Source organism: Thunnus thynnus, chromosome 10 (genome assembly GCF_963924715.1).
Source record: "Thunnus thynnus chromosome 10, fThuThy2.1, whole genome shotgun sequence".
In the NCBI taxonomy this organism is placed as follows: domain Eukaryota; kingdom Metazoa; phylum Chordata; class Actinopteri; order Scombriformes; family Scombridae; genus Thunnus; species Thunnus thynnus.
The window spans coordinates 34,114,754-34,258,932 of record NC_089526.1 but is presented as its reverse complement, the minus strand read 5'-3'; the positions used below and the strand labels follow the sequence as shown (position 1 = coordinate 34,258,932).

At 39.7% G+C, this 144,179-nt stretch overlaps 7 protein-coding genes and 1 long non-coding RNA gene across 12 annotated transcripts; 4 read left to right on the top strand and 4 right to left on the bottom strand.

Moving 5' to 3' along the window:
* Window positions 1-5,413: 5,413 nt before the first annotated feature.
* ggctb (gamma-glutamylcyclotransferase b) lies at window positions 5,414-31,743 on the bottom strand. Its single transcript, XM_067600156.1, has 5 exons — window positions 31,474-31,743; window positions 31,243-31,388; window positions 30,986-31,118; window positions 7,132-7,325; window positions 5,414-5,518 (listed from the first exon to the last, which is right to left on the bottom strand). Exons 1-4 carry the CDS (start codon window positions 31,582-31,584, stop codon window positions 7,164-7,166), a joined length of 552 nt encoding a protein of 183 aa, XP_067456257.1. The 5' UTR covers window positions 31,585-31,743; the 3' UTR covers window positions 5,414-5,518; window positions 7,132-7,163.
* Window positions 31,744-43,057: 11,314 nt separating this feature from the next.
* On the bottom strand, window positions 43,058-44,679 carry LOC137190630 (uncharacterized). Its single transcript, XR_010930269.1, has 3 exons — window positions 44,411-44,679; window positions 43,585-43,655; window positions 43,058-43,175 (listed from the first exon to the last, which is right to left on the bottom strand). It is a non-coding gene; the product is annotated as an uncharacterized lncRNA (long non-coding RNA).
* A 12,651-nt stretch (window positions 44,680-57,330) lies between these two features.
* On the top strand, window positions 57,331-70,811 carry tcaim (T cell activation inhibitor, mitochondrial). 3 transcript variants are annotated; one of them, XM_067602557.1, is made up of 11 exons: window positions 57,331-57,570; window positions 59,240-59,340; window positions 60,857-60,989; window positions 61,333-61,429; window positions 61,504-61,759; window positions 62,649-62,771; window positions 65,617-65,714; window positions 66,818-66,909; window positions 66,998-67,230; window positions 67,318-67,449; window positions 69,178-70,811. In XM_067602557.1, exons 2-11 carry the CDS (start codon window positions 59,306-59,308, stop codon window positions 69,401-69,403), a joined length of 1,425 nt encoding a protein of 474 aa, XP_067458658.1. In that variant the 5' UTR covers window positions 57,331-57,570; window positions 59,240-59,305; the 3' UTR covers window positions 69,404-70,811. The 3 variants fall into 3 exon arrangements, with proteins under 3 accessions (XP_067458658.1, XP_067458659.1, XP_067458657.1); XM_067602556.1 differs by having other exon boundaries at window positions 57,334-57,570; window positions 61,279-61,429; XM_067602558.1 differs by lacking the exon at window positions 62,649-62,771 and having other exon boundaries at window positions 61,279-61,429.
* Window positions 70,812-77,561: 6,750 nt separating this feature from the next.
* cnot10 (CCR4-NOT transcription complex, subunit 10) lies at window positions 77,562-106,671 on the bottom strand. 3 transcript variants are annotated; one of them, XM_067602553.1, is made up of 19 exons: window positions 106,491-106,671; window positions 105,581-105,672; window positions 98,806-98,967; window positions 98,517-98,667; window positions 93,371-93,510; window positions 91,138-91,221; window positions 90,974-91,057; window positions 88,421-88,538; window positions 88,097-88,246; window positions 87,097-87,299; window positions 86,010-86,131; window positions 82,857-83,036; window positions 81,181-81,261; window positions 80,943-81,056; window positions 80,638-80,768; window positions 80,482-80,514; window positions 80,156-80,280; window positions 78,361-78,436; window positions 77,562-78,010 (listed from the first exon to the last, which is right to left on the bottom strand). In XM_067602553.1, the coding sequence occupies exons 1-19, from the start codon at window positions 106,504-106,506 to the stop codon at window positions 77,850-77,852; spliced, it is 2,223 nt and encodes a 740-aa protein (XP_067458654.1). In that variant the 5' UTR covers window positions 106,507-106,671; the 3' UTR covers window positions 77,562-77,849. The 3 variants fall into 3 exon arrangements, with proteins under 3 accessions (XP_067458654.1, XP_067458651.1, XP_067458653.1); XM_067602550.1 differs by having other exon boundaries at window positions 80,156-80,283; window positions 106,491-106,670; XM_067602552.1 differs by having other exon boundaries at window positions 80,156-80,283; window positions 93,371-93,507; window positions 106,491-106,669.
* Window positions 106,672-106,842: 171 nt separating this feature from the next.
* On the top strand, window positions 106,843-111,026 carry calhm6 (calcium homeostasis modulator family member 6). Its single transcript, XM_067602554.1, has 2 exons — window positions 106,843-107,750; window positions 108,560-111,026. Exons 1-2 carry the CDS (start codon window positions 107,205-107,207, stop codon window positions 108,992-108,994), a joined length of 981 nt encoding a protein of 326 aa, XP_067458655.1. The 5' UTR covers window positions 106,843-107,204; the 3' UTR covers window positions 108,995-111,026.
* Window positions 110,998-115,116, top strand: LOC137192010 (calcium homeostasis modulator protein 5). Its single transcript, XM_067602555.1, has 2 exons — window positions 110,998-111,540; window positions 113,350-115,116. Exons 1-2 carry the CDS (start codon window positions 110,998-111,000, stop codon window positions 113,737-113,739), a joined length of 933 nt encoding a protein of 310 aa, XP_067458656.1. The 3' UTR covers window positions 113,740-115,116.
* A 5,490-nt stretch (window positions 115,117-120,606) lies between these two features.
* On the top strand, window positions 120,607-124,650 carry rwdd1 (RWD domain containing 1). The gene is made up of 7 exons (XM_067602549.1): window positions 120,607-120,793; window positions 121,484-121,549; window positions 121,794-121,924; window positions 122,784-122,927; window positions 123,795-123,927; window positions 124,029-124,091; window positions 124,379-124,650. Exons 1-7 carry the CDS (start codon window positions 120,721-120,723, stop codon window positions 124,489-124,491), a joined length of 723 nt encoding a protein of 240 aa, XP_067458650.1. The 5' UTR covers window positions 120,607-120,720; the 3' UTR covers window positions 124,492-124,650.
* A 1,834-nt stretch (window positions 124,651-126,484) lies between these two features.
* On the bottom strand, window positions 126,485-139,991 carry LOC137192006 (amine sulfotransferase-like). Its single transcript, XM_067602548.1, has 7 exons — window positions 139,862-139,991; window positions 139,400-139,567; window positions 138,800-139,017; window positions 136,377-136,503; window positions 136,176-136,270; window positions 135,855-136,035; window positions 126,485-127,965 (listed from the first exon to the last, which is right to left on the bottom strand). Exons 1-7 carry the CDS (start codon window positions 139,929-139,931, stop codon window positions 127,850-127,852), a joined length of 975 nt encoding a protein of 324 aa, XP_067458649.1. The 5' UTR covers window positions 139,932-139,991; the 3' UTR covers window positions 126,485-127,849.
* Between the last annotated feature and the right edge of the window lie 4,188 nt (window positions 139,992-144,179).

Here is a 144,179-nt window from a genome sequence, read left to right as displayed (position 1 = left end):
ATAACTTAATAACTTTTGAATTCCTATTACTGGATTACACACCATTAGACAAAAATGTCTTCACTAGATGTCTATCTGATACTGCTGTGGCTAAATTTAAGGAAGCAATTCCATCAGTATTGAATTCACTGCCATGTCTCAATACTTCAGAGGACTTGTATGTTAACTTTAGTCCCTCCCAAATTGATAATCTTGTTGATAGTGCTGCAGGCTTGCTGCAAATAACACTCGATTCCATCGTCCCTTTAAAAATGAAGATAATAAAACATAAGAGGTTAGCTTCATGGTATAATTCCCAAACCTGCAAATGAAAGCATCGTGAAAATTTGAAAGGATTTGGCATACCTCCAAAGTGGAAGAATCTCGCTTAGTCTGGAAAAATTGTCTTAAAACATATAGGGAGGCCCTCTGTAATGCCAGAGCCGCCTATTACTCAGCATTAATAGAGGAGAATAAAAACAGCCATACCAGTACTATTCACCTTATATATGCTTCCTTTAGGTAATATTATTAGCAAACACTCCATAAATTTTCATTGTTATGCAGATGATACTCAATTATATTTATCAATGAAGCCTGATGAAACCAATCAGTTAAACAAACTCCAAGCATGCCTTAAGGACATAAAGACCTGGATGACCTGCAATTTTCTACTACTAAACTCAGATAAAACTGAAGTTATTGTGCTTGGCCCTAAACACCTTAGAAACACATTATCTAATGATATAGCTACACTTGATGTCATTACCCTGGCCTCCAGCTCCACCGTAAGGAATGTGGGAGTTATCTTTGATCAGAATATGTCCTTTAACTCCCACATAAAACAAATTTCAAGGACTGCCTTTTTTCACTTACGTAATATTGCACAAATCAGGCATATCCTGTCCCAAAAAGATACAGAAAAACTAGTCCACGCATTTGTTACTTCTAGGCTAGATTATTGCAATTCTTTATTATCAGGCTGCCCTAACAAGTCTCTAAAGACTCTCCAGCTGGTCCAGAATGCAACTGCACATGTACTAACAAAAACTCCCATTCTCCCATTTTAGCTTCGCTGCATTGGCTTCCTTTAAAATCTAGAATAGAATTTAAAATCATTCTCCTAACTTACAAAGCCCTTAATGGTCAGGCACCATCATATCTAAAAGAGCTTGTAGTAACCTATTACCCCACTTGAACACTGCACCCCCAGAATGCAGGCTTACTTGTGGTTCCTACAGTCTTCAAAAGTAGAATGGGAGGCAGACCCTTCAGCTATCAGGCTCCTCTCCCGTGGAGCCATCTTCCAGATTCGATCCGGGGTGCAGACACCCTCTCTACGTTTAAGAGTAGGCTTAAAACTTTCCTTTTTGATAAAGCTTATAGTTAAGGCTGACCAGGCTCACCTTGGATCTGCCCTTAGTTATGATGCTATAGGTCTAGACTGCCGTGGGACTTCCCATGATGCACTGAGCTCCTCCTCCTCCTCCCCCTCTCCAGCTGTATGCATTCATGTACCATCAATGCATGTTACTAACTTGGCTTCCTACCCGGAGTTTTTTGTGCTTTCTCATCTCGCAGGAAACCCTAGGATGCAGGCCGAGCCTTCACGTTACTGTTTGTGTCCTTCCTCGGCTATTGCTGCTGTTATTGTTATTGTTATGATTGTTGTTATCCCCCCATGCCCCACTTTCTCTCTCAACCCAACCGGTCAAAGCAGATAGCTGCCCACCAAGGGTTCTGTTTGAGGTTTCTACTTGTTAAAGGGGAGTTTTTCCTTGCTGCTGTCGCTAAGTGCTTGCTCACGGGGGTACTGTTGGGTCTCTGTAAATTAAGAGTATGGTCTAGACCTGGGGCCTGTAATACGAAGCAAGTTCCAAATACCCAGGATATCTTTTCGTTATCTGGCTTTCATTGAACCTAACATTGGCCATCCAGATAACGAGCACTACGAAGCTGGTTATCAACGAGCTCAGTCAACCCAGGGTTTTCCTATCCAGCTACGAGCGTGTTCATGTGAAAGAGGCCGGGTTGTCAATTACAAGCGACATCACAACCATGAATGAAGTACTTCATGATATTAGATGACACATTGATACTGTGATGTGAATTGGTGAAGATACCTTCATTGGACTGACAAGCGATGAACTAATGAGTATCAGGTGTGATTGAACGTCAGGTGTGACTGATTGCGCAGCCTGTTGGACTCTGGAAAAAGGGAAGGGCATAGGGGTGTGTAAGTCTGGGGAGCGAGCTCCTGTGCGGTGTGGCTGTGTTCATTCCGGGAGCAGGAGGGTGTCGTTCGCAGCTGTTTAGGGCTGCTGGCGACTAAGCCAGGTACGATAGGGGGTTAGTGAGTTCCTGTGTTAGGAGGGGAGGTCCGCTGCCTCCTTTAGTTAGTTAGGGCTGGGGCTTTAGGAGCGCAAGCCGCTGCAGCTCTCCAACCTCGCTGCCGCCTCTGGCATGCAGGCGTTGGCGTTCCCTGCCTGTTCACCTGCTGCACTGTCCGACAGAGCCGTGGTTCCCCGGAGAGTTGGATGGTGCCACAAGCTTAGACCCCGGGGAGGGGTCTTGTCGACCATGTATGTTTAGTATATATTTTAACTTGTATGTATTGTGTATTTTCTGTTTGTATCTTATAATTGTGGGGGCAGGAGAGAAGCGGGGTGGGGTTGAGTTGGGTCCTGGGCAGGGGAAGGCTTTGTATTGGCCTCACCCTCTTTCTTAAAGTAAAAGTGTGACTCCACTGTGTGCAGTGTGGTGTGCTCCCAGGCATTTCCTGAAGTTTATAGTGATGTGCTCTCATCCCTGATGTGTGTTTTGCATCCCTGGATGGTGGTGTGTATTTTTATAGTGTGGCCAGCCCTGACTCCCCCTCAAGTGGCATAACTATCCTATCTAGTCAAACTCCAGAGACCCTTTTCTTGTTGGTGTTAACTTAATAAAGATTCATTTTGCCTGATACTTTTGTGGTCTGGTGTCGGTTATTCTGAGGTCTCTGACTTTTATCCCACATAAATCTTGGTCTCTATTTGAACTCAGATTTATTACAATACCAAGTGCCTGCGGAAAACTTATGTTTAAGAGACAGCAAAAGTCATATTCATCCAAGTGAAATGTAAACGAGCCTGTAATCATACAACAGAATAAGAAGATGTAGAAACACTAGAAATAATTTCCACATATTAAAAGTAGGCTACGGCTTAAAATACATGTAGGAATTGTTATATATGACTTAAGTACAGAGAGAGTAATTTTTGCTATTTAGTTGGATGATGAAGAAACCATCTGAATATGTCACATAAAAAAAGAAACTTAAAGTAATGTCAGATTGTTTCTGCTACCAAAGCAAAGAGTGGAAAAGTAATTAATGACTGATGAGGTCTATCTGACCCAAATATTGCGTTATAATCATGGGAGCCAATTAACAGTGTGTAGATTATTTTTCTAATAAAAGATAATCTTTCGCTTTTATCTCCAGTTATCATCATACAGTTGTCTCATGATATTCTGAGCTACAGTGATGGAATCAGAATGTAAAATCATCCACACTGTCAGCTGTCACTTTGGGATAAAATGAATTTCATACTATTAAAGTTTAGTTTGTTTAGTGTCATAAATGATCTCTCCGTTTGTTAGAAGCTCTGTTTTAAAACCAGAGTGGAAATCTGGAGCAATAAAATGTTTTCACTGACTTATAGAAATATATATTGCTCTTTTTTACTTGTCACTTTATTGTAAACTCAGGACTTTTATCCATGTTGGGATCCTGTAGGAATGATGACTCTTTTTTCCCAGTGATCTGATTGGTCAGTGGTCTCAGTGTTGACAGGTTGTGATCCGATCCTCTTAAGTTAACCTGCTCTGGAGCAGCATAAGTTACCATGGTGATGAACCCCGGTAAGAAGTGAACTAGCGTCGTAGGACTGAAAACCCAGAGTTAAACCTGAAGTTACCTCGCTAACCCCAAATCCTGCTTCGTAGTACAGGCCTCTGCTCTGTGTGAAAAGTGTCCTGAGATGACTTTTGTTGTGATTTGGTGCTATATAAATAAAACTGAGTTGAATTGAATATATGTTCCGACGTGGTGCTAGAGCAAATCAATAGGGTGGGCATTTGATTTTCGTGAGCGGGCACACAATGCATTGTATATTTCTTTATCCTGTTATCAGACAAGTTGAACACCGTTCCTCCTGTCGGTGAAAAACAAAAGAATGTGGTCTTTGCAAATGGTAATGATGTACGTGTTTATTTGCATATAGAGCGGGAAAGTGAGATCCGATCACAAGTGGTTACTCAAGATGCACGTGGAGACACATGTTAATACCAGCTGTGAACAGATGTACTTAAAGCTGTCCACTTGTGATCAGATAATCGGAGACACATGTTAATGCCAGGTGTAAAGAGGGCCATTGAGATCAGATCGCGCAGACCAAAGTCAGAGGTGGTCTGGGCCACATATGGCCACATTCTTATAGCAGTGTGTACACAAATGTGTCCTGGGGCAAATTGAAGGTCTGCTTACTCAACTGACCGTCCTCTGCATAAGCGGAAGTACATGCTCATTCGCGCAACAACAGCATCATATTAAAGTGCGAAACAACAAGAAGCCACAACAACAGGCAAAATGGATTCTCGTGGATGGAGTACTCACGAAACATGCTGTCTGATTTCCATTTGGGCCTAAGAGGTATGATTTTGCCCATGTGCCAAGGTCTTTGCAAACTTCTTCCTTTAATTTCTGGCACACTAGGCATGGGAAGTGCATTGCTGCCTCCTGCTGGTTAAAAACAACAACGCATTTGGTCTTTGCAAATGGAAATGATGCACATGTTTATTTGAATATAGAGTGGGGAAGTGAGATCTGATTACAAGTGGTCACTCAAGATGCATTTGGACACACATTTTAATGCCAGGTGTGAACTGACGTACTTAGAGCTTTCCACTTGTGATCAGATCACTCAAGATGCATGTTTATGCCAGGTGTGAACAGGGCCACACAAGCCCAACACCTCTCACTCTGGGCAACTCTGGAACAAAAGATAGCGCAACCCCTATTCAGGAGTGTGGTTCCAGAGCTTTACATTGAGGTAACCCCAGCAGTTGGTAATGCTCCACCTGCCTCACTGACTTGGGCTTCCTCCACACCATAGAGGTGACAATCCAAATCCAATGACCCATTTTTTGCAGCCAGGTTCAATGTGTTAAGTTCCCTGTTTTTCTTTTCTGTCAGATTGACAAGGAACCAAACCCTTGCTAGGTCCACATGGCTGCGCTTATTGGGCCAACATGGCATTCATTATGTTCATGCATTCACTGTGTTCAGGGGTCAAATTTGAGCAACTATGACAAAAATAACCTGGCAGTTGTCATAATAGATTATTAATTTAACAAAGATCACCTTAACAGAATGCAGTATAGGTTTATAAGGTTTATTGCAATATGAATGAGAAGATAAGATGAATGAAGAACATGGGGACATTGTGGGCACAACATCTTGGCTGGCAGTCCTCAGGCTGTGTTGTAACCCCAGAGGTTCCTAAGAAGAGAACACTTGACGTAACTTGGGGCTCACCAAAACAAACAGTACACTTGTACCAGTGGTTCTCAAACTTTTTCACTTCAAGGACCCCTAAACTGACACAAATTAGACCATGGACCACTATTTGATAAGATTTTTGCTTTTAGATGTTTTGTTACAGAAAGTTTATAAAACCTATGACCAAAATAGTCATAAATTCTGTCATTGTGTTACTTATTGATGGAATTATAGTGAAAATAAATTGTTCGACTTTTTGCTGGGGACACCCAGGAACCGCCTCAAGGACCCCTGGGGGTCTGTGGACCCCATTTGAGAACCACTGATCTAGACATTAGGGCTGTAGTCAACCAAAGAAAATCTTGGTCGACTGAAATCGTAATGGGAGGGGGAGGGGGATTAAAAATTGTTGGATGATATGGGACAGAGTGAACTCCGCATCCACACATTTCTCCTATCTCCATTACTCTGTTTAGCTAACCTCCCTCACTTTTCCAGCAGTTGGGGAAACAACAGACGTGACTTTTCTTGGTCTTGAGAAGCTTCAGCATTTATTAACTGTTACACTGTAGTCTGTACAGTACATTTACTGCCAGACTGACAACTTACTCCTCTGCTCTGCTTGTGTTCACCGTCACTTCTGCTGCTCGCGCTTTCCCACCCGCTGCGCACACAGATTACACAATGCTGTATTCCTTAACGGAGATACACTACCAACACAGAGGTTGACTCACGTACAAGGAACCTATAAATGGATAGTTCCTTGCTCAGGTATCAGAACAGCACTGCACAGAGGCTCCCAAATGCTATTAATTTCTGAAAGAATGGATATTTGGTGTTATTTTTGGCATTAAAAAATATTTTTTTGGCCTGGCAGGGGTTTTCGTTGCTATAATTATAGGAGTAACACTGATTCAGTAAACGTTCAGTATGTTTAGTAAATGCCCAGTAAATGTTCAGTATAGTTAGACCTAGCAGTCTCCATTAGGTTGCGCGAGTTCAAAGTTGTGAAGACAATGGGGATGTTTTGAATACACCCCGTTTTCACAGGTGATTTGTTAGTCTGTCCCTGAAATAATAGATTAATCCTGAAAGGTGTAATTGATGTAGCACTTCTCTCCTTATAAAAGTAACACAGCGATATATTCGACCAATGAGAATTTGAGAGCATATCAACCAACTAATCGACCAGTCGACCCGGAGACTACAGCCCTACTAGACATCTAAAACGAGTTCTTACTGTAAGCCTCGTATATAAAAAGAAAATACTACTACATTCGTGTATGAAACTGTTTAGATCACACTGGAAACGTTGTCATTACAAGGAGTATATTCACTGTCCCTTGCTGCAGCATAGCACTTCCCCCTACAGGACAGATATAACGATGTTTAGGACATTTACAGTAGGAATTGGTTTACATGTTATCTACAGGACAAATTGAGCCTTCATTAATCTAATTAGCACAACTTTTTGTCTGCAAAAGACTTACAAAACATCACACAAAAAAGTAAACTGTAAAAGTAAACGCTCTCACCGCAACGCCTGATTTGGTCTGAATATGGCCTTAAGCTTCAGTATTAGGTTGAATACAGTTCTACAGGGACTTTCTTACCGTGAAAAATGGACCTAGATTCTGCTTAATCATCAGGCATCAGAATGGTGGTTGTCCCTCTCTTTGGCTCTTCTGGCTCGCTCCAGCTCAGCCATCATAGGTAGAGGGCCCTCATACATGTTGGTCTTGATTGCTCTCAACTTCTCCTGGTAGTCCTTTGGCAAGCCGTTTTGCTCTGCTCCCATCACAATCACCTGCAGTAGTTAATGAAACTGAATATATTGACTGTCCTGAATGTACAATAAAAGCCCTGATTTGCTCATAACAACCAATAAAACCACAAATATCAGCTTATTGCTGATGTTTTGAAACTCAGTTTTATTTATGATGAGTTTCAACACATCAAGAGTGAGCTGAGAGATGTTTGAATCACAATTTTATTAAAGAAAAGGAAAACAAAGTCATATCTGGAGAAAGTAAAGGCCATCAGAATAAGAATAATCCATAGGCTATGACATACCAGTCAGTGGTCCAGAAATCAAGTTATACACACACACACACACACACACACACATACAGTATATATAGCTTGACAAGTGTGTGATAACAGTAGAAACAGTGTCTATTGTTGAATATTATATTTTTGAAGCTTACATGCAGTTGCTCATAGGAATATATTCCAGACTCTACCACCATCACAGTTCAGACTGTACGGGCCGACAGAGACTGCAGGTAGAGCAGTAAGAAGAAAAGAAGGGGGACTGCATCGCTTTTGAACAAAAAATGGTGTAATTCCAGACATGTTAAATAGTTTGAGACGTCAACAACTCTGTCACCGCGAGATTACAAAATCAACACCCAAATGCTTTCATGGTTATTTCAGCAGACTTTAACCACAGTTCTCTGTCTGCTGCACCGCCAAATCTTTCTATATAAAGCAAGGAATTTCTGTCTGTCTGTCTGTGTGTATGTATGTATGATTGTCCTTCACATATCCTCTTCATACTTGGTGAGTGCATTGCTGGGGATCTCTCTGAAGCTTGGCCACGAGGCCACCTTTTTCCTTTGTTCCCTGAAACAAAGGAGCAGCGCCAAAATGCTGCTCACAGACTCCATTTCCCATGATGCTTTGCCAGTTCGCGCCTGTGAACTCAGCAGGAAGCCTCAAACTCTCGTCTCTGATTGGCAGAGATGCATCAACACCACAGGGAGCAATGGCAACGCAGCCGTGACATCACCGCCCCTTTAAGTGCTGGCTGCAGACAAACGTCACCGCTTTCCAGTGTAACCGAGCTAGAAAAGGTCCCACTTTCTCCACCAGCCAGATTACCAACGGAGGTAAATTGCGCACGTGTGCTTATTCCCCCTTTTTTTGGAGCCTCGCTGGACGAGACGAGATTTCGACTCGTGTTCACCCGAACACTATTATTGGATCCACGAGAGTGCTCGTTTGCTCCGCTCTCACTGTGCCTGCAGAAGGAGAAAGGATTTTCTGTTTCTAGTATTTATATATAATATAGATTTTCTAGTATTTGAAGTTGCTGCCTGTTTAGTTTGTGTTCACCACGCTAGACTGTTTTGTCCCACTTGGGACTGCTATGTTTGTGCCACCGCGAGTGAAAATTAAATTGCTTTGTCAGTTCACAACTAGACAACGTGCGCACAGACTACCATCCGTACCGCGCGCTTTCTGTGGATAAAGCAACCACTGCTCTCCCCTCACAGTTGCGGGACCGAGAATTGGCTTTCCCTCCTTCTCCTTCCCTCTCTTTTTACCAACACACGCACACACACTGACATAATCATGCACGTTTTCTCCACGTCTGTGCAGAGATGCCACTGACCACTGGTCGGCGCTATCTTGCTATTGTTTAACCAGATTTTTGCGGCTACATCTGCCGGGTGGCTCTTGATGTGACGTGACTTCCCCCCCCGAAGTCATACCATCGTGAATCTCGTGCAATGTCATCTTGCCAGATCACTTTCGCTATCGTAAGGTCGCGTGACGTCAGCTGGCCAGATTACGTCAACTATCTTGTCTCACACACACACACACACACACACACACACACACACACACTTTTGCCTACATGTTTTGACTATGCACAACTGCTGTTATGTGTGTTGTTTGATTATTATTAGTTGGTAGTATAATGTTTATTAATTAATATTAATAATTCCTTGATTTCATAATTATCGTTGATAATTATTATTTATTACTAATAACCAAATGCAGTCCCACCAAATCCAACACAAGGAAGTGCATTGTGGAAATTTGGTGCAATTTGGACATGCAACACATTTAATATTAATAAACTTGAAATAAACAAGTGAACAGGAAGCCACTCCCCTCTGCTGCAGCGGGGCAGGGCCTCTGGGCTCTGCTACTGCATGTCATGGTCAGAGCTGTACAACCCTGCCATGAGAGAGAGGAGCGGATGACATCTCTCTTTATTTTATAATGTTAAAAGCTAGGCTTAGTTGTGGGTTTTCTGACTCATTTTAAAAAAGACAGGAGAAAAAGAGAGGGAGGGTGAGTGAACTGTGTGCAAGAGTGAGCGACAGAGAGACAGCTCTGGTGAGGAAAGAGTGGTGGAAGAGTTTCTCTGAGAGAGAGAAAGCCTGTGAATGACAGAAAGTGTTGGGTTTCCCAACTCACTTCAAATAAAGACAAGAGAAAAAGAGAGAGAGAGGGCCAGAAAAGAGAGAGCTGAGGGGGAGTAGCTGTGTGAGGCAGCAGGGCAGAGGTTGCTGCAGTGACATATAATAATAATGAGAGGAAGACAAACAGTGCAACGACATTTAAATTGGCCAGAAGTCATTTGGCATTCGTCCTGTAGCTCTTTAATTATCCAGCTGACTGTTCCTGCAGTTGTCTACTGTTAAAATGTTTTTTTTAAATGCTAATTTGCGGTGTAACCGGAGCAGTTACTGAACCTGTGAACCTAATTGCCAGAACAAAACATTGGCATTGTACGTTTCTACAACCACAGATACATTGAATATCTACGTTTCAATTTTGGCCATTATCTGTTGAATAATGATGTTTTATGATGTGACAACGCTGTGGTTAAGATCTGGTTAGGTTTAGACACAAAACCACTTGGTTAGGGTTAGGGAAAGATTATGGTTTGGGTTAAAATAAAATAAAAACGACTGCAAATGTCCCGATGTCTCGCTGAAAACATGTTTTGTCGGTTGAAATGGGAAGCAGGCATTGGTTTCAAGGTGGTCTCTAACCGTGCTCTGTGCTGATTTCCAGCTTTCTGCCAACAAACTTCCTAACCATCCACCTATGCTTCCTCTTCCTAAGAAGAAAGTCAGCTCATATAGATCCCATGTGAACTACATCACTTTAGAAATGTTATGATATGTATTCTGGAAATGTTGATATGATACGTTTTCATCAAATGTTGATAGGATAAGTATTGTTTAAATGTTAATATGCTACGTATTACACATGTTGAACTGTTAATATTCAACGTATCTGTGGTTTGCAGGAACTTACAATGCCAGCGTTTTATTCTAGCGACCGGGCTGGAACCTGTCTGACCGCAGCTCTGTAGCTTTGCAGCTCAGCTCTGCAGCAGGTGTAGGTGCTCCAGCAGCGGAACTGTCAGTTGAACCTGTTGGCTGCAATGCAGCTCCACCAAAATTGGCGTTGTGGCTCCGCAGCAGACAGATCCTATCAGCTGAAGCTGTCTGCTGCAGAGCAGTAGCTGACCTGTAAGCTGAAGTTGTCCACTGCAGAGCAGCTCCGCCTACATGATAGTTTTGGTGGAGCTTCAGTTACACCATGATTTAAAGTTTTTAAACAAGATTTTACAAGCTGATAACTGCAGAAACAGATAGCGGGAGAGTTGAGGAGCTGCAGGGCAAGATGTGAGGAGGATTTCTGTTGCAACACAGATTTTCTGTTGTCTGTGTTGCAGACAGTCACAGATGGAGAGGCCCCCTCCAGCGGGCCAGCAATGCTGTTAGTTGCTGAAGCTAAAACTGTATTTCTCGATCAGTATATATTTGAAAATGAGCGCAGGGCTGGGGGAGGTGGCCATTACCTTTCTCATATAAGTTCCATGTGTAGAGACTTCCCAAACAGTCGACTCTACGTCAGCATTGGCCCCGCCTTTTCAGGGCTGATTTTAAACAGTAGATAACAAGTTGAACCATTTACAACCCATGAAATGCTGATTTTTTTAATAAATTTGGTGTCATAGTCAATATTAGCACCAGCATTGATGTGTTAATTGATATGTTTGTCAATCCATACATGTTTATGCAGTTCTCAAGAAATAATAAGCATCAAGCCTGTTCTGAACAGGCACGTTTTGAACGGGCACTCCACTAGTTTTTATGAATTTGTTAAATGCCCCACCAGAGAAAATAAAACTTTGGATTTACTGTATGCAAACATGAAATACGTATACACTTCCACTGCCCCAGCCAGATGCTAGATGTTCACACCCTAAGATGCATTAGAATGCATGATCTAATGCAGGTGATCCAATCACAAATGGACAACTCTAAGTATGTCAGCTCACACCTGGCATTAGAATGCGTCACGACATGAGATGAGATGATGGGATGAGATGAGATAAACCTTAATGTCCTGAAGGAAATTGTACAGTGTTGAACATAAATGTTACCGTTTTATATGCTGTACCAGAGTTAGAGCATAGCTAATTTTCATCTGCAGTCCCTTAGGCAGGTCACAATTAAAACATACCAGCACAGTGACAAACAGTACAAAGCAAAAAACACACAGGACACATTATACAAAACACAGAGCTACACACAATAGCATATCACATACACTCACAATGTCAACTATAAATGATTTATGTGAACTTGTCAAATAAGAGCAAGATTATTTGCATTCATGAGAAGACCATGAAATGAAATTTAGAGTAAGTGGTTACAGAGCTTAGTAGTTTTTAGCAGATTTCTTAATTTGGTTTTGAACAGACTGATGGAACTGCAGCTCTTCATATCATCAGGTATGGCATTCAACTGATTCGTGGCTTCGTGGCTGATTGCCCAAATGCAGTGCAATGAAATGGTATGGTACAATCTTGTATAGAAGATATTTTGGAGGATCTAATAGAACTTACTGAGCGAGAGTACACAAAGTCACGTAGTGGAGGAGGGGCCAAACCATTTGAAATTTTATAGAGATAAAAAGGCACAAATTTGAGAATAATTAGTAAATTGTATTTTTCCAGTACCCTACATTGGCTTTTTGTCCAGAGTTTTTAGAGTTTCTTTCTATAAGGATTCAAGAGGTTTTATGGCTTTCTCCAGCCTGCCCCCAACATGTGATGCAATAAAACATAAGGGAAAGAATCATAGCATGCATAAATATCTTGGCTGCGTCCAAAGATAGACAGTTTCTAATATGTCTAAAATTTGCTAAGTTGTACTTTATAGTTTTAACCGTTTTTTTTAACATTTAGCTTCTCTTAGCTCTTGGATAACTTTGTTCCTTAAACTTTTATAAATCAGCATGTCAGTGTCTCTTCTAGTTTTAATTACCTTCCTTAGTGCAGCATCTCTAGATTTCATTAGTTTCCACAAATTTTCATTAAACCACAGTAAATTGTTTCTATTTTTAGATTTTATCTGTATCCTCACATTAAATCTTTCCCTCACAGAGTTGATTCTGTTAGTAAAAGTATCACAGCTTTAGTCCAGATCATCAGAGAACAGTACAGTTCAAGCTGTTAATTTCACTGACAAATTCGTCTTGCTTAACTCTGGGTATGCATTGAAGGATCATTGTCTTAGTTGCCATGGTCCTAAATCTATTTTTAGTCAGTTTTCTCGCATATAGGGTTAGGTTATGATCTGATAAGCCAGTGATCAAATTATAACTTTTAGTTATTCTTTCTGGTTTGTTCGTAAATATTAGATCAATTTGTGTACTGGAGCATTTTGCAATCCTAATTGGGCCTTTTACTAGTTGTTCTAGTTGGAATTTCTCTGTGATCATTTTTAGTTTTTTCCTCTTAGATGTATCCTCCCAGTTCACATTAAAATCACCCATGAGTAATAATTCTTTGTTGAGATTGCACTCTTTCAAGACTTCTATGAGTTGATCTATAGACACCTGATGTGTATGTGACATTTGTTGACCTATGTTAAAAGACATTTGTTGGGAGAACATTATTTTTATCCCAACATAGTCTAACGTGTTACCCACACTGTAAATGATATGTTCACATTTGATGTTGTCTCATAAAAAAGCACCCCTCCTCCTCTTCCATCAGGTCTGTCCCTTCTAAAACATTGGTATCCAGGCACTGTGAACATACTCGCAGGAGTTGTTTGTTTACTGACTGCTCTTTGCAGTAATGCTTCTGATGTGAAAATGTCCACCAAATAGCCCCCCTCAGTTTGAGCTCCTGGTCCCATAAGACTTTTGCATGATTGACAGCTTGGAAGGTTTTGAATAACCTCTGCCTCCTGCAGGGTTTCAACACAGTGGCATCAGCAGCAGGTTTTGTGAGAGAGACACTGGACCTATCAAGGTCTCCACAGTCCAGTAGCGAAAAGTTATTCATTGAGACATCATGCCTGGTGTTAACAAAGTTTAGTCTGTTAAGGGAGAAGCCTGACTTAGAAAGTTGATGCTCACTCATCACCAGCACCAGAGGAGTCCCAGACACACTCAGGCACAAATCAGCACCAAAGTTCTGCAGTGCTCCAGGGGTCACTGGTCCAGGATTTAGTTGAACATCTCCGAAGAACAGGAGAGGAGACCTGCTATTCTCCGAAACAGGGTGGCAGATGACTGGTCCACTGGATCGGTGATTTGCTCTAGCACCGGGGTCATCCATGCCGCAGGACAGAGGAATAGATTGCAAAATATAAAATATTGCAGTAAGTTATGATGAAAACTCACTGTAGGAGCGTCAACTGGCCATGAGCCAGCATTTGGCCCAAGCCCAATCACTTGGTGTCCCAGGTGTTCCATCAACGTTGATTGCTCTGGCCAGACAGACACATACAGGCAATACAGCAGTGAGTACCAACAGTAGTCCAAAAAGAACTCCATGAAACACAGCCCAGGTCTTTTTTCTGATGAAAAACTGCTTTGAACTTGATGCAGTTTTTAACAGGCATGCTCTGGGGTACGATAAACTGCCTCGGAGGACAGTCCTAGGCAGCAATCCCATCCAGGATCCCAGTGGCCTGAGGGTAGAAGCTCCTCTTAAGCCCCTCAGCACTGGCCCGGTGCACCCGCAACCTCCTCTCGACCTTGCCTTCTAGAGTCCAGGGTGCATAGAGAGGCTCCAGCATGCATGGATTATGTTACTAGCAAGGATCCTTTAATTTTTCTTCTGGTTTTCATAAAATAACTCTTCTGTTAGCTTCTTTAGTGCTGTATCTCCTTTGGAATATTGGTAACAGCAAGTAGCAGTTAGCAGTTGACAGCTAGTTGTTTTGATTTGGAAAATATATCCAAAGACGATATTTTCTCTTCTGTTCTTGCTGATCAATGCTATTACTTCTTCTTCAGAGTCCTTGCTGAAGATTATTGAAGGTTCTTTTACAAAATGTTCCACTTTTTTAGGTCCAAGTTTGAGATGTAATCAGGAGCTCACTCCAAGTGCAGCCACGCCCTATTGCACATAACCCATGCTAAAGTGACACATAATTCACTTTGTGATAGATAAAATCTCAACAATCATAGAACATACTACCTAGACTAAAAAACCACGAAGCCTACTTCCTTATAACATCTCCTACACTGAGCTTGAGGCACTACAAACATGGGGGTTGGGCTGGTTGTTTATTGAGTAGTGAAATAGAAGTTGGGGCAAAGGAAAGCTTAAAATGGTTACTTATACATCTGTTAGCTCTATAACGTCTGCTCTGAAGGTAATAATGTCAGGGAATAAGATATGTGACGGGTCTTCCAATATCCTATGCGCCTGTCTGACCACCGTTCTCTCATAGGTGGTTTGGAGGGACGGGTAATCCTTCTTCCCTGTCACCTTCATAGCTGTCTTCACCATATTAGCCAATCTAGTTTTCAGCTGGAACGTTAGGGTACTGTACCATGATGCCATACCTGATAATGCTTTCCAGCACCGCATTGTAGAATGTAAACATCATCTCTGTACACACAACAAACAGTCTGAGTTGGTGGAGAAAGTTTCTCCAGAATTCTTTGAGCCAGCCTAGCACACAAATACTTAATGTGAACATTCCATTTTAAGTTATTGTCCATTACTATGCCCAGATACTTAAAGGAGCACACCTGTTCAATGTCTCTGTTGCCAGCAATCACAGGCTCATGGGCTCTCACCTCCCTTGGATCTTTAGAATAAAAGTGTCAGCTGTTGCACCAGACCTTAAAAGTGGATATCTCATTGCGGTATACAGAGGGGCAGTCATCAGCCCTCAGCAGGCTTAAAATAATTGTGTCATCTGAGAATTTAATGACATAATTATTTGGCTAGCAGCTTCTGCAATCATTTTTTTACAGTGTAAATAGGATAGGTGAACTTACACAGCCTTGAGGGACCCCTGTACTACAGTTTTTGACCTCTGAGAGAGAGCTATTCACCTTAACCTGTTGGGACCTATCTGTTAAACATAAAATAAAACCATTTGATTAAGAAAAATTGACTTGCATGTCCTTTAATTTCTGGACAGGCAGGTAAAGTTGTATTGTGTTAAAAGGTGAACTAAAATCTGCAAATAAAACCCGCGCATAAGCCTTAGTGTCCTCTAAATGTTTGCTGATTAAGTGAGTCACACTGATGACAGCATCCACTGTACTCTGCCCCTGCCTGTAGGAAAACTGAAAAGGATCCATACAGGAAGCCACCTCTGTCTTGAGCTTGTTAACCACCACCTTCTCAAAACATTTCATTACCACAGAAGTTAACACTACAGGTCTGAAGTCATTATTGGCAGAAGGGCATGTAACTTTAGGTACTGGAATTATTATGGACTTTTTCCAGAGAGCTGGCACAATGTCTGAGGCACCAAGTAGCAGTCAGTTCATATCAGCAATGATTTAGCAGGACAGCAGACAAGCCATCCAGTACCATAGATTTCTTATAGCAAACTTTACTAAAAATAGTCTGAACCTGCTGTGGATCAATTTCTAGCCAATCAGGGGCATCAGTGTTGGTTATAGAGTCTAAGACCTCAGCCCCCTCCTGAGAAAAGTCCTGTGTTTCAAACCTGAGAAAAAAGTCATTCAGTTAATTAGCTCCCTCTAGTTTGTTCAGGTTAATAATCTGTTTCCTCCTCTGACAATTCATGTTTGTCAAGTTTTTCATACTGCCCCACAGCCTTTATTTCTAAAAGGCAGTTTCTTTTTGTTAATACAGTCTTTAACCTCCCTAGTAATGTGTGACTTATTGTTGGGAAAGTGTAAAATGTTCTTTGTAGGCACTACAATGTCAACACAAAAGTTAATATAATCTGAAATTGTATCAACAGCCTCATCAAGCTCCAAGTTATAGAAGATGCTCCAGTCAGTGCTAAGGAAACAGCCCCTCAGTGTTTCCACACTGTCCTCAGTTCACTGCAGCACTGTCTTGTGCTGGGGCTTGCTATACTTGAGTGCAGATTTGTATGTGGGCAGGAGATGAACGATAGAGTGATCCGAATTGGAGAGAGGAGAGAGAGCCTTAGCTTTGTAAACCCCTATTCCCAAAACATTTGTCCAGAACTCTATTATTCCTTTTTCCACATTTGACATACTGATGAAATCCAGGTAGGGCTAGCTCGAGCCTGCAATGATTAAAATCACCAAGTATAAAAATAGGGGCCGCAGGAGTGTGCTGGAGTTCGGTGTGAACACATTCTGCTAGTCAAGGCTTCTCCTGTCACTTGAGACATGTGTCTCGAGTGACCACTTGTGATCAGATCTCACTTCCCCGCTATATATGCAATTACACATGTACATTAATCCTGTTTGCAAAGACCAAATGCGTTGTTGTTTTTAACCCACAGGAGGCAGCAAAGCACTTCCCGTGCCTAGTCTGCTGGAAATTAAAAGTTTGCAAAGACCTTGGCGTGTGGCAAAAATCAAACCTCTTCAGCACCAATGGAAATCAGACAGCATGTTTAATGTACACTCCTTCCACGAGAATCCATTTTGCCTGTTGTTGAGGTCTCTTCTTGTTGTTTCACATTGCAATATGAGGCTGTTGGCGCACGAATGAGTATATACTTCCGCTTATGCAGAGAACGTCAGTTGAGTGGCAGTCCTTCAATGTGGCCACACTGAGGTACACACTGCTAAAAGAACGTAGACATATGTGGCCCAGACCACCTCCAAATGTGGTCTGAGCATTGAGATCTCAATTTGTCCTCAATGCATCTTGAGTGCATTCACAACTGTACTTGTCCACTTGTGATAGGATCATCCAAGATGCATTTTAATGCCAGGTATGAACAGAGACTGCACCACAACAAGACTGCAGGCCCTGATGTGATCAGCCCCAGAGTCCTAAAGGCCTGTACTGGCCAGCTATGTGGGATTTTATAGCACCTGTTTAACCTGACCCTGAGTCAGGAGAGGGTTCCTGTGCTTTGGAAGACATCCTGCCGTGTTCTGGTGGCAAAGAAGTCATCTCCAGCTGCCTTCAATGACTACCCCATACATACCCTGACATCCCATACAACGAAAGTCCTGGAGAGACTGGTGTTGGCCCATCTCAGACCTCAGCTGAGCACCTCCCTGGACCCACTGCAGTTTGCCTATCACCCTCAGGTTGGAGTCGAGGATGCCATTACCTACCTACCTACCTGTTTCATCAAGCCCTCTCTCATCTCTCTCACAGCACTGTTATAATCATGTTCTTTGATTTCTCCAGCACTTTTAACACAATCCAGCCTGTGCTGCTGGGAGAAAAGCTCCAGAGGATGCAGGTAGATGACTCCTTAACCTCCTGGATTACTGACTACCTGACAGACAGACTACAGTTTGTGCGGCTGTGCAGATGTGTCTGAATGGGTGGGCTGTAGCACAGGAGTACTGCAGGGGACTGTCCTCTCACCCTTCCTCTTAAGTCCTGTCATGTGCAGAAGTTTTCAGATGACTCTGCTGATGAGGGTAGCGTCACCGGTGGGCAGGAGGCAAAGAACAGTGTTTTCTGGATTTCTACAACAGTTCATTTACCTGCATGACGTGTTCCTTTTTTGTGTTTCTGCCTAGAGCAACTTAAGTGTTAATACTTATATTATCAGAACAGTCTGTCTCCTTGTGTGTTGGACAGACAGGCTGAAGTATCCAGAGTAGATTCAAACACTGCACAGTCTTTTCAATCCCTATGGACAACCAAATAGACACTCACACTAGTGGTTGTCTGCTTCTCACACCACAGTAAATGCTAGTTCAGTCAGGGTGGCAGAAGAGTGTGATTGAACCTATCCAACTGGGAACTTCTCCTCAACCTACAGTACAAAACTTGATTCGTTTGTGGTTTGAGTTGTGGTCTTGTAGCATCAGTAGTAATAGCAATACTAAAGACACCTATGGCACATTAAAATAGCATAGCATTTTTGCATATAGTTGCACTGCTGACAGATTCTAATTACTGCCTGAGACAGAGGTGAGGAGGCAGCAAAGGGAAGTAGTTATTTGTTATTTTGAAACCTGGTTTGCGTAAAAAGCAACAGCCGGCCAACAAGTGTATCATTACAGAAATAATAATTAATAATAATATAGTATGTGTCATGAAACTCACGGACTCATACTGCTGAACTTGACTGTTTATTATACTTTGTAGTCATTCATGACCCGACTATAACACATTAGTTTCTATCACATAGCTTGTCTCACTCAAGTCGAATCAAATCAATTTTGTTTGTACAGTCCAATATCACAGATCACAAATTTGCCTCAGGGGTCTTTACAATGCACAGCAATACAAAAACCTCTATCCTTAGACCCTCAAATTGAATAATGTAAAACTCCCAAATAAAAACTTTGGTGGGGAAAAATGGAAGAAACCTCAGGAAGGGCAACAAGAGGGATCCCTCTCCTAGGACACTATACATACTGTACATTGAAGTCCATCTATCACTATAACCCATACACAGTTCACAGACTGCAGTGACCCCTAGTGGCTAAAGTAATAGAGCTACATCTAAATCACATCATATCTTCCTTTTTTGTTTAGTTCTCCCACCAGGCAAAAATATTTCAATGCAGCTTCTAACATAAAGTGAAAAACAAATATTAATTGCTAGTCATTGCAACTTCTTAACACAAACACATAACAGATACTGTGTCCAAAAATAAATTTCACTTTTTTTCATTTTACATCTGCCTCTTTTTTTTCTTTTGGAACTTGGTGTAATGGTAACAAAATATCCTCAACTTCCTATGCACATACAACATGGGGATTAACAGTCCTACTTTGGAACATGGTCTTTGAACCTGATAGGAGTTTTAACCGCTCTCCCTACTGAGGTCCTCTATCCTCTGAGGGAAGCTGTGAGAACTGGAGTGACAGGGGCACCGGGAGATTTATGGGGAGTAGGTTGGTTCCTCAGGCAGAACTCATATTTCTACCATCTCAGTGATGTCTCATCCAATCCCTGACCACCAAATCCCTGGCCACCAAAACGACATGTTGGCCCCCCCACGACACTTAGTCTATCATCATACAGAAGGAGTCCATCAACTTCTGATAGGTGAGCTCTGGCAGCATGGAATGCAGTGTGTGATATTTGTGAGAGGTCTACAGGCCAGCCTATACTGATGTAGCAAGCGGCCCTCTGAAGGTCGGCATCCTTGCTAGTAGCCTCTTACCCTGCGAAGCAGCTGGATTCGCAAGATCAGAAGATCAGACGAGAATCCATCTTGTCAGGCTTTAAGTTATGCGCTTGTGTCCAAATCACTGGTGGTTCGGACCAATCAGTGTCTTATCAGGATTCTTGCGTGATCTTGCAATTTCCCAATTTCGCAAATCCAGCTGCCTTGCAAGGTAAGATGGTGGTAGATGGTGATCCAGATGGTTTTTTTCAGATAATTTTTAAGGAGAACTTCTCAGATGGTTCTGTGTAACAAACCATCTGGTGTGTCAGATTATGTAGCCTCTCTTGATAGCATCTAATCTGTCACCTGTTATTGGTGTTGTTGATATCACCACCTGCACATAGGCCACCTGCATCGTGTTCAGTGTCAGATACACCACTGTCCTGCAGATTTTTGTGAGACAAAGAATTTGCCACAACAAGCTGCTTTCCAGGGACTACTACAGAACTACATCAGATATATTAACAACCTCTGGCATCTTGCAGGTGCTTTATCGAGGTCATATGAGTTTATCAGAGGGGCAAATGGTTTATAACTTTTCCATACCTTGTAGGTACCTGACAAACCACTCACATGCCCACACACTTGCAAGACATTCTTTTTATTATCTGACTGTAGCATTGCTCCATATCAGTCAGTGTTTGTGAGCAAAAGGCAACTGGCCAGAGTCAATCTCCCTGCTACTGATACAGAGCTCCTTTCAGACCAGGGCTCCGTTCCACAAAGCAGGTTTAGTGAAATCTCAGAGTCTGTTAACCCTGAAATGAGGGAAACTCGGAGTTTTCCGTTTCAAAAAGGGAGGTAACTCAAACCAGAGAAAGAGGGATAACTCTAGCCTGTTTCAGAGAGAGAGGTAACTTAAGCTCTTGGTCAGTTACCGTAGTAACAGACTCTATGAACCTAACCTGGTTGGGACCAGGTTTTTCTCAATGAACCTCGAGTTTCGCTCAGTCTCCGCCCCTCTTTCAGAGCCACACACTCCATTTGATTCATTCATTCATTCAGTCAGCAGGCGAGTTTTGGCGTAGCCTAGTTCTGCCGTCTGTCATTTAAAAAAATCATTAAAAAAAAATCAGAGTCTGTATATTAGAAGTCCATTAGGCACAGTAAGTGGCGACTTTTTCACTAACATGGCATGTCCTTTTGATAACGATCCCGTGGATGAAGGTGCAGCATTACTGCGCAGAGAATTAAATATTTGTTGAGAGATGGTTATCAGACCGCGCATAGATGTTCTAGCATTTCCAGACAATTACCTTTTTGAGCGGTACCGTTTCACGTCACAGTCCATCATCTACATACACAACCTAATTTGTCCTTACATTTGCAACATTACCAATCATAGTCATGCTCTCACATCCCAGCAGATATTGTGTGTTGTGCTGCGTTTCTTTTTATTTAAGTTTATTTAAGTTTATTTTAGTTAAGTTTATTTAAGTTTTTTGTACAATGTCAGAGCCAGCCACTGGCCTTCCTAAATTCTGGCTTATGGCCAGCTCTCTGCCTCTGTTAGAGGTGGCTGTGCTGGGCCACCACCCGTTTTACGGGCATCTGCCTTCTTTCTGTTGGCTGAGTAGAAGTCTGTGTTAGTTTAAATAGGCTTAGTTATTTAACAGAACATGATGTAGATGAGAAGACATTTATGTATGTGAAACCAGCATTATGTTGGGGATAAAACAACTGCACAGTCAAACAGTCACTTAATTAGGGCCTGAGCCCAAAGGGCGAAGACCCTATTGTATTTCGCGTGTTTGTTTCTTTCTTTATTAATCCGCCACTTCAACTCCAAATTTGACCCCCTAAACATGCTCAAAAACTCACCAAATTTGGCACGCACATCAGGTCTGGTGAAATATTTGATAAAATGTAAAAATTAACCCCCAAAGTGCCAAAATGTGCTCGAGAGCGCCACCTATGTATCTAAAATGGCCGCCACAGCCCTTAGGAATGTTGTAGAGAGATCGAACCAAAACTCAATTATTCGTCTCATCAAGACCTACAAATCATACACTGACACCCCTGACCTAAATCCAACAGGAAGTCTGCAGTTCACCCATGAAAGTATGACTTTGTGCCAATTTTGGACCTTGAATAAATGCTATCTCCTCCTAGGGCGTTAATGGTATCGGCTTCAAACTTTAATACATGACTTATCACACTGTGCTGAACAAAAGTTATTAAAAACTTTGTAATAACTCGAACGGTTTAGATCTAGTAAGCCCTGAAAGTTGGAGTGCAACATCACACCTTAAAATGTAAACCAATGGGGAGGCAATCTCTGGGCATGGACTTTGTGCCAAACCGGGGCGTCTGACGTCTAAACTATAAGTCCAACCACTTTCAAACCTGTATCAATGGATTTGCGTCGAAAATTCCTATAAAAAAATGTGATTATTAATGTAAGATTTGGCCAAAGTCATGGGATTAATCAGGATATTTCACAAGAAGAGTACTCTGAAATCCTTCTCTCCAGCTGAGAGGGAGAGAGAGAGAATGTTGATATATGCACATATTTTTTCCCACTCAGCTGAGGAGACTATTACACATGCAATCATATATTGTACTAATGATCAAGAAAGACTATAGCCTATATGAGGACCACGATGAGTTGGAAATATCAGCATATCGGATATCAGCAAAAATCCAATGTCGTGCATCCCTAGTTAAAAGTCTTTACAATCCTAAAAATAGACTTGATGAAAATTAGGAAATTAATTTGTTTTACACACAAACTCATCAAGGGTTTTCAATTTACTAATTGAAATTCAAGTGAATGGACACAAAACTTGCATGATTTTTATGACACAGGTGTGAGCAAGGCAGCCATGTCTCACCCTGCAGAAAATTCTCATCCTCACACTGTTGAGATTTGATGTTTCGCCATTACAGAGGAAGTTGCTATAACTTTTTTGTAAATGCTCCAATCCGCACCAAACTTTACATGTTTGATAAGACTCCCGGCCTGAACACATGTACATGACAATATTCCATCAGTGATGCAAACTGACTGAATAGCGCCCCTTACGAAATTTCAGTAAAGCAGCCCCAACAGCGGGCAAAATAGTGGACAAAGGAAGTGATGTTTATCTCCTTCTTGCACTGTCTGAAAACAGCCCGGGTCTGAAGACATCTACATGCCCGTCACAGAAGCCCTTCGATTGCACCGTGGCCCGACGTGCGCAAGGGCGCGAAGGCCCGTTCAATGCTGTTTGCAGCTTTAATATTTACTTTACAATGTAAAAAATGATCAAAATGAGGTACCCCCATGAGATTATGTCGAGGTTTTACTTGTTTGAACAATGTTTTTATATTTCATCCTAAACTGCTGCCAAGTGCGCTTCTCCCCTGCGGCATTGCACCTAAATGAAATAAATTAATAGGCGACCATTCAAGCAGTTTTCCTCTGTAATATTATTGTGATTACAAAGGACTACATTTAAACTTATACACTGACCCGAGCAGCAATGTTCTCCCACGCCGTCTCCCTCTGTTTTGCAGCTGCAGCTGTGTTGCACTTCTTTCTGAAAACATGCTCAAACTCGCCGTATGAGCGAATTAAGATTCCTAGTTCTAGTGGGGCGAAAAACGCAGCCCTCCTCTTCCCCGTTGCCATGGTGACTCGTTGAATCGGGGCTCCATTGATGCTGGCTTTTTATAGTTGTGGTGCACGCGCTTAACTCCAGGTGAAACTACTAGTTGATTAAACTTACTCAAATCAGCTGTTCTGGAACCGGAAACTCAGAGTTTCCTATCTCAGAGTAGGTCAACTCAGAGTTCAGGATTAGACTCAGAGTTTGTTGAACCTGCTTTGTGGAACGGACCCCATAACTACTTGCATCTACACTAACGACGGCTTGGTTGCATCAAAATACGCCACAACTGGTGCAGTGGTCAACATGGCTTTCACTTGTTTAAATACTTGCTCCCATGCCTCTCCCCAAATCCACACAGCATTGTTTATTGGTAGGCTGTTGATGAGGAACCTGCCATCTGGAATGTTGGTGGGGCTGGGCAGTGCTCTGAGTTTTCCAGTGTTGGGCTTGATACCATTTTTTCCAACGATGTGCCCAAAATATAGGATTTCAGATTTCCCAAACTGACACTTTTACTTAGGACCTTTTACATTACTGCTCTGAGGTTGTGGTTGTAGTATTTTTTATTGTAAAAAAACAAGACATTGTGCATCACCAACACAGTAACTGCATGATCTCTCAGGAGAGGGCTCATCTTTTGCTGAAATACTAACGGGGAAGACGTAACTCCACAAGCAAGCCTCTGAAAACAGAAGCAGCCCACTGATGTGATAAAAGTTGTGAACTCCCTGCTGCTGACAAGTGGTATTTGGCAGAATCCACTCAAGGCATCAACAGCTGAGAAAACTGTGGCACCAGAGAGCTTTGGTGCAATGTCCTCCAGTGTGGGTAGAATAAACCCCTCCCACTTCGCTGCTTTGTTGAGTCTAGTTAGATCAACGCAGATTCTGGGTTGCTTGTTCTTTTTAATCACAGGCACGATGGGAGTACTTCTTTAAGCTCCTCAATAATGCCTAGAGACAGCATCCATTCTTCTTCCACTTGATGCAGGATAGGGAAAGGAATACGCTATGGTGTGGTGATACTATAGGACTCTGCACACAATCTGAGCTCTGTTTTCACCGGCTCAGAGTTTAACAGCCCAATGTCTCCAAAAACAGCCTCAAATCCCATCTACTCCCCGTAATGCCCCATTTGATTATCTATTTTTTGTTCAAGCAGGTTAGTAGTAAGGTTAGTGTGTATTTATGTCAATTTCTTTTGGAGTTAGAAATTTAGTAGTAAGTAGTTAAGTAAGTAGTAAGCTTTCCATCAGGGCTTTTGAAAATTGCTCTTGTGTTTCTAAGAAGGCACTGGGGCAGGTTTAGGTATGTGTGTTCTAATATTGTAATAATGCCTGTACCTGTGTCAATTCTAAATTGTACAGTGGTACCATTAATTAGCAGGTCTGTGAACCATTTGTCCTCATCAAGATCTGTGTCCTCTGAAATGGCTCCTAAGAACCATGCACTGGTCACCATTCTCACTGCCCCCACAAGCTTAGTTTTACAGCAGCTACAGCTGACAGCAGCAGCTACAACTGACATCAGCTGACGTGCTGACGTGCTACGGTAAGTGTATTGTGTCATTTCCGGTTGCCGACTGTGGTTACTGATGGTGTTTTTGCTGCTCCCAGCTCAGTTAACTTTGCTATATTTCTCACTACTGTGGATAAATACCTGCTGTATATTTAAACCTATGCTAGTTCTGCTCAAGCACTCTTAGCTCTCTCCTTCTTTGACCGATTTTTCTTGCTAATCCCACAGTTGTTAATCACTCTCTTGCTCGGTGTGTCAAATGTTTAGTTATTCCTCTGCCTCCTTTAGTGAAAATGGTACGTGTAATAAATGTAGTTTATTTGCAGTGTTGGAGGCGAGGCTTAGTGAATTCGAAGCGCAGCTCCGCACCATGGAAAACCAATCAGTAGCTAATGTAGTTAGCCAGCTCCCAGTATCCGGTGTGGGCCGACCTAGTGTAGCTCCTACTCCCCCGGTAGTTCCCGAGCAGCCAGGAAGCCAGGGTGGCTGGATGACTGTCCGAAGGAAGTATAGCCCTAAGCAGAAGCCCACAGTTCACCATGTTTCATAATTCATCATGTTTCTAACAGGTTCTCCCCACTCAGCAACACACCTGCTGAGAAACCAACTCTGATTATTGGCAGCTCCATAGTCAGAAACATGAAGTTAGCGACACCAACAGCCATAGTTAAATGTATTCCTGGGGCCAGAGCGGGCGACATAGAATCAAATTTAAAACTGCTGGCTAAGGATAAACGTAAATATGGGACGATTGTTATTCACGTCGGCGGGAACGACTCTCGATTAGGGTTAGATGTCAGACTCCATAGTTTTCTTTGGGCCCCTGCCAAACCTGACCAGTGATGACATGTATAACCGCATGTCACAATTCAACTGCTGGCTGTCGAGGTGGTGTCCAGCAAACGATGTGGGCTTCATAGATAATTGGCAGACTTTCTGGGGAAGATGTGGTCTGATTAGGAGAGACGGCATACATCCCACTTCGGATGGAGCTGCTCTCATATCTAGAAATACGGCTGAGTTTAGTAGTCGACCAAAACCATGACAACCCAGAGTTGAGACCAGGAGGCAGAGCTGCAGTCCTATATGCTTCTCTGCGCTTCCATTAGAGCAGTTACCCACCCAAAACCACATAGAAACTGTGTCTGTCCCCTGACCACTTAAATCAATTAAATCCAAAGTAAACAAAGAGGATTCATTCATAAAAATCTAATAAAAATTAAAACCACTACTGCAATAGTACAACAAAATAAGAGAATTAAATGTGGACTCTTGAGCATTAGATCTCTGTCATCTAGAGCCGTATTAGTAAACGATTTAATCTCAGATCATCACATTGATTTATTTTGTCTAACTGAAACCTGAAACCTCATGAAGAATATGCCAGCCTAAATGAATCCACTCCCCCCAGTCATATTGATACTCACATTCCTTGAGACACTGGCCGAGGAGGTGGAGTTGCAGCCATTTTTAACTCAAGCCTAATCATCAACCCTAGACCTAAATTTAATCATAACTCATTTGAAAGCCTTGTTCTTAGTCTCTCTCACCCAACCTGGAAAACTTTACAGCCAGTTCTATTTGTCATAGTGTACCGTCCTCCTGGTCTGTACTCTGAATTCTAAGTTTTTATCAAACTTGGTCCTTAGTACACATAAAGTAATTATAGTAGGTGATTTTAATATTCATGTGGACGTTGATAATGATAGTGTTGGCACTGCGTTTATCTCATTATTAGATTCAATTGGCTTCACTCAGTGTTTAAATAAACCCACTCACTGTCTTAACCACACCCTCAACCTTGGTCTGACTTATGGGATTGAACATTTAATAATTTTTCCACAAAATCCTATTTTATCAGACCATTTCTTTTGAATTCCTATTACTGGATTGCACGCCATTAGACAAAAATGTCTTCACTAGATGTCTATCTGATAGTGCTGTAGCTAAATTTAAGGAAGCAATTCCATCAGTATTGAATTCAATGCGATGTCTCAATACTACAGAGGACTCTTATGCTAATTTTAGTCCCTCCCAAATTGATAATCTTGTTGATAGTGCTGCAGGCTCATTGCGAATAACACTCGACTCCATCGCCCCTTTAAAAAGGAGGATATAGGAAGGCCCTCTGTTATGCCAGAGCCGCCTATTACTCAGTATTAATAGAGGAGAATAAAAACAGCCCTAGGTTCCTTTTCAGCACTTTGGCCGGGCTGACAGTCATAACTCTATTGATCCATGTATTCCTATAGCTCTCAGTAGTAATGACTTTATGAGCTTCTTTAATGATAAAATTCTAACTATTAGAGACAAAATTCACCACCTCCTGCCCTCAACAGGCACCAATTTATCCCCAAACACAGGAACCTGTAAATCCTGACATATGTTTGGACTGTTTTTCTCCAGTTGACTTTCCTGAACTAACTTAAGTGATTTGTTCAGCTAAACCATCAACCTGTCCCTTAGACCCTATCCCAACTAGGTTGCTTAAGGAAGCCTTACCCTTAGTTAGCACTTCTTTACTAGGTAAGATCAATCTGTCTTTAGTAACAGGCTATGTACTACAGTATTTTAAAGTAGCTGTAATTAAATCTCTTCTTAAGAAGCCTTCTCTTGATTCAGGCATTTTAGCCAACTATAGACCTATATCTAATCTTCCCTTTCTCTCTAAGATCCTTGAGAAAGCAGTCTCTAATCAGTTATGTGACTTTCTACATAACAATAGTTTATTTGAGGATTTTCAGTCAGGATTTAGAGTGCATCATAGCACAGAGACAGCACTGGTGAAAGTCACAAATGACCTCCTAACTCTCCATACTTGTCCTGTTAGATCTTAGTGCCGCATTCGACACAATTAATCATCACATCTTATTACAGAGACTGGGACATTTAATTGGCATTAAGGGAACTGCATTAAGCTGGTTGAGGTCTTATTTATCAGACTGATTTTAATTTGTACATGTTAACGATGAATCCTCCATGAAGGCAAAGACACGGAGTTCCACAAGGTTCTGTGCTTGGACCAGTACTATTCACCTTGTATATGCTTCCTTTAGGTAATATTATTAGGAAACACTCCATAAATTTTCATTGTTATGCAGATGATACCCAATTATATTTATCAATGAAGCCTGATGAAACCAATCAGTTAAACAAACTCCAAGCATGCCTTAAGGACATAAAGACCTGGATGGCCTGCAATTTTCTACTACTATTTTAATTAGTCCAGACTGCCCACAGCATACAACAAATAGTTAACTTGAACTTCACCATTTTCCTGGTTAAGTTTCATTGCTATGTGATAGTGAGAGAAATGCTGTCCCCATGTCAGCCAATGCCGATGGCTGGGTGAAGTCAAACGATTCCATTACATGAAACGTCACCATTTTCGCTGCTCCAATCATGCCCCTTATCTCATTCAGTCGGGAAGGGTCTCTTCTAACACCATGTCATGGAACTCATGGACTCATACTGTTGAACTTGACTGTTTATTATACTTCGTAGTCATTTGTGAACTAGCACATCGGTTGCTATTACTTAGCTTACATTACTATATATATTTCAATGATCTCCTACTCAGAAGTCTCTGCATCACTATCACCCATTCACAGTTCACAGACTGCAGTGACCCCTAGTGACTAAAGTAATAGAGCTACTAAATCACATCACTGTGTGTTTGTCTCCATATCTTTTGTTAGAAGTAGAGATGTATTTTTAACATGACAATTATTCTATGTATATCAGTGTGTGTGTATGTGTGTTTAGGTATATGATTTTAGATAGTGTGCAAACATCAGGAGGAGGCTTAGGGACAATGCAGTGAGTGTGAGTGCCCTTTTTCTAAAAAATTGAGAAATTGCCCCCCCAAAAAAGTCTGTGCACATCCACTTATGTCCCAGTCTTCAGAATAAAGCAATCAAATTTTTGAAAGTTTAAAAAGACAATTCTGGGGGAAAAAATAGAGGTTATTCAAAAAAATAGCCATACACTGTACAATGGTGCCCACTGTCAAACTCCTCTTTCATGGCTAATGCAAAAAATCATGTCTTAAACCACTGTAGCTCTTGTGTGGATCAGCCGTAGTAAAAACAGTATATCACATACAGAAGCAGCAACAGATGCGAACCTCCGTCAGTGTCCACATGAATCCGTCTCCATCACATTCCCATATGTTCACTTAGGCGACTCAGACTGTAGCATGACCTTGAAATTTCCAGTTTATGGAACATTTGGATTTGGGCCTGGGTGGAGGATAAATGTAGTCGACATTTGTACCATTAAAGACACTATATTCTGTTCTGTATGTAACAGCCACGTGAACAGTTTGAGAACACCTCACTCACAGCTCACACAGAGACAAGGCCCAGCATAACAGAGGGAACAATACAGTGGACTCTTGTATATACACTGTAGAAGACAAAGCTGTGGCTACAAAGCCACGCTGTCCCTCTCTGCATGCTGCTTTTCTCTCAGGCATATTTGGAGCTCTCACATGCAAAAGAACAATCTGGTATTCTAGCTCACAAGCTGTCAGAACTATGAAACGTAGCATGGCAGAGAGGGCGTATCCTGACTGTTTTGACCTGTTGATCACATAGTCAGGTGATGAGGAGTGTGTGCAGACTGATCCCTATTCCAGATGCTTCACAGAGGGAAATAGGAGGTGATGCCCCTGACCTGATTCATGATCTGTTCTATTGTCTTTCTAATTCAAAACAACAACATTAAAACAACCAGGTTTGACATCACACAGAGGGAGAGAGACTCATTCAAAGCATCACTTACAATGTCATCCATGGGTGACTAGTGACCAGGGCTGTGTGGTTATAATTCTATCATTACAAAGTTGTAACAAATTACCCCAAATTCAATGACAGTATCATAGTTTTCATTGTTATGGATTCAAAATGTAACAATAAGTTTGAATCAACCAAGTACTACACAAGCTATTCCTGTCTACTGCAAATTTACATTTTAAAAGGTTACTGAGTACCATGTGTAGGTTTTGTCATGGCTAAGGTGAATATTATTATAATGTACAGCCAGAAAGCTAGATAAATCAGCTGGGCTGATATTATGATATCAGGATATTTCATCTTATTACAGATCTATCACTGTGTATCTCGGTCAATGCACAACAAAAAATTACAGCGCAGAAATGCCAAGACAGTGCCAGTAAATAAAGGATAAATTAATGAACATGCATACCCACAAAATTAATCAGTCATTGGTGACAGATTGCACATTTTGATGTTGAATCTTATTTTTCTTATCTCAACTTGACTATACTTGAGTATATTTGTGTTCAAATTTACTTTTAAAATGTATTGTTATTTTTGCTGTTAGTGTAATGTTTTTGACAAGTTTATTTCTCCACTCTAAAAATTCCTGCTCACACACATATTTTGGTCCTACTCTGTCCCCTGAAAATAATGTTTATATACTACTAAATTGTTTTGCTAGACATGTTTCTGAGGAAGTGTAAATGCTCTGGATTATGTTGGAAAAGTTTTTCTAGTCTAGGAAGTCCAGTCCAGGTCCTTGTACTGCACAGAAATCATAGAGAAATGCTGACAGGTTAAAAGCTCAGGACTTTGACACCAGAGACTGGGACTCATATTGTGCATCTTGTGTGTGGTTTGGTTTAGGTTACTACAACACTTTGGTTAAAGTGGTTTTGGATAAAAATGGAAATACATTAAAATATTAAAAAATAATTATTATGAAAATATTAATTATAATGAAACTATACATTTGTGAGCTGAAGATTTACATCTTCCGAAGGAGCTTAGAGTCACAGACAGGGTAGGGAAAGTAGAGAGAAAGTATTTCAGAAAGTCTCTCAGAAAGTATTGAGAGATAGACTAACACATAGTTGGTTTTGGTCTTTTCATGGGATTTGTTGGAATCGGCTTTATCATTAAAAATAGGTAGAAAAGATGACTTTCTGATCTGTAGCATTACATTTAAGTACTGTGAGCCCACAAGCATGGATGCAGTGAAAGCAGTCTTACCTGTAGGTACTGTGGTGATGGTGGGGCATACACACAGCTGTTCATTATGTACGTACGACAGTTGAGCTCCTGGCCTTTTGTCTTCACCGATAGCTCCACAGGACTGTATGCACCTAATGTCACATTCTCTTGACTGTGTGTGTGCACATGTGCGCAAACATAAAAATACACATATCATGGTGGATGTCAGTTTCACAGGGAAACATTCAAGGAAATAAGCAGAGGCCATTGAAGAAATTGATGAATGAAAACTTCACCTGTCTAGAGACTCTAGATCAGACATGTTCATCCTCCACACCACACCCCACACCTCGTCCCCTGGACTGTGCTCTATTGTGGCCACACCTCCATGCCACCGGTCACTGGCAAGGCCTTTATGGTTCCCAAACACCAATTTATAGTCCTGAAAAAATAGAAAAAGAAAGAAGTCATACTTGTGTACAATTCAGATAGGAGAGAATGTTGATTCTCGTAACGTCAGACTGTACCTTTAACCTGGCCACACAGTGTACTGTCGCAGAGGGGTTCTTGAGCTGGAGCCGCTCCTTCAGCAGGTTGCTGCCATATGCAAAGTACAGGAAGGTGTGGTTATTCTCCATGTTGTGTCCAGTTTCACCAGAAGATGAGTACAAGGAAGGGTGAGGTAAGGAAGATTATGAGCAGTCAGGGTAAGGCAACGATGACAGTAGAGAACTGAACCACAGCTGAGTGTTTGGAGGAGCAGAGGGCTGAGGTGAGAGAGCATGAGCTGAAGTGGGAAAAAATGAAGTACAGGCCTTCCAGCACTCACACACTATTCTCATGTTAATCCCCTGCACTGCCACTGAGCTCTATTCACATTCACAATACATGGTTTGCCTCATGTGTTGAGCCAACACCACTAAGCCCTACACATAGATTGTAATACATACATACACACACACACACACACACACACACACACACACACACACACACACACACACATACTTTCACCACCGTCAGATAAATAATAATAATAACTTTCAAATTCATATTCATGAACACAACATATAGCACTTTTCTAAACAGAGTTACAAAGTGCTTAACAGTAAAACTAACAACAAAGAAGAATTTAAAATTATAACAGAATGAAACACTAAAAAATGAGGAGCATAGAAAAATAAGACCAAAACAAGATAAAAAAAAGCTATCAGATAAAAGTGAGTTTTAAGAAGTGATTTAAAAGATGCTACAGAGTAGCTAGCCTGAGATACTCAGACAGGGTACACAGCTGAGGGGCACAGACCAAAAAGATCTGGTGAACAAAGCAAGTGGTTGGAAAACTAGGAGACCCCTGCCTGAGTATCTCAGACTGCACTGTGGCTCATAAGGGATTAACATATCAACAATACGACTAGGGATGTGATCATGCAAAGCCTTAAAAGTAATAAGAAATATCTTAAAATCAATTCTAAAACTCACAGGGAGCCACTGCAAAGATGCAAGAATGGGAGTGATGTGCTTCGAGGCATGCAATTAATTTATAGCTGAGGCCAGAGTAAAGAGAATTAGAGTAGCCCAAGTACTCTCATAAGATCTGAATTGTTTAAAAAAACATTTTAGATAATATCATCAGCTGAAGGAAGCATGATTGTGGAGGAAGGAAGCATGACCATTTAACACCCTAGATACTTGGCTGTTAAATGGTAGGTGCAGAACACTGCCAGAGCAAGAATGAAAGCTGACATCATGGAGGCAAAGCAGAGACATCAGCAGAGACTGGAGAGAGATCTCAACACCAACAACACCGAAGATATGTGGCAAGTGATCCAGAACATCACAGGCTACAAAAGCAGCAGTGCCCCCATAATGTGTGAGGCCACATTGCCAGATGAGCTTAACTCATTCTATGCTCGCTTTGATATCCTCAACAAAGAGTCAGCTGTAAAGTCCACTCCGCCTCCAGAGGACCTGCCACTGTCAGTATCCATAGTGGATGTGAGAAGAATCCTGCTGAGAGTGAATATGAATAAAGCTGCTGGGCCTGATAACGTCCCTGGCCAAGTACTAAATACGTGCCAACCAGCTAGTTGATATTATTACTGACATTTTTAACATATCACTGTCACAGGAGAGTGTTTCCACCTGCTTCAAGACAACTACCATCAACCCTGTACCTAAAAAGTCTGCAATGTCTAGTATAAATGATTACCACCCTGTGGCACTCACTCCCATTCTGATGAAGTGCTTTGGAAAAACTGGTTCTCACGCACATCAAAGACAACATCACAGACAGCCTGGACTCACCAGTTTGCATACAGAACCAACAGATCCACAGAAGATGCCATCTACACTGTCCTTCACTCAGTTGTTGCACACCTTGAAAATAACAGCACCTACATCAGAATGCTGTTTGTTGATTTCAGCATTTAATTCTCAGCATTTACTACAATCTCCCCCATGAAACTGATTGGAAAACTTAGCACTCTGGGCTTGAGTACCAACCTCTGCAACTGGATATTGGACTCTCTCACAAACAAACCCAAGACAGTTCGGATTGGTGGTCACACCACCTCCACTCTAGTGCTCAACACCGGAGCCCCCCAGGGCTCAGCCCCCTCCTATTCACACTGTACATCCATGACTGCAAACCCCAACATGGAAAGAACTCTTGTGAAATTTGCTGACGACACCACTATCATCGGCCAGATGTCAAACAACAATGAGAGTTCATATCGGGAGGAAATCAATAATCTTTCAGAATGGTGCTCAGAGAAAAACCTACTGCTCGATGTCAACAAAGACAAGGAGCTGACTGTTGATTTTAGAAAAAAGGAGGCAAAGACACACACGCTTGTCTACATCAGGGGAGATAACAAAGTTCCTTGGAATCAACATCACAGAAACCTATCATAGACATCACACATCTCCACAAAAAAAGCTCAGAAACAACTGTATTGCTTAAAGAAACTTAAGAGAGGTAAATTCCTGTCCCAAGTTCTTGTTAACTTTTACAGAGGAATAGAAAGCATCCTGACTGGAAACATCACAAATTGGCATGGAATGTGCCCAGCCCAAGACAGGAAGGCTCTACAACGGGTGATCATCCATCTACCTAACATCAGTGATACTGGTGAGGTGAGAGAGCCCAAAGGATACTAAAAGACCATACCCACCCCAGCCAAAGCCTGTTCACCCTGCTGCCATCTGGTAAAAAGTATAGAAGTATCGGCTGTCATACCACCAACTACAGAGCAGCTTCTTTCCTCAGGCTGAGACTCCTCAATTCATCCTCTGCACTCCAATATAAAAATAGTTTTATTTTTATGACTTATTATTCATTAATCCAATTATATCATTTCTGTTTTTGTGAGTAGCATAAAAGGACTACAAATTACATTTTGTTACACAACCTTGTGTTGTAAAATGATAATAAATGAATCTTGAATCTTGACTACTTTAGATGATAAACAACCAAGTTTGGATTATAGAGGAGCTGACAGGGAAGGTGGGCAAACTAAAAAAACTTTAACAGGAGTCAAAAAGATTTTGATGAAAATAATCCCAGTCAGACATTAGTTTGTTACTCAAGGACCATCTTCACTAACATTACTGCTTTTATCAGTCATTTCTTTGAACAGCAGTTTTTGCCCTCACATTCAAATATTACACCGTGTGAATTCACCCTCAGTGATTATTACATCATCGTTACATCATCGTTCTTTTTGCAAGAGGAAGTTTTTTTTGTAACACTGTGCACATTAAGACAGCAGATAGGTTGTTCTCATGGTGTACTTGCACCAATGGAACATTCTTATCATAGTTTTCATGTAATATTGGAGATTATATGCTAATATTTCTGAGTGAGCAGGATTGTGACACAGCTGCAGACTGAATCCAAATTTGAACTGTAAGAAACATGTTTAAAAAAACAGTTAAAATCATAAAGTACAACTTAGCAAATTTTAGACGTATTAGAAACTGTTTCTCTTTGGACACAGCCAAGATATTTATGCATGCTATGATTCTTTCCCATATGTCTTATTGCATCACATGTTGGGGGCAGGCTGGAGAAACAGCCATAAAACCTCTTGAGTTCTTATACAAATAAACTCTAAAAACTCTGGACAAAAAGCCAATGCATTTCCATCACTGTAGGGTACTAGAGAAATACAATTTACTGAGCTTTGAGAATTTTAGAATATTTTCAAATTTGTGCCTAGTTTATAAAATTTTAAATGGTTTGGCCCCTCCTCCACTATGTGACTTTGTGAACACTCGCTCAGTATTCGATCCTCCAGAGTATCCTCTATACAATATTGTACCATACCATTTCATCACACTGCATTTGGGCAGTCAGCTTTCTCTGTGAAAGGCACAACTAAGTGGAATGCCCTACCTGATGATATGAAGAGATGCAGTTCAATCAGTGCATTCAGAACCAGGTTGAATAATTTGCTGAAGGCTGCTCAGCTCTGTGGCCACTGAGTCTGGATTTGATCTCATGGTCTTCTCAAATAATCTCGCTTTTGGTTTAACATGCTTGCAATGTTGATTTCTGGTTGACATTGTGGATGTATGTGATGTACTGTTGTGTGTGGCTTTGTATTTTGTGTAGTGTGTCCTGTGTGTTTTTTGCTTTGTACTGTTTGTTACTGTGCTGTTATGTGTTTTAATTGTAAGGGACTGCAGATGAAAATTAGCTTTAAAGCTAACTCTGATGCAGTGCACCAAATGTTAACATTTATGTTTAAAACTACATTGTCTCAATAAATACAATACAATATTTAAGATTTAAAAAATAAATATAGTTTGAAAGTGAAAGAGATTTTCTTAGTATACACTTTAAAGAAAAAAAAAGTAAAAAAAAAAAAAAAAAAAAAAAACAGTAAAAAATCTGGCAACAAAGTGTCCAGATGGATGCCATGAAATTACAGAAATTAACCATACCACAAAATTACATGAAATAAACTGTAAAAATACAGAACAAATTTTATGTTATGTCATAATCCATGAAAAACAACTGCCTTTCAGGTTAATCTCTTTAAATTTAGGGCACTTAAGTTAGTTAAGTAAGTTAGTTTATGAAACAACCCAGTCTATCTACAGTAGTTTCTTATTAAAATATTTTGGTAACGCTTTAGATTACAGCCCGCAATGTACAGTGTAATTACTCTGCAGTTATGGTGTAATCTTTTGTACTAACGGTGTACCAGCACAGTATGTACCAATACATTTGTACAGGGGAACAAGATGTGAAATTATGGAATAAGGGGGTAACAATTTAGGAACTTACAAATTACTTATACTGTAGTTATTGTTTAACTATCAGGTACCTATTCTATTATTACAGAGTATGTACGACTTACTGAGCAATAATCTGGAAATTTGGGAAGAATTTAGAGAGAACTAATACAATAGTTATTATTTAACCACTAGGTGTTATTACAGGGTACAGTATGACCATAAAACTGAGTAAAAATCTGGACGTATCAGGGAAGATGGAGTGATGACTTCTGCAGCACATAATAAATCTGACGTGATTTTATTTCAAAATTACCTTATTACCGACAAACAGGTGAAATACATAGCTCCTTTTTCATTTTGAGGCATTTAAAATAATTACAGGGTACATCTGTGTGTTTACTTCGGAACAAAGGTCCAGGGGACAGTGTGTTGTCATGGATGCTTTCGGCCTCTGAAGACTATCTCAGCTGTCATTCAACTCACCAGCAAACTTCATCACTTGACACTCGTCTATGGCATCGTGGCTCCACCTGGTGGACAGAATTCACCCACCAAAGATGTCACTCACTTATGCGTAAAAACATGTTGACAATTTTGAAGTCATTAAAATGTTGAAAGTCTTCCTTGGTATTTGTTTTCATCTGGCATTACGGCTCCTCAAGGTGCAAACTTATCCTTTTTTCAGCTCTGTGCATGGTCTCCTTTCATCCCAGGAAATAAATATATAGCTATAGCTAATATAAATATAGCTAAAGATAAAACATGAGGTATGAATCAGAACACAAATATATGGTTCATATGCTCTTCTGATTGCAAACTTTGTAGTTCATTTATTTTGTTCTTCCTTGTTTGATGGCAAGTAAAATTGAAACAAACTGTTCTCACATTGTCCTCTGTAGCTACAGAGTAAGTTATGTTGGTTGTTCCCCTCTTGTTATGTTTAGTTACAGAGTAACTACAGGGTGTGGGGGCTGTATTCTAAAGAACTGCTAGTTCCCCCTAGTTACCTTGTAGTTACAGGATAAGTACAGGAGATGTAGGCTGTAATCTTAAGTGTACATTATACGTCTTCTATCATATTAAAACCTTGAAAATCTTTCATCCTTAACTTAAACATACTTCTCATTCAAAATAAATAATAAAAAAAAAAACTTTGAGGAACAAATAGCATTTAATTCTTTATTTCTTTGTTTTTCTTGCATGGCTTCTTCATTCTTCTTTTTCATCTTCCTTTCCACTCCTGATGAAGATGACAGGGTTGAGGTTGAGATGAAGGGAAAGAAGCCAGTGGGGTGGGCGGGCGGAGAGCCTTTTCCATTTCTTTATAGAAAACGCTTCGTCTCCCCCTGTTCAATTCAATTCAAATTTTTTATTTATATAGCGCCAAATCACAACAAAAGTCATCTCAGTGCACTTTTCACATAGAGCAGGTCAAAACCGTACTCTTTAATTTATAGAGACCCAACAATTCCCCCATGAACAAGCACTTGGCAACAGTGGTAAGGAAAAATTCCCCTTTAATGGGTAGAAACCTCAAGCAGAACCTGGCTCTTGGTGGGCGGCCATCTGCTTTGACCGGTTGGGTTGAGAGAGAGAAAGAAAGAGGGAAAGGGGGGTGGGGGGGGGCAGAATAACAACAATCATAACAATAACAATAACAGCAGCAATAGCAGTAGCAATAGCCAAGGAAGGATGCCAACAGGACTGCAAAGGACCACGAAGGCTCAGCCTGCAAACCAGGGTTTCCTGCGAGATGAGAAAGCACAAAAAACTCCGGGGAAGAAGCAAAGTTAGTGACATGCATTGATGTTACATGAATGCATACAGATGGAGAGGAGGAGGAGGAGAGAGGAGCTCAGTGAATCATGGGAAGTCCCCCAGTAGTCTAGGCCTATAGCAGCATAACTAAGGGCTGATCCAAGGCGAGCCTTTATCAAAAAGGAAAGTTTTAAGCCTACTCTTAAACAAAGAGAGGGTGTCTGCACCCTGGACCGAATCTGGAAGATGGTTCCACAGGAGAGGAGCCTGATAGCTGAAGGCTCTGCCTCCCATTCTACTTTTAAAGACTGTAGGAACCATCAGCATTCTAGGAGCGCAGTGTTCTAGTGGGATAATACGGTACTATGAGCTCTTCAAGATATGATGGTGCCTGACCATTAAGGGCTTTGTAAGTGAGGAGAAGGATTTTAAATTCAATTCTAAATTTTACAGGAAGCCAATGTAGCGAAGCTAAAATGGGAGAAATGTGATCTCTTTTTCTAGTTTTAGTCATTACACGTGCAGCTGCATTCTGGACCAGCTGGAGAGTCTTTAGAGACTTGTTAGGGCAGCCTGATAATAAGGAATTGCAATAATCCAGCCTAGAAGTAACAAATGCGTTGACTAGTTTTTCTGCATATTTTTGGGACAGGATGTGCCTGATTTTTGCGATATTACGTAAGTGAAAAAAGGCAGTCCTTGAGATTTGATTTATGTGGGAGTTAAAGGACATATCCTGATCAAAGATAACTCCCAGATTCCTTACGGTGGTGCTGGAGGCCAGGGTAATGCCATCCAGAGTAGCTATATCATTAGACAATGTGTTTCTAAGGTGTTTAGGGCCAAGCACAATAACTTCAGTTTTATCTGAGTTTAGTAGTAGAAAATTGCAGGTCATCCAGGTCTTTATGTCCTTAAGGCATGCTTGGAGTTTGTTTAACTGATTAGTTTCATCAGGCTTCATTGATAAATATAATTGGTATCATCTGCATAACAATGAAAATTTATGGAGTGTTTCCTTATAATATTACCTAAAGGAAGCATATACAAGGTGAATAGTATTGGTCTAAGAACAGAACCTTGTGGAACTCTGTGTCTAACTTTTGTCTTCATGGAGGATTCATCATTAACATGTACAAACTGAAATCAGTCTGATAAATAGGACTTAAACCAGCTTAATGCAGTTCCTTTAATGCCAATTAAATGTTCCAGTCTCTGCAAAAGGATTTGATGGTCAATTGTGTCGAATGCGGTCTCTAACAGGACAAGTATGGAGACATATCCTTTGTCCGATGCAGTTAGGAGATCATTTGTGACTTTCACCAGTGCTGTCTCTGTGCTATGATGTGCTCTAAATCCTGACTGAAAATCCTCAAATAAACTATTGTTATGTAGAAGGTGTCTGTGATACATAGCCTGTTACTAAAGACAGATTGATCATATCTAGTAAAGAAGTGCTAACTAAGGGTAAGGCTTCCTTAAGCAACCTAGTTGGGATGGGTTCTAAGAGACAGGTTGATGGTTTAGCTGAACAAATCACTTAAGTTAGTTCAGGAAAGTCAACTGGAGAAAAACAGTCCAAACATATGTCAGGATTTACAGCTGTTTCTATGGTGCCTGTGTTTTGGGAGAAATCGGTGCCTGTTGAGGGCAGGAGGTGGTGAATTTTGCCTCTCATAGTTAGAATTTTATCATTAAAGAAGCTCATAAAGTCATTACTACTGAGAGCTATAGGAATACATGGATCAATAGAGTTATGAATCTTGTCAGCCTGGCCAAAGTGCTGAAAAGGGCTGTTTTCAATCCTATAAATCAGAACAAGGTCGAGGGTGTGGTTAAGACAGTGAGTGGGATTATTTACACACTGAGAGAAGCCAATTGAGTCTAATAACGAGATAAACACAGTGCTGAGACTATCATTATCGACGTCCACATGAATATTAAAATCACCTACTATAATTACTTAATCTGTACTAAGGACTAAATTTGATAAACACTCTGAGAATTCAGATAAGAATTCAGGGTACACTATAACACTATAACAAATAGAACTGGCTGTAGAGTTTTCCAGGTTGGGTGAGAGAGACTAAGAACAAGGCATTCGAATGAGAATAAATTTAGGTCTAGGGTTGATGATTAGGCTTGAGTTGAAAATGGCTGTAACTCCACCTCCTCGGCCAGTATCTCGAGGAATGTCGAGTATTAATATGACTGGGCGGAATGGATTCATTTAGGCTGACATATTCTTCATGACACACCCAGGTTTCAGTAAAACAAAATAAATCAATATGATGATCTGAGATTAAATCGTTTACTAATACGGCTCTAGATGACAGAGATCTAATGTTCAAGAGTCCACATTTAATTCTCTTATTTTGTTGTACTATTGCAGTAGTGGTTTTAATTTTTTATTAGATTTTTATGAATGACTCTTCTTTTGTTTACTTTGGATTTAATTGATTTAAATGGCTGGGGGACAGACACAGGACAGACAGGTAACTGCTCTAATGGAAGCGCAGAGAAGTGTGTAGCTCTGCTCCCTGGTCTCAACCGTGGGTTGTCATGGTTTTGGTCGACTAATAAACTCAGCCGTATTTCTAGATATGAGAGCAGCTCCATCCAAAGTGGGATGTATGCCGTCTCTCCTAATAAGACAAGGTCTTCCCCAGAAAGTCTGCCAATTATCTATGAAGCCCACATCGTTTGCTGGACACCACCTCAACAGCCAGCGGTTGAATTGTGACATGCGGCTATACATGTCATCACTGGTCAGATTAGGCAGCGGTCCAGAGGAAACAACTGAGTCCGACATTGTTTTTGCATATGTACACGCTGACTCAACATTAATTTCGGTGACCTCAGATTGGCGTAATCGGGAGTCGTTACTGCCAATATGGATGACAATCCATATTGACAATTGACAAATATTTACGTTTATTCTTAGCCAGCAGTTTTAAATTTGACTCAGTGTCGCCCACTCTGGCCCCAGAAATACATTTAACTATGGCTGCTGGTGTCGCTAACTTCACATTTCTGACTATGGAACTGCCAATAATCAGAGTTGGTTTCTCAGCAGGTATGTTACTGAGGGGGGAGAACCTGTTAGAAACATGAACTGGTTGGTGGTGAACCGTGGGCTTCTGCTTAGGGCTATGCTTCCTTTGGACAGTCACCCAGCCACCCTGGCTTGCCGGCTGCTCGGGAACTACCAGGGGAGTAGGAGCTATGCTAGGTCGGCCCGCACCGGATACTGGGGGCTGGCTAACTACATTAGCTACTGATTGTTTTTCTATGGTGCGGAGCCGTGCTTTCAATTCACTGAGCCTCACCTCCAGCACTGCAAATAAACTACACTTATTACACGTACCATTATAACTAAACATTTGACACACCGAGCAAGAGAGAGCAGGAGAACGAGAGGGAGAGAGAGAAGTCATCGCTAACTGTTTAGTTTAAGTTAGCTGCTAATGCTAGCTGCAGAGCTAAAATAACTAACAACTCTGCGATTAGCGAGAAAAGTCACTAAGAGAGAAAGCTCTGAGAGTGCTTGTGTAGAACTGATGAAAGTTTAAATATACAGCAGGTATTAATCCACAGTAATGTGAAATATAGCAAAATCAACTGAGTTGAGAGCAGCAACAACGCTATCAGTAAACACAGTCGGCAACTGGAAATGACACAATACGCTTAACGTAGCTCATCAGCACATCCTCAGTCCTCAGGTCCTCAATCTGCAGTCTTTCATTGTTAAATTAACCTGAAATGCCTTTGCAGATGACTTGTGACCACCAATTATTGGTCACAAGTGTGGAGGCCAAATAGCCTGGCTCGTTTCATGACTCCCACATTTCCCGGGAGTCATCACTGGGTCATCGGTTTTAGCAAGGTATGGCAAATATATACAATTAATGCTATTACTTGTTTAATTGTGGCACTGATCAAGTAATTTCCTCTCCTTTTATTAACAGGGCACTATGATGGACTTCTGCTGGGGGACAGAGGATGCCCTTGCACACGGTTCTTGATGACCCCCTATCCTGACCCACAGACACCACCAGAGAGGTGCTTTAATGTGGCCCTCAGTAAATGCCGGGTCAGGAATGAGATGACCTTTGGGGTCATCAAGTCCTTTTTTAACAGTCTCCGTGGTCTGAGGGTCTCTCCCGAGCAGGCCTGCCAAATCATATCAGCATGCATGGTGCTCCACAACATTGCCACCATCTGAAAGGAGAGAACCCCTCATGTGCCATTGGTGGCACCTGACATCGTTGACCCCATCACTCTGGATCATCCCACTGGGGCAGCCATTAGACAGGGCATTACCAATCAATTTTTTATGTAAAAAAAAAAAAGAAAGAAATATTTTATTTCATATATCATTTTGATTCTGTTTTATTCCAAATTGAATTATCTGTAAATACTGTAGCCTATGTTCTATGTGTGTAGCATGAAGGAGCTACAACTTTCGTCTTGTTTTGCAGCCCTGTGTTGTACAATGACAAGTTTAGTTGACAAGTTGAACCTTGAAAAAAAATCACCAATCACAGGATGTGTTTCACATTTTTATTTTAGTTGTTCTGCCTTTGCTGGGAAAAGAGAAAAAGAGTCATAAGTATACAATGTCAATCATGCTTAACCAATAAAAATACCATTTACTGCAATACCTTCTCCAGTTGCTCAATTTCCAATTTGAGCTTTTTGATTTCTTGTTCTTTTTTAATATTGTCCAGCTCCAGGTTCCTTTTGTATAGGACCCTCACATTGTCTGCTCCAACCTGTATAAATAGTATTAGTTGATAGGACATTGAAGTGTTCATCAAGCAACAGAGATCAATGGGATAGACTTTTCAGTCATATTGATGTTGTAGAGTGTTCATGATTCACCTAGCATGGTGTGTTCTTGGTAAGGCTCACTAAAAAATGGACATAGGACTACTAGAAAATATAAAACCCTTACCCTTTGCATTCTTGAAGGCCTAGAGGTGGAGGCCACAGGCTCAGGGGAGTGTTGCATCCTCTTCCTGCGAAATAAATCAGCAAGTGAAGCTATTTCATTTTTTGAGGTCACCTGAAGCAGTTAAACCTATGTGCAGACTATCACAAGCATGTAATTGATACATTAGGCATAACTGGGTCCACAACTTCAACATATGATAAAAGATAAGTTTACCCTCACAGCCATCCCTGAGTGTCCAGACAGTGTCTCCTCATCATTGATCTCCTCCTAAAAATTATTTAAGAGAATTGCATAAAATGCTGGCGGCTCCGGCAAAACCATAGTATCTGCGTCGACTGTAAAGACTTTTCACACCAGATTGCCTGGACAAATATGCATTTAGTACTTTATCACCAAACCACTTATACATACCCAGGACAAACAAATGTTGCTGGGAGCTGCCAGCACCAGGGTCAGATGTGACACCCCCTTTAATCCCCTCCATTATTGGCCGACCTTGATTGTTAGAGAAGGCCAGTTTCTCTGAAATTGTGAAGTCTGGTGGAGCTGGCCCCGCTCCAGTCTTCCTCCTCTATTTTTTTTCCTGTTTGCTTCAGGTAATATTAACACTTTTTACATTTTACACAGCATATCATCCACACACTAAAAGAATGATAAAGGCACAGCAATTACATACCACTTTGGAGGATGTTTTTATGCTTGGTCCTGATTTGCTGCCAAGTCCTTTTTACGCTACTGGTACTGCAGCTATTAGAACACCAATTAGAAAATTGATTAGTCTTTTATAATACTTACCATTGTTTTGATATGTCATATTGTAAATTTATAATGGTGCAATAGGTAAGGGTTACTTGTGGGATGCGATTTTGTTGAAATATATCAAACTGTGTTTGGAATTGTAAAAAGAAACTAATAAAAAAAACTAACCACTATTGAAGACAATACTTTGAAAAAAAAAGAAGAAAGAAAAGTGATAGTCTATTGGTATTAATCACTGGCAATATTCAATCTATAAAATTAATTTCACTTTGATTGGGCCAAAAGCTAAAATAATTTCCACTTATCCTTCATTATGGGACAGAGTCAGACCTAAATGCACTTCTTGAGTATAATGTTTAAATCTGCTGCATCAAGTTTAAGCTCTGAATGTGGGAATCATAGAGAGTGCACTGAGTGGTAAAATAAATATATCAATTTACGAATTCACACGACCAGCAATGTTCTGCCAGCATTCCTCTCTTGCCTTATTTGCAGCTTTTTGCTGTGATAATTGTTTTATATTGCTCATAACCCTCCATTGTTCTTCTTGACTAAAGTAGACGGCACGCAATCTATCCATTTCATGCAGACTAAGAGTCAAATGACACATCAAACGCCCCTTTTTATGGGAACACACACAGAACCTGAAGCAGAAAGCCTGGGTTAACAAAGAAAGATCATAACCACCATCGTGATACCAATGATCTCTGATTGCGAGTTTAGGGTTTGTCAAGCCAGTTTACCGAAAGAAAGCCTGGCTATGTTGAACTTCTCTGACACAGAGAACCCCTCAGCTCTCTGTGTCAGTCCTACCATGCTCTCCCAGCCTAATGGCTCCCTGTCTGTTCTCCTGTTTTGTCACCTCACTCCCCTCACCTGAGCTTCTCTGCCCATCTCCCCACCTGCATGTCATTTCTTCGTTAGTTCAGTTAGTTTTTAAGTCCTGGTTTTGTGTTCAGTCTTTGTTGGATCTGTTTCATTCTGGTTTGTTCCATCCTGTTTAGTCTGTTCAGTTTGATCTGCTTGTGTGGTATTCTGTTTTGCTTTTTCATGCCAGCCTTGTCTTGTATGCACAAGCATTCAATAAAGTGCCTTATGTCACTCAGCCTTAAGTCTCTGCATTTGGGTCCATTCCTCCTACTCTACATAACAGTGTGAACCTATGTGTGAATGATTAGTTCCTACTGATGTGCAGGTTGGCACCTTGCATGGCAGCCCCTGCCATTAGCATATGTGTGTGTGAATGTGGCTTGTAGTGTAAGAGCGCTTTAAGTGGTCAGAAGACTAGAGAGGCGCTATGTAAGTGCAGTCCATTTATCATTTACCATGTCTCCCCGGATCTTTGTGTGTGTTTTCGGCAGAAACTCTCCTGCTCTCTGTCTGCCCTCAATGAGTCTCTCCCCAGATGGCAGGCGGGGTTGCTCCAATTCTGGTTCTATGTGCGGTCTGTGTGAGTTACAGACCAGTGTTGGCGCAGCCAGACACACTTTATCTTGCGCGCTATACACTGAGCTATTCCTTAAAGTAGCTACACTACTTATATACATTTTAGTTTAGAAAACATATTAACATACTTTTTTTTTTTTTTAATTCCCTAATGCTTAGGCCTGGCGGTGGGTCAACTTGCACTACATTGACGGAAACCCTGCAAGTTATCTCTGATAAGTTAGTCTATGTTCTAAACACAACACTGTCAAAATACAGCTGGTTTGTCAAGGTTAGCTGCACATAGCTGTATGCTATTGGCAGTGGAGCACCTTATATGCGGTATTATTGAATGATTAATTAGAGAACCCCCGCTCCCTCCCCTGGGTGAGCTACTGCCACAGATAGAATCTAATTCTGTGGGAAACACTGGTTTTCAGTATTGTCACATGAGCACTTTTCTAATGCATTCTCTCACAAAAATGACACGCACAACCAGGCAGACTGCCAAGGGTGCTGTCAAGTCAATAAAAAATATGCAGAAAAAAGATGAGGGTAAGGGTCTCCATAGACTGCTCACTAGCACTTTGCCAGTGGACATACCATTAAAATTATCAATTTTTTAAAGACCACTTGTCATCATGCAATTCAAAAATGTTTTCGTTCTAGCTTAATTATTCACATCAGATATCCTGGGTTATATTGTCATTTGCTAAATTTCACATGTATATGGCAATACAATGGTACAATAACACTGCAAGTATTACTGAAAGCCTGTTGTGCATTAATAGAATTTATCTGTGGTAATTACATTTATGCACAATCATTAATGAATGTCTTCCCCCTGAAACAATGAGTGTTTCAGGGGGAAGTGTTTACCTTGTCCTGTATACATTTGTAGTCAGAAGTATAGTTAGCTCCTGCCGCTAACTGGGATATAACAACCAGAAGTTGTGAACATCGTTGTCTCTGGAGATATGACAACACATACATATATTATAATATTAAAATTACTCCCAAGCATCTTTGGTTGCATTTCTTTTCTTTGTAAACATCTTCTCGTTTTGCATTCTTATGTTTATAAGCTGCTTGTTTTTCGCAAAAAAACAAAAATATACAACACTTTACAATCAAATGACCACGTCTACCGTTTTCTAGACTAGGGAACAGTATATTTGACCCTAAATACAATGTAACCTTTAAGTTTTTAACATCTGTGTGGCAATATTAAATGTCTATGTTAGTTTGAGCAGTTTACTCGTAAATGTTTGTACAGGTGGTCGCACGGAACTTAACTTTTCATCCATGATGAACACAATAGGCGTTGCACGTGCTCAGTAAGTCAGCATCGATGCAGGCTCGCTGTTGGAGGTTTTTATAACCCACTTCCACTCCCAGCTAGTTGGTTTGGGATGGCACTTAATATGGCGGATAGGGAGAAGGTGTAGGGGCTACTTTGGAAAAGGCCCCATCTTTCAAGACCTGCAGGGGGATGAACGCAATGGAACCATTTGCGCTCTGATTGGACAAACTGACTCTGCATTTGACCAATCGGATTCACACGTCAAAACAGAGTCAAAATTTGTACTCGTAACTTGTAGTTTGTAGTTGTAACTTCAGTGTCGCGCACACAGGTAGGAAATTTGTGTGTCCGTCTCTCAGACTTCCTGAAACCTCACTGTTGAAAAAAATCCTGCACAGATTTTAATTGCACATACACAAAATATTTCTACAGCTGTAAAACTAAAAACCCTATTACACATTCGCAAACCATGTCACAAGCTCAAAATATTTATGACCATTATTTGATTCTATATATGGGACAGAGAACTAATGTTACTTGAGTCTGCTTTTGCCTTTAATGTTTTTTTAATGTAACATCAGTCAAATGGATCATGGTTTTGTGGTCATGTTAATCAATGCTTTTCTGTAAATTGTGTTGTTTGAGAAAATGAGTTCAGGGCATGTGTGAAAATACATAATCCAGAATAAACAACTATCCACACGCTAATCATCAGGTGATTGTTACCATCTGTTCTTCTCACGCTTTGTTTTTCTTCTCATATAGTGTTGTGGGCTTGTGCTGTCTCTTTACTCCTGTACATACACCAAAGTAACCAGGTTACACGCAGACAATACTGTAAATCCATATATAGATCTGCAGCAAATCAGTAACCAGATGTTACTCCTACTGCCAACCTTATTTTGCTAGCCTGGCTCACTGATTTTAACTATTATTGACAGAAGATGCTGCTTCCTGACTTTGTTTTCTTTTTTTTCTGGCATGTGTGTGTTTCACAGCAGCTGGATAGTGCTATAAGAGGAGAAAAAAAAAAGCTAACTTTCTGTTGGTCAGGTCTTCACACAACTACTGTCACTTTTCACAACTGAGGGCACTATAGATCAATAACAATGGAAACTTTGTATCAGTGCATCTGTGTATTCCTGCCATAATGACAAACATTTAGGTGTGAATTTGAGTATGACTGTCTTTCCAGAACCCTGCTTGTTGCCAAGTGTGAGCTGTCTCATAAACTGCAGAGCTAATGTCTGCGCAGTGTTTCTAGGTGGATAGCACCGTTTTTATTGCGTTGTTGTTTCGTTATGCTAAGGTCATTTGTCATTTGTTATCAGGAGAGAGGCTAAGCACTTGGAAGCATGCAAAAACTTCGCTTTCGTTGGAATTTCGCGGAAAATCTGGCCCGGATGGACAAAGACACTGTAAATTGAGATGAGAAATGTTTCACAAGATACACGGATTTATATACACGGAGTAATAATGGGAAAGTTTCATGATATAGCAAAATACATTAATAACAAGAAAAGCTTCCTTTTAAAATATAATAATTTGGTATGTAGTCATATAAATTTGTCATAATATTAAAAAATATGGTAAAACAGGAAAAGGATCCTATTAAAAGGAGAAAATCCTTTTGGTAAAATTGACAGAACACTGTATTTCTAGAAGGCCTCACCTATTTTCCAAGTCACTGGCCTACTTCTCCTTGGCCTTTCTTGCTATGTAAACTGATAAACACTTTCTATGCATTCATGTAAATGTGTAGAAAGTATTTACCAGTTTAAATAGTCACCTCCCCTATTACTTCAAATCTGTGTTCTACTTGCAGAAAATGTTTAAATAAAACCCCCCCAGTCAGTCATAACCTGGGCTTTTTGTTGTGCAGCAAGACCCCTCTTCATTCTTAATTCTTCATGTTTTTTATTCTTGCCTGTGATTGCCCAGCATGGAAACTGATCAAGCCGGAATGAAACTAAATCAAAAGGCCGCTGAGGCAAGCAGGCAAACCTGCTGCCTCTCTTGCTCCAGTAAAAAACATTGGCCCATCCAGGTGCATGCCTGCCTACGTACCTCTATAAGCTCAAGTACCCATTGTGTTACCCTGTTCACAAAACAAAATAAGAATAAAACAAAATACTATTTAACTAAAACTAAATATGCTATACAAACAAATAATTAAACTAAACAAATAACTGGCTAATGTGTTTAATACTGCCAAAACAGAAAGATCTGTTTTTAATTAATATATCTGGCAAGTTGCAAATATTACACTTAATGTATTACTAAAATATTCAGTGACACAATATTTCTTGTTTTTTTTCTACCAAAATGGGCCAACTGATCTTGCAGTATAATATCCGATGATAGTAACTATATCATTGTTAATCTTTTTTTCTTGTGTGATTATAAGCACTGTCAGCACTTGGTTAAGGTTAGGGAAAGATGATGGTCTTGGTTTAATACAGAAAAAACAGGGAACATGAAAATATGTGACAATAATACAAAATAAAAATTAATTATTTTGTACCTCATTCACAAGTGTTGACATTTTTTATGGTTTAGCTGCAATAGAACATGCCTCACCCTACTAACCCTAAAAGCAAAAATAAAACTGTATATACTAAGTTATTTTTCCTGTTCACTGATTAGTTACTTATTGTTAAAGGACAGGTTCACAATTTTTCAAATGTGTCTTAAAACAACAGTTAGGTGTCCATATGAACAGTGAAAGAGGTTTTCCTCACTGTAATCATTCCTCTTGTTCATACTTGCTATTAAAAGATTCCCTTCAAATGCGCTTTTAATGTAAGTGATGGGCAACAAAATCCAGTGTGTCCTCACAATCATTTTGTGCAAAAACGCATTTAAAAGTTGATCTGAAACTTATATGAGGCTTCAGCAGTCTGACTTAGTCATATCAAGTGGATATCTGCCACATTTACATTCTTTTTATCATCAGATTCCCTTTTTGTGTTTCCTCGGACAGTGTTTCCCTGTTGAGCTGTGGCAGAAGTACAGTAACACAAAAAGGGACATTGGCAATAAAAAGACTAACATTGAAAGACAAATACTTGATTTGACTCATTTGGATGCTGAAGCTTCATATTAGCTTCAGATAAACTTTTAAATACATTTTTGCACAGAAGGAGGACTGTGGATTTTGTCCCCCATCACTTACAATGAAAGTGCATTATGAAGGGATCTTCTAATGGTCAGTATGAACACGATGAATGATTGTGGCATTTGGGCACCTGACTGTTGTTTCAAGACAGACCTCAAAAATTGTGGAACTGTCCTTTTAAAAGAAACTCCTGAACCAACCACTGTAAGATGTATGAGTATATTGATTAAGTAGAATTATATGATATTATATGATCCAAAATAATTACATGATCTGGAACAAAAATACTTTTCCCCACACAATACAATTAATATGCAAAGAATTACTGTTTTAAAAATTATTACTTTTTGGAACACTGTACCCAGTTTAGGAATGTATACCCAGTCATATTTGTATATCAATTTTTTCAAGGATTATTTTAAAATATGAAACATCATCAGATTTCCACTACAATTAAACGACAATACTAGAAGTCATACTGCACATGATATTTGTTGTTTGGGAGAAAATATATAATTATGATGAATTATTCAACAGTATTAAATTGGTTTAGGATTAGGGTGGGAGTTCAAAAGATTGATGGATTAGCACTAAATTTATATCAATCAGGAGCACATAGGGCCTACTAGATGTGCATACCAAGAGCACTTGGTGACAGTGAAATGACAAACAACAGCAAGTCCGTTTACATTTATTTAAATGACAAATTTAACATTATACACAGCAGATCAAGTTTAACATGATTGGACATCAAAACAATAAACTACTCTGGCTTTCTTTCATGATACAGGCTAACAATCAGAGTTTGTATGTGTGACACAACTGCCAAAGTTTTAGCCACAGATGATCTTCCTCAGACGAAGTTGAATAAGTGAACATACACTTATTATTTAACAATTAATAATTAAATGTCATTACTATCCAGCCCTGGTGCCAGAGAAGAGTAATTGGCCGGGCATTTGGTTTGTATGGGCAGCCCAGTTTTACTTTAATCAATGTGTTTATTATCTACGCCAACCATTTACGTATGTTAAACTATGCTCAGCAAGAAGCATTCACCTCATAAAGTTTCTTACAATGTGGGAAGCAAAACATAGCCTATAAATTGGCAGTGCAGCTGTAGTCTATCTTGTTATTTTACACTGTTATCTTCAATCTGAAAGGGGCTCATATTCAACCAATTAACCTGCTTTGTCATTGTGCACGCACTAAAAGTAGAGTTTGGGGCTAAATATTGTGTAAACTGTGTAATCACACAGCCAGTATTCACTGGGTTTGATCAGCCTACCATCTGTTTAACTTGTGACCATCAGTGTGGATACTGCAATGAGATTCAGCATTTCCTCTCAAACAAGCTATTTAAAAAGATTGATTTCAGAAAAATAAGAAATGTGAATGCTTCTTGTTGGTGATACCATTTAATTTACATAATGTAATACAAAAAGGACCAGACAAATACATACTGTGTTGAACATATGATAATTTCAGACTTTTAGGAGGACACCAACATGTTCTGTTCGTGTTTTCAACAGCTGCCGTCACCACAACAACAACACATTCCCCTGAAAGTCACCAGATAACGGTCTGTGGTCAAACCGAAACACTGGTGTTACAAATCAACTAGTTTTCCTGTTAACTGGTTACCTTTGTTTGTGAACGTTTGTTATGGCGACAGCAGATGTTCTAATCACAGAGAGGAAACGTAGCCGACCCTGCAAATTCAATTCAATTCAATTTTTATTTATGTAGTGCCAAATCACAACAAAAGTCATCTCAGGGCATAATAAAGTATTCACATTGCAGCATGCATACAGCTGTCACTGAAGTTCACGTACTGAGACCTACAGAGACTTCAGGAGAAATATCTGAGCTGGTTAAGTTAGGCACATTTGAAGGCTTATGAGTAGAAGTGTGTTTTAAGATGACTCTTGAAGAACTCAATCAGTCATTGTCAGTTACGTATGTGTTATTTGTGATGACACCGAGGCTGGAGAAGCAGAAGCAAACTGAGAGAATGCCATACGGAGACAAATTTGGCAAGGATGCTAGGGACTGTTATTTGGCTAAACTGGCATCTATAAACAACAATGATCCATACGCTCCATACTCCAAGGACCATAGCAACCGCAACCACCCACAAACACAATATCCAAATGTTTCCCTTTCAACAAGCACACCCAATTTTGGGGCAGTGATTAAACCGCTCAGTGAAGACATCCCAACATATAGTCATACATCTCCAGAGTTTTAATAATGCAACTTTCTTTGTGACTTCATCAAAAGTATGTCATCAGAAAGAGGACATGGTCCAAACATCAAATGATTATAGTTATGTTATCCCAAATAATATAAGCAGACATTATAACCTCTGATCTGAGGTGAGAAATCTTTAACTTTAGGGGTGCAGCAAACTGGCCTTGTGTGGCTGCTATCACTGCAATAACAGTGGTCACAAGGTAATCTAGCAGAGGCATTGTAAACCCCAAGGATAATATACAATTGTTTTTGCTTTGAAATAGGCTATGTGTTTGGGTATATGAGAAGTTCTCAAACTCACTTGTGTAGCACACTGCTCCATAAGTTTTCCTTTAGATTTAACACCTGGTATTGAAACCCAGGTGGGGTTTTTATTTTGAAGAAAATACATCAAAATATAGTTAAGAATAATTCTGATCCCACAGTATCACTAAACTCAATAAACCATCAATAAGCTGAATTAATCAGAAAGATAGTCTAGTCTATGAAATTATGAGTGATATAAATCATAATCAGGTTTTTGCAAGATTAGCTATGTTTCCTCTCCGTGATTGGAACATCTGCTGTCACCATGAGAAACTCCCAACGTTTACAAAGGTGGCTGTTGCTGCACAATCTGAGTCGACCATTGATGTGAGTCATGTATGAGCAAGCGGCTCCGCCATCTTGGACATCTGGGTACGGCAACACCAGTTGGAAAAACCTCATACTCACCCAACACAATCGCAACGCGCAAGAAAACACAAAAGAAGAACTTTTGACTGCTTTTAAAAATACTACAACTGAAGGCTTGTTACAATAAGCTAAATCCAACAACGAACCACAGTCACATTTAAAGCCATACATCTTAACATACTATATCTCTAAAAATACAAGTAATGTAATTTTCATTATTATTGAAATTAAATAATTATCACAGCCACATCATCTATCTTTAGCTCATACTGTCTATGCTTTAGCTTGGTTAGCACATGCATTCAATATGTTAGCAGCTGGTAGTTAGCAATGCAACACACCTCTGCTTTTCTCATGTAAATCCATATATTTGAATGGATAGTTACTCATTGTTTTATTTTTATTATCCTCATTTTATACAAAGAAATATGCCGTCATTGACCAGCTTGACATCCTCCACAGAGGCCAAGAATGAGTATAAATATCATGGAAATATCTGGAAATCAGACCTGGATATCAGCTCTTGCCTATTGTGATTTCAGCAGAGAATGATATAAACTAACTGAACTTTTTAACATTAAATTACATCCATTATACACTCATAGAGCACACAGCAGACTGGTAAAATGTAGAAAAATAAATAACATAGAAATATAATATAAAATATGTTAAATTTAATAACACACCAGCACAAGGTTTCATAGAAAGGTAATGTTGTTTTCTTTTCGTGTTACAATCAACGGGACCCAAAAAAAAACAGCTACATTTGCCGTGGGGGAAAAACGAATGAGGAAGACCATTGGGACCAACTTTGGTCTGGATGCCCAGGTACAGTGGTTCAGCTAGGGGTGCATGGTTTAAAGAAACCTCCTCTCCTTCTTTCATCGAAGCCTTGGAGGAAGAGCTGTGCCAGATGTCCTGGTGATCCACCGTGGTGGAAATGACCTTGGGAACACAAAGAGCGTCAAGCTAGTCGCAGGGATCAAGCAGGACTTGCAAGACCTCCACTGACAATTCCCTCAGATTAAAATCATCGTCTCTGCCATCACCCAGCGGAGCCGCTGGAGGTCTGCCCACTATAAGAAGACAGACAAAGCCTGGTGCTTTATTAACAGTGTGATAGCTACCTTTGTTTTGTCTGTAGGTTGAAACATTGTACGTCATCCTCAGATAAAGCATCAAGGTCCTGGCCATTTTTTGCATGACGATAAGTTCATCTCACCACTATAATAATATAACAATATATTTAACAAATATGATATTTATCCAATATTGCCTAGTGTCTGAAGGACCAAATCCAATAGGGTGATGCTGGATTTGGATTTCCAACTAATGTTTTGGCAGCAAAAAAGAGGCCAGGATTTTATACTTTGAGATGTTTGATGTGCACTTTCTTTTTTTTTCTTTTTTTTTAACATACAAGGGTAGTGTGGTGGAAACTGCCTTCCCATGATCAAATGAATGTGCCAGTGAGTGTGCAAAGATAACATTATGCCAATAAGAGACAGTTCCCAGGGAGTTAGCAAGAAGGCTAATCTGTGGTTTAGCAATTTGGTTTTCTGTGTGAAATGATTAAAGGCCACCAGGTCCATTTTTAGTGTGAGAGAAAGGCGGAAGATGCTGAGGCAGTAATTTATAAGATAAGTCACACTTGTATTATCACAAAAGAATCAAGGTCATTCATGAACTCAGAAATAATGACCAGATGGTTGAACATAAAAATGAGCTATTATGAAAAGTATATAATATGAGGTTTTATGATTTTGCATTAGGTTTTTCTTTGGGGTTTCAGGGGTTTGTAGAGTCAAACAAAGGTTCTGCCTGTTTTTGTGCAAATTAATTAATTAATTTTATTTAACTCTAGTATGCATGCCTCTGATTTACTGTAACATTACACACTATTAGACAAACAAGCAGTTTATGTGAAAGAATTCCAGAGTAAAGTTTTTTACTTAACATACACGTAAAGACCTTTACCTTACATCACATAAGGTTTTATTTAATGCTGTCAAAGTGAACATACATTATATAACAAAACAAATGCATTTCTCATATACTCCTGGGGCAGTTGACATCAGTTAATGTTGAACACAGAGGCTGTGCATCTCTAAGATCAACTGCTTTTGAACTTATTCTTATACACCAAACTGAGTGACAGTTAATGCCAGTAAGTTTAAGGCTAAAATATTTTTGTCCCTGACTTCCATATGTTGGATTGTTGGACAAATGTGTAGTGCAAACCACCAGGAACCACTTCTGAGAGAAGGATGTTTGTGAATAGTGCAGTGTACTAATCATCCTCCTCTTTTTCTGAAAGTACACAAAAGTAAAGATATCAGTACAACAGATAATATTATACAACAAACAATGAATAATAAATAAACAGCTCAATACTATATGGCACTGTCTTGTATACATTTGTCCACACACTCACAACAATGTGATGTGACAGTTTGTCCACACACTCACAGCAATCTCAAACTTTTTCATGTTGAGGACCTCCAAAATAGATGCACAATAGACCACAGACCCGTGTTTGAGAGGATTTTGTCTGAAAAAAATCCCCTCTCAGAAGACACACTCCCTGGAAGTTAGTGTAATATAAGTGAAATTAATCTATTTCGTGCTTTCGCGGGAAACCCCTGCAGCCCTCTCAAGGACTCCTGGAGGTCTTTGGATCCCAGTTTGGAATAATTCTTCTACACAACTTGATAACCACATTATAAAGTGGATATAATTAGGGATGTCAAAAGAATCAATACATGGATACCATAGACATATAGATACCAAATCAAGACCGGCATTTAGAAAATGATACTAATACCAGTGTTTTTAGTTATCATTGGTATCAACACTCTATAACTCAGTGTTATTACTCTAATATACCCAGTGTGTGTTTGTTTAAATGCTGAAACACTTAAAGTTTCAGTCATAGCTACAGGATTGCAAACCAAAATGAGAGCATATAATCACACAACTGTATTTGTTGTTACAGCATCACATTTCTTACAGTCCCTCTGATTTGAAATGACTGTTTTTGGGCTGCTTTGCTTTCTACTAGAAGGTTACAGGCCAATATTCAATTTTAACTCTTATTCTAATGCAGGCTGTATGCTTAAATAATGAAGCACACGAAGTTTCTGTTCAATTGTTAATGTTTATAAAAACGTTTTTAAATAAAGGAGTGTGTCCTGAATGGGATTTCTGGTTTTGCCATGGTATCAAATTAAGCAATATTACACGCGAGGGTGTGCTTTACCATCATGACACGACACGACAGTGACAGTAAACCGCAAGTATCACTGCAGTGCCAACAATAAGGTAAAGCACACCCTGTCGTGTAATATTGCGATTATACAACATTCACCAATAAAATAAAATATATAAACAAAATGTATTCATATTGTGAGGCAGTACGCTCTAAAAATAGAGAAACTTTTGCTTGTGTTATCTCCATTTCCATGAAAATACATGGGGTATGACTAAACAATCACTCACGTCAGTAGAATCTGATGTAATAAAACCTAGTTAAATACTCTAGCAGGTAGGTCGACCCTTAGTAACAACCTAGCAACAGAGATGATTTCTAGTCCCTGCTGACTCAGCCAGCCAACTTCAGCTGATGCTTTCTGGAAATCGCGGCATTTCCCAAACTGAATAAATACCTCACACATAAACACAAAACTGCTTTGCTAGCTCAATCTCGTTGTAACTAAGATATCCGCTGAAACAAATTATTTTTCCATAGACAGATTTAGCTACTATGTCCGCAAACTTCACAGATGTTTCTAAGCTAGCAGCGCCGTAGCACCAGCTCAGCTGATGGATGATGCCCGAGTGGAAGCTGAGATATACTTTGCTGTGTATGGGGGTGCCAGGTAACGATGAAGAGTGAAGAAGGGTTCGGGTTTTGTGTGTGTGTGAGGGTGTGTGTGTTTAACTCATCCCAGAGTCTCAGAGTTCAATCCACTCGCCAAAGGGTCTGTTTTGTTTTCCCCACAACCCCTAATCAGTTCAGTTTAATCTCTTGTGCTTCTTTACTCTTTGCAGACGGCATACGAACCTCTGCTTCAAACTTCGCGCTCCGGCATCACACCGACAACAACTCCGAATAATAGTTATGCCACAAACTGAAGTTCAGAGGTTTAAACAAGCTTCTTAGAAACAGACAGACATGAGAGAAAGATTAAAAAAGAGTGAAACTAAAAGTGCAAATGCAACAACTGTTGCTGACAGCAAAACAAACACCACAGCCATAAGGTCATGTCTCACTTCGTTCTAAACCCAGACACCACAAACGTACAAAGAAGCGTACCAAGGAGGCATGACTTTTTTATCCCTCCCCGTGAGTTTTATTTTATTTTTTTCCCAAGCTTGAGCCCTGGTAGGCCCGTGCGTTAAAACGGCGATGATGCTGATTTCTCCTTGGAGGGCCAAATTCCTGTATGGCCCCTGGCCTCTGAACTGATTGGTTCGGAATATATTTTTGTACCTTTGTTATAATGTTATACTTTTTAAAATATTTCTTTTAGTTGGAATATGAGACCAAGAGTAAACCTGAAACTTTAAAAGAAAACTTCCTCATTTTGGCAAAAAACCAACAGTCTGAACCAAACAGTTCATCAAGTTGGAATGTGAAGTCATATCCTTCTGACTGTCCTGCATGACCGTTAACCACTGAATTAAATGCACAGGATTCTGTGACAATGACAAGCTCTTGAGCGAGACAGACTGCGTGTGTGTGTGTGTGTGTGTGTGTGTGTGTGTGTGTGTGTGTGTGTGTGTATGTGTGTGTGTGTAAAGCGCCCCCCTGCGTTGGACATGGATCCATTTTTGTGTTTGGCCAGATCTGCAACCTTTCTACCTATCTTCCAAATTTCATCTTTGTAAATTTGACGGTGTAGGCTGTGGAATCAGTTTTGTTAGTGTGGCGATATAGCAGTGATAATACTTTGAACTCTAAAAACTCCAGCTCTAACTATTGATCCTTCTCCTCACTGCTGGAGTACTGAGTCGTACTCCAGCCCAGGTGGTGGCGGACAAGTGTAGCTCATTTGCCAAAGAAGAGCCAGAGGAAGGAGGAAAACCAACACAGACGCAGCTAACCTGAAGCAGTGGTCCTTACGGTGAGGGCAGAGCCTCGCTGTTTGTTGTCACAGGCCACCTTAATAACTACCATCATTTGTGATTTATTGTAGCTGTGATAGCTAGACAGTAACAGCTCACAACCAAAAGGCATATAATGCTACTACTTAATATGCTAGCGAGAGAAGCTAACTGGAGCCATGTTTTCTTGCTGTCATTGAGTAGAAGTCACACAGCAAACAAAGCTGAAGTACTAGCTAACCTTACTGCAGGGAAGATATGTCTTCTTTTTGTTTGTTTAGTACATAAACTGTAGTTATTATTACATTACATAATTTGGTAGTTGTTTTGATGGTCTGGTGGTGTGTTGCTTTTAGTTGTCATACATGAAAGAGCTTACCATAGCTTACAAAGCAGCTTTACAGAGGTAGCTGCTTTATGCTGTAGTTTAGAATGTGTCAAAGAGCATTACTGATAAACTTTAACACTGATTTCCTGTTGCGGTGTCAGGGGCGTGTACCACGAAGCTTAGTGTTCGCCAGCTATCTTTAGGCATTATGAAGTTGGCTTACTTTTAAATCACCATGGTAATTTATGTTGAACAGTCAGAGGATCACATCACAATTTGTCAGCATCCGTCCACTGACCAGTCGGATCATTGGAAAAACAGAGTCATCATTCTTACAGGATCCTGACATGAACAAAAGTCCTGAGTTTACAATAAACTGACAGGTAAAAAAAGAGCAATATATATTCAGTAAAATCATTTTACATTTCCTGGCTTTCCATTTCCACTCTGGTTTTAAAACAGAGCTAACAAACGGAGTGATAGTTAATGGCACTAAACACATAATGATGAGTGAAGCTGTATTTCAATTGTGCAAAGTTTCTTTCGCTCCTAAAGGGCTTGCTGACAGTCTCTGTGATTTTACTCTCAGCACAGAATAACATGAGGTGACTTTGTGGTGATATTGGAAATAAAAACTAAATCCTTTGTTGTCTTTTATCAGAAAAATAATCCACACACTGTTAGCTCCCATCATTATAAATGCAACATTTGGGTCAAATAGACCTCATCAGGCACTGACCACCTTTCCTCTCCTCTGTTTTGGCAGCAGAAACAACAACGTCTGACATTACTGTAAATTTTATATAAGCATCACATACTCAGAATAGTTTGTTTATCATCTGACAAAAAAAGCAAAAAATACATATAGATAGGCCTGCTATATACTAAAGACTTGTATAATCACACACTTTTTTTAAGCTGTAGACTTAATATTTGGGAATTATTTCTCATGTGTCTACATTGTACGACTGTGCTGCCATCATAACCAAAATTTGCCCTAGGTATCACTGTTTCATTTCATATCATATTAAGTACTTCATTCATGGATCTGATGATATTGCCCATAATTAACATTCCCGCCTCTTTCACATGAACACACTCCTAGCTGGAAAACCCAGAGTTGACTGAGCTAGTTTCTAGCCAGCTTCCTGATACCTGGGACGGACAATGTTAGGTGAAGTGAAACCAGCCAACCCAAAGAGAGCCAGGCTAAACATAACTTGCTTCGTGGTACAGGCCTCTGGTTATAGTGACCCCTTTCCCAACCACCGGCCTGTTGGGAGGAATACTGCTGAAAGCTGTACTGTCCTGATGACAGATGCTGTGTGACAATTTGGTAAAATCATGTCTTTTGATATCAGAACTGTTGATGGTCTGGCTGCAGAGGTCATGATTTAAGGCTCATCTGTTGACAAACAGCATCAGCGATGTCTGTCAACTCCCTCCTGCGCTGCACCATCAGGTAACACTCATTTGGGATATATGACAGGACTGTGTGCATGGTATTATTGTAGCTGTATCAACTTAAGAACAGCTGAAGCTCACATGAATTCGGTCATCATCACCGTGGGTCTATTCCAGAGAGCATGTTTAACAAACTCTGAGCCTATCCCTGAACTCTTAGTTGATAAATCCTGAGATGGGAAACTGAGTTTTTGGTTCCAGAACAGATTATCAGAGTCCGTTCAATCAACTCTGACTATGTTCACTCATACTTAAGTGCATGCATTTTGAGTGAAAAAAGCTACAATTAAGCTTCTATGCTACAATTCATCATGACAACAGGTAAATAAAAGCCTCCATTTTAATCCAGTGGAGGTAGAAGCATTCATGTCTGTGGACTGTGCACTTACTGTATACCTTCAATAAACACAGCAGCAGTGACAGAGGCTGAGTTAGACTGGGGAAAAGTGTCAATAAGTTAACACAATAAAGTTTTATTCAGGGTCGTCCATTAAATTATCATTTACCAGACCTGAATTTCCTTAATGGATGATAAAGTGGTGGAATCTGACTGTGTATTAGGCTGTAGCCTACATTATATTTTAAATATATTTGTTCAGCTTTAGTCTGATGGACAAAACACAGGAGGCAGCAACTGAAGATGAAAAATATAGTTGAAGATAGAAAAAATATAGATCAAACAGGTAAGAGATATTTTACATAGAGACACAATTGTAAGCTCACAGTCTGATCCAGTAATTATGAGTTTGGTGATTTGCAGTTGAAAAAGCATTGAGGTGAAACCTGAGGGTACATTTTTAGAAGTTCATCAGCATTCACTGACTATATTTCAATAAATGTAAATTTAAACAAAATGCTGGTAAAATACATACAGACTACACGCAGCCTAAAAAAACTCACTTTCAAACTACATTTATTTGATAGGAATGTTCCATCAGTGTGATTACACCATGAGAAATATAAGATGATTATTCATTGATCATATGTGTCTAAAGTTTCATACAGAACCACATTATGTGCACATTAAACATTTCAATCCAGTTTTGGGTTGAGGTGAACATCCAGGTATATATATGACTGAACAACCTGTGTCCACTTCTTGGATATTCACTGGTGTGATTGTGGGATGTTTTGTCATGTGAAAATAAAATCTACCACCAACTCTTTGGTTTTGTTTGCACTGAGATGGAGGCAGTTCTGCTAGCACTACTGAACAGAGTCCTGTATCAGACTCCTGTATTCACCATCTTCTCTAATAATAAAATGTAGTTGAAGGAGTAGGAGTTCATGTATTGAGCAGTGCTGAAATGATTGACAGAAAATGAATGTACAACAATTTTAATAATGTATTGTACATTTGAAGTAATGTATCAGATATTTTTTAGAGTCAACAATACATTGAAAAACAAGCAATAGATTAATCAATTATCAAATAATCATTAGTTACAGCCCTAGTTAGTCACTCAACTCTGGACTATAAAAACCCCTTAACTTCCATATCTTTTTCTCTACAGACTGGAGCGGACACATGTGGCCACACATTTAGTACAGCAGAGAGCTCTGTCAGGTGCAGATGCTGTCAATGCACTCAGACCATTTTACTTTGCAGTCCATCCTGACTTTTTCGGTCAATATCCCAAGGAACGGGTAGGTCTCTCATTGTTTAGTAATTCATAAACACAACCAAATATTATGTTGTGAATCAAACAAATCTGAAGTAATTGAATTGAGACTGTTAACTTTGACTTATGGTCAGACTGACATAAGGTGTTGTAAGGTTGTGTTCAGACAGTAGCGCAGTGTGTCCTTGTGTGTGTAGCAACAGGCTCTCATCAACACAGAAGTGTAATGTTTTGCTGGAGGGCCATGCAAGGAATTTGTGGAAGAGGCAGCTTCACCACACCGTGTGTAGAACATTTGATGCTGTGTTTTGCAGGAAGTGAATGAAAATTCATTAAAGAGACTAAATGGCTATTTGGAAAACCTGCAGAAGCCCGGGTCAGGCTCAGTTCAGCCAATGAAGCTCACCTTTTATGTGAGGGACACAAAGGACAGCAGTGATGTACCCCCAGACCTCCTCACCTCAGGTAGTTTCTGATGATATTGCTCATAATATTCAGAAGGTCTGTTAAGGAATCTTAAACCTCCCATTGGTTTACAGGGTTCCGTTCAGTGAGTTTCACCCTGCACACAAACGATGTTTTGAGCACGGTGATGAATGTGTTGAAGTCCTGCAGCCTGCCCATGGAGCACATGAAGGGACTGAAAGCCAATGCAGAAGCATCTAAACATCCAGCTGAGGCAGGCGTTCCTTTCTACAGACCCATCAAATGGGATAAGAGTTACTACACCTTCACTGGCTTCAGAGACCCTGAGCAGGAGCTGCAGCAGGCCAAGAGAGTAGAGCCTACACTCAAGTTAGTAACAGTGCAGTGTTTTCCCTAGGTTGACTACTTTGGCCTGGTGGGTGGGTGAACTGCGGTGTTTATTAACTGACACACTGTAACCCGTACTGTATTTACTGCCAGATCGATAACTTACTGTTAACCTTTTCCTCTGGTCAACTTGCATTCACTGTCACTTTTCTGCCGCTTGCTCTCTCATTTAACCACTCACTCGCTTATGCACTGCCCTATTCCTGAAAAGGAGCTACACTACCAGGAATTTTCCAGGCATCGACACAGACATAGACTCATGTTTCAAAACATTGCTGCTCAGAGGCTCCCAAACACTATTGATTTCTGAGTGAATAGGTATTAAGTGTTATTTTTGGCATTTAAAAAAATTTTTTTGGCCTGGTGGCCCACCAGGCCTGTACAGTTACAGGAGAAACACTGCACTGGACCTCAGCTCTGTATCACAACACAATTACAACTCAGTTACAACTGAACATCGGTACTTTTTGGTACAGACGGAAATATCATACATTGTAAGAAACAGTTCAGCACATAACTACCCTCTAGAACCACAAACTGTTGTTTTTACTTTTAGTTTGGTGTACAGATTAAACAAACAAGTCAAAACATGTTCACTAGTGAGATTTAGAGATGTTGGTAGGTGTATTTTTTTTAACATTTATTGATAATGAGAAGTAAAGTAACCAGATCTAGTAAGCAGTAAGGCCTAGTATGCCATTAGTGAATGGTAAATCCCTGAGTGCCCACCAAATTTCACACATTCATTTGAATCAAATGAACTTTGGCATAAGAGGGATAGATCATTGACAAACTCTAAAGAGGAGTAGGAAATATGAAGTACATTTTCAAGTTATTTCATGTCTGAGTTGTTTTATTTTGTCTTTGTCAGTTTGTGGCTAAGAAACAACGAGCCTGAGGCAACGAAGAAGCATAGTGCTAGTCTCCCTCGGAGAGAAGAGTTACACAGACTGAAGAAGGAACTAGGCCTCAAATTTCACCTGGCTGACATCAGGTACACTCACCACTACTGCGTCCCTCCAACACTTATGGCAGAAAGACACAGAAAGCACTTTGAAATGCTGCTCTCACTGTTATTGCTGTTTCTGCTATTACAATGATACAGATCAGTAAAGGAGTTGCACCTGATCAGAGAGTTGTAAAGTAATAAGCTCCAAGTTACATTGTTTACAAGAAACATATGAGAGGTGTAATTGGTTAAATTGTGCACGATTTCCCAGGTCGTAGTTCATTTGTTTGACATTTGCCCTCTGCACTACCTGTGCATGAAGACCTAGTTGGCGCTTTCTCTGTGTTTCCACCTTCAGTACATAACACACACCTGCTACCTGAGTCTAGTCACCTGTCTGACGGCATCTGATCAGCCTTGCTCCCTGCAAAATAATCACAACTTCTCATTTCCAACATCCTGGCTCTTTAGTTTAGAGAGTGAGCAGTCAGAAGTCATTGAGGATTTGAATATCAGAATAATAAATTTAATATCAGTTCTTATGAGCAGTGAGACTGATTATGGAAGTTTTTATTGGACTTCAGTAGTTGTAAACCACAGAAGACAATCCACAAATGTGTACCATGATCCACAAATATTTCACTATCCACAAACATGTATTTTTTTATTTGTGTTGTGTAAAGTCACATCCTCAAAAATACAGAGCGATTTGCAAATATGCATAACTTACTCTGTAAACACATATTTTAATTTGAGATAAAAATGATAAAGGTTTTACAAATGTAAATAGTTTCACCACAAAAATACATTTTAAGTGATATTTACGCATTTGTGGATGCATTTGTACATGTGCATTTGTGGATCACTTCCTGTCAGTATGTGGGCCACATGACATTTGTGACTTCCCTCCTGTTTGCTTGCGGATTTTTGTCCAATTGGTATTGCAGCAGGTCAGTCTATGGGACAAATGTTTGAAAGCTAATACCTCAAAAACTAAAAGTGCAAAATTATTCATACTTCATGTAGAGGTGTCCCTTGTGTAAATGCTCAACATATCAAAACACAGTGCTAATAGTGCCACCATGTGGTCAGTTATTAGGTGTTTTATGTTTTGGACCCCCAACAAATCTTATTAGCTTGTTTTTGGATGTTGGTTACCATTTGTCTGTAATTGGTTACCAAACTTTTGAAGGCCTGATGCACTGCAGGCTATAACTCGTCAATACTGAATTGGATTGCAACCAAATTTGTGAATGTTGTACATACAGCCACATTGCACGAGTGTGTGACATTTGATACAGTTCTATCCATAGGGGGCACTACTAGTAGAAACTTGCAGCAGCAGCAGTAGCAGCAGTTGGCAGCAGCAGCAGCAGCAGCTAACAGCCTGTTGCTTTCACATGCATCTTCTTCACAAAACGCAAATATTCTAGTTACTACTTAAGTTACACTGTATACATTTATTTATGTTTATTATTTTACACTTTCCTGTCAGAGTTGTTAAAGAAAGATTTGTAAAAGTATATGAAAATCATAGTAGTTATGTGTTCTATAAAGCCCACTCAGGAATACTGCATTTCAATTAACTTATAACATACTGTGATATAAAATGATTAAAGCACTAATGCACTTTTTGTTCACTCTTTGGTATTAACATATGTTATGTTATATCTAACATATACACACTATTAATAAACATATTAAATTGCAACTTGAATACTATCCTACTGCATATTGAATTACTTTTTATAAGTGCAAATACAATAAATTCAAAGTGTACTACTATTGTATTTATTAACATTATACTTAGTAAAATAAATAGTTGTATTACACACACTGGTATTGGATGTCAAGAGTATTTAAAGAAAGATTTATAAAAGTATACTAAGTACATTTTCACATGTATTCCATAAAGCCCACTTCAGAATACTGCATTCCAGTGTACGTATAGCATACTTTTATGTAAAATGATTAAAGTGTGCTTAAAGGTGTTGCAATTGTTGTACACTTTTTAATGAATACATTGTAGTACAACTATAAAGGTACTGCATATTAATGTACTTAGAGTATTTAAAACAACTTGGTTAAAGTACACTATGACAGTACAGCAAAACAGAAATTTGATACAAAAAGTAATAGTGTGCGTTAAATGTACTCAGTGCTGTTCTTTTAAATTTTAAGTACACTTAAGTGTATTTTATTTTAACTCGGGAATTAGGTCAACTCTGGTCAAAGCAGCAGGCAGGTGGGTGTGTGTGCAATACAAGCACAAAAAAAATTATATTTATTTTTTATTGCTGAAGCCAGGCTGCTGTCCTTGTTTTCTCCTGTTGTATGGATGCGGACGCTAGGTAGACTATTATTTTAGCCTTTTTCCAGTGCGAATGTAGTTGTAGTTGTAGTGTGAGGGAATGTCTCCACCTGCAGGTGTAGCTAGTGACTGCACCTCACATTTGTGGATTGTTTCTACAGATCAGCTTTGGTACGAATTGGACAAAAATCCAATTCAAACAAACAGGACAGAAGTCACAAATGTCAGATTTCCCACAGACTGACAGGAAGCTATCCACAATTGTGCAAAACCAGTTTCAAATGCACAAATGGATCCACAAATGCATAAATGTTTACAGAGTAAGTTACAAGTATTTGCATATGGCTCAGTATTTTTGTAGATATGACTTTACACAACACAAATAAAAAATACATGTTGGTGGATAGTTAAATATTTGTGGATCATGGTATACATTTGTGGATTGTCTTCTGTGGGTTACAACTATTAAAGTCCAATAAAAACTTCCATAACTGATGAGAATGAATTGAATGTTGTGCATGAAGCAATACAAATTTCAGTATGTGTTAACATGATGATGACATCAGTTGTGTTGTGCAGGTGGCAGCGCAGCTGGGGAGTGGCCCACAGGTGCTGTCAGCTTCAGAGTCTGAGCCGGCTGTCTCAGCAGAACCCTGAGGCCCTGAACAACCTACAAGGTAAAGAGTCTCACTGAGGACAGCTGATAAGCCAAATCTCTGCAGTCAGTCTTTCTATCTGGACAAGATCATAGCATGTGATTAAAGCAGTGGTTCTCCAGGTCCTGCATATTTTCCATCTCTACACCTTATCAGGTGTTAGGTGTTCAGCCAATCAAGAGCTAAATAAAATGGTAAATGGACTGTACTTTTATAGCGCCTTTCTAGTCTTCCGACCACTCAAAGCGCTTTTACACTACAAATCACATTCACTCATTCACACACATTCATACACTGAATGGGTACAGGGGCTACCATGCAAGGCCCCAACCTGCCCATCAGAGGAAACTAACCATTCACACACATTCATACACTGATGGCACAGCCATCAGGAGCGATTTGGGGTTAAGTATCTTGCCCAAGGACACATTGACATCAAACCGCCGATCTAGTGATTAGTGGACGACTCGCTCTACCTCCTGAGCCACAGCCACCCCAAATAAATAACACATCAGTCTGTAAAGGTATGGTCACATGGGATTAATATTCATCACATCTCTCCTTAATTTGAAGATCATACAACTGAAGAATTCAAGGATGCATGTTTTGTTTCGGTGTGATCTCCTGGGATGCTTCTTATTTGTCAAAAGTGACTCCTTGTTTTCCTTCACACAGTCCCCTCCATTGAAGACACAGCATGGCAGGATCAGATCAGAGTGGATACATTTAAAGGAACTAAAATTGTGTTTCTTCTATCACATGCATTCCTATATATTATCTCTAAATAAGAATGCATGTCCAATTCTGTTGAAATTTGTGCTGCACACAAAAACTGCTTTCTCTTGGTTACTTGTAATGAAGTCCATGTTTGACTAGGCTTATGTAACCAGACCAGAAAGAAGACTTTCTGATTCAAACTTTTACTCTCTAATACCTGCTAGGTGATGTCAATTGAGTAGTTTTCCTAGATCTAATTTTTTTTTTTAATTTTAAGTCCCATGGACGACTTTCTTGTACTGCTTTCACTTATTGAGTGCTTCTACCCAAGACCAGTAGACAGACTTATGTAGATGTGTAAAATTGATGAACTTCCTTTTTAACCTGCTCCTCTACCTTCCCTCCAGGACACATTGTTGTGTTTAGTGACCAGTCAGGGATGAACGCTTCAGGACACGTCATGCTGGGAACCATGGATGTTCATCATCAGTGGACCAAAGTAATGCAGCTGCAGTTCTCCTGCTGTCACATGTTCTCTGCATGTTTCCTCTTTGTTTCCTGACCTCCTCTGCCTGTGTGTCTCCCAGCTGTTTGAGCAGCTTCCCAGCTATCGTAGCCTGCAGCAGCAGACAGAGTGGCTGAAGGAGAGGATCAGCCTCCTCCTTGGTGGGACTCAGGTAGTCCACGTGGAGAGGCTGGGACCAGTCCAGCCCATCGCTGAACATTACAGCACCCTCAACACCTTCCACAAGAGTCTGTTGTCCCGACGGCTTCGTCTGCACCCCAGGAGCCTGCAGGGGCTCACCATGATGTTGGAGAAGTACGCTGTCACACACCATCAACACCTAAAACACATGACTCTTTGCTGTTTCAGTAACGAAGACATGATTTGTCGTTTGTGTCACAGTGACCGCTCTTCCCCCAGTCTTCATGAGATGGGCCACTTCATTATCCCCACCAACTGTGACCCTCCCAAGCTGCAGGCCTTCCTCCAGAGCCATGCCCCCAAAGCCAGACAACGCACCCACCGCAAAAACCAGTGAGTCACACAAACCACTTTATTTATGGTATAAAGCTTGAGAGCTCTCCTGAGATTTCGTCTGCAAATCAGGTGATCTCGTATGAGACACGGTTTGTCATGGCTCTGATCAGTCTATTTACCCATATCAGAAGCGTGACAAGTGACATCACACCCTTTTTCAGGGAATGTGGAGAAATTCCATCGATTCGAAGTATAATGTGACCATGCCTTATTTGATTCTAAGATGCAGCCCAATGCTGACATGGATGATTCTGCATCGATTCACAAATGTCAAAAATTGATTTTCTAAGTGTTTGTGAATAACGTGATGTTGACGGAACGAAAAGGCAAAACAGTCTACAGCGCACACACTCTAGAGTTCATTTTCACAAAAGGGAGCAGTTGCAAACATTTTTGATTGAATAAGTATATAATTACCTTTGTTAGACAAACGTGAAGTATATTGTGAACTTTCAACGCCATCACTCAGAGACTAACATTAGCGGAGCGGAGCAGTGAACTCCAGCAGTAACAAATGAGACTGGCTGACCAACACACACTGCAGCACAAACAACTTAAAGTTCAGTTTGTTTGTTTCTCAGTTTGTTTCACCTCAAAAACCCTGCACCCACTCAGAGCGTTGGACAGCTATTCCTGGACAGCTATGCCTATCCAACACACAGCAGAGAAGCTGCTCTCCACTGCTAGAGACATGACGTTAATAACACCATAGTGGAGCTCTCTGCCTCCCCCTCAGTTTTTTATACTCATATAGGCAGGATATTGTAGAGAGATGCTTTCACATTAATAAATCAATTAATTCATGCAGTTAACATTTTTAATAAAAAGGCTGTGGACCATTTATCTTATCTGCCAGTTATGTTTCAATTTGTATTTCAGTGGATTAAGGACACCAGTGAATGGTTACTGGAGCAAGAGACTGAAAATAGCCTACCCCCCCCATCCCTTTTCTAGAATCGATTCTGAATTGAATTGAACACAAAAGAATCGGAATTGAATCAAATTGTGAGATTCTCAAAGATTCCCACCCTGATACAATCTTGACTTATGTCCATAATCCTTCAGAATAAAAGCCTCATTCCTGTTAGCATTAATCTAGGGAGCAGAGTGTTCTGTGCTGCCACTGGTAGTTGGAGGATGTAGAAGACAACAGTTTTATTCAGTTGTATCTCTGTAATATATCAGCTGGTCACAGCAAACTGCTGCTGAGCATCATGTGAGAAAGTGAGTGAGAAGAGATCCTGCACCATCTTTGATTTCACATGGTTCCACTATGGGTTTGACCTTTCTTGAGCTGAGTAAATTTATTTTTATTTTTAATTTGCACTGCTGAGGTCTTTTCCCCCACCTTAAATGTTGATAAGAATATTGCTAATCATGAGGTGAGTTTGGAACTTTCTTCCCATTACAAATTCTAAGAGCCACTGAGTTCCAGAAGATTATTATCCAGTACCATCATACTACATACATATCACGGTATTTGGTATTTGGTTAGTATTCAGTGCTTTCAGTTGGTTTCACAATCAAATGCCACATTACCAGACTTTCAAACCATGTCAATATTTTGTGATGGAACACAAAAGAAAAGGAGTGCAAAAGAGGCCATTGTATTGAAATGCTGTCTGACGAACATTGCTCAGATTGTCCTGTTGTCTGTATTATATTTGTCCCATAGTAAACCACAGCTCATATTTGTTATTGTCTCATACTTCTTTGTGTGTCCAGGCTGGAGGCTGAGGAGGAGGCTGTGATCAAGCTGTGTCTCCACAGTCTGTCTCTGAGGAGTCTGTCCAAGGAGCCCAGTGTCAGCTCCAGCCAGATGATCCTGTGCTGTAAAAGGCTGGTTGAACAGCGCTCGCCCCTCATGCAGGGCCTCCACATCTGTGTTTCTCACTTCTACTCAGTCATGCAGGATGGGGACCTGTGTGTCCCCTGGGACTGGAAGAGCTGAGCCCAAGTGTTGGAAATAAGTATTTTTAGCACGTCTGGGCAGCATATAGATATGTTTAACAGGATCATTTGTTAGATATCAGGAAAGAAGCCAAAGAAGAGGAAAAACTGGATGCACATCAGAGATCAGTGGTTCCCAACCTGGGGTTCAGGCAAGATGGTAGGCAAAATGACTCACAAGAAAGAGAAAAAGAATATCTTCTGAAATATTGGAGACTTTGACCTCTTCAGGAATTAAATATGAAAGTCTGAGAACCAAATAGTGTTTGGTTGAACTGCACATATGGAACCTGTGGTAAGGGATGTGGGTAGACATTGCTTGGCTGTGAAGGGCCCAAAAAGCCAAAAAGGTTGGGAACCAGTGGCAGAAGTGCAATATGACTGAAGCTTTTTGATTTGACATGTGCGTGGTTTGAGAAAGTCAGTATTATTTATTGCTGTGAGGAGAGCACTAAGAAAGAATTGAAAGATGGTTCTGATGATGGTTCTGTTAAAGGCACAATCTGTGAGCTAAATGTAAACTAAAACCAGTTCAATTCAATACAGAGCTGATTGACAGACTAACAGTCGAAAGGGCTCAGTATGCTTTAAATGAAGTAGTTAGTCTGCCCACATCTAAAGATATAACTTAAATATGGTCTGAATGGCCACACTAAACGGCAGGGTGAAAAGCCTGCCCACAGCACAGTGTTAATCTCACCTCAAAGACATTCATGTTGCGGCACTCGTGTTCACATGAAAAGTGATAGAAGAAGTTGTGTTAAGAATGAAAAAAGAGAGCTTGAGAGAGAAGTTCAAACCCAGCCTACTTTCTTTCCTAAACACACCTGACCAATCACTGCAAAGAGTGAGTATGGTTGTCTGTTTCAGAGTTACAAAAATTGTCATTTCTGAACAGAACAGTGTGACAATCCTACAAGCACTTAATTTGAAGCATACTGATGCCCTTAAGTTCCCTGTCTTGCTACTGTAGTGGTATAAAATGCAGATTTTTCATGCAGAAGTCAAACTCTAGTATGTGTATATTTATAGTATATATACAAATATAACTGTAGCTGATGTGGTCAGAAACTGACTGAGAAAAGACTTATTACTTCACCAGACAATTCACAAACATTAACAAAGACTCTCCTACAGTGTTCTACTACAAGTTGGATTCAGTCCCTGATACCTTTGTGTCATATTACTTTTTTCATATGGACTAACCAGGACTGTGTGATCCAGAATGTGGACTAAGATATGTGTTGAGTTGCTTCACTGGATGGCTGTTTGATACACAACAGTATTTAACATGTGAGATACTGTAATAAAGTGTGGACACATCCACTTACTGTTTGAACTATTTTTGTAAAGGTACCATGGCTGTGTAACAGATGATTCTTATCAAATAAAACTAATTTCAGACTGGACTGTGTGTGTGTGGTTAATTAAATACATTCCCTGATTCTGACACACTCCCCAGACTTTCCTCTGGTTCACTATGAACATTTGATCCACAGATTTTCAAAATATTGACTGTGACCTAGGAGGACATTTGGATTTGGGGTGTAAGTGGGCACCCTTCGGTCCCAAATTTCTTTGACAGTATTGAATGTCATCTAAGAATGCAGCAAGATAGTCCTTGTTATGGTTATTAACAGTAAATTTGGCAAAGGGACCATAATGACAAATGAAACTCTGCCTTCTTGGAAATTTGTAGGGAGCCTAAGTGTCAGTGCACTGAGATAAACTAAGGCTAAAAATGTCTGAGTATCTGGATAGTTCACTGGCTTCTGAACTGTGAGCTACATTGAGATGCTTCCAAAATACTGATGACTTCAACTCAGGGCACGTGCATCTGAATTTCCACTAGAGCCCTGACCTGGGCCTCGTTCTTCACACATAACCAAATTACCAGATTTGAATATCGATCTGACGTGTGTGGATCTTTTGGATGGAATCATCAGTCTTCATCAAATGTGCAAGCTCAGTGTGTTATCACTTCATTCCTTACCTACATAATTGTGTTTTAATAAGATTAGAAGAAAAAAAAAAAATATTTAACAGAAAAAATGTATTGATTTTGCAATTATTGTTATTTTCTACATATTTCCCCACTGCAGTGGTGTTGGGCAGCATATGTATCATGTATAAACCTAGATTGAAACACTATTACTTTTAGTTCAATTTCCTTGATTATTTAAAATTGAGCTTCTTTAATCTGATTTTCGCAGTAATGTTTAATCCACTTTAAATTGTTAATCGTGCAGTCTCAGTAAAAATGTGCTGCTTGTAGCAGGCCAGTCATTAGTACAATCATATGAGAAGTGATGATTCTCTGCTCATGTTGCTGTTATTCCTAAATACCAGAGGCCTTTTACTACTATAAAGATAATTAATCCAAGGATAATGTAAGGATTAGTTATGCTGCACTTGAAGATGTGAGCCCTGATCACTGAACTTGAACACTCTTCCTGGATATTCACATTCCCATCCACACACCAAACCCCAGAAAAATAAGATTTATTGTTGGCTGGACCACAACAGCAGGGCCAGCCCTGCACAAATGTCTGTCTGTCACTGACTCACTGACTGACTGGGTGATGAAGTTACGCCATTGGTTGGCCGAAGGCAGCTGAAGCCCACTTTGGCCGAAGGCTGCCAAAGGTAAGTATCCCTTGCATTTTGCACCAACCGACAGCAAGCAGTAATGGCAGAGATTAAGCTGTTGTTATTTTTGCTGAAAGACTGTTAATATTTCACTTTATTAAGTTTTAATATTTTTCAGGCAAGAATAGGCTGTGGCTCAGGAGGTAGAGCGGGTCGTCCACAAATCAGAAGATCGGCAGTTTGATTCCCGGCTCCACAGTAGTGTGACATTTACATGAGAAGAGAGGATCTGTGTGTCATTTTACTGTAGATTGCTGCACGTTACATGTGTCTAGTATCTTTTAAAAATAAAGCACTTCCATGTTTATGGTAAATAAAATAAAAGCGATATAACAACATGAAACACACTGTATTGGGGTCATTTACACTTAGCATTAATGATTAAAATTAGTTACTGCATTAAAACTATTTTTGGGTTGTGGTAAGTGAAATAATATATAAAACATTTTTTAAAAAAGCCCAAATCTCAACTCAATCCTTCTTACAACAGCACCACATAGTCTACATCCAAAATGTGGTGCAATGTATTTTAAATATTTTTTTTGTTTTTATGTGTACAGCACCTTGTGTTACAACTACTGTATGAGAAGTGCTATACAAATAAGGAGACTTGAACTTACATAAAACCAAACATTTTAAAAAATGCTGCGATGTTCATGTCTGATGGTAACCAGGAGATGTACAAATTAAAAGCCCTCTAGCATTTCAGACACAGTCCAGCCATATACTAGGTTTTTTTGATAAATGGTAGTCCTGAAGATTTTTTTTTAGCCCCGAATAATTCCCCAACAAAGCAGTTTGTCACTAAAGAAGACGGCAGTGTTTTAATTCTGTATCTTCAGTGAAGGGAATGGAGGCAAGACCAGTTGGAGAGGGTTTACAGGAAAATACGTGGCAATACTCGAGTTTTATTAGCCGTTTCTGTCAATTCTACAGTTGATGAGGTTACTATGCCAAACACTAGCTCACACGGTCAGTGTGATGAAAAAATTGATATGCAAAGATTTTTTACCAGTAAAGGGGTTGATGCTGAAGCAGTGGCACAAACATCCTCTAATGCTGAGCCAGGAAAACAAGATGTGTAAATTTCTGTATGAGTTCCATGTTATATGAACATGATATGAGCAGAGCAAAAGTTACATACAAATAACATACTTTGCATTGCACTGTAGCCTGCTAAAATGGTAGCAATGATAGCTTATTTGTGCCTCCCCTTGGCTGGTGACACCAAACTAGCCATGTCTCGTGACTGCGGTTACTTGAGCTGCCAAGTGCAAAACTATGGTAAAGTGAGCTGCCGTCTGAATTTCATTGAAAGTAATGTTACACTCTGAGCGAGGCAAAGGTCCTGAGGGGTGCATATAAGTGTTTTCTTTCATGTTCTTTCTGTGTTCTTTTATGAACATAATGCTGACACTGGTTTGCATTGTACTTTTTCCTCATGTTTGATCTGTTGTAAGTTTTATTTTTCCAATAGATATCAGATATATCCTAAAGATTGCTGTTCCTGATGCCCTCATTCAGGGCACCCGGCTTTTGTAGGTGTTTTTAATTCTATGTGTAAAGAAAGGGTCAAACGTATATTCCATGGCAGACAGTCCCGGTGTTATGGGTGGACCCTGGGGGGCCAGGCCTTTTAGTGTGGCACAATGACAATTGAAGATAACATTATAAAATAAGAAGATAGACTACAGCTGTACTGCCAACTTTTGGGCTACGTTTTGTTTCCCACATTAAAAGAAAACGTAAATGGTTGGCATAGATAATAAATACACTGATTGACTGATTAAAGTACAATTGACCACAACGCCTTCTGCTGAAAGTTGCTGGTTAACAGTTAATCGTGTTGCTACTAATTTAGCTGAGCTGATAACATTAGTCAGTTTAAAAAGGGAGAGAGGTGTCAGATTAAACTTGGAAATAAACACTGAATCTAAAGCCCCTTCACGCATGCAATCGATCCCTGAAATGTTAAGGAACATTTCCTGCATAGGGTCATGTGGAAAAAATGCTGGCACAGCTGTGTTGTGAATGAAATCAGTAACATTGCGGGGACAAGCACGTAAATGGTAACGTCCATCTGACGAAAGACACTTTCACTTGGAGTGAGCGAACCAATCATAAGACATGACGTGTGGGTGACGTACAGCGAGTTGGGCAGTGCTTGGTTTTTATGTCTTATTTATTTTATTGGGACCATGTATAGTTTTAAACATAAATGTTACCATTTGATGTACTGTACACGAGTTAGCTTATAGCTAATTTTCATCTGCAGTCCCTTCGGCAGGTCACAATTAAAACTTATAACAGCACAATAACAAACAGTACAAAGCAAAAAACACAGGACACATAATACAAAATACAAAACTACACACAATAACACATCACATACACCCACAATGTCAACCAGAAATTAATAATGTAAGCTTGTCAAAAGATAATTTGCGTTCATGAGAAGACCATGAGTCTGTCTAAAACTTGCTAAGTTGTACTTTATGTTTTTAACTGTTTTTTAAACATGTTTCTTAAAGTTCAAATTTGGATTCAGTGTCACACCAAGATATTTAAAATCAGTGACTATGTCAATCCTCTCACCTTTGATGAGAATATCAGCGTTAGGTTATACCATGATTTTAGAGAAAAGTACCTTTTGTCTTGTTTACATTTACATTCAGACAGCCAATGTGTGAGCCAATGTGTGATCTTTTCCAATACAATTTTTAGCTTAGAAGCTGCTAACTCAGCTGTTTTTGCATTTGTGTACACAACAGTGTCATCTGCATACATTTGCCTTTTTACATCATGACACTGTTGAGGAAGATCATTAATATATAGGCTAAATAATAGAGGACCTAACACTGACCCTAGTGGAACACACATTGTGCACTTCATGTTACTGGACAGTGTGTCCCAAACTTTAACACATTGTATCCTATTAGATAAAAGCAGAGTTTTGATATTAAAACATTATGATTGACTGTGCCGAATGATTTACGCAGATCTAAAAATAAAGCACCAACTACTCCTCCTTTATCAAGTCTTGATTTAATTTGCTCTATTAAGTGCAAGGTAGCAGTTCCAGTGGAATGATTTGCTTTAAGGCCAAATTGCATACAATGTAGACCAAAATTGCTTGTATTAAGAAATGTTGTCAGTTGTTTAATGAGAACTTTCTCAGCAACCTTTGAGAGTACTGGCAGTATACTTATTGGTCTGTAGCTACTGGCTTCAAGGCGGTCTCCAGATTTAAAAATAGGTGTGACAATGGCACATTTACAGTCATCAGGAAAGGAGCTGTGTTTAAAAGAGAAGTTAAATACATGAGGAATGGGAGGAGTTAAAATATTTTTGTGTGATTTAACAAACATGGTGTCAAATTGGAAAGCATCTTGACTTTTGGAACTTTTTAAGGAGCTGATCAGCTTGAAAACCTGGTGTGTAGCATCTATAGGAACAATATCCTGTTTCCTTTTCGTAAATTTATTTCTTATCTCATATGCAGACTCAAGAAAAAAAATATTAAAGACAGAAGAAACAGCAGGATGATCTTCAATTAACTTTCCCTGTACTTTGACTTTAAAATCTCCTAAAAATGTTGGCTCCCTCCTTGTGAGATTATCAATGTTTTTCTAGATCAATTTACTGTTGCCTTTTGCCTCATTCAAAATATTGAGATAAAAACGAGATTTATCTTCTCTTAGCTCTTGGATAACTTTGTTCCTTAAACCTTTATAAATCAGCATGTCAGTGTCCCTTTTAGTTTTAATTGCCTTCCTTGGTGCTGCATCTCTAGATTTTTGTTTTTATTTTTAGATTTTATCTGTATCCTCACATTAAATCCTTCCCTCACAAGGTTGATTCTGTGAGTAAAGATCACAGCCATAGTCCACATTATCAGAGAACAGTACATCATCCCAGTTCAAGCTGTTAATTTCACTGACAGATTCTTCTTGCTTAGCTCTGGGTATGCATTGAAGGACCATTGTCTTGGTTGCCGTGGTCTTAAATCTATTTTTAGTCAGTTTTCTTGCACATAGGGTTAGGTCATGATCTGATAAGCCAGTGATTAAATTATAACTTTTAGTTATTCTTTCTGGTTTGTTAGTAAATATCAGATCAATTTGTGCACAGGAGCACTTTAGACTTTTGGAATTTCTCTATGATCATTTTTAGTTTTTTGGCCTGTCTGTTTTTAACACAGCAACCACGTCACAAACCTTCTCATATTACGACTAAACAGTGCACAAAAATATATTTCTGAAAACATTTGAGGTAAGAAATAGGCAGTGCAGTAACATAATCTTGATTCATATTTGATAAGGACTGCCAAGTTTGACAGTTTGGTCTGAGTTTTTTGAGTTTCGCCTTCTTCTTCTGTTGACTTTTATGGCAGTTGGTGTCCATAAGTGTTGCATTACTGCCATCTGCTGGACTGTTCCTTGCCAATCTATTCCAGCATTGCCATGTTATGTGTGAAAAGGCGCAAGACAGAAATGTTCCTGAATATAGCTGCATGTGTGAATAGTGAAAGTCACCTGGGTGCCTGAAAAGTTATCCTAGCAATTCCTGGGAACTTTGTGAAAGAGGCTTAAATGATTTAGACGTGTCACACACACACCAGTCAGTGTCAAGTGTCAGTGATTGTGGTCATGTCTGTGATTGTGGTTAAGTTTAATCAGTCACTGAGTAGTTTTCTAGCCGTTTTCAACGCTCATCAGTGAAATTGCCATTGTATTATGGCTTTTGAGGATTTTCCTACATTTGAGTGGCTGGAATAGTCATGTGCAGATTATATGGTAACTCAAATCCAAACCCTTCCTTCCTTCTCCAATTTTCACATTTTTATGCAAAGTGTAGCCCTCAAACGCAAGGAAAAAAAAAAAGAATCTAGGCTTGGCATCTGGGCATTAGATGCCTTCATAATGCACTTACAATGTAAGATGACTGGCCTCATCACTCACATTTTTATTTTGAACAGGAGGACTGATTACAGTGAGGAAAACCTGTTTTCCTCACTGTAATCATCTTTTGTTTTAAGATACACTTGAAAAATTGTGAACCTATCCTTTAAAGCAAAATAGAAACAGGAAAAAACTGAAAGCTTTAAGCATCACAAATCTTTCCGGACTCTTACATTAACTTTTTTTGTCTTCATGATGTGTTTTTTGTCATGAAAGGGATTAACCAACTGTTTAACCTTGATTATACCCACAGTCTGCATTCAACTCACTGTCTTCTAAAAACAGCACCACAATTGAGGTTCATTATATTAAAGATGGTCAGTATTTACCCCCTGTACTTCACTTAGATATTAAGATTTTTACAACTGAGCAAAATCAAAATGTCCTCATTACATCCACTGTGAATTCCATTCACTATAAACAGTACACTGTAGCCAAACACTATAGCTACATAACTTGTACAGTAGTTAATATAAGTGATGAATGCAGCTTCCAAAGCCTCCCTTGCAAAAAATAAAATGCAGGTATTCAAAAGAGTCACACATGTCATACAGTAAATAAAATTTATTTTCATAGTTCAGACAACACACAGACTCCTTAGTCAAATGAAAATAAAAAGGTCAGAGTGATCCCAGCTGGTCTCAGTCCATGGACACTTCTCTCCTCAGTCAGCTGCCAGACCTGCATTTCATATGGCTCCTGATGCTGAGGGGAAGCAGCTTTATAAATATCAAGACTCCTCAGAGCTGTGTGTGTGTGTGTGTGTGTGTGTGCGTGCGTGTGTGCGTGTGTGTGGTTTGTGTGGCGTGGAGTTGGGGGGAGGGGTGTTGCGGAGGCTCATTTGCGCTGAACTTGTGTGAACGATGAAGGTAGCAGGATGGGCTGGACAGAGGGGAATGGCTGGACGGGTTTCTTGCGGGAGTCTGGGGAGACCCTCTGGACCGCCGTGGGCAGCAGCTGGTTCCGTTTGATGATCTGCAGGGCCAGCTGGGTGTTTCCTGAGGACACACAACACATACTCACATACTAAACAATCCAACTGCTATGGGCTAATACCCAGCGCTTTTTGAAATCTGATGATAACTGTGTCATTATGAGTTGCAGTATGGATTTATCAAAGTGATACTTGCTGATCAAACATTTTTAAAATAAGCCAAACTACTCAGATATATCAGTGTGTAGTCAGTGCTGTTTAATAGCTGTACAAGAACTTATCATTCCCTCTGTCTCTGCTCCTTAATTTCTTAACAACTCTCTACTGTATGTTGTGTAATAAAAAGGCAAAATCTCTCTTTCTACCTAGCAGTTGCGTCAAACAGAAAAACAGAGAGTGTGTGGGAGGGCTGACCATTCTGCAGCTCCAAGTAGACTCCCAACAGGATGGCTTCAGGGGGAATCTCCTTGGTGTTTACCATAGACGCAGCCTGATGAAAACAACACAAATTACAGCTGGTTCAGCCAAGAATTATTACTTCCCTGTGAAATTATTTGAACAAGAAAAGCTTTTTTCTGATTTCCTGATTTCTTTTAACCATTCGAAAGGCTGAAAGCACAGGACCTTAGCATGGGAGCACAGTAAGTTGACCTTCAGTTAGAATTGTTTTGTCAAACTCATTCCATGGTCAAGAACTTTGTTTTCCATGGAATCTGAATGCAACATGGTGTCTGCACACATGAAAGAGTTCAATACTTTAATATTGCAAAACCAACTATAAAACAGCTGTATTATACTACGTTTCTTATTGTCAACAAATCATATGAGAAGACCCAAACCAACAATGTGTCTGTCTGTCAACACTTTGACTTGTATACCCTGTCTGTGGCTATCAGTGCCAAGCCCATAGGTCCTAAATCTTTAAAAACAGCTCACAAATACATAGCTTCATTTTTAGAAAAGTCTCAGTAATTTCCTAAAACAGCTGGTCACTGTAGTTTTTAAAAGTTACTCAAACAGGAGGAAATAGTGCATTTGATGGGGACTATTTTCAGTGGTGGATTAATCCACATTTGGTGCTCTATCTAATGAGTAGCTATTTCTAGCAGCAGGAAGGTGTATGTTGGACTGAGTCAAAATAAACTACAGCGTGTGTGTGTGTGTGTGTGTTCATGATTCATAATGAAGGAACATGTTACCCAGTGCAACATTGTGGCTCATTGATGTGTTTTTATAGCCTGGCACTGCCAGACTAATTCGCAAATGCACGTTAGTCTCGAACTTCTCAGTTAATTTTTAGTTTCCAAGGGGTGTTATCAACGGGCACAGGCCAAAATGCTTTTGGACGCAATTGGATAGACCTACAACCCATCAGAGTAACGAAACGCGTGATGTAGCGCTGGGTGACACATGCAAGTTGGGTGGTGCTTCATCCATTTTCAAGAAGGAAAAAATGGCGTCATAAACTTTCTCATATTACAGCTAAACAGTACACTAAAATGTGTTTCTGAAAACATCTGAGGTGGGAAATAGGCCATAACAGAATCTTGATTCATATTTGATCAGCACTGCCTACTTTGACAGTTTATTCTAAGTTTCGTGAGCCTGGTGCATTGCGCTGGACGGACCTCTGCAGACTGTCAATCACCTGCACCAACCAATCGCGTGCTCTGATGGAGTTTAGCGACGTTGACCAATCACACTATGATATCCCCACGTGGGCAACCCCCATATGTCCCCACGCATGTAGATAAATGGTTGTGATTGGCCCGTCATGGGCCAGGACGGGTGGGAATCTGTTTGAATGGGTGGGGGGCCAGACGTATCTGCCAGAGCAAATAAAACATGAACTCTGCAGATTCATCTGATACCCAGGCTAGTGTTTTTAATAGTTTAGACAACAATGGAGCTCTATGGCACAGAGGAATAAGATATTCAGGCTGTACTTCACACACACACACACACACACACACACACACACACACACACACACACACACACACACACACACACACACACACACACACACACACACACACACACACACACACACACACACACAAAATACCTCCTACTTTGATGCTAGGAAAAGTATAGAATATCATCAGACTTATTCATTTAAAATGCTGTATCTAAAGAAAATACAACTTGAGACATTTAATTTGCACTCCCAGGTCCTGCTGATGTCATGGGAAGTTGCCGTGGTTACCTGATGCAGGCATTTGCGGGCCTTGTCATACTCGCTCCTCAAACAGTAGGCACTGCCCAGGTTGAAGAGCATCATGGCCCGAGCTGATGTTACACTGCTGGGGTAACACAGGGGGGTCTGCTTCCCTGCTACAAACACACATGCACAATGGGAAGTATTATAGAAACATCATATGCTGATGTGTAATTTATCTAATTGTACTGTACATCAGATTTTCATTCTTACTATTGGACATCTAGATCTGTTTTAACTGAATAATGCATAATTGCCTGTTGGACTGTTCTGGGTAAAAATTATGCATTTGGGTTTAAACAAAGTCAACTTACAGGACTCAACAGGCTCATCTCCTTTGTCAGACCCTGTTGACAAAAACAAACCAAGCATTACTATTAAACTGAGACAGAGGAAAGAGGACTAGGAGGACTCAGTGTATTGACATGTTTTTTCCTTGTTTTGTTCAATAATGTGTGAAATCAGCAGACCTTGGTCTTGTTCGCTGGTCAGCACCCCCATTGACACGTCACTGACATTCTCCGGGTTGAGGTGAGCAATAGCGTCAGAGATCCTGTCCAATGAGATGAGGGCTTCAGCAGCATAGAGGTGACCCAGGAACCTGAACATGCAGCAGAGAGAGGAGGATGGTTCAGTGATTCAAAGTAGACAGAAACACTGGTGAATCAATTCTTTGAAAGAGTTTGAACATGACTTGAAACGGTCATGTGTGGTTGCAGAAAAAAAAAAAGGCATGTAGACCTTCTATGATCTGAGGAAAATACCCAGCACTTACTTCAGGGATCCTGAAACCTTGGTTTGATGGAGCAGTTTCTCAGCATGGTTTAGAGCCATCAGGTTGTCTCCCAGTGCTAACGCCACATAGGCGCTACAGGCCAGGATGGAGCACCTACATATCCATAAATGGCATTACTGATCAACTGTACAGCTCTCTGACTTCTGCGGGATATTTGAAGTTTCTGAGTAATGACTGGTAGAAAATGAGAAGAGAAGGACATGTAACGTCTTATTACCTGAGGTTTTCTACCTCCTGTTTTCTGAGAGGAGATGATGGAGCTGCAGACAAGAACTTATCTGCCTCCTGACCTTTCCCACTGCAAAACACAGACAACATTCATCAGAACACATGTGTGAACCAGTCCACATTCTGAGCTGGATCATAAGTCGACCAAAAAGTCAACATAGTGACAATACACACAATAACACAGTGATCTCTGCCCTTAGTGGCTGATCAGATGGCTTCATCTCAAATGAAGAGTGGTGGTGTGAAATACAGACATCACGATATGTCACCAAGTTAAAACACTGACTCAAATAATTTAGTGTTTCACTAGAAATCTTTTATCATCATTTATCATCTAGTCATTTATTCATGGACCCATGGACCCTTGGACCCTTGGCTGGCAGTTACATGCATGAAGTATGTAACTCACTTGCAGTTGTTCACGTTGTATAATGAAAAATTCTGTTTTTGGGGTATTTCCTAAGTTCATAGTCCTAAGACGTGCAATGCAATTTAGCGCACCAGAGTGTCCACTTGTTCCATTACCCAACTTGTACAATGAAAACTGAAACGGGAAGTTTCGAGAGCCGGAAAGAGAGACAGCTTGCCTTCACAGTAAAAGTTGCAGGTTTGGCTGTTATGACATCAGCATTAAACTGTGTGGTGTCTCTCTGGATCACTGCATTCTTTTTCTTTTTTTTTTTACAGAAGAATTAGGCCAGGCTGTGTATTCAATCACTAAGTAATAACAAAAAATAATTTATTATAAATTTTTCAATAACTGTAATGACCCAGCACCATGTGTGTTTTAGTCCTTTCACAGTGAAACACAGTTTGCTTTTCAGTGCAAAGCCAATCTTGGTAGGTGCAGTTAGGGACTCAGAAAGCAGACATGAGAAGCCACAGCAAAAGCAACACTCCATCCACAGCTGTCTTCCCTGCTGTCTCACAAGCTCTCTACTCTGGTCCTCTAGAAATTCTGTAACAAAAGCAAATGTTTTGTTAAGTTTAAAACAGATGTCTTAGTGAGATGGTAAATTCAGTGTGAATCTGTTCACTTAACTTTTACTTCACATACCTCCATGTCCCTTACGGCCTGAGTGCTAGTACATCTTGCCAGCATGCAACAAGTCCCCAGGGCCAGTTTCACCGCCTCTGCTTCATTTTACATAGTTTCATCTCCAAAGTGTGTAAAAGAAGTTATGAATTATTTTCATTATTTATACTATTTGTTTATTTAGTTTAGCTCTCTTTAAATTGACTGCTGCAGCCAACACGCTTCAAAACTCGCAACTTTTACTTTGAAGGCAAGCTGTTTTCGGCTCTCGACTTTCAATTTTCATTGTACAGTTGGATAATGGAACAAGCGGTGGCTCTGGCGCACTAAATGGCATTGCACGTCTTAGGACAATGAACTTAGGGAATACCCCCAAAAATGGAATTTTCATTATACAATGTGAACAACTGCAAATGAATTATACTTCATGCACGGACCACCATGACATGCTTGGTTTTGCAGTAGTTCCGATCCAAGATGTATGTAAGTGACATAAGGGTAAAAGTTGACATCACACCTCCAAACATCGCTTACTGAAGTCTAGATGTCATCTGACAGTGAAGAGATTTAGAGTTCAGAGGTGTTCTGATAGCTAACAGGTGTGTGTGAGGGGTGTGTGTGCGTCTGACCTGCAGGCGTCACTGTTCTCACTGCCGCTCTCAGTGCTTCCTGACTGACTGGAGCACTTGGAGCCGTTTTCTGTCTTCATGTCCTGCTGCTGGTGTTCAGGCAGCAGCAGCAGAGCGTTCCTCAGGCAGATGGCTGCAAACTCCATACTGGCTACTGGGATGGCTGCTGACTGGCCCTCACTGTACAAACACATACGCACACATTCAGTGCAGTCACTGGGCCCAATTCTAATTATATCAGGCAATTATAAGCATGAAGAGTTGACCAACTTTTATGTAAACAGTGTCACGGCTCTTGTCAATCAGATGTAATTGTCTATTAAAAAGACAATTACATCTGATTGACAAGAGCCGTGACACTGTTTACATAAAAGTTGGTAAACTCTTCAAGTAAAGGCGTGGACTGCCCGTCCACCTCAAGGTGTAATTATCAGTCTTTACAGCTTGAGCACCTGGTGTGAAAGTTAGTATGCACACAGACTATCTCAGTGGGCTTTTCAGTGCAGTACAGTGCATGTGTCAACCTGTCCCTTTATTTCATGACGAAATATATTTATATAAGACATCAATCTGTCAGTGTTATCCGATGTAATACTTAGGCTAATTACACAGTAATGTCTAAAATACCTGCCAATGTCTCCATCTTTACAAACTCATGTTCAAACCAACAGAGCTTTATTTGAAATTCTAGTGGAGATTACATTACAAAAGATACTCAATATGTCAGAATGAAGGCTGGGGAAATGTAGACATTTATCAAGCATTGATGGAATGGTGCAGACATAGAGTCAGCTTAGCTCTGAATATTTAACAGCAGAAACAACACTAACAACAATATTGTCATATAGTATGGACAATATTTTTCTAAATGTGAAGAAACTAACAGAATGATACATGTTTTTCTACCAAATTTAGCTCCTTGACAACAAATCCTGTATACGTTATATTTTTGCACTTTTTTCACTTTAAATGCATTTGATGCAGTTTTAGATATATGGATGCACAGTATGTTTCCTAACATTCCAGAAAACCATTGGTTTCCACTCATTTCTGTATGACATAAAAAGCTTTTAGCAGTCAGTGAACATCAAGTCTGCATTCTGGTTTGTCAGGGTTAAATCAATTAAATAAATAAATTATCACCATGAAGTAATAAAATAAATCTGCACTTAAACTGCATTAACACATAATGAAAATATAACATACAATGACAAAGGGCATTAATTACACAATGCCAGACATTTTTATGAGTCTGCCAATAAGATTTTTGTATCATATAGAAAATAATAGAAACCAATGGAAAGGTAGAGAAATACATTTTGAAAATCTGTATGGTTTGCAAAATAGGTAGCTGTGATGTAAAGTACATGACATTTGTAGTAAATAAGATAAAATATTCAAAAGCACTAGCATGGCCCTTTAATGGAAAATTCAAGAAGAAAACCAAGACATCAATTTAACAGTATGAACAAATGTCTACATCAAGTATCTTATCCTGTGGGGTGATGGAGGATGGCCTAGCATGGGTGCAGGTGAGAAAAATCTTTTTGACTGAACGTTCTGTTTTTGATGGTGTCCAGTACTAAGAGTCACCTAAAAATGATTTTTTTCATCATTTTTTTTTTATTCTTGATTTTTTCTTTTTTTTTTTTTTTTTTTTAAATAAATGGTGCAATTTGCTGAATTCTGGCCATGATTTTATCCCCGGCACAGGCACCAATTTAGTCCTATTTCTCTCCTTACTGGACTAAAAACTTGTAGGCCTACTTATTTCAACTATCTAACTATATTTTAGAATAAAAATAACACAAATATCTGTACCTATTATTTTTATAACCTTTAAAGGCAACCGGAATCTACATCAGTAAAAGAAAAAAGTTCAAATTCTTGTCACTTTCATATTTACATATATGACTGCACACTGACAATCACTACTCTTATCAATACTCTTTATTGGCTCGGTTCTTGATTTATACTCTTATCAGTTCTTTTTCATTACTAAATAATTGCTTTTTAAAAAATATATTATTTTAAAAAAGAACAAATTCAGAACAGGATTAGAATTTATTTATATTTGAAATATAACTAAACGTTGTTTCTAGAGTGGCAACAGTAACCTATACTATAAACAGCAAGGTAACTATAGAAACTCAATAATATCTTACTGGAAACAAACCTAAAATGTCAATAACATAAATAATATTCATGATCAAAATACTGAGTGAAGTTTATAAAGAATGAAGAACACAGACATCAGTCACTATCAGTCATTGATCCTGTCCTTTGTCCTCGTCTCTCTGCTGCTGATGTGATTCACTGCCTGCTTGTAGCACTGGTAGACAGAGGAGGGGGCTGCTTTGCGTCAGCCAGCAGCTAAGCTAAGACAGCTTTTGTTTCAGCTTGTTCCTAACAATTTGCTATTAGCTGAGCTAGCACGCTGTGGTTGTGTAAAACGTAGTGAGATGAGAGACTGCGGACAGAGCAGACTGAAATATCACTTTTCTACATGTTTCTGCTTGCTGAACAGGTGTATTGATAAAGTGCTGGCCCTTTTACTCCTTAAGGTTTTATTGTAGTGATAGTTATGTTCACTTTACCTGTGCTCTGTTGTTTGCTGACTTTGCTGTGTGTGTGTGTGTGTGAGTGTGTGTGTGTATGGAGGAGCTCAGCCCCGACACAGAGAGCAGAGGAGAGGTTGCAGCGTGATAATAAATTACACCAAAATGTTTAAAAGAATAAAAGATAAAAGAATCTGTGACGTCTGAGCTTATAAATACCACAGTCTTTAATTATTTAGCCCTGGGGCCCATTTAATAACACTTTTGGTACCTATCCCTACAGAGATCTAAGTGCACATTCAATAAAATTGCCGTACCTTTGATTATTCTGGAGAAAATAGACATATAAATTGATGCATATACAACCTTGGGAAGCTGGAACAAGTGTTAATGTGTGGAACAACAAACGTCTCTTTCTTTAGCCATTTAATCATATACAAAGCAAAAGGTGGAAATGCAGTGGCAGAGTAAAATCTTTTTTTGCGTTAGCAGTAGAAATAAACAGACTCTGTCAGGACAAATAATTCACTTTTGACGGAGATCCGTCTGTTGACGGAGCTCTTGCACCCATGGACTAGTGTGAGTGGACACTGACCTGTAGATAGTGTTCTGGGTAGACTGTGATGCCAGGACGATCTTGCGGTGGTAGCCCTGCCCGACAATAGACTGAACTATACCTTTTTTACAAGGTAAACCTTTGCTCTCCTGCTCCGAACCCTGGAAACAAACACAATGACAGCACCTCATGTGGATTTCTGTTCACCTGTATGCCATTCAAAACTGGACCACTCATATCATGAGGAAGAACCACTCTGCTTTCTAGATTATTTAATGTCTGTGAATAATAACTGAAGTAGGAACATAATTAGATATTACCCTGCTTGAGGTGACATAACCTTGATTCTGAACCCCCTGTTTTTAGATTTTCATAATAACCTACAGAACCCAGGAAGGACCAATGAGAAAAAAAGGCTAATTTTTACTCTCGATTTAATCATTTGTGCTCTTGAATGAATTATTTTGCCTGTTCCCTTCTTGTATAGGGCAACAAATGCATTCAGTCAGCTGGAAGTTTGAAGAAAGCGACAAAGAACACATTTCCCTTGATCCAAGCTGGATCCAAAGCAGCCACAGGATTAGTTGTACGTCTTCCTTTCTCACAAGAAGGCCATGTTCTTTGCACTTATTGTGCATCCACCTATACCCATGAGGCACCCAAGAATACTGAAGCTGAGTTTTTATGAACTGGATGACATCTGCAGAAGATAGTGTTTATGGCGAAGATGTCTGTTATCCCATATTCGATAGAATTTTATAAGGGATCTCAGAGATAACACAGTGTTATGCTTGAAGTATATCCACATATCTTAGTCCAAAATCAAAATAAACCTTATTAAATCCAAGTGATCCACAGCGAGGGTGTACGCCGGACGAGAAAATGGCATGAGGGTGATTTCTGTTAAATCACAAGCACAAATGAGTTTTTTTTCCCCTCCATGGTCCTTCCCAGGCTCCAAAATAACCAGTACAAACAAAGCATAACAGATCAAATCAAATATGCCTACAAATAATCTTTAAAATAACCATAAAAAATCCAGTAGATTCCAATCGGAAAGCTAAAAATGCTCAACAAACAATGAATTACAGTTAAACTGTAAATGTTGATGTGATTTAAGTCATACCCCCTTGTTAGCGGAGATGCAGCACTCTGCCAGTCGCAGCCACAGTCGAGGGTTGGAGTGGTAGACCTGCACCGCCTCCATCAGACACTCGAATGCTGCCAGAGGCCTGCCGATGTGCAGCAGCTGAATGCCACAGTTATAAAGCAGCTCATAGCGCTTGTTGGCTAGTAGAGCACACATGGGGATACCTGTGAACTTCTTAGCTGGAGAATAAAAGCAACAGAAGGAGAAAGGGACTTGTTACTATTTAGGGACAGACACACAGACAATCTTTCCTCGATTTCTAAGCCGAAACTGAAGTGAACACTTAACACAGTAATATAGAATTAGATTGCACTTGTTTGAATGATTGGAACTTTGAAAAAAGTTAAATGAAGAAATGAAAACAATATGTGGATTAAAACAACACCAAAAAGGAATAAGTGCATTTATATTCTTGTGCCACGGTAAAAGCTAATTCTCTCCACGTGAATACAATGTCACTAACTAAATTCCATTCTCCTCCATTTTATGGGGCAGAAATCTCAGACACATATCTCAACCTGGACAAATACAAGCAAAACTATGAGCATGGAGCAATACCACTGGAGAGAAGTGTGAAAATTAATGTTTGTTGTTTTTTTGGGGGGTGAACTGACCATTTAAAAATTGCTGTACAAAATACTTTGTTTTCAGTGGTGACCATGAAAAATATACCATATCATTTCATTGAGCCATATTTTGATGAAAATTCTAGAAATAGAAAAACTGTTTTGAAGATTTTGAGCAGGGAATCATGATGATTACGCTGCAGTGGTGTGTTGAGAGGTTTTGTAAAGCTTGTTAAAGCTGCAATCCACTGTAGCCACTGTTCATCCAAGATGAATAGAGCGGCTGTTCTCTATGAAGGAGCTAGCTACAGACTTTTTACATCCAACTCTCAAGCCTACAGGAGGCCAACTGGATGGAGTGTCACTTGAAAGCTTAACAGATTCAGCCAGGAGAAAGCGCTGTGACTCACATTGCCCGTTGCTGCCATCTCCCAGCTGTGCACAGGTGTGGTCGTTCTCTTGCAGTGCCTTCTTGAAGTAGAAAATGCCTAGGTTATGTTTCCCCATTGCAAAGTGAATGCAGCCCAGATTGTTCCAGAACATACATCGAACACATTCACCTGAATGAGACAGGACAATCCATCAGCTAGGAACCTCATGAAGCAGCATTGATCCAATAATGACACAAAAACAGCCTGAACCAGGACAGGTCAAACCAGAACTAGCTGTATGGCCTTTTAACACCAGGCTTATCAAAGGAAGCAGTCAATCATGAGAGGTATAGAAGTTGTCACCTGTCTTGATGGGTCCAGGATGCTCTGCGATGTTGGAGCTGTTCAGCAGCTTCACTGCTTTCCGGTAGTTTCCTCTCAGGTACTCAAAGTTACTCTTAAGGAAGAGTGAGGATGCAGACTGATGGAGGGGACAGAAAACAGGTCAGGGAGATGAGCAGGAGAGGGTATGCACTTTCACATGTTATAACAGTAATACAAAAAATATCAGCTTTTTTTTTTTTTTTGAGTAAATTTCTTCATTGCATCTCTCTCTTGGATTATGACTGAATGTGCAGCACAAGAGATGAAAGCCTAGTTACAAAAACTGTGAGGTGCACAACAGCTTGCACACCACACATACTTGGCTTATGGCAGTTTCTGACCAAACGCGCAGGAGCCAATAGTTTGCGTGAGGTAGAGCATAAAATGAAGAGCAGCACTTAATCCTACAAAGCTGCCAACTAGGATCTGAACATAAATATTAAATAATATAATTATAATTTAATAATATAATATCAAAGCTGCAAGCAGCGATGATCGTACACCTTCATGCACGTCAGGGTGCACCGCAGTCTAAGTTCTGTTATTGGGGGTCAACACAATAAAGCAATACATTAACCAGAGGACAACTTACATGGATAATTATTGTCATGAATATTGAACATTGCATGTAGGAGATATCTATCACTTCCTGTGTCCACTATGCAGTGCTAGATCACACCCACTAATTATACGTCATGTTGCTGTATATCATATGTAGACCACACCATGTAAATCAGATGATGTTTGTCACATAAGGCTGACTTCCTGTTGCAAGTAGGCTGTGCAACCAAGTGGGTCATGGAGGTCGCCTGACATGCATATGCATTTTCATGAAGATTGGACATTGCACATAGGAGTTAAATATCACTTCCTGTGTCCACTATTTGGCGCTAGAGAACACCAACTAATTATATATCATATTGCTGTATATCATGTATAGATCACACCATGTAATTCCATGTACATCGGAAGACGTTTGTCATATAGCTGACTTCCTGTTGTCAGTAGGTGGTGCAACTTCATGTTTGATGGCGAAACATGAAATTTACTAGCACACCATGCCAAGGGTGTTCCGTGAAAGGTCGAGATTTTGATGACTTTTCTCTGTGAAAAGTGTCCTGAGATGACTTTTGTTGTGATTTGGCGCTATAAAAATAAAAATTGATTGACTTTTCATTGCAAAGATGAAACCAACCAAATTTGAAGTAGGTCAGGTCAAATCTCTAGGAGGAGTTCGTTAAAATAGAATGCCTGCAAATTGCAAAAACTGAGAAAAATTGCAAAGTACATTCAAAATGGCTGACTTCCTGTCAGATTTAGAGTATGCCTCAAAAAGGCTTTTTTGTGCTTGTGGACATGATATATGTGCGTACCAAATTTCGGTCATCTTTGCCAAATTTTGTAGGGGGCATTATGGAGCCATTTGGCCACATTTATGCCCAAGACCCATAAAATATTAAATTTTTCACGACTTCTGATGCGTCTACAAAGTTGCGTAACTTTTTGAGCACGTTTGGCCCCTCAAAAATGCGATTCTTTTGGGAAAATAACAGGGAGGAATAATAATTAAAGTTACAAGCGGTGATGATCGGGCCCTCGCACCTTCGTGCACGTCTGGGCGTGCCGCATTTAAAGTGCTGTTATTGAGGAGCAACATGATGCAGCAATACATTTACCATACATTTTCAAACATCACTCCCATAGACTTTCCATTATAAATTTTAATCTTTTTAAAAAGTTACATAAAATCACTGGAATATGCTAGAAATAAGAAAAGTAATAGCATACATCTCCTTATGGAGAGGTATATTTTGACATCGAAACCATGTTGATGCGACAAATCATATAGGAGTAGTTAAGATGCCAAAAAATGGCGAAATAATAAATATAATAATAATAATAATAATAATAATACTAAAGAGCGATATTATTACAATAATATTCCTTCAGATACAATAGGGCACTTGACATTTGGGGTTTTTTATTCACGTCCCGTTGGTATTGGAGAGCAGAATTACAGAACTCTGGGAATTCAGAGATGCATAAAATGCAATTCATTCTCCACCACAGTGAAATTACCATTGCCTCTTGTCAATACCAGAAACTCATTGGACACACATTGTAGAGGTCTGCACCACACAACCTGGCAGAAAATCAGCATAGTTGCAATGGGTGAGGCAGCTACATTGGTGTCCAGAAATAATGGCCTTGTTGTGTGCCACTGCGCTTGCCTTGTTACAAGGAGCACGTTTGGCATCCACACCCTCACACCTGAAAGGCTGCGTCAAGCATAACAAAGCTTTTGAAAGTTCACCCTGCTACTCTTCTGTTTATTCTTTGGCAGTCTTGTAAAAGTTGTTCCTGAATTTTTTTTTGAATCTGTGTTCTCAATAACCCAGGACTTCCTCATCATGACAGCACTCTTTTAAATGTTTGTTCCATATGTCATATATGCTGACTGTGTGCCAGTCCTCACATGCATATCCTATATATTCTGTTCCCTGCCTTTCAGCACCAAATAATGAGACTCACATTTCCTGCTGTGTTCATCACCGACTTGATCTCCCTTTTACAGGCTTTGGAGGACTTCATCTGGATGTAGGCTCTCACTTTGTACTGTACAGGAAACAACAGTCATGGTTAGAGCCTGAAACAGCCAGGCAGTGGATGTTCATATCCATGAACAGAGCTCTTACCTGGTGCATCTTTGATTTAGCTGCCTCAATCATCGCTGTGAACTCTGCCCGCTGGTTTGCTCCATCTTTGTTTGAGCTGTTGCTCTGGAATCAAACACAGCACTCAATAAACAGTAAACTGTGTGCTTTTAAATCTGCATGATATGATACATTTGTTGATAGAAAACATCTTCAGTGATCTCAGACACAACTGCATGATGACTAAATCAAATTCTTCCCAGCCGTAGCTATTCAGGTGTCAGAGCTCAGATATATAATAACTTTGGTTAGATAATGGAATAAAACTATTACCTCATGGAGAAGAATTTAAAAAAGCAGTCCCTGTTGACAGGAAGGTCTATGGATTATCCAGTAGGCTTGGGCGGTATCTATTTTTTCATACCTTCCTGACATTTCACCGGAGTATGTAGTATATGATAGTATTTGCAGGGTTTTCCCTGGATTTTTTTTTGAGACAAAGGTGGCAAAGTTCGGAGAACATGCATGATATGGTGTACACAGTTTGTGTGCGCACCCTTAGAGGGTTGTGCGTTTAAGTGAACAAAATCATGATTTGACAGACAAAAGTGTCCACAGAGATTTAAATTTTATACCAAGATGGAACAAAAAGATGAAAAATAAAGGTTGTGACGAATGACAGTGTTGACTTTGCAGGCCTGGGACAATATGCAATATTTAAGTTGTTTAATGCTGCAGTGTATATTGGCTAGCTGGTCTCATTTGTTACTGCTGGAATTCACTGCTCTGCTCTGCTCTGCACAAGTCTCTGAGTGACTGCATAGAAAGTTCATAATATACTTTGTATTCGTCTCGCAAAGGTAATTATTTAGTCATTAAATCAGAACATGCTTGCAACTGCTTCATTTTTTGAAGATGAACTACAAGATAACACTCGCGTGTGTGCTGTGGACTGTCCAGATGTTGCACTGCCTTGGAAGTTTAGTACCATCAACATCACATGCCGGAATTTTCAACAAAGGCAGCCCTCCTTTGAGCTATATAGGCAGGAAAACCTCCCTTTGCATTTGTGATAAAAAGGTAAAAGCTGAACTGCTGGTAATGGAGGTCACTGTAGCGTGTATGACATAGTATAGCCTACAATGCTGTGTGTCTAATATGCAATTAGCCTACTTAGACAAGTCTTGCTGGGTTTAAATACTTGTGCCCCATAGAATAATGAGTAGATAGGAAATAAGTGCCCTTGTTCCATAGATTCTTGCTGGAGGACTTGATGACGCTTTTTGCCGCAGCAGATAACGACACATTAGTGGGCTGAATGGAGATGATGTGCGGGTGGTGGCAGACATGCAGTTAAATAAAATCATGTGGCCAATGAACTGCTTTTGAAGTTGGAAGAAGGCATCTACAGATAAAAGCAACTATTTATTCATTGAATTGGAATGTGCTATATCGGGATAGGTATCGTTATCAGGGTATGAAATTACCTATATCAGGATATGATATACTGGTCATATCACCCAGCCCATCTGCATGGCTAAAACATGACGGTTTGGGGTGAGCCAACCCTTTGATCAACCTCCAGTCTAAATGTCATAGTTTTGGCCGTCATTCCTGTCCAATCATATCATAAATCTTTTTTGGAAGTGAAAGTATCATCCCATCACTCTAAACTAACCAATATTTTTGCACAACTCATGTATGTTAATAGGGTGGACAAAATATTAGGAATACTTTTCAATATAATGCGCTCCAGTTCACCACCAGCACCCACTACAACCTCAATAATAAAAATAAAGTAGAATCACCTTTCTGACGATGTCAACAAAAACAGAAAATCTATAAGCGCTGTATTTACATTTATGGCAGAGCTGTTGTATTGGATTGCACAGATGTTCCTCATAAAGAGCTTGCTGAGTATATATACCCTGGTCTATTCCACACAGGATCTGACTGTCTTTGGATCCGTTAAGGTCAGGTCTTTTTTTTAAATGTATTCTCTCCTCATTCTTTTTTTTAAATTCATTTATGTATTATGGGTTCAGGTAGGTTTTGTCTGATATCTGGGATAAACTAGGAAGTCTTAACATCCTAAGTGATCCTATGACTGCTAAAATGGAGTCCAGTAGGACTTGCTGCATCCACAGATCTCAGCAATAACTGTTTTGGGTAAAATGTGAAAAACAGACAGGAATAACATACAGAACTATGAAAATGAGAGCAGGTTGTGTAAAACCTTTTTTTTTTAATGACTACTGTGTTTGAAGTGGGGTACCTCTCCTTTGCCGTTCTTGTTGCTTCCTTGCACAGAGAGTTTGTCCAGCACAGCCAGCAGATGGAGAGCCTTCTCTGGCTGGAAGGTGAGCAGGTAGAGATCCACCAGCAGGAAACACACAGCTTGAGCAAACTTCTCTTCTAGGACAAATAACAAAATGACTCCACGCCAAACTGTGGCTGCAAATCAAATCAACTTTTGAAATATCCATGACTGTTAGATTAACTGGAATATTGTGGAACTGTCTTGTCCTGTGGAGAGACAGAATAACACAACTGACAGCCTGGATCTCTCGTCTGTGCTATGACCACATCTCCCATAAGTCCTTTTACATTACACATTAAGTCAAGTCAAGTCAATTTTTTTATAGAACACATTTAAAAACAACAGACGTTGACCAAAGTGCTTTACAGAGAGATTCAAATTATGGGGTAATTTGATTGATGGTTACAATCAAACAAAAACACAGTCACACATAAGACAGAAAATTAGTTCAAATTACAACACAAACAGCATTGCACAAACAACAAATAAAAGCCAGAGTGTGGTCAGGCATGACTTCATGAAGATAATTAAGAGGCTCAAGAGAAGAAATCGGTCCTCAGACAGGTTTTAAAGATATCAATTGAGGGGGAAGATCTAATTGTCAGTGGCAAACTATACCACAATTTAGGGCCAACAACTGAGAATGCTCGATCACCTTTAGTTTTTAACTGGGTGAGTGCAAATCTGAGGGGTCTGGAGATGGAATAGGGGATGAGCGGTTCAGAGATGTAGCCTGGCGCCAGTCCATACAGTGCATTAAAAACAAATAAAAGAATTATAAAATCAATTCTGCACTTTACTGGTAATGAGTGAAGAGAGGCCATTACAGGGGCGCTATGGTCTCTCTTCTTGGTACCAGTGAGGAGTCTTGCTGCTGCACTTTAAACCACCTGCAGGCGAGATAGGGCTGACTGACTGATTCCTACATAGAGAGAACTGCAGTAGTTGAGGTGAGAGGAAATAAAAGTGTGAACTATAGTCTCTGAATCTTTAATGGACAGGAATGATTTTAACTTTGCAAGTGATCTAAGATGGAAGAAGCCAGTACAATTTGTTAAAATGAGTTGATTTGTTTGTCAAATTTTCAATCAGAATCAAAAATAATACCAAGATTTCTTGCGTGGGACCTCAGATTCAATGACAGAGGCCCAAAGGCACTGAATGTGGTTGCAGAGTTGTCCACAGGGCTGAAGATTAGGACCTCAGTTTTATTCTGGTTTAGCTAAAGGAAGCTTTTTGCCATGCAGGATTTTACATCCTTAATGCAATTTAGGAGGGAGTTAACACTGCATGGATCACATGGTTTCAGTGGGAGGTATAACTGGGTGTCGTCAGCGTAACAACAGTAAGAATAGGGCTGTCGCGGTAAAGGAATTTCCCCTGCAATGATTCAGAGTGACTAAACACCGTGCATTGCTAATATTGCATAGACCACCCTGTGGTCCAGGGAGAGCAGAGTCTCCTTAAACCTGGGATTTATGAATTGAGTCTAGCTGGACGTGCCTGCAGGCTTTCCGCCAGCGCATTGCAACTTTGCAACTGAGTTGACCCCCCTCCAGGCCTAAGCATCAGGGATTATTTTTAAAAATGTATTTTCAGATGTTTTCTAAATTAAAACGTATTATACAAATAGCGTAAGAAACAGCTCAGGACACTGCGACTTTGTGGTCAAGAGAGCGAGCATGTGTGTGAGGGTGAGGCTGAAGCTACAGTAACAACCCGCCTACCATCCAAGGGCAGGCTGAGCAGGCTAAGCAGGCAGAAAGTGGGAGAGTTTCTGCCGAAAACAAGGACCAAGACCCGTGGAGACACGAGAGCAGCTGCTCGCTAACAACTGAGTATGCTTACAACAGAGAGCAGGACTCTATGCTGCAACTCTGCAGCTGCTGTGGACGGTCACTAAACACTTTCAGTTTATAATTTTACACTTTACACACAGCAACACGTTTTGCTGTGCACCAATCCCAACATATAACCTAGACAAAATATCCATACAGATGTGTTTTTAACTACCGAGCATTAGCACCAACCCCCTGTCAGCTCACCCCAAGCCTGGTTCAGTGCAGAAGATGCTGTGTGCGGCAGGCGGGATCCCCCGGAGCTGCCGGACCCGGGGAGCCGCCAAACTTTCAATAACTTACACACGCATTGAAGTGTAAAACAAGAAGGGCCTAGCCTAGCGCATTTGTGGCGGTTGTTTGACATCCACTGCGGTTGGCTTGTCTATAGCGCGGTATTGCAATATTGCAGTTATTGCGACAGCGATGAAGAGTCCGAGGTGAAATCTTCAAATGTCTTTGCTTAGTCTAATCAACAGTCCAAAATCCAAAGATATTCAATTTACTATCATTTATGACACAGTAAAGCTTCATATCCTCACACCTACAAAGTTGCAACCAGCAAATGATCTTTAAAAAATGATTAAAACATCCATTCAATTATCTAAATAGTTGCTAAGTAATTTTATGCCAATCAACTAATCGATTAATCGACTAATTGTTGCAGCTCTATTTTCAATAATTATTCAATAATTAACAAGTCAAATCAACTCTTTGCCTTCAAGCCACAAGTCAAGTTTTTACAACAGTACAGTCCGACTAAGCCAAGTCTCCAGGCAAACAAGTCCAAGTCTCAGTCAGTCAGTTGCACTCCTACTACAGTAATTACAGCAGCCCAGTCAAAGCAGAAAAGGCACCTTAGGCTACCATAATTACTGCAGTAGCAGGGTAACTAAACTGCCCGATTTTGTTAACTTGCTCAGCTTTCATTAATTTGGTCATTAGGGCCCGAGCACGAAAGTGTCAAGGGCCCAATGGTCCCTGGCACTGAAAGTGTGAGAAACCTATTGTTTTAGAAGGGAATATTATTATTATTATTACTATTATTATTATTACTATTATTATTATTATAATTATTATTATAGTACACCATTGCATTTTTGAGGGGCTTAGGATGCTCGAAAAGTGGCACACACATCAGAACTGGCGAAAACTGCAAAATTCTTCAGGGATTATTATTATTACTGTTATTATTATTCTAGTATGCCATTGCATTTTTGAGGGGTTTAGAATGCTTGAAAACTCATGAAAACTGGCAAACACGTCAGAGCTGGCGGAAAGTGCAAAGATCTGTAGCGATTGGGCTCGGGCATGGCCAGCGGGCTCCATAGTGCCCCCAAACGCAAGGCCATTGTGGAACAAAGTTTCTTTGAAAGTTTCTTTAGATGCATGAAATTCGGTGGGTTCATTGCTCTCATCATTATTGACAAAATATAAATTTTTTCACATTTTTTCACCCAACCAGAAGTCAGCCATTTTGGATTTTGTGCGTCAATTTTCATTTTATGAACACGTTTGAGGATTTTAGGATTTGCAAAAACTTATGAAACTTTGTACCTATGTTCAAACTAGTAAGTATTGTGATTAATATCACAGTTGGGCTTGGGCGTGGTACATCGGCTCTATAGTGCCCCCTAATTACTCTTAGCAATTTTGAGGTACTAGGGGTGCTTGAAAACTCACAAAACTTTGCACACGCATCAAAAGTGGTGTAACTTGATTTCTGATATGGGTCTTGGGTATGGGTGTGGCAAAATGACTCGAGGACGCCCCCTAGAAAATTTCCTAAAAAAGTCAAAGCCCCCACCTTTAAATTTGACATATACATACAAATTTTGAGAGGCAGATCATCTGCAGACTTAAAAAAGGCCTCTTGGATCCATACCCTAAGTCAGCCATTTTGAATCGACTACATTTTTTTTTTCGAAAAGTGAAGCTATTGACAGGTGTTGTATTTTAACGAACTCCAAGATTTCCAAGTTTCCCAACGACTTCAAATTTGGTAGGTGACATCTCAAGACCATCATGATGTTAAATTTATTAAGTTCTTTAGTTTTCTGCTTCTGAGGCGCTTCTGAAACGTGCAGCGGCAGGCCCAGTGGGATCACAAGCATTGACTAGAGTGGCCGCGATCAGCTCCAGCGGCCGTGTCAGAGTCACACGTGCACCTGGTAAAGCTGTTAATCTTGCTCCCGCCCGCTCCTGCTGGATTTCTGACCATTACCATCTGCTCCCACAACTTGTGTGTCCACTCCCGCCTGCACCCGCAAACATTCTAACCATTCATGCCCGCACAATAGAGTTGCACTGATTTTGTGTCTTCTCCCATCCCACAGGGGAGACACATTATTTAACTGTGTAGTATTAATAAAGAGATGCAGTAATAACGTAGTGAAATTACATTCTAGTGCATAATTACATTCACACTAGTGCAATAATTAGTTATTCTAGTGCAATAAGTACACCTGTTCTAGGGCAAAATTACATTGTATTTATTTATTTTAGCCTACTTATTAATTTAGAACGTGTTGTTGGCTGTGGTTGTTTGTTACGCTGAGGTTGTTTTATTTTGTTTCATTTCCCTGTGTCTTTTAATGCACTGATCAGGAGTAGCGCTCCTAATGATGATGTCATGCAACTTGATGCAAGCTTACAACTCCTCCATTACGTCCTAAATGAGCACAAAAGTAGTAATAACCTGCAGAATCGCAATATGCACGCATTGTTTGATGTTTCTGTTCTTTGCTTGTTCAGGTGAAGTTAGCAGGTTGCAATAGCCGATGGTGCACACTCATGAGTGTGTGTGTGTGTAGGTGCGAAGGAGGTAGCAGTGTCAGGGAGCACCAGGAGGAGCGCTGACTGAGCACTCAGCCCAGCTCTGTGAGAGTAGGCCTGCAGTGCTGGCTAAATCTCGGGACCTGCAGTTTTGTTTTTTGACCACCTGCTCCCATCCGCAGCAAAGTTAAAACCGCCCACACCAGCAAGACTTGTGCTGGGTCTCGCAGGATGTAAAGCTACTTTAGTGGAGTCCAGAAATAAAAATCTAGCGCTGGAAATGAGCATAACAAGTCGTCTTTAAGCTATTCACTAACAAAGGTACAATATTTTAAAAAATATTTTAAAAAGCAGCGAACCCCCACATTTGAGATGATTTGAAATGATGTGGTTCAACCATCTGTTGATCAACTAACTGATAACTAACTATCTAATTAATCATTTCAACAGTACACTTTAGTAAACCCATGCAAAGCACCACAACATACCAAATGGTTCCAGAAACTGGTAGAGCTTCTCTCCAATGGAGATGGCTTCAGAGTACTGGCGCATATGATAGTGGATGATGGCTTGATTATAGTACAACAAACTATTTTCAACATCATCCAACCCATCAACATCCTCTGATGATGTGTGAACCTGAAAGAACAAAGCCAGGATGATTGATGAAATCATGTAAGAGCAGAAAGTACTGCATTTGTCTTGAGCTTTCACTGAAAACTAATGCAACATGAACTGAAAGGCATGAGAAAATATGACCCACATTTCAGCAGTTACCTGGTTCTTCATTGCCATCAGGGTCTGCTTCAGATGCCCTGTGGTAGTCTGACCACTTTTGTAAAACTCTACAATAGATTTATTCATGGCAATCTTGTAGTCCTCTTTGTTCAGCTCCTGCAGGGCTTCAAGGTGTTTCAGAGAGTCGTCGTACTTCCCCGTCTGTGAGGAACACAGGACAGTGAATATAGCACAGACATGTTCATGTGAGTTGGTACCTGGTTAGGCCTGTGAGTCACCTGGGTGTAAAACCTACAGCTGAAAATTACTACCAAAGTTTATTTTGATTATTCTGAAATAATAATACTACATTCACACACACAAGTACATTCACTATGTTGATTGCAGTGACGGAATATGTCAGGCAGTGCAACAGTATGTCTTTTTTTAATGTGTTTTAAAGGATTGGTCTAGTGTACATTTTTCTCATTGTCAACATATCCCATGGAAAAGACCAAAACCAACAATGTCTTAGTCTGTCTCTCATAACTTTCTGACCTTCTCTACTCTGTTTGTGGCACTAATCCCCAAGCCACTGGTGGAGTGTCAGGGGGACACAGCCACACCTGGACCCCCTATAGCAGCTTGTGAAAGTAGAAAAAAAAAAAGTACAACAATGCAATAAAGTTAGTTAATGGTGATTATGTGATATCTTTAAGGTTATTGTTATGCCTCAGTGTAGTAACAATGGTTGCCTATGCAGTACATTAACTTAATTATTGATTTGATGCACCACATGCAGAGCACGCAGGGTTTTTCCTGGCCCAAAATCAGGCGGAGGAGGTTGTTATTGTATTAATAATGAAATCAATTAATTCTTTTTCACCTCATTAATAATTCTGCACTGTGCTCTTGCGGTCATCTTTACAGGATGACCACACCTAGTGAGAGTAGCAACAGTGCTGAACTTTCTCCATTTGTGGACAATCTGTCTTACCGTAGACACATGAACATCAAGGCTTTTAGAGATACTTTAGTAACCCTTTCCAGCTTCATGTAAGTTCACAATTCTTGATCGTAGGTCTTCTGAGAGCTCTTTTGTGCGAGGCATGGTTCACATCAGGCAATGCTTCTTGAGAACAGCTAACTCAAAACTGGCGTATGTTTTTATAGGACAGGGCAGCTTTAACCAACACCTGCAATCTCATCACATTGATTGGACTGAGGTTGGCTGACTCCTGGCTCCAATTAGCTCTTGGAGAAGTCTATTAGCCTAGAGGTTTACATACTTTTTCCACCCTGTGCACTGTGAATGTTTACATGTTGTGTTCAATAAAAAAATGAAAACATATAATTTTTTGTGCAGTATTAGTTTAAGAAGAATGTGTTTGTCTATTGTTGTAACTTAGATGAAGATCAGAACACATTTTATGCCCAATTTATGCAGAAATCCAAGTAATCCCAAAGGGTTCACATACTTTTTCTTGCAACTGTATATTGTCATATCGCATAGACCTAGCCTCAACTTATGGAAGTTTCTGACAACTAATGACAGGATGTAAAAGTGATTGTCAATGCTTTCCTGAGCTCCAGTAATATGGTATCCAAGACTGAGCACATTCACTGAACCTATGTCGAACTGGACCAAGGAGAATGTCTCATCCCGGACCGTCATATTGCCAGTGTTCCCCGGAGAAACCCCACAGCGGACCATGAGACAGCAGAAAATGCTCTGGAACTGAATTCCACCCACCTGTAATTTGCTCATGAAGTGACATTATAGTTCTGTATCGTATCATCTAATAAACATTTTTCCCTCATTCCTCTTAGTAATAACATAGCATAGTGTATTCAAAATACAATTCCTATCTGATGCTCTGATGGAATTGAACAGGAGCTCTAAATGGTCCTGTCTGAAGCAGACATAACACTGTGACTGAAGCAGCACTGGAATCATCGAGGTTAAGGTGTCATTGTTAAGGATGAAGCCAGTCGCGGATAAGGACCTTTAAAAATTGAAAATAAATCAAATTAAAATATTAAAAATTGGCAATACTGTACATCCGTCTATCACCATTACCTCAGCCTAACTGCCCTACTTCACTATGAGGATATCACGTAAACAGAACACATTTTGCTGTCATATGAGGTAAGAAATTGCACTTACTCTCATTGAAAACTGCAGCGATGCTAAATTCAGCTTTGTTAATTGTCACATCTAAAAACTAATAAATGCAGCTAACTGTATATGTAATGTTTATTTATAATTTTAACAAAGTTAGTGGCTTTTATCCCCTTCCCATATGATAGTCTATTTACCCATATAGGAAACAAGGGCAATTAGGTTAAAATATTTTAATGTAAAAATGTGGTTCTGACTATAACTGTATATAGAAAAAAGGATTGAGGAAAAAATAACCCTACTCACAACAATGTTTTGGTAAGAACCAAAACAAATTGTGCTGACAATATAATAAAGAAATCTACATTTTTGGAGAAACTCAGAAAAGTTGAAATGCTAAATAATTTACACTTGACAGTGTTTCCCCTATAATAGTACAGGCCTTGCGGGCCGCCAGGCCAACAAGAACCCCCACCAGGCCAAAAAATAATTTTTTAAATGTCAAAAATAACACAGAATATCCATTCATTCGCAAATCAATGGCGTTTGGGAGCCACTGAGCAGCGCTGTCTTGAAACGTGAGTTAACGTCTGTGTTGTTGCCTGGGAAACTGCAGGTAGCGTGACTCCTTTTAAGGAACAGGGCAGAGCGTAAGCGAGCGAGTGGTTGAGCGAGAGAGCAAGCGGCAGAAAAATGACAGTAGCAGTAAGTTATCAGTCTGGCGATACAGACTAAAGTGTGTCAGTTAATAAATGCTGCAGCTTGTCAAGACTATGAGAAGTCATGTCTGTTGTTTCCCCAACTGCTTGAAAAGTGAAGGGGTTAGCTCCAAAGTTAGCAACAATGGGTTAGCCTGACCTGCCGACACTAAACAGATAAATAGGAAACGGAGAAATGTGTAGCTGCCTTTCTATCTTTCCTCATGGCAGGGTTGTACAGCATTACAGGTTACTTTTCTCCAAAAGTTTATTCTGGTTCAACTTTCTTGCTGCGGCCCCCACCCCTGCAGCCTTAATGCACAACCCATCAGCCTGCCGGCTGGCTACCTGAGGCTGCTGCTGGATGCACATTGAAAATCATGATGGGAGAAAGAAAGTCATTCTCTCTCAATGAAAAACATAGTCTTCTTGAAGCTTATGACAAACTGTCAAAAACGAGCCGAGATGCAGCAGTGAAACAACAAGCGTTTGAAACAGATGTTCTGTATTTTGAAACGGTCAATAAAATTCAGTAGATAGCAAAGCTTCCCATTTCATTACTTTATATTTATCTAATAAATATACAAATGTCAATTAGATGGTAATCTGCATGAGAAATTAAGAAAGAAGAAAAAAAATCGCTTATAATAATCATCCACTTATAGCGATCAATTTGACTCGGACAAATGTGATCACTACAAGCGGTTTCCACTGTTATACTAAAAAAAGAAAAAAAAAGTATAGCTTAAGGCCAATGAGAGACAAAAGTCAAAATGTCTGTACAGTTATATAAACAAGCATTTTTTTTTAAATTAATAAATTTGCTAATAGTGCAAATGAAAAATCAGCAGTGTATGCCTAAAGCTTACTCCTTAAAATTTGGAGGCAAAAATCTGAAGCGATAATTAATGTTCACTAACTTCCATAACAGTAAAATACAATAAAATTGCCACTTACTTGTGAAAAGTTATCCCGCAATGGCTGTTTTGAATGTTTCGTCTGTTTGTACAGTCAAATGCAGCAGTTTTCCAAGCAGTCTAGTCTCTCTGTTGACCGCCCTAATACCACGCAGACGCACATAAAATCCTCAAATGCGGTATCTACGTTTATATATTTATGGAGGCAGCCGTCTTGAAATTCTCTATGCAGGAAAAACCCTGAGCACGCTAAGTGACCCAAATCAAACACACCCACCTACCAGCAGCCTAGAGGTGTATTCACAAACGTATAACTGTATGGAAAAGCCCTCAGTGCCATAGTGTGGCTCATTGATGTGTTTTTTATATTTTTTTAACAACAACAACTGAGCTCTATGGCACAGAGGAATAAGCTATAATCAGGCTTTGATACACAAATAATTCCTGTTAGTAGATCAGTACACTGCTGGTTTGTCTCTGCACATGAGATTTGTTGATAATAAGAGAAATATAGAAAACACATTAATACTCCACAATTGAGGTAGCACCTCTTCTTCATATTAGGCCAGAAAAATTACCTACTATTACTGCAATCATAATCAACCGATAGAGTAGGGTGATATGATGATCTACATACTAGGGATGTTCAGAGAGTGCACAGTGAACTCAGCAGCCACACATTTCTCCATTCTCTATTCCTCTGTTTTGCGTCTTCAGGCTAGGCTAACCCATGGTTGCTAACTTTGGAGCTAACCCCCTTCACTTTTCCAGCACTTGGGGAAACAACAGACGTGACTTTTAAGCATTTATTAACTTACACACTGTAGTCTGTACTGTACATTTACTGCCAGACTGACAACTTACTACTAACCCTTTCCTCTGTTCCGCTCACATCCACCGTCACTTCTCTGCCACTCCCTCTTTCCCGCTCGCTACGCAAACATACTATGCAATGCCGTATTCCTTAACTGAGTTACGCTACCAATAGTTTCCCAGGCAACAAGACAGAGGTTGACTCACGTACCGGAACAGTGCTGCACAGAGACTAACAAACGCTATTGACTTTCGAATTAATGGATATTTGGCGTTAATTTTGGCAATAAAAAATATTTTTTTGGCCTGGCGGGAGTTCTTGTGATAGTTATCGGACAAACACTGATTCAGTAAATGTTCAGTACGTTCAGTAAACGCTCAGTAAACGTTGAGTACAGTTAGACCTTGCAGTCTCAATTAATTTGGGCGAGTTCAAAGTTGTGAAAACAACGGGGGTGTTTTGCATACACCCCCATTGTTTCACAGGTAATTTGTTAGTCTGTCCCTCTCGCCGCAGGGAATAACGGATTAATCCTGGAAAGCTGTTGATGTAGCACTTTTCTCCTTGTAAAGTAACACGGAGATTATTCGACCAATGAGAATTTAGTCGGACGAGAACATATCGACCAACTAATCGACCAGGAGACTACAGCCCTAAAAACTTACTTGACTGTGATTTATATTCATGTCCAGTGTTTCCCCTATATTCATTCCCCTATATCATAATTTTGCAGCAGCACACTGCCACTTGAAAATTATTACACTGCTAAAATTTGACAAGATCATTCATGTCAATGGGCCACTAATGATTTTCGCTCGCACACTGTGCATGCACAGTAACACCCTACATTAGGCCATCTTCTCATTCTTCAAAGGACTTCTACGTGAAAGGTAATGTTAAAAGAGTAGCGTTGCTCCATTAAGGAATAGGGCAGTGCGTAATGTGTGCGTGTAATGAGTGTGTGGTTGAACGAGCTGCAGAAAAGTGACGGTGAATGTGAGCGGGGTAGAGGAAAAGGTTAGCAATATGTTGTCAACAGGGTCCGAAATTAACTTTTTGGCTTACCAGCCAAGGTGGCTGTTAGACAAAAAATTTACCAGCCAGACTGATTTTTTCCCCAGCCAAAATAATAAATTGTTTTTTACTATTGCAATTTGCTATTATTACTATTTAGCATGTAATCTTGGTCTCATATGCGATTCTCAATCAATATTATAGAAGTGTGAAAACATGCACTTCAGCACATAAATGCCATCACATTTATGTAAAGACCACAGCAGTAGTTTCAGTGATGATTTAACTAAGAACTATTTTGCGTCTCAACTGAATGCTGAATTTACCAGGATCATGATTAGCAAAATACTTTGAATTATTTACTACTTGCACATTATATGTGTGGCAACTAGCAGATGTTTAGGGTTACATTGTAACCAAGCCAAGTTAGCCCTCTGACCTAATGCGTGATAACTACGCTATCGAAGGATCAGAAATGCGCAAAAACATTTTTGCCGAGACTAGATATCAAACAAAAACCAAAGAATATATTGTGTTAAGCTGATATGAGCTGTAAATTCACCACTTTTAAGAAGAAGGCAAAAGATATCATTATCTCGGAGCCCAACAAGCCCGGGCAAGGGCAACTAACGATAAATAAATGCAGCAATTTCTCAAGAACAAGAAAAGTCTGTTTCCCCAACTGCTGGAAAAGTGAAAGGGGTTAGCCCTGAAGTTAGCGACAATGGGTTAGCCTAACCTGACCAGGCTCACTTAAGGTGGACTAATTTTTAAGGTGGACCAGCAATTCTCATTTTAGTGTCAATCTCAGCCACTCGTACACAGAGAACAGAGAAATGTCTGCCTGCTGAGTGTCTTCCAAATCAGCACTCCACCCCACCTAATATCACATATGAAATCACACATACCATGAAGATTTTATCCATATCGCCCACTCCTATCCAATAATCACAGAAACAGCTACAAGCACCATAAGAACAAATTAAATATGTACTCCTGATTGAACACTTTTACTGCATTTATCATAATTCAGAGCAAGCAGTTAACTTATTTACATGATGTGCACCATTTCAATGAAAGAGACTGTTACATTTTTAAACTGAGACTGGTGTGATTGTCTCTCAGTAAAGCTTAATTCTATGCTTAGTGCTCAACTGTGTAGACATTGGGCCCAACAGTTTTTATGCATGTAAAGGTGTTACTGCAGATATCAGCCAATTTTGTTGCAATGGCTTTCTGAGTTTATTAGAAAAGAGTGGAGATAATTTACCGAAAATGCCTCATATGCACTGGCTGCCATTTCTTTCTCTTGGTCTGTCATTCCAGGGGACGATGAGTTGTCATGCTTTGTCTCGTTTTGTTCTGATCGAAATGAAAAGGAGAGAAAAAAAAAGTCAAACTTACATAACATTGGTCTCCAGCGAAAGCTAAATATGCAGTAGTGATGAGCAGTGTTGACAGACTGTTGACTAAAGCTACATGACAGCTTGCGCATTATTTGTTTTGTGTTTACAAGGAGAATCTCATTCAAAAATCGGATACTTTATGGCCTCAGGCACATAATATTTATGTATGGGCATACAAGGATCATTCTGATATAGCATCGCCTTAACAAAATCTTTGAGACCTATCTTTAATTCAGAATGCATTAAACTAATTTGTATGAGTAACGCTAACTTTTCAATGGAAGAACTGGTTCACCTTTTTGGGTTAACACTAGTCGTTACTCTTGGCAGTGGAGTATTGACTGTAGCTAAAATGCATTCTGCATGATGAAACACATGCGAGCCGAATTTACCTAAAAGGAACTGGCATTTACGCTAGAGGTCTTACGGTATATTTCGGTCATTTATATTTTGCTAGCAAGCAAGGCAACTATGCAACATGAAATGTCTGAATGAAGTTTTGCCTGAGCGTGTCCTCAAGACAGCACGCACCTCGGCTAGGCTAACAGTAACTCAGAGAGAGCCGTTGTGAAGGTTCACATGGGCAGTTAGGCTTCAGAGCACTGCATAACTTAACGACCAGCTGAACGTAACATGGGCCTATGAAGTACAATTCTTATTATTTTCTTGACAGAATGCATTAAAGTGCAGCTCTTGAATGAGTTGAAGCTAAATTAAAACTAGCTCAGATTGACCCTAACTAGCTACGTAGCTAGCATTAGCTAATACACTTACCTGTATTATCTGCCATTGTAGGGATCTTTTCAAGGACAATTAGAAGTCCTATATTTGCTATTAAGGTCCACTCAACCGTGATTTCCGTTGACCGGCGGGGAAAACGTTTTAATGACAGGACTTAATCTCCAGTGTTTCACATAGAAGATTGGCTAGTCAAAATCTATCTGTTCCGCTCCAAACACATTCTTCTTTGCGGTTTGGTGACAGTTTGCAACCAGTGGGTTATAATACAACAGCGCCCCTTTTGGACTGGAGTTTAACAAACTGTAATGTCCTTTTTTTAAATGGACCCTTTTCCATGTTTTTCCATATAACAATTTCCTTAAAAGATAATTATCATAAATCTTTTATTTGTGTAGCCTGTTTGGGAAAGAGGCATCGTGTCTATCCAAGAACTCATTCAACGATTGTAACTGTAGTCTACATTATGTGTGTGTTTGCAGCAACGAGGTCAGATAGGCAAAAACATACTGAGGGTGTTTCCTGTTTGATTAACGGAACGTGCGTTATGCAGCATGTGTAACTTTACACGATCCATAAATAAACCACGATGAGCAGTTCAGCTGACATCTATGGGTGCTGGTGGTTTAGGGAGGGGGGCAGAGGAGTGAGTGCTGACGACAGACTGAAATTTAAAAAAAAAAAAAGAAAGAAAGAAAAGAAAGGTGGAAGTGAAAGTGTGACAATCACTCTGTCACTCATCAATCAGAGATGGATAAGTTTAAGACGGTTCTGAACATTGCCAACAAGCAGTCCAACCTTGGTTTCGGCTTGGTCGCCCTACTGACAGCTGGAGGGGAGCAGATCTTCTCCTCAGTGGTGTTCAGGTGTCCCTGCAATGAGCTGAACTTCCTGTACGGCATGGTGTTCTTGCTGGTGCCCGCGCTGGCTCTGCTGCTGCTGGGTTACATTATGAGTAAGAAGACGTGGAAGCTGTTGACGGGTCTGTGCCAGCGCAGAGCCAAGCTGTGCCGCTGGAGATCCTTGACAACCTGCGGCATGGTCATCTTCCAGATCAGCACCACCGCGATGGTGGCTCCATCCTGCTGGATCGCTGTGGCTCTGCTCAACGGGAACTATTTTGAGTGTGTGATGACTGGCACCAATATTAGCGCTTACAATAAGCATCTGTGTGGAGACAGGAACTCTCAGGTCCAGTGTCAGAAAGAGCTACACGCGCTCCCCTGCGTGAGAGACAGCAGTGTCCCGCGGGCTGACAGAGAGGATGTGCTGTTCACCCTGAGAGCTCAATCTCAGGTCAGTGCCGATGTGCTCCCACTCTTCTCCTGAAACACTTTTCTTCATATACATGTATTTTCATTTCATTACATTACATACAACTGAATACGCTATATCAGGGATGTTTATCAATTGATGGGAAAAAGTTAGCATCTTAGTAGTTAGTATGTACAGTATCTTGGAGGAGGGCTGACAAGAATAATACACCATAAAAAGCACAATTATAAAAGCAAGGATGTATGAGTTTAGGGTATACATGTGCCATCTTTATTTTGTAAATTAGCACTTTTTTAAGATTTGACAGCACACTGTGTAACATGTAGGGAAGAATTTCAAAGGCAATTATTGCTTTGCACTTTTCATTTATTGCCTATTTTTTACAACCTGACTTTGTGGAAAGGAGAAGGGGAACAACAGGTTATGGAGGGTCCCTTGGGAGCACTTCGCATGTGTCAGTAGCTCAGCTTTATCTCTGGGGAACACCCCCAACTCCAGGAGTGATGTCCATATTAAGAAATGTGCGCCATGTAGCAGGTGCATATGTGCTTTTCCGAATAACATATTTGTATTCAGGCACACTCCTAGTTCAAACAACACCAAACTTGGTGGATTTTTTTAATCAAGCTGTTGAAGCTTTAAACTTCTCGCGGTCTGTGTTGGCTTGAACCCCTTGATCATCGCTTGTGGCTATAGTAATCATTTTATTTCTATAGCACTTTTCAAAACAATAGTTACAAACTGCTTCACATAGCAAATGAATACTGAAAGATTATAATAAATAAAACATAGTACCTTATAAATCCATTATTTGTTCGTGGTGACCACAGATTCTGGGTTGGATGCTCATCGCCTCCATCATGTTGTCCAACCTGCTGCTGACCTGTATGGCTCGGTGCACCTCCCCCATCAGCTACAAGCAGCTCAAGTTCTGGAGGGCATATGCTGAGGAGGAGAGCAACCTGATGGATTCATACTCTGCTAAACATGCTAAGGAGCTTGCAGAGAGAAACCTGAAGAGCTTCTTCAAACAGACACCACCTGAAGACATCATCACCCCCTCCAACAAGGACTGGGAGAAGATCTCCCACCTCTACAAGTTTAGCACCAAAGACCACTACTACAGCACATTACACCAGCATGTGGAGAACTGCCAGGAGACTGAAAACAGTATGATAAGAATGGTTTCGGTCAAGTCAAGCGAGCCTGCTGATGACAATCCTGCTGTTCTTAATTTTGTAGATGATGGCGTGATGGCACTGTGAGGAGGAACATCTGCTGCATCTTTCAGCATTAGTGTTGTCTCTGTGAGTTAGACCCGTTTATTTATATATGGGTTATACTGATATCATCAGTAACATGTACACAGTGGAGCTCTGGCTCTGAGTATATATACCAAAGAACCAAGGGGCGGTGAGGGATGAAAGACTTTGTATGGAAAGAGGCCACTGAGGAGTCACCTGACATTTTGCCCTTTAGGTTATTAGGTTATGTATTCAGTAGTCTAGCCATACAACAGCTCCTTGACAAAGAAATCACAAAAACTTTCTATTTTTATATGAAGTATTTTATATGAAGTATTACATTTTTATATGAAGTATTACATGGACAATATGTAAGAAAAGAAAAACTCAATTGAATCCAAAATTCTTTGAGATTCCACCACACATTTTATTCAAACCATGACCAAAATTCAAGGTCAGGTCTGTAACTTTGACAGCATCATGTCATTTGACATGCAACAATGCCTGTAGCACATACCAGATGTTCCACACAGAAGAAGTAGTGAAGGTAGGACAGAAGCCGGATGTGTTGATCAGGGGAGGTAGCTAAATAACATTTCTGTATCTCTGAAGAGCTGATGTGGATCAAAACCAGGAAATAAGTCAGTGGTACATCCACAAGAGTTGATGTGAGTCACATAGCCTATGCCAACACACTGCTGGTGTGTGGGTTTACAGAAAACAATGTATTTTGAAATGCATGGTGGTGTTGCCCTTTATATGCTACAGCCATCCCAGCATTCACTTGTGTATCAGTCTGTGTGGGTTTGAACAGGAAATGTGCCATCTCCACACAGCTGACCACTTCCTGTGAGCTGCTGGTAGACTGCATACATACATGCATACAATCAGCACAGCGATCAAATAACAGTATTTCTTTTAAACATGTGACCCCCTGTACACATTCATTGTGCACTTAAAAAGGCAAACTGATAATGATGGTGTTAGTACCAGCAGTAGTAGATAATGATGGGTTTCATATGTGTAGATGGTGTTCTGGTCCTGGCTGCATTAACAACTTCCTGTAAATGCACTCTACAGTGATTTAGTCACTGTTGTGGGAATAGAACAGAAAAACCACTAAGAGGATGTGATCATTTCTCCTCTGTACTCTGCTGATGCTTACTGTCTCTCTGTAACAATGGTATGTCCTCTATGGAAACATTTCAATAGAATGAATGCTCTCTTTCATGATTTACTGTATGCATGGGTTTCCTCTTTGCATTTTTTGTCTTTGTACTGTGTGAGAAAGATGAAAATGTGTTGGTTTCATCATTGTTTAATGCATTTAATTATACATCTGACATGCAGAATTGAGACTTGTTTTTTGTGTGTTGTGAGTGCATGTGCATGAAGAGAGACAAATCAAGTTGTTATACTTCTCATTTCATTAAAATGGATGACTACTTCTCAAATGAATAGACACAGAAGCATGACACACTTTCAGCTCCTTTGGTGTTTTTTTGCCATCATGAAATTGTTGCAGGCAGTGTTTTTCCGATTACATCACTGTCAAAGGACACAGAGGGGTGATCATAAAAACCAGACCAGCAGGATTTTTGCAAATAACCAATTAGAGCTGGGGAGGGAAGTAGCCTATAGAACAAGGGATATTGAATGTAGACAGATAAAGGGAAGTGGAGTGAAGTTTTACAGTGACTTTTACCACTGGTGCTGTACCGTCCCTTTTAGTGGTGGCTCAGCAGGGACTTTCCTTTGGAGAAAGAGCAGATATGAATTAAGAGACAATGAGTAGGAGGGAGCCGCAGACTGACTGAGGGAGGAGTCTGAAGGGAAGAGAGCCAAAGGGAGGGGCACAGATAGGCTTGGCAGATGTGTTTTGACTTCAGCAGTGAAAAGACAGAGGACAGGAAATGACTGCAGGCTGCACAGACAGTCCACTTTTTCACTTGTCACTCAGTTGCTGTCTTTCAATTTCTTGTTAATTTCTTGTGGAGTGTGTCTGAAACCTTCCTGCTGACACCATGGATAACTTCCAGACTGTCCTGCGTTTCTTCATGAACCAGAAAAACACCATTGGCTACAGTTTCATGGCTCTACTGACTATAGGCGGGGAGCGAGTTTTTTCCATGGTCTCTTTTCAGTGCCCCTGCAACCACGACCAGAACTTTGCTTACGGGCTGATGTTCCTGCTGGGCCCAGCTGCAGTGCTGCTTGTCCTCAGTCTGTTCTTCAGCAGCAAATTGTGGAGGCTCTACACTGGCTGCTGCCTCAATCCAATGAAGCTATGTCCCCGTGGAAACTGCTTCTCTTGCCTCAGGGTGTTCATGAGCATCTTCACCGGGGCTTGTGTGGCTCCCATAATGTGGCTTTGTGTGGCCCTGCTCAACGGTACCTTTTATGAGTGCGCTGTCAGTGGTCTCGATGATAACCTGGTGGTGCATCTGTTCTGTAAAAACAAGACCATGAAGTGTCGGGAGGAGCTGGCCCAAGTGCCCTGTGACAGGTCGAAACTGTCCAAAAATGAGCGCATGGAACTCCTGCTGATGTTCAGAGCCCAGTCACAGGTAAGGGACACCAGGGTCTGTGATTTATTTCCCTCATATGTGACATATACATTAGGACAACTGTAGCTCTCAAATCTGAGAAAATAACCCAGATGACATCACTTTGACATCATCAGGGTTCTCACTTTGGACTTGGAGACTACAAATTATAACAGAAAGTGTGTGTAACAAACTGGAGGTGTGGCGTTTAAAAGACCTAGGTGTTTACTAGGGTGGAGGGTCTAATGAAAAGACATGATCAAGTTGCAGTATGGGAAATGTAAGATCCAGCTTTGAAGCTTATTTGTTGTATGTTCCCCAACTTTATGGAAGTGTACTAGATCACTGGCGTACGTCTTTAAGTACCCAACACAAAATAAATAAAATCACTTTGAAAATGATTTTTTTTAGTGATTTGGGACACTTTCATGTGTTGTTCAGAGTCTGATCTATATCTGATTTTCTGTAATGCCACCTCAGTCTTAAATGTCATAACTGTTAACTGATTTTACAAATGTACTTGAATCCTTTGCTCTCCAACAATCTGTGAATAGCCCAACCCATGTTAAGGTAAAGACCCTAGATTTAGATTTAGATTTCTGTGATAAGAGATTTTCACCAATCTGATCACAGGGCAATCATTTTTTACCTTGATTTGCCTCACGCTCCCCAATATTTTGTTCCCTAATCTTTCAAACATGCAGTAGTCCAGCCACTTTTAAAAAAAAGTCCTTCAGTCCTCAATAATTATGGACCAATCTCCACACTCCCTTTTCTTTCTAAAATCCTTGAAAAAGTAGTTTTTAACTAATTGTTGTCCCACCTGGCTCAAAACTGCATTTTTGAAAAATTCCTATCTGGTTTCAGAGCTCTTTACAGTATAGAATCTGCATTACTGAGAATAACTGATGACCTCCCTCTAGCTGCTGACTGAGTAAACTGATCTGTCCTTTTGCTCCTAGACCTAACTGCAGCTTTTGACACTGTAGATCATTCTATTCTCATTCACAAGTTAAGCCAGTGGGCAGGGGTCTCTGGTTCTGAATTAAACTGGTTCTCTTCACATTTGTCCAACAGATCTTTGGGTGTCTCTATTAGCATTTCATCTTCTTCCTCAGCCCCCATGTCCTGTCCCAGATAGCATATGGAAGTGGGCCACTTCAGGCAATGATGCGGGACTGCTGGCCTTCTTCTGGCCTGGACAAAATGGATGTGAGCCTGAAATGGTCCACATGTAAAATGGCAAACATGGCCCAGATATCTCAAATCAAACGTGGGTCTTTTTTGGTAAAGATGTGGTGCTCTCAGGTATGTGTATTCTGGATGTTGGCCAGTTCTGGTTTATCTGGTTTGTTCTTGACATACGGCTTGCTTGTGGCCCAGATCTGAGAAAGCTGCCATTTTCAACTAGCATCATCTTTAATCAAGTAAAGCCTTTGTTTTTCCACCCTCTGTTGATCATGAGACAAAACGGTTAAAAGCTTCAGAGAAAAATCTAATAAATGGATTTTCAGTGAAGATTATGTCAGTGGAGGTGTCTTTTACAACCTGATGCTTTTAAACCCTTACAAGAATAGAGTCCTAGAAGAACACTTGAGATTTGTAGTCTTTTGGTAATTTGTAAAAAAAAAAAAAAAAAAAAAAGAAAAGAAAAATAGAATTAACATTTGGACAATATCACCTTTTGGCAGGTATATTGTAGAAGTGATACCATCAACCTTCAAGCAGTTATCAGTGTATCAACTGGATTCATTTAAAGTACATATTCTCCAGTGGGATTTCATAGTGTTGTGTAAGCATTAGTTCATATTGATCCTCTATTGTCTGCAGATCCTGGGTTGGTGCATCATCATCATCGCTGCCACTGTGGGCCTCCTGGGTACCTGCTATACAAACTGCCGCTCCAAAGTCAGCTTCCTGCAGCTCACATTCTGGAAACGCTATGTGGAGAAAGAGAAGGAGCGCTTCGACACATTTGCTGTGGAATACGCCACCAAACTGGCCGAGAGAAACCTCCAGAGCTTCTTTGAGAACAAGCATCCTGAACCATTCCCATTCCCCAACCACAAGGCGTGGGAGGAGATCTCTGCACTCTACACCTTCTCCAGGAGTGAGCAGTATTACAGCACCCTGCAGCAGTACATAGAGAGGACGGACAGGGACTTCACATGTGAAAAGAGACCTATCCTGGACTTGGAGGATGAAATAGAGATGAGCTAGATGAGGAGGATCTGTTTTGTTTGCCATTTCATTAGTGAATAAAACACAGACATTCAAGGAATAGACAGTGGTGAGACTGTTGGATGCTCACCACTGACAGACTGGTATTTAAGTCTATTGTATGTGCAAGTTTGACTCAGGAAAAGCTGTCACAGGCTGCTTCCTCACTAACAAAGCTGCCCTTTCATTATGTTAATCCAAATAATGTGGCTATTGCCAAACTGCAATGGTACAACCTCAGCTAAAAAACAGTGAATAATGCAGGGTATTACCACTATTTTATACACTATTTTTTCCTACCTTTGTAATAAAGCATGCCGTAACTTTAACAAGTTGGAGTCAGGATCCAGGATACCGAGGTCATGTCCTTGATATTTTTTTCTGAGAATCTGGGGGTTGTAACAACCTTCAGGAAGGTACATTTTACAATTTAAAAGCAGTGGTTCTCAAGCTTTTTTGGGCCAGCCCCCCTCTATCCATTATCCAGGTCCCTTACTGCTCCCCATTAAATAAAATGTAGGCTAATTGTCCTCTGAATATTCCCTCCCTGAATATTAATGTTGATTATTATTCCGTGTTATATCAGTAAAAAAGCATGTCATTGAATGCCAAATAACTGATTTGTTTAACTGGACAGTTGGAATATCATTATCATTAGTTTCCTAGGGAGCAAAAAAGCCATGTGAATAGAAATTATATATATGTGTTAAACAAATACAACGGTTAGAAAATTGACACTCAAACTTTAATTAGGTCTCGTTATTATCGCGCAATACACAAATTTTACTGTAGTTACGTGTGTAAAATAAACTTGACAATGCTGACAATTAACACTTTGAAGTCTATGATAAAATTGTTAAAATGTGTATTCAAATGTAGTACTAAACTGGCATTAAAAACAGACATACACAAACACCCCCAAAGAACAACTCACCACCCCGCTTTCAAAAATATTTCTTTGAGCGCCCCCCGATGTTCTCTGAACATCCCTTGTGGGGCAGTACCGCCCTGTTGAGAAACACTAATGTAGGGAAAAATGCATAAAGAAGTTAAACAAACAAAATATGAAAAGTCCAAAAAAAAAAAAAAGAAAAAAGAAAAAAAAACTGCACTTCTTTGCAGTGGGGGGAACCAAACCCATGACCTCTGTTTTTCTAAAATCCTTGCAGCTATAGCCCGGTTGCATTTATGATGAATACTTAATTTGAAAACTGACAAAGTGTATGAAATGTAAAACGTAAAAAGCATCCCTTCCTTATGCATATCATGAGAATTTTGTATGAGCAGACTCTTGATATTCTGTATTGCCTGAGTTGTCATGTTGGACAATGAAGAAAGTGTTGTTTATCCTGACATTAAAAATATAATGCCTTGTAATTACCCTCCAGATAGATGTGCAGTCTTTCAGCACTTCATCCTGTGAGATTGAGGCAAAGACATGTGAGAGTGATGCCCAGACATGCAGAGACATTGTGGAAATTAAATGAAAAAAGTTTTCTGTTTGCAGAGCAGAACATTTAGTGGGCTTGACAGCTCATTCTTGACATTGGAAAACAGCAGTTGACAAAACAATCTAAACTCACGGTCCACTTACTCAGGTTGTTCTGGTATGTTTCGGCCAAATCACATGGTCCTCATCAGCAGATTGAGTTTGCTCATTTGCCATGGAAATGTAGCTGTTCAGACTTTCATTAATTCTGAGCAGCTCTGGGACTTGTCATCCATGTTGACTCAAGATAAGGTCAGATAAGGAACCCCCATCTCCTGCATGGTCACTAAACCAGACCACTGACCCAAACCACCTTTGATCCTTCACGCTACAAGTGCCAGCAAGATTGAAAGATCAATTCACACCCCAGTTTTAACTGATAGTACCACTTGGATAAACGGCCCCCATCATTGTCTATCATAACTCACCTCTAAGAGCCAGTCACACACAGAGATGAGCTTGCACCAACTTCAATCCCACTATGGACTCTAATTTTCAGGACTTGAATGACTAGCCCAAGAACTGATCAATGGGCACAACAGCATAAGGCACAAGACATGCTGCACAATATGCCATGCCCAGTGACTTAGAGACACTCATAGACGTTTACTAGAAAACACACAGACACACACACACACACACACACACACACACACACACACACACACACACACACAAGAACAGAGGACTGTAAAACCCATGGACTTATGAATATAGTTTTAGATTTTGTTTAAAGACAATTTATATTGTATGTTAGTATGTGTGTGTATGTCACAATATGTGTTGGTATGTATTTTAATTATACTTTTATTCCACTCCCTTTAAGCTAAGAAATGTACCACAAGCATAATTCCATCATCCTTGATAACATGTATGTGATAACATCATGTTTAGTACCATTTTGCATTCTCAGAATTCTAAAGCCACTATCAAAAATGCAAAATTGTGAATCATACAATTGTTAAACTGTAAATACCTTGATTAATGGAGTAACCATATTCAGGAGTTGAACCTGCCTGTCAATGGACAGGAGGGGACTGACTCTGCTCGCCCAGAACTCTGGATCCCCTGGGATTGGCCAGGATGCACCTTCTGGGTGAGCAGACTGAAACTTTAAAACAGCCTCTTAACAGAGGCCCTGTTTACTCCTGGCATTAACATGCGTCTTGGTTGATCTGATCACAAGTGGACAGCTCTAAGTACAGGTGTGAACGGACCCAAGATGCATTGAGGACGCATTGAGATCCGATTACTCAGACTTCTGTCCTGTCAAGTTGATAACTACAGTTTTTAGTTTTGCTGTGCTGCTTGACATAATAGAGCTCAGGATTTATCAGGAGGATAACTGCATTACACATCCGTAGCGGTCCATTTACCCTCCGTCCAAAGCTGTGTTCAACTTGTTTGATAACAGAATAAACAAATCTAACAGAAACTTGTGTGCTTTTCCTGTTTTCGTCTTCAAATCAGCAGTTGGAATAGAAATTAAATCAAAACCAGAAAACAATTGGTATTTACTTTTATTGTTATATGTATATTATCTACCTCTAATGCATCTCTACAAAAACACTGTCATTTACTATGCTTGCTATAGATAGATAGATAGATAATCAATGAAGTTACGCTGCTGTGCCTCGTGTGTAAATGCGCACAGCTTCTGTCTTATTGGGGAAACGCACTTATCGTTTCTGCTTTATTATATACTTGCAGGGATCACTCCACATTAAGAGAGACGCTGTGCGTTATTATTTAAAACTCCAGACATGCCGTTTCTTCACACGAAAATCTGCAACAAAATAATGCTTTGTATATTTGTTTATCCTGTTTTCAAACAAGTTGAACAGAGCTTTGGATGGAGGGAACACGGACCCACAGCCTGTATCAACCATAACAACTTTAAAGCACAATCAAGTCAACATTTCAAGGTGTGTGGGTTGTGTGTGGTGGTTCTTAAACTATTATATGCATTATAGGCTAATAACAGATCGTAATCGGCATATTAACCATAACACAGAAGTCTATCTTTCAAGAAAAAGGGATATGAGCCGTTTTTAGTCAGATGATGTTTTTAATTCAACATGTTTGAAACTTAAGAACGATGATTATGTACAGTAGTAGATCTGTAGACCTAACATGATATATCATACATTTAACATTTATTTTCATACAATAATTGGGATTCAAGAGGGTGCATGAGCAAGCATTCTCAATGTGACAATGTCATTTCAGTTTCGTGACTGCCAGGCTATATTCCTTTTTTAAATTCAATTCTGACCTTTGTAATAAAGTTATTTTTCAGCATCTTGTCCACATTATATATCCTGCATGAAACAACATGGTAAGAACGACCGGGTTCGCTCTTAAAATGGTAGCTTGGAGATGAGTCTAAAATTACTTCAAACAGAGGGATCTAGAGAGGGCTTCTTTAAGAGGGGATAAAGAGTGGTATGTTTAAATTAGGAGGGAAAAATATCAGTACAGACAGCAGTGTATAATGGCTGAAATATCTGGACCAACTGTTTGAAAGACAGCTTTTAAAAACCAAGTTGGAATGCAGTCTGAAGGACAGGTGGATGATTTTGAAAGTGAAGGGTTCTCTGAGGAGGATTCCACTGGCTGGCTAAGCGAGGAACAGAGAGTGAATATTGGGGGTGGGAGCGAACCAGCGTGGTGGGTTTGAGGTCAGGAGAGAGGAGTAGAACCTAGAGGAGCACTGCCATGTGATCAGAGATGGCAAAGCCAGCCAAGTTCACATCATCAACACAGAAACCATGGGAGAGCACAAGTTCAAGTGAGTGCCCTTTGTCATGGCTGGGGTGCTTCACATACTCAATCAAATTAAAATAATCTAAAAGTTTGATAAAATCAGAAGGAAACAAGGGAAGAGGAAGAAAGGCAACAAACATGGTTATTGAAATCACCAAGAATAAGAACTCTGTCATATTGTAACATAATGACTGATAAAAGGTCTGAAAATTCCAGAGTAAAACCAGAGGGTAGGGGGTCTGTAGATTAAAACACATAAAATAGGCAATTTATTCTTTAAAATAAAACTAAGACTGTCAAAGATGGAGAAACAGCCAACCTCAGGCATCATCAAAAATGTTGTTTAATGCTATATAAACATTGTACATAAGGTATATAACCTTACTATGAAGACAAAACTTACTGTCTGATTATGTTTAGTAAATGTGACATATTCCTCTCACTGACTGATGCACCTACAGTATAATGAACTCTAAAGTAAAGTCTGTGTTTAAAGTCTACTTTAAATATATTTTATGAATGCCGAGTTAAGATGCAGCCCCGGATACCTTAATGTGTACTTTTACATTATGCACGTATATGTACAGAGTTTTTCAATAAGGGAAAAATGATCCTGAATCTGAATGGAGTTAGGCATACTTTGCTGTCCATATCAGATACCGTGAAGGGCCCAATCTAGCAGCTCGTTAATCAATGCTGCATGTCTGACATTTAGCTTGAGTAACATTATAACGACAGTAGATCTATATCACTTTGTGCCAAGGGAATAGTAAGCGACATTTTTTAAAGTTATTTATACTTTATTTGTTATTTATACATTATTTGAATGATATTTGTACAGTATCTAATAAGTTGAAATTTGTTATGTTTGCTGATGACACAAATTTATTTTGTTCAGGGGAGGACATGAAAGAATTATTGAAAACAGTAGAAAGGGAAATGATAATGTTAAAAAAATGGTTTGATTTATTGTTCACTTAATGCCGTATACTGTGTTGAGGTCTGGGGAAATGTATATAAAACAAATATAGACCCTATAATTAAACTCCAGAAAAAAGCTATTATAATAATAAATAAAGCTGTTACCGTGAATATACTAATCCATTATTCATTATTGTTAAAATTTTTAGATATTGTTTATTTAAAAACATTGAAAATACTTTTTCGAGTTAGGAATACAAGCCTTCCTGTAAGAGGGTTGTGTGTCTTTGAAACATGTAAAGTGAGAACCGATCCAGTTCTGGGAGTGAAACAATGGAATGGTCTTACTGACAAGTTGAAATTGTGTAACTCTCTGTTGAGTTTCAAAAAATGTAAACTTAAAATGTAAAATTTTCTTTTTGTCTTTCTTTTGTACTGCTGATATTCTGAATTATCTTATGGTTTGTACAGAATGGGCAAAAATAAGCCATATGACTGTGTGGATTTTATTGTGTGAAATGGATTGGTGTAAACATGTATGATGATGTTTTGTCAGTTGCATACCCACACAAACTGTTAGGTTTTGTTCCTTATAATGTATAACCAAAATAAAGTATTCATTCATTATTAGAGCAAGATAGTGAACATTTATTTATTGTATTTATTATAAGCATACCTCTGTCATCAGTTGTCCATCCATGTCCTTTAGGCTCTGCTATGTCTGGCTATGTCCAGGCAGTGCCTCCAGACTGCTGCCTGGTAATTGGCACGCTGTATATGCAGGTGTAAGTAGTCCCATCCAAGGACAGGATGTTCCCTGGAACTTGAAGGACTCTTGGATTGTCCTGTTTCCTTTGATAAGTTTGAGAGCGCTGGGTTTTCTTCATCCTGCAAAAGCACTTAAACTACAATCTGCAACCTCACCGCTAGATGCCACTAAGTTCTATACACTGGTCCTTTGATGCTCAGTTGTAACCCCCACCACCCCTCCCAAAAAAACACATGCTGAAAAAATACACATAGAACCTGTTTATATTCTTTGTATATATGCTATATTCTATACATGTGTAATTTTATGTGTGATTCAAACTTAAGTATTGCATATATTAGTACATACGATCTTATAATAAACTGCACACAAACCTACTGTGCAGATACTGTAGGACGATAATAGAAAAAACAATTATTGTCTCAAAAAATTAGTAAAGCTACTCATCTGAAATGGTTATCGTGTTTCAAAGTAGGCTACTTATATGGACCCTACAAACAAACTGGTACCCAAGAGATTTTGCCACCTTAGGTAGAACCAAATTCTGGCCTGTCCCATAGACTATTTTTTCTTATGTTGTATCTGTGTTAGTGAATTGCTCTTGAATCTGCAATAACGTTGCTGGGAAAGAATCAGGGATGAATAACAATTATAATACGACCTTATTATACACCCATTGAAAAAAATCCATGGTCCATGCGCTTGCAGACCCAAATAATGGATATCAGAAGAGTGACGCTGTTTACTGTCACACTGAAGTTGTTTTGAATACAACAGAAATATCTGCAGTTATGTATTGTGTGTGTATATTGTATATATATATATATACATATATATATATATAGTGTATAGTGCCCACATGCTGCCCAAAATGAAAACTGAAATACAAAACCACCAGTAGCAGACCAAAAAGTCGGAATCACGATATCATCGATCAGCATCGAGCCAGTGGAACACGCAGCACGCCAGTGTGTTAGCTCTGACGTAGCGGCGGTGATGAGTTTTCTAAGTTACAGATAACCAGTAGCTACACAAAATGACAGACTACGCCGAAGAGCAAAGGAATGAACTTGAAGCTATAGAGTCCATCTATCCAGACTCTTACACAGGTCTGAATTCCATTCATGTAGACAGGAAAATGAAAGATAGCTAGCTCGCTAGCTAGTTAGCGTTAGCTAACTGGTATTGCTATTTACTAAAGGCAATTTTTAAAAAAATGTCGCTTACTATTCCCTTGGCACAAAGTGATATAGATCTACTGTCGTTATAATGTTACTCAAGCTAAATGTCAGACATGCAGCATTGATTAACGAGCTGCTAGATTGGGCCCTTCACGGTATCTGATATGGACAGCAAAGTATGCCTAACTCCATTCAGATTCAGGGTCATTTTTCCCTTATTGAAAAACTCTGTACATATACGTGCATAATGTAAAAGTACACATTAAGGTATCCGGGGCTGCATCTTAACTCGGCATTCATAAAATATATTTAAAGTAGACTTTAAACACAGACTTTACTTTAGAGTTCATTATACTGAAGGTGCATCAGTCAGTGAGAGGAATATGTCACATTTACTAAACATAATCAGACAGTAAGTTTTGTCTTCATAGTAAGGTTATATACCTTATGTACAATGTTTATATAGCATTAAACGACATTTTTGATGATGCCTGAGGTAACCTAGACAGCCTGCTCTAGGCCATCCGATTTATTAACCGACATGTAGTGAACTAAGTGAATTTATATATCAAATAGGAAGATGTAGAAATTATGTTACTAATCCATATTTTGTTGCAGTGCTTTCAGAGGATCCCATCAGCTTTACCATTACTGTAACGTCAGATGCAGGGGAAAATGGAGAGAGTGAGTATGTTGATGTATGTGGTTGCTAAATAATGAAATTTGTCAGTGATATTAAGAGACATCTGGCTATGATGATAAAGACAGCAGTTCCATCTTGTAGCATAAATATGGTGAAAGAAAAAGTGAGTGCAACAACATGACAGTTGTAAAAACTGCATTTTAAACACCCTACAAAACATGGACAGAAAATTGGTGAATTGATGTATAGCAGACTGTGATGATATGGGCTGTTTTCTCCATGCAGCTGTGGAAGCGATGTTAAAGTTCACGTATGTAGAGAAATATCCAGATGAGCCTCCGCTGTGGGAGATCCACTCCCAGGAGAACCTAGAGGACAGCGATGTGGAGGACATCCTCACCTTACTGCAGCAACAGGTCTGTCCATCTGGACTGTAGGACTGTATATAGATTAAGGACTGTTCTTTAATCTATATTGGACCCTGGTCCATATCCTCTCCCTGTTACTTGAGAACCTATCCAAGACTTGCTGTGTTTTGTTTTGGATGCTCTTGCAGATATTTTTGGATTCAAATGCAGAAAGCACTAACTTTGAACAGATACTTAATACCTCATGATATCTTTGACCACTTCTAGGTGAAAGAATTCCCATAAATTCCAAGTATTCAGTGTTTTTTGTTTTTTTGGGTTTTTTTTTTAAATTTTACTTCCGTCAGGTAGCACAAGTAAAACATCATTCAAACGTTTTTTAAATTTCTTCCTTTCTTTAGAAATATTAAAGTATCAGAATCAGGACAGCCAGGTTCTGTAACAGCATTTATCTAGAGGTGATTTTGTTTGCCTTCTTATTTCTTAAACAGCAAAGATTATCATTCTTGCCCATAGGACAAGGTGATGGTATCTACACAATAGCACACATCATGTGTGGCTGGCGGTTCAGATCACTTCCCTATGGGAATACTGGCTTTATTCATTTATAGGATACTAGTTTTACTCATTCATTTGATCCTTTTTACCTCTGTTATGCATGTTTTATTGTGTGACCTTGATCATTTTATATTTTCATGTTTTGATTGTTAGTGCAGTCATGTGATGTCCTGGAATTCTGCTTGTTTTATATGAGCAAACAAAGCAAATTCCTGTCAGCTATGTTGAGATGGCAATAAAATGTTGAATGTTGATCTTGAAATAATAACAAAAAGTTATTATTATATTATACCTGATCTGTTACCATTGTAATTTGTATCAACAGTGTGTATGTGTGGTTGCTCTGCAGGCAGAAGAAAACCTGGGCATGGTGATGATTTTCACTCTGGTGACAGCTGTGCAGGAGAAACTTAATGAAATTGTGGACATGATGAAAAACAGACGAGAAGAGGAGAAACGGCGGAAAGAGAGGGAGGCAGAGGAAGCAGAGAAGGTAGGAACATACATTTAACATAATACCATATTGTGATATCAGTATCACATCAATAATTTCAATCCTATTTCTCTAGTTGTTCTTGTTTCAGGACATAATGCTGTATTGACAGAATTGGTAAACCACTTTATGGAATGGAGGCTCTGAGCTCTGCTTTGAATTGTGACATACCAGATGTTATAGAATTTTCCATCTTTAGGGGTTACAAATTGGGTTGCATTGGGTCAAGCCTGGGCCTTGAGGTCACACTGTAATTCAAATGCAGGAAGGAGACATATTCTCCTCTCCTTGAGACTCCAGCTGTCTATGATGTTTTGGGGAAAGCAGAAACCTCTCTGATTGAGGGTAAATCAGCATTGCCATGGTCACTAAGGTCGGAAGAGGCTTTCCTTGACAACACAGATGGGGATGCGTAGATTCTATTGACACAGTCAGAAATTCAAACCAAAACTGCTGAAGTTCCATGCAACGTGACCTAAACTGACACAGGTAAAATGCAGTTCCTTGTTTAGAAACTAGTGAACCAATTAGGCTATTTTTTCATATTGTAGGCTGATAAAGACTAGGACTCATGCTTTCAGAGGGCAGAACGGAAAGAGACAGCATCCGAGTTGCAGATGACTTCAATGTTCGCTATTTCAGTTCTCCTTGATCAAGTACTTCAATAAACTTTTTTAGCTTTAAGACATCAAAGGCTCGTGTCCACTTTTCTCCACTGAGGTGCTGACCATCACTCAAAATATCCACAACACCAGATGTGGTTAACTTGCTCATTATTCTCTCCAGTGTTGTAAGGCTGAAAATAATGAATGTCGTTGAGAAAGTTATGATAAATACAGTATGGTAATATAAATATGTGTTTGACAGGTGGCTTTCCAGGGCACAGTGGTAACCATTGAGAACTTCTTGGCATGGAAAGCCACATTTGAGCTGGAAATGGCCGAGCTGAGGAGGAAAAAACAGAAAGAAGAGGAGCAGGCAGGAAAACCCAAGCTCACTGGTAAATTCTCATGTTATTACTTAAAGATGTCAAGGTGCACAAGTTGGAAAGTTGATGACATACACATATGAACTAAAGACAATGTCATCTTTTCCTCACAGGTAAACAGCTGTTTGAGAGAGACCACAACCTGGACACATCTGACATTCAGTTCCTTGAAGACGGTAAAGAGCTCCTGAGTGTCAATGTGTTGAAATGGATAAATAATGGTTAATGTTGTAGAAAATGTCCAAACCTCAGTCTGATCATTTCTTGGTACAAACACTGGTTTGAAAGATTTGGGGGAGCTATTCAGCATTGTAAGAAAATCAGTGGGTTAATCACAAATCAAGGACAGTTTTTTGGCCAGGAAACACAAAAGCTAAAATCTTTAGTTCAGAGTGGATCTGTTGGGGAATTGTTTGTTTTTAGCACTAGTTGTATTCTAACACACACCTGCTTTCTCCTGTAGCTGGAAACAACGTTGAAGTGGATGAATCACTGTTCCAAGACATTGAGGACTTGGACTTGGACGAAGATGACCCAGACTTTGACCCTTTAGAGATGGGCAGTGAAGAGGACTAAAGCAGCAGAAGGACACAGGACTGACAGGACCACCAGCTCCTGTCTGGAATATGATCGTTTGACCTGACACATGAAGAAGATTCAACAGCTGCATTTATTTTTTAAAGACTCTAACAGCAGTTGGAGAAGGAATCTTCATAAATAAAACATATACACACATGAGTGTTTATTTCTATGTCTTGCCAGTTAAATTGACCAGATAAATGTCTGCCTTGGCTCTGGCACTGTTTGACATGCAGGAAAGGAATGCACTCCTGGTGGCAGACATATTCTTTGCCCAGAAGAGGGCAGTAAAATATAAAGTATAGCCAGTGGTGAAAGAGATTCTTGACTGAATTTTAGCGATCCCCCAATATATAAATTTACTCCATTACATGTAAGATTACAGCAAAATGTACATTACTATCAAAATTTAATGCACTCATAATGAAGATCTGCTTTTTTCTGAGTGATATTACTGATGTAAAGAGCATTTTCATGTAGCTGGTCAACGAGGTACTCACCTAAACTATGTTATATATCTTTGGGTTGTTGAAGAGACATCTACATCTATAAGAAGGAAACATTTTATATGAATGTACATCATATTTAAGAAACATTTAATCAACTGATCATGTGCTATGTAAAATCTTAATCTACAAAGTACAGTAGCTGTCAGATAATGTGGAAATGAAAGGGATGAAAGGTACAAGACGAAAACAATAATTAGTTAAAGTACAAGTACCCCAAAACAGTACTTAAAGATGCAGCCATTCATTTTTTTGGCCTTGGGGTAGTAGAACAAGCTGAAAACACATCATACAGTATATAAGTTGCCGTAGCAAACTAATAATTGATCCATTGTTAGTTAAAAAAAGTGTTAAATACTTGTGTGGCTACAAATACTCATACTCTTATTTGATTTCTAAATGCTTAAAAGGATAAGTTCAACATTTTTTTTAAGTATTTCTTAAAACAACAGGTGCCCATATTGGCTACTGAAAGATCCCCCTCAAATGTGCTCTTGTGCAAAATGGATCTAAAAATATATATGAAGCTTATATGAGGCTTCAGCAGTCTGCGTCAAGTGGATATCTGACACATTTACAGTCTTTCAAATTCCCTCTTTGTGTTTCCCTGTTGAGCTGCGGTGGAAGTATAGTAACAAAAAGATGGACTTTGGCATTAAAAAGACTAATGTTGAAACATATCTACTTGATTTGACTCATTGGGATGATTTGTGTATCTGAAGCTTCATATTAGCTTAAATTTTTAAATACATTTTTGTACAGGAGGTCTGTGGATTTTGTCCACCATCACTTCCATTGTAAGTGCATTATCAAGGGATCTTCTAATGGTCAGTATGAACAGGAGGAATGATTACAGCAAGAAAAACATGTTTCAATGTTCATTTGGGCATCTGACTTGTTTTAAGACAGCTATGAAAAATTGTGAACCTGTCCTTTAACAAGTTATTTCTATAACATACTAATAAACAATATAACATACAATGTGTCAATAGGCTTTACAGGCCCAAAACAGCTGCAGTTCCTGACCCAGCCAGGCCCTGTGAGAAGATTAGGCTAAATCACTCCCTATCTGCGGCCTTCTGAACTATATTTACTTTATGCTGTTTTATTTAAGTGTTGGAATTGTCACTTTAAAATGTATGCACATCATAGTGCCCTTTGTATGTCTCAGTGGAACAAAAAATGTGGTGTCCATAACATGTACACGACATTTTGCTAAAAATCTCACAATGCAATGTTTCAACACTAGTAGAAATTAAAATGATAGTTATATGTCACTACATCAGTCAGCCATAGAGCAAAATGATGATGATGATTCAAGTGTCTGAAATTGCAATTCCCTGCCCACAGAGATAACTATTGAAGGTTTGCTACAGGGAGTTGTGAATGAGACGATGATTGGGGGCACAGCCAAAGAAAAGCCTTGGCACATACTGTAAGGATAAATGAGAAACACCACAGGAAAGGAATAAAATCAGACAGACTTTTCAAATGTGTCAGTGTTTAATGTCTTAAAACAAACAGCCATACGAGAATGTTTCCTGGAAAAAAATAAAAAACAAAAACAGTATAATTTCATGAAAATAGAATTTACATAAGGCAATATGTGATCATAGAATCAGTTAACAGGACTAAGAATCTGACCAAGTATTCTGTGCCAAATTTCAGTGCTTGACTGTTCCAGACGGGCTTCAGTCACTACTACAGTATTATCCCTCCATGCCCAGCCTTCATCATACTGCACTTCACATGGTAAGATCTTTCAAGATTTGTATAGTTTAATGCATTCTGAATATATGCAAGTAATCACTTCTATTGTTCAATATACATGAATATACAGTTTATACATGTTTCAGAAGAAGTCTAAACTTTAAAACATCACAATCAGTTGCAGAGGTGAACAACGTCAAGTTACACATTTACAACCATTGCTCATTTCTGAGCTGAATGTTTTGCATGTTGTATGTTTTGTAGACGGCAGCAGAGAGTAAATGTGATCATCTGAGGTTCATCTGTTGTCTGTCACTCCTGCTCGCCCAACATGACTGGCTGATTGATTCACAGTATATCTGTGGTAAAATGAAGAGTTGATTGGCTCCACACTTTTATTTATGACATAGGTTTGAATCTTTGATTTTAGGGTTGGAATGACTTGATACCACCTATCAAGTCATTCCAAGTTATAAGGCTTAAGTCAAAGAGAAGTAATGTGTCACTGGTGGTTAAAGTCAAGGTGGAGTTGCAAGTCTTTTTGATTTTGTCAAGTTCATGACCACATGTTTGCAGTTTAGCTCACATTTCTATGGGATTTTGCAGTAACAGTAGGTGTGGTCCCCAATTGATCTGAAGCACTGCATTACCAAGCAACAATAATGTAGCTGTGACAACAGTAGAAGACAGACTTGACCCCAATGAAGGATTACCTAACTCAAGAAGCTATACAGTCTCTGCAAGATGCTCTTACAGTGGGGCCTTTGTTGTTCTGTTTTACATAACCACTGAATAGATATTTAATTATCTCAAGAAAACAAGCCCCATTACACTGAAATAGAAACACATAGTTATGGTGCAATGATAAAAGACTACATATCAAGATTGCAACCAATACCCATAGTCTCTGTGCAGCTTTGCATAGATTTTCATAGCATACTAAAATGAACTGAAACCACTGGCTGCCTGGACGATAACAAAAACTATAGAGTGCTTTAGAAAATATCAGCAAAGTGTTTTATCCACTGGTATGGCAGAAGAAAAGAGAAGCTGACACAACTAATTTATTTGTCTGTATAGCATAGTGTTCATGAAGCTGCAACTGTGAGTATCTTCTTTGTCATGAGACCAACAGTTGATCACTTAATGTCCCAGATAAAAGACAGAGGAAAGTCCTTCATCTCCCTCTGGAAGACCTCATCAAACCTCTCATTCTGAGCCACAGTGAAGTGATTCTTCCAGTCACCTATGATGCCTGATGTTCACGCAGGATTGTACATGAAAGGAGAAGGAAAAGGCTGTTGTAATCATTCACTGTCACATTGCCATGTGTAATCACTCAGATTTTATTTCAGCAATTGTGGAGTAAAGCATTGTGATTGTTTTGTGTTGTAACTTCTTTCCTAAAACCCATCTCAACTACATCAGAGATGGAATTTGTTTCTTCTTATCCCATGTGGGTGTATGAGTATTTTACAGTTCAATATATAAGTATATTGTCAATATACCTCAATTCCATACAGTATATAGTAACACTATAAAGTATAAACTGTGTATGGGTGTTGACAGTGCAGTATTTTTGGAAACACAACGGACAAAACCAAGTCACAAATGTGTCATTGTCCAAAGACTGGACTGTGGCAGATATTAGAACAGAGCAGCAAAATATTATCAGAACCAATTGCCAGAACTTCAGTCTTATTAGTATTCAGCTGAAATGAGGCCATCCACTCTTTTGTAGCAGCAGGGCAGCAGTGCAGGAAGTCCAGGTCATTAAAAGTTTTTGGATTAAACAGGGCATACAACTGGTGTCTTGGTATAACAGTAGCAGGACAAAATGACAAATATGACCGTGATGACGCAGATACAAACTGAATAAAATCGCGCCAAGTATGATTTAAGAACCAGGAAAGAACTTAAGTTATGAACTGCGACTTTCTGTTCGATAGGCGGGTTGAAAACCAATTTAAATTCCATCTAAACCAACCCAGTCCCTGAGTGTGTTCAGTTAAATGTCGCAGTCAATTATATGGAAAGCTGTGCTGAAGTCCAGCAAAATGAGAATGATGAGATTTTCCTCAGTCGTAGGCAATGATTCAACAGCAGCTTTAACTAAAATAAGAGAGCTAATACAATAATAATACAATAATAAGAGCTTTCAGTTTCAGATTTACACAATTACATTTCTGATATCCAAAATGAACATTCTGACACACGATTCAGATCAAACTGTCAAACTAGGCAGTGCTGATCAAATATTAATCAAGATTCTGTTACTGCATTGCCTATTTCTCACCTCAAATGTTTTCAGAAACATATTTTAATGTACTGTTTAGCTACAATATATGAAAGTTTTTGATCAGGCTGTTATTGGGCCTCACACCACATGCATGAGACAAAAGCAGGCCTGCATGCAGTCACAAAGCCTGATAACAAAGAAAGGCACTAAGTCAAACAAAAGGACTCCAAATGGACTTCATCCCCCATCATGGTCTGCTCACCGCACACCTAGGTGTGAAATCCAGTACAGTCAAACTCTCAGCTCCCATTGGACGAGACCCACTGGAAACACTCGAGGATTTCCCCTTCCTGGCCGTGATGTCACCAAGAGTATAAACACCAGAGGCGCTCCTCAAACTTCAACTACTCCAGCTGTTTCCATGGCTATGAGGAAGTAACTCCCATACGTACATTAACTGTACATACTGTACTGTACTAGGCCACACAATCTCAACCTCGCTGGATGGGTAGAGATTTTACTCGTGTTCAACTGAGTCCGTAAACGCATCCAAAGAAGGAGACTGCTATGCAACCCACCTCTCCCACCTTTCCTGCAGAAGAAAGACAAAGGATAACCTCTGTGCCCTGCTCGTCTTTAACTAAGTCAACCTCGTTGTTCCCTCTGCAACTCTGCCGAGGATCAGCTGTCATGAACCTGCTGAGAGAGCACAAGGACGGCCCCCATCTTCTACCAAGCCCAGGGAACTGAGCCCTTTTATAGAGGTAATAGTCCATTCTGATAGATATTTCCTTCCTGACAGAATGAACTACCATAATTTTAACCACATTTATAGAGGTAGTAGTCCATTCTGATAGATATTCCCTGCATGACAGACTGAGCTACTCTACTTATAATTACTTTTTATAGAGGCTGTATGTCTGCTTCTCATGCATATCTCACCTCAATAGCTACTAAACAATGTTTTTTGCTAGGGTAAGTCATTACAAGTGAGAGGCTTTGTTCATCAGACTAGTCTGACAGGATGAGCTACTGGTAGCTCCTGAGTAGGTAGCGCAAACTTTCAGAGCACTGGACCAGGAAGACAGACTGAAACACACTCTACTCGCCTCCTTAAGCGAGAGAGGCTCAAGTCTGGGCAGATGGGTTATTAAAGTGTGTGTTATTTTCAGCATCAGCTGTTGTTGTGAAGTTAACGGACTGCGAGTCTGGTTGTTGCTGCCGAAAATACTGTGGAAGTAGTATTTCTGTTTGCTGCTTGTTTTGGTTTTTGATTATCATGCTAAACTGTTTTTTGATTGTCCAACTGCTTGGACTACTCTGTGTTAGCTTGCCATCATGTGTTAGATCATAGGTTGCATTTTGTGTCTGAAATCAGACCGTGGCCGACCAAAATCAAAGCAAGCGCAACTTTCTCCTCACGATAGCTGAGATCTTTTGTTCTTTGGTGTTTTCACCTTTTCTACTAACCTCACTTGCATGTACACATATAGGTTTAAATGCTCGCACATGCTACTCTGTAGTGAGACAGGTGTTGCTGAGTGACAGATATGCTTGGCTTTGTCCAACGCCATTGTAGTGATCAGAGGCACGTGCTAACTGGCGTTTGCCATTTAATCACAGCCATTGTTCAAATCTCGCGGTCAGCCCCATTGACGGGGCGGCTGTGGCTCAGGAGGTGGAGCAGGTCCTCCACTAATCAGAAGATCAGCAGTTCAATTCCTGGGTCCTCTGGTCCACATGTCGATGTGTCCTTTGGCAAGATACTGAACCCCAAATTATTCCTGATGGGTGTGCCATCAGCGTATGAATGTGTGTGAACGGGTGAATGTAACTTGTGGTGTAAAAAGCACTTTGAATGGTCGGAAGACTAGAAAGGCGCTCTACAAATACAGTCCATTTACTGGAACTCTCGCGTGATGTAACCCCACGTGGTTCACGTCCGCCATCTTGGGTTTGATAGTTGTAGTTGTATGATAGACATTTGTTAATTGAAGCATTATTGATTTATAATTGATATTGCTAAAGTTAATAAACTTTGTTGTGGATTAAAAGAGAAGTTTCCTGTGATTGTTTGTATACATACTGTGATAACAGCTTGGTGACGGGGTCAGTGCTTGAATTTAAACCTTCACTTACATCCTGTAATGTTAATATCTCTCGGATGTGACATTCTTGGATGAACGACCCTTTTTAAGACTGTTTTCACTGTTTGGTTATTGGTCCCAGACCTCAGGGTCGTGCCCCATTATTATTAATTCATATTAATGATTTTAGTGATTTTTAACAATTAATAATTATCTTTGACAATTAACTATTGCTACTAACCAAACCTGCTCCTAACTGAGTTCCAACACTGCCATTTTGAAAAGAGCCAAAAACAAGCACCGCCCAACTCGCAGTACACCACTGACTACGTTGATCTACATCAATTACAATTTCAGATATCTAAAACTGCATTCTGGATTGGAAGAATTAAAATGATCAATATCCACAATATTCATGCAGATGTCTGCAATTGTATTTTTCCTAGTAAAATTGGAATTGTACATATCCAAAATGACATTTTTACTAGTCAAAATGTATTTTTGGATATTCAAAATTACATTATGGATATCTGGAATGGTTTTTCATTTTGGATATCTGAAATTAAAATTATGACTAGTAATAATTGGATTGTAGATTGTAGTTTTTCCTGGTAAGAATTCTATTGCAGATATCCAGAATATTCAATCTGGATATCAAAAATGTAATTGTGAATATCTGAATTGCAAGCCCAATACATATAAATGGCAAAAGTGACGTCATTTGTCCTGGGAAGAATTACGTTGTGGATAGCTGAAATGACAATTGTAGATAGGAAGAAGGTCATTGTGGATATCTGAAATGTTTACTTTGTTTAGGAAGAAATGAATTTCAGATATCTGGAATGCATATCCAGTCTAGCTGTTAAATGTTAAAATGGCCACTTATACTTTTTAAGGACTTTTAGATATCTAAAATTTATTTCTGACTAGTACAATTAAAGTTTTAGATATCCTAAAATACAATTTCTAATCGTAAGAATGTTATTGTGGATATCTTAAATTACCATTCTGACTAGTGAGAATACAATTTTGACTAGGAGAAATGCTATTGTGGATATGTAAAATGTAATTACAGATAGGAGTGTGGTTCAATTAAATGTTAAAATAGCTTGCCATATCAGCAAGTTTTATACTTCTTCACTTGACTTTGTCTTCCTCGTAACTCTTTTACCTGACAATGCATGGCTCCACAAACCAGGCAGAATACCAACCCACATGTGTCTACATTGAAATGACAAGCCTACAAAGGTTTTATTTCTTGCGACTGGGAAATCTTTCCACCTGAGAGGATAATTATTGTTAGCAGCTTTTATCAGTAGGCATATTTTCAACCAAATAATCAATAATGGTCTGTGCATTGCCATACCTATTCCACACTTCTATTAGTGTAACAGTGGAAGAAAACTCTAATGGAATTTCAAGTCAACAACACGCTGCCATCAACTTTTATAATAGGTAGGCAGAGTCATTGATATGTGCTGTTGTAGGCCTAAGTGCAGTATAGCTTTGATTATTCATTTGGCCACAGGTTTAGGCTACTGTTGAAGGATTAGTGGATGTAATAAAGAGATGTATAAAGAGAACTGGATACAGCGTCGGAGTCGGGGCCCTGTTCATTCCTGAGAAAGTTGCTCAGTGGTGCATGAAGCCAAATTAGCCACTTCCTGCTGTTAAGTAATTACCCAAATGAAAACATAATGCACACACTCTATGGGCCCAATGCACCCATGGAGCATGCTCACTAGAGACTTCCCCCGCCTGAGATGGCTAACTTCCAGTTTAGCTCTCCAGCTAACTTGAATGGGGATAAAACACTTCAATTGTGTGGCTGTTCTGGGCTTTCAAATGTGATAGGATTGAATGGATCAAATTCTGATAGTGAAATGAGTCATTTCATGGGGGTTGTGTCGCTCAAAAAAATGTATCCACTGATTTACAGACATCTCTTTCACAATGTAAGTGTATGGGGAAAAGTATTTTTGGGCCCAACAGCATCATGTGACTCTGTAAGTACAGTTTGGCTGCTATATCAAATTGGCCTCAAAGCCAGAACTAAACTGCTAAATAGCACAAAAAGTAAGGACATTTTTGCTTGGTAGATTATTTCTTTGTTGGAACAATGCTTCTTGGCAATAAATCTTATACCGTTGGAAAGCCTGTTTATTTCCCTTTTAAATGGTGCCACATTTGTAAGGAACATGCATTTGTGGGATGAGCAGCAGAGCTGAGTATGTGGGTTGCGCCCATGAAAAATTTGCCAAATCTTCCCTGCCAATGCCAAACAGTTTATTTTGCTGTTGCTATTGACTCTTGTTTTGAGTTTCTGGTACCCCCAGGTGCTGCCAATCAGGTGATCCAAGAATTGGCATGCCACATTTGACTGATCTGGATAGGGCCTGTGCGATAGGGCAACTTCAAGCTGGTGTTCCGCAAAACCAAGTTGCGGCATTATTTGGAGTGAGCCCTAGTACCATCTCCAAAGTGAAGGCCAAGTTCCATATAACGGGGGATGTCAGAGACAGGCCGCGAAGTGGGCGTCTCAAGAAGACAACACCCAAAGAAGACCGTTTCCTCACCCTGTCAGCACTTAGGTACCGTAGGCTGTCTTCTACAGATTTGCAGTCAAGGTTTGCAGGACGATATGGCCAACGGCTCTCTGCCCAGACAATCCGGAACAGACTCCACGCAGCCAATCTCCAGTCTCATAGGGCTGCCAGGAGGCCTGCCATGACTGCTCTTCACTGTCAGTTCCGTTTGCACTGGTGTTGGCAACACGTGCACTGGAACCTGAACATGTGGAGGAACGTTATGTTCAGCAATGAGTCCAGATTCTGCCTACGGCAGTTGGATCATAGGGTCAAAGTGTGGAGAAGACCCGGAGAATGCTATGCTGATTGTTGCACCGATAGAGTAACATCCAGAATGACACAACAATATACTCAGTACCTCATCTGGTTTCTGAATGTAGCTGACAGAGAATTTATGTTAGTATATGTTAGTCTTAATACTTTACCGCAAGGTAAAGTGACTGTAGGTGATGGAACTCAGTAGCGTGGAATTAACATTCGGGGGGACTATTATTGTCATCGCACATCCCATGCAAAGCCGGTATGGATACAGTCATGTTTCTCCAAGTTGTTTAAGTTATGAAGTTGTAAAAAATGTTTGCATCTTTATCCCCCACAAGCTATAAGATGATGACAATATGATGCAATTAAGAAATATGTTTTCCTCACTTCCGTAACAAGCAATGTTGGCTAAATTAATCTGAGTTTCAAACATCAAATTGATCCGCATTAAGTTAACTATAGTCAGCAATGATGTTGTCATTGTGTTTGTTATTGATGTGAGACATTAAAGTAACACCTAATGTATGATTATAGGTACACTAAGCATACATATTTCCTTTCTTTGTATTCATGTGTTATGTTCACAGGTGAACAGGTGAATATGTGTATAAGGACAGTTACATTTACATGAATATTGAATATTAACTGTTTACTAAATGTCATTATATATTTAGGCAAATAGTTAAGTTCAAGCACTTTTTTTCAGTATTTTGGGGGGAAGGAAGGGAAGAGATTAAAGAATGTTAACTGTAAAATCTTTTATAAACCAGTGTCTAATAAACCTTATCTAAAGCTTATGTGTTGCTTTTTAGAATCGTGGCTTAGATTATGTCTTCCAAGCCTCAGTATTATGATATGTTATGTGAATTTTATTAAACTAATTTGTTGGCACATTGTAATAGTATTTTAGCTATACAATATCAGCATTTTCTTATTGCCCGTTATTTCTGAAGTATTTATGCCTTCCATGGAGAGGTGGTAAGGGACGAATATGGAAGCAAGAGAGGCAGCCATGCAGCCAGAGGAAGTGCATCTTTGTTAGCAGTAGAGCTTCGCAAGTGTGCAAACCATGTCTCCCCAGTGTTGCAGTCAGTAAGTCACCATCTCTGGGGATGCAAAGGTCCAGGGTTCGATTCCCCAGGTGGCCAAGTCCTACTTGCCAACAATGTTGCAATTTGTGCATTTGGTATGTTTTCAAGTGTATATTGAGGTCATTAAAAAGACAATTACATCTGATTGACAAGAGCCGTGACACTGTTTACATAAAAGTTGGTAAACTCTTCAAGTAAAGGCGTGGACTGCCCGTCCACCTCAAGGTGTAATTATCAGTCTTTACAGCAGGTTGCCTGTTGTGACCCTGTGAAAACTTCTTCTTCTTATTATTATTATTATTTTGCTTCTCTGCTAAAAGTACAAACCATAAGAAAGAAACACTAAAATTGGCAGGTGGGTTACAAATTCCATCCACTACTCAGGCACATGTAATGACACTTATTGACCTCAAGGTGACTCTGTTATAATCAAGTTTACGTTTTGATATGTCAGTTTGTTTCAATTATGCAAGCCAATCAATTTTCATCTAAATAGCAACAAATGTAGTCATGTGAAACACGTCTTCAATGAAGGTCATAAGCTAACCTACATCAAACGTATCTGAAAGTATATATATATATGCCTGAACTGAGCATCGGCATATAGCTGTGACCATAATTAATCATTTTAAAGAAAATCAAGAGTTTTGCTTCTTGTCAATTAAATAAGACATAAGCATCCAGATGCTCGCAATCTGCTTGGACCCTGGTGATTGCAGCTTGCAGCTACATTTTGATACTGATTCTGTTTTTTTTAATGTTTTAATTTTTTTGCAGTTACTTGTTATTAGTACTATTGGGGTAAAGTTGAGAAAAATGAGCCATAGTCTTGTCTTCCTGTATGCATAAGAAAATACAGTATATACAAACACTCTTACCTTTCCTCATGAATGTTCCCTGGTTATGGTTGAGCAAGTCAAGTGAGATTTGCTCATAGTTGGCCTGGGGGATCTTCTTCATGTTGTTGAAGGTGCTGTATTTCACCACGTTGGTCAGCTGTTCATCAGTGAGTTCTTTACCCAGGAACAAGGAGATCCTTTCTACTGCTGACTGCAGGTCCTGAACAAGAACAGAGCAGCATCAATTCACAAAGCTTTACATTATTTAAATGCAATTTTTTGCAGACTGATACCTCTTTACACATGCCTACATCATATGACTTACGGTCATGCACGGATTGAAATGATTTGAGCTCCTACTTGAATCATTTCTTCATAAGTGATGAACAGCATGTTCATATCATCCTTGTGAGAGTACCAAGTCCTAATGTGCTCAAACCAGCTGCACCCAAACACTGCAATGAATAATATACAAAGTTACCACCACAGTATAGTACATTCACTGCTGAGAAAATGACACAAGCAATGTTCTCTGTGCAAACATTACATTGGACCTCTTACCTTCTCCTTTCATGAATTTCTCAAAGAAGTCATGGAAATCCTTTGGGGTTTCCAGCATGGTTGCTATTTTGTGAAAGTAGAAGTAGGACACCAGGACATCTTTGGGATTTCTTGCCACGTAGATCACCTAAAAGAGGTCAAGTCTGAGTATCAACAATTTACAACTACATCCTGATTGCCTTTTTGGATTTTAAAGGTGTAAAATTCACATTACAAAATGCATAGGGAAATTCTACAATCAGTGATCAGTGACTGTGATTGTGTGTTCACTCCAAAACCCCCCTGGGGCCTGAAAGTGGCCTCTCATTGTTAATGGGATGATATGGGTGTGTACCATTTCCTGCAGCCATAGGGCAGGAAGTCACAAGACCAACTTCAACTTACAAAATACAGAGGAACATAGGCAAGGAGACAGAACAACAAAACTAACTAAAATAAATGAACATTAGGGTTAATCTTGTCACAGCACTGTTGGGACCAAAAGAAGGCAATGACAGTCCAATACTTTGGTCCAAAGCAAGATATTTGAACAACTACTGGATGGATTTCCATGAATTTTGTTTATTCCATGGCCTTTCCACATTAGGCCAAAATTTCCACTTATAGGTGGCAGATTGTAGTTAAATTTACTGAGCACATTGATGGACTCTTTCCTCTAGCGCCACTAGGGGTGTGTCCTATCATACTGTTCATGACACATGATAAAGCTAGGATTTTTAATGCGATAAAAATCAGTAATATCATGATTGAATGTTACTGTGACGTGCTGACTATGTACTGCAGCACCAAGCATGGCCAAATGGGAAACTAGCACTGCTGCTGGCTCCGCTGTAGTGGAGTTATCTCTAATAAAAGGCAGCAACTGTGATACTGCAGAAGTTGTATGGTTATAAAACACAAAAACAACAACAACGCAGTAACACGTAAACAGCAGGCGACAACCTCCGGGCTAAAAAATGAAGGCAATGCGAAGTGCCAAAAACCATATTTCCTTGAATGGCCACTTGAGGCTGGCTCCAAAAGCGAGTCAATCTCCACAGAACCCTATGTTAAAATACCCAACTTTACAGCAGAAATAAACATGTTTACAGCCTGGTACAAAAACAGTTTTGGTTTCTATAGCTAATTTCCCCATTCATGACAACTGTACAAGGGTGAATTTTTTTTATAACTCACCTCTTTTTTTATTAAGCCGTAAAGTTATGCATAATTAAGGATGTGGCCGCTTTGAGTGACAGGTCGCTAGCCATTAGGTGGCTTGTTTCAGCAACCAGGCTTCATTCAGCCACCTCACCTGGAGTCAGGCAATGCCAAGATGGCGGTGGCCGGAGCAGCCCACTTTGAGCTTCAAAACCGCTCTTCAGAAACCAGTGGGTGACATCACAGTGGTTACGTCCATATTTTTCACAGTCTATGGTAAACAGTCTAAGAAGACTGTCACACCAAAGGGGGGCAACACAACAAACTTATTTCACAACCTCAAGTAGAAGCATTGTGAGTAGAGTCAAAGATCAAGTGAAGAAAGCCCAACAGCCCGTGTGAGGTCTAACAACTAAAGCCTGACCAATAAATCCTCCAAGTCGGCCCATGTTATCGCAGGTATATCAATATCTGCAAATATGTAAGGTACACAACAGGAAATGTCAGACAGAAATGTAAAGCATGTGCTTGAGGTTATTTAGAAAAAGTCTCTATTACATTTGTACAACAGAGAGTGTTGTTTCTATACTGTAAAATGTCCTGCTCAAATTTGATCCAAATGTTTGTTTTTGTTATGTGTTAAAAAAAATATCGGCCAAAATATTATTATCAGATCTTTGAAATGCTCAACATTAGCCTTAGCAGTTTTCAGTATTTTATCATAGACATCAATATTGTTATCACAAAAATACCCTGCAATATCATATTAGTTTAAGAAAATAATGCTATGACCCCATTATCTTTCCTCTAGTGCCACCATCTGGACAAACTTTGCATTTGTAGCTCCTCTACTAGTGGCTCAGAAAATACCAAAGTCATCAGTATGGTGTTTGTTCTACCCAACACTTGGTCTGTGCAGTGTGATCAGTACAACACACAATCTTTTACTGCCATTTGGATCTGTTCAATGTCTGCTTCTTTAGCCAGTTGAAGCTTATAGATGTTGGTTATCTCAGCCTGAAACTAGGTGACATGGCAGCTCATCAAAATAAAGTGTGTTGTTTGTTACACTATGTTGTGAAGTTTGTATTAAGTATCTTTGTGCATATAACTCAGGATATCAGTGTCTTAATATGTTTCTAAAATTGACATGACAGGAACTAGATGTGCTGGCAGAAAGATGGCTGAGACTAACGATAAACTACCTGCTTTAAAGAAAAAAACAGAATTGTGACCTGAAATTAACAATGACATCAGTGATAAAATTCACTCTGTGAACTGACCTTGCCTCTCTTCTGGCTCAGAGCAGAAGGCATCAACTGGTATGGTAGATGAGAGACCCTCAGTCTAGGTGATGGGGCTGTTATAAAGGTCTGTCTGCTATCATTCACCTCAATCCAGGGGATGAGATCAGCATTGAAGTAGCTGTTGAGCTTCCTGATGGCTGTCACATCTCCCTTTGCATCAAGGAGCCGTAGGATCTGCTGCATCCAGATGGTCCCTGTCAAACAGAGCAGACAGGCCTCAAACTTTGCGTGTACAATGGCAGCAATTAGGTCAACCTGGTGTATGAGTATGCCTCTCCTCTCCGTGGACCTTTGTACTGTTTGAGTGTTTTCACAATACATGCTCGTCTAGCCAATCATTCACCCTGCTCTCTGCTGAAAATAGCTGAAAATAATTTGCAGCACACAAAAGAGTGGGACATTCATCTGGAAATGCTGTACATAAAAATTAGCCTTGTTCCTTTTTCTGTGCTGAAAGCTCCAAAAATCACACTGACCTTAAGTGCACTCACACTGTAGGACAGTGGACACAGCAGTGTGTCTGATGATGAGTCTGCACAGGCTGGAGCCTGCTCTATGTGCAAAACAAAATCTCACCTGATTTTGGGTATGTGACAACAAACACATCAGAGTCTCGGATGTCCAGGTTGTAGATCTGTTCCACATCGTCTGGATTGTGAATCCCTCTGATCAATTTGAAGTTTTTGTGCCGCACCAGTTCGTGGTCAGGACTCTTGACATCATTTAACTGATAACTCATGATAACTGAAGGAAAATAAGAGGACAAGTACTTTTTCTAAATTGTCTCTGTGATTTACTCGCTTATATCCATGTGTTCTGTTGATTGTTAAAGCTATCAAATAACACCTTAAGTTCGTTTAGATTTAAAGCCCAACAGATAACCTACTTCTTAGCCCAATAAAATTGAACTTGGAACATATTTACATTGATATCAGATCATAACATCATGTAATAAGAAAATTACTGTTTTAAACACTAAGCTACTCTCAATGGCCAAGTAGAATCGATTTAAACAGCAAAAAACAATGCATTGCGTACCTTCTCTGTTCGCTCTTCTGTCCGACGCTGAATAAATACGTTCAGGGTGTATTTGATATGAACCTAACATGAACCGGGCTATTACTAATACGTTCCGACGGTCCCGCCTCTTTCAATGTTGTGCAACTTTTAAAGTATTGCTTCAGTGCTTCAGTAGGCTAATGTACTCTCATGATGTTGGAGGACTTGATAGAGGGAGATGGAAAAAGAATGGTCAAAATTGATGCAGCAGATGCTGATATCCTGACTAGCATGGGTCAAGCTTGAATTACACTGGATCATACATTTACCATAATGCAGCTTAATGGCCTCTTTCATTAGATCCTTTGTGGCTGCTAAATGATCACATCTTTGAAACTCCACACCCTTCAGACATCCTTAGGCTTTCTGTTATAAATTTGTAGTTTCTTAACCCAAGCTGAAATAACAATAATGGCATCGCTATGACACCATCAAATTCATTATATAGACCTATAAATGTGCATCAGTCCCCTTTAATGTATCATTAAAAGGTTCAATGACATGCTAATTTCTTGTTTTTTCCAACAAATTGTCATATATATATATTAGATAATATCCTATCCTTTTTTTGTTGTTTGTAGGCTTTGTCAGCACTTGGTTAAGGCTCATCATGGTCTTGGTTTAATACAAAAAAACCCACACACACACACACACACACACACACTCACACACTCACACACAAGTTGTTTGTTTACATGTAACCGAAACCAAGATCTTTTGCTAACCATTAACCATTAAGCACACACAGGAATAAGGATGTGAACCTTGGTCTCCTATGTGAATATCCTGAAGCTGTCGGCCTGCAATCCACCCCAACCACCTCTGGCTGACCTCAGTGTAGATTATAAATGTAGCTCTTCATTGATTTGAAAAAACATTAGTAGTACACAAACATCATTTCTAGGAGATAGGGTTGCTCTGTCAAAACCTGCTCCAGCCTCGGACTACAGGGGCCATGGAGTGTGAGTTTGCGTTAAAAAAAATATTAACTCATTATGCACCTCATTCACAAGTTCTGAAGTGTTGTTTGCTGGAATAGACCTTGACTTGCATTACTTTTATGTATTTATTGTTTTTATCCATATTGTATTCTATATACATTCTATACACATTTTGTTCTTTCCTCCTTAAGATTCAAAAAGGCTTGTGGTCTGCTGTGATTCTGTTATCAGGTAGCCACAACTCCTCATGAGTGTGTACACAGCTGTAGAGTAATGAATGAAGCCACAGCAAGACATTCAGATGCAAGCTATATCAAGTTAAAATTATATACAATATATCATGCATCAATACATTAAGCTGCTCCAGCTTTCCCTCATGATATGACTATTGGTGTGTACCTGTATTAACATGTTAAATGACACTGTCCCACCCATGGGACACTTTAGCCTCTGTAACCTTGGTTCAGGATAACTTATACTGATTCTGACTTTTTGGTTGTAAAATGTAAAGAGTTGCCTCTCAAATGAAGAGTTGAAAAACAGTAACCTTTATATTTTGGGTACATTATTTTTTGCACAAAAATGAGGGTGCCTGGTAAGAGCTCAACTGGTAAAGTTTCCATCTCAGTGAACACACCTGTATTTAATAGACAATCTGTGAGGAAATGTCACATTAGTATCCACTAATTAACCTATATGAGTCATCTGACATCAGAACATTTCTTTAAAATGTACAGGTTTCCTCTTGGCTGTACTCTCTTTTAAAATATCAGATTTGCTCTTGGTTTCATTTATCTTGTTTTGCATTTAAATATTTAAAAAATATTATCTGTAAAAGCAACAAAGTACACAGTGCAAAGCAACGGATTTATCTCCCTCAGCTATTGAAGGAAAACAAACTTTCCAAAGACAGAAACAAACACCTCTGGTGTTTTAGCAGAATTACATGGACGCATGCTGCCCTTTGGAAGATGGCTTCATCAAAGAACTATATGGCAGAGTGACACACTGAGACCACAGCATCAGCAAGATCATGTCTTCATTCAAAATGAATAATTGAAAAAAAACCCATCAGATTTTCAGTAGAATTAAATGACAATACTTGAAGTTATACTGCATGTGCACATGAAATTTGGTGTCTGTAAGAGAAAATATGAAATTATATACCAAGAGTACCTGCAGAAACTGAAATGACAGACAGCAGCAAATATTGTAAACTGGCTTAACTGGTTTAAACTGTGTTTATGACAAAGTCAACATTATATACAGCTGCTCAATTTAACGTTATATAGAGAATATATTGTGCATTAAAACATTGAGCAACTCTCTCTTTCTCCTCTTTCTGATATAAACTACAAGAGTGTGTCTGTATAACACAATTAGCATAGTTTGAACTACAGCTTATCTTCCTTAGGTGAAGTTGAAAAAGTGAATTTAACTGACACTTCAATTAATTATTAAATGTCAAATCACTTTCTGCTAATTAGCTTAAAGTCCCCTTCCACATGTTTTTCTTTTTGTTCCTACAGTTGAATGTTTGAGCTTCACTGTATAGAATGATGTACTGTATGTGCAGAGTTTGACACTGGAAGGCTGTTTTCACATTCATCTGCTGAAAGTGGAAAGTTTCTCTGTGTTTCTCTCTCATTGAAAATCCAATTTTAAGCGGCGGGCCTATGAGCATGATCTGTGACATCACAATTAGTTTAGAATCTAATTCTTGTCCAATATACAACTTACAAAGGTGTGATGTGGAAAGCTGATGCCTCCAAAAGATGCTATGGGTTGCCAGGATTGTTGCAGTAGAACTGTGACCGAGCATCTTTAAGGGACTTTGAGTAAGTCTTTGATGTTCACAGAAGGCCAGTTTATAGACAGTGAGCCCAAAGTGTCAGAAGCATCATCCAGCTGTTTTTATTTTCCGCAGGTCATGAGTGAACCAAGGAGCAGAGTGTGAAAAATTGACCTCACGTATCTTGACAGGGGCATGAAGGTCAAAGACACTGCCCAGATATGTATTGTAGAGCTCCATTAGTTCATCCACTGATGCAGAAGCTGGGCAGGTAATGTGCTGGAGGTCCATAACCATGATAGTTGGGTTGATGCTTTCCCAGTTCCGAAAAAAGCATTTGACGCTTGGGTTTAGTAGGGGGTGACAGGAATGTCAAGTCCATTGAGACCACCTTGTGGTTGGACACGTCCAGATTTTGAGAATGCAGACACTGAGAATTGAATTTACAGTGAAGAAGGAGACATCTTGTGCCCAGCAGTTAAACTTCTGAAATAAAATATATTTGCATATTCATAGATTCTGGAATTTTTAATGAGGGAAGTATAGGGAGTAGATGTCATTTGAAGGATTTTAACAGGATAATTGAACCATATCAGATGCAAATTATTTATTATGATTATAATTATGATTATTATTATTATAGGGTGTTTTATATACTTCTTAAAACCTGGCTTGAGGGGATCTTTAAGCTATCTTATATAGTTTTCTTTTAGAATTTCAGGCTCTCTGATGGCCTCATATTCTAACTTGATTTTAACAGCTTGAATCAAAGTACACCACAACCGCATTCCTGCACATATGCATTAGTGTCTGCCATACTAATCTCACTCCCGAGGGTTACTATCTTATTGCTGTTTTTACTCTTTGGAGCCGTTTATAAATAAACTAAAGTCACCTCACTCTTCAGGGACAAAGGAACATTTCATAGTGCAGCGGTGTTTTTGAACAACAACGGAGGTCTACAGCACATAGGAATGAGATATATCAGACTTTGGATACACAACACTTGTAAGTAGGATGAGTTCATTGTTGGTTTGCCTCTGCACATGAGATTTGATGAAAATAAGAAAAATATAGAAAATCACCAGCCTTACCCTTTAAATCTAGGAGGACACATTGCCTACATCAGCACTTTTTCTGAGGTCATTCAAGATTTTTACCAGAGCAGTGTTGCAATCAATTTTTTAGATTTTTGGACTGTTCCTGTTACCAGTCTTATTCTTCAAAATGCTGTGAGGTTGTGAGTATAACACTTGAAAATGTCAGAAAATGGTGATTAATGTTGACCACTGTTTCCAAAAGCCCAAGGTGACGACCTAAAATATTTTGTCTTGTTTTGTCCTGAACATATTCAGTTTACCGTCATAGAGGACTAAAAAAAAAAGAAAAAGAAGAAGAAAATATTCACACTTGAGAAGCTTGAATCAGAGAATTTGGACATTTTTTTTCTTAATTGACTCCAAACGATAAATCGATTATCAAAATAGCTGCTGATTAATTTAATAGTTGGTAGTTAATCGATTAACCAGCGCATAACCAGCGCAGCTCTATTGTATTTGCAACC

What these genes read in the sequence shown, in the direction of transcription:
- calhm6 (XM_067602554.1), top strand. Translation starts at nt 107,205, where the DNA reads ATGGATAAGTTTAAGACGGTTCTGAACATTGCCAACAAGCAGTCCAAC. An exon ending in CCCTGAGAGCTCAATCTCAG is followed by an intron (nt 107,751 to 108,559) that starts GTCAGTGCCGAT and finishes TGGTGACCACAG; the next exon opens with ATTCTGGGTTGGATGCTCAT.
- LOC137192010 (XM_067602555.1), top strand. Translation starts at nt 110,998, where the DNA reads ATGGATAACTTCCAGACTGTCCTGCGTTTCTTCATGAACCAGAAAAAC. An exon ending in TGTTCAGAGCCCAGTCACAG is followed by an intron (nt 111,541 to 113,349) that starts GTAAGGGACACC and finishes TATTGTCTGCAG; the next exon opens with ATCCTGGGTTGGTGCATCAT.
- rwdd1 (XM_067602549.1), top strand. Translation starts at nt 120,721, where the DNA reads ATGACAGACTACGCCGAAGAGCAAAGGAATGAACTTGAAGCTATAGAG. An exon ending in CTATCCAGACTCTTACACAG is followed by an intron (nt 120,794 to 121,483) that starts GTCTGAATTCCA and finishes ATTTTGTTGCAG; the next exon opens with TGCTTTCAGAGGATCCCATC. An exon ending in TGCAGGGGAAAATGGAGAGA is followed by an intron (nt 121,550 to 121,793) that starts GTGAGTATGTTG and finishes TTCTCCATGCAG; the next exon opens with CTGTGGAAGCGATGTTAAAG.
- cnot10 (XM_067602550.1), bottom strand. An exon ending in GTGCATATGAGGCATTTTCG is followed by an intron (nt 98,968 to 105,580) that starts GTAAATTATCTC and finishes TGTTCCTCACAG; the next exon opens with ACGGGGAAGTACGACGACTC. An exon ending in GCATCTCCGCTAACAAGGGG is followed by an intron (nt 86,132 to 87,096) that starts GTATGACTTAAA and finishes GTTTGTTTCCAG; the next exon opens with GGTTCGGAGCAGGAGAGCAA.
- ggctb (XM_067600156.1), bottom strand. Translation starts at nt 31,584, where the DNA reads ATGGAGAATAACCACACCTTCCTGTACTTTGCATATGGCAGCAACCTG. An exon ending in ACTGTGTGGCCAGGTTAAAG is followed by an intron (nt 31,389 to 31,473) that starts GTACAGTCTGAC and finishes CTATTTTTTCAG; the next exon opens with GACTATAAATTGGTGTTTGG. An exon ending in GATCTAGAGTCTCTAGACAG is followed by an intron (nt 31,119 to 31,242) that starts GTGAAGTTTTCA and finishes GCACACACACAG; the next exon opens with TCAAGAGAATGTGACATTAG.
- LOC137192006 (XM_067602548.1), bottom strand. Translation starts at nt 139,931, where the DNA reads ATGTTAGGTTCATATCAAATACACCCTGAACGTATTTATTCAGCGTCG. An exon ending in TGTCACATACCCAAAATCAG is followed by an intron (nt 139,018 to 139,399) that starts GTGAGATTTTGT and finishes TCTGTTTGACAG; the next exon opens with GGACCATCTGGATGCAGCAG. An exon ending in GAAATTCATGAAAGGAGAAG is followed by an intron (nt 136,271 to 136,376) that starts GTAAGAGGTCCA and finishes TATTCATTGCAG; the next exon opens with TGTTTGGGTGCAGCTGGTTT.
- tcaim (XM_067602556.1), top strand. Translation starts at nt 59,306, where the DNA reads ATGTCTGTCAACTCCCTCCTGCGCTGCACCATCAG. An exon ending in GTCAATATCCCAAGGAACGG is followed by an intron (nt 60,990 to 61,278) that starts GTAGGTCTCTCA and finishes TGTGTTTTGCAG; the next exon opens with GAAGTGAATGAAAATTCATT. An exon ending in GGCCCTGAACAACCTACAAG is followed by an intron (nt 65,715 to 66,817) that starts GTAAAGAGTCTC and finishes CCTTCCCTCCAG; the next exon opens with GACACATTGTTGTGTTTAGT.